Source organism: Pithys albifrons, chromosome 25, assembly GCF_047495875.1.
Source record: "Pithys albifrons albifrons isolate INPA30051 chromosome 25, PitAlb_v1, whole genome shotgun sequence".
Taxonomy (NCBI): domain Eukaryota; kingdom Metazoa; phylum Chordata; class Aves; order Passeriformes; family Thamnophilidae; genus Pithys; species Pithys albifrons.
The window spans coordinates 5,021,725-5,133,511 of NC_092482.1; the positions used below are offsets into that span (position 1 = coordinate 5,021,725).

Below are 111,787 nucleotides of genomic sequence, written 5' to 3' on the forward strand. Positions count from 1 at the left end.
CAGTGAGGGACACGGGGTGGGACTTGTCAGTGCCAAAGCAGGGTGAGCCCATGTGGCTCTGGATGTCCCTCTGGATGCTCCTGGTGGGCACAGGAATGTGGTGCTGGTGCAAGAGGGTGGGATGGAGGAACACCTGACAGACACCCCTCGTTTGCAAGCAAGAGGAGGAGCCACAGTCAGCTCTGGGTGCTGCACAATGGGAATAACGTTCCCAAAGAGCCACGGGCCGGGAGACAACATTGGCAGCGGGGTTGGCACCGACTGCCCCCCACCCCGCCCTCGCAGTTGTCCCGCTGCTCTTTCCAGTTGCCTGTCACTGCTGGGAGACACCGGCGGGGACGTGCTGGCCAGGGTGGCCTCCACCTCCCCACGTCCCATCTGGTGCCAACCTCCACATCTGGGACACGGCGTCCCCAGGCTGGGGCATGGCCCGGGTGGGCGCGGGGCAGGGCAGGACCCCCCGAGCTGCGGGCGATGCGGCCGCGGGGGCTGCGGGCACTGCCGGCCCCGTGATTGGCGCGGCGGGGAACGAATGCCACAGCTGAGACGGGCCGAGGCTACCTGAAGGACCCCGCATGTCCTCAGGTTTCACTCATGACCATCTGACAGCAGCGGCAGCTGCTCTGCCAACAGGCACTCGCGGAGCCAAAGCCTCCAGGAGTCGAAGGAGAGGGAAATTCTGGCCCTAAAAGGTCTCTCCTTGGGATTTTGCTCTCTCTCCACCCAACAGTAAGTACCGGGGTCAGCCCTGGGCTGTTGCCGGGTCACCGGGCAGGGGCTACGGGGGCTTGGATGTCCCCAGGTTTGTCACTCTGGCTGTGCCTGGAGTGGTGTGAGCAATGCCCGGGGCTTTGTGGTCAGACCGCTGGAGGTGGGTGGGAGCAGGACAGCCCCCAGAGCCACTGGGGTGGTGTTTAGGGCTGGAGGCACCTGCTGGACCCCCCTCCATGGACAACAACCCAGGACAGGGGAGAAAGTCCCCGCAAAGGTGCAGGCAGGGCATGGGGACGAGGGTGCCAGCAGCCAGTGGACCCTCGGTGGCCACTGACCTGTGCCAGGACGAGAGGGGACGGTCGGGGACGTGACGGGCAACTGGTTTCTGAGCCACCTTCCCAGCCGGAGCGAGGGAGCTGCAGGCAGGGCTTAAAAGTCTCAAGTCGCCTTTCTCCTGACTTCTGCTGGAGATCTAAATATAAACCCCGGCTTGGCCAAGCCAAGGTTGCAGGAAAGGTCTGCGGGTGCTTCGTAGTGTCTCCTTTCGGGAAGGCACCTGTCCCTGCAGAGCCCCTGTCCCCGTGGGGGCGCAGGGAGGGACCCCCGTGGGGACAGGGGCAGGAGGTGGGACCCCTGTGCCCTGCAGCATGGGCAGTGATGGGATGGCACAGAGGTGGGAGCCTGTTCATATGCAGGGACTGAGGGTGCACAGGCACAGCCGACGCCTCTGTGGTGCTGGGGAGGCGGGAGGAGCCCAGGGTGGGATTCAGGGCTTGGATCTCCCCATGAGAAACAGAGAAACTGGCACTGCCAGGGTGGGATTCAGGGCTTGGATCTCCCCATGGGAAACAGAGAAACTGGAACTGCCAGGGTGGGATTCAGGGCTCGGATCCCTCCACAGGAAACAGAGAAACTGGCACTGCCAGGGTGGGATTCAGGGCTCGGATCCCCCACGGGAAACAGAGAAACTGGCACTGCCAGGGTGGGATTCAGGGCTCAGATCCCTCCACAGGAAACAGAAACTGGCACTGCCAGGGTGGGATTCAGGGCTCGGATCCCCCACGGGAAACAGAGAAACTGGCACTGCCAGGGTGGGATTCAGGGCTTGGATCCCTCCACAGGAAACAGAGAAACTGGCACTGCCAGGGTGGGATTCAGGGCTTGGATCCTTCCACGGGAAACAGAGAAACTGGCACTGCCAGGGTGGGATTCAGGGCTTGGATCTCCCCATGGGAAACAGAGAAACTGGCACTGCCAGGGTGGGATTCAGGGCTTGGATCTCCCCATGGGAAACAGAGAAACTGGCACTGCCAAGGTGGGATTCAGGGCTCGGATCCCTCCACAGGAAACAGAGAAACTGGCACTGCCAGGGTGGGATTCAGGGCTTGGATCTCCCCATGGGAAACAGAGAAACTGGCACTGCCAGGGTGGGATTCAGGGCTTGGATCTCCCCATGGGAAACAGAGAAACTGGCACTGCCAAGGTGGGATTCAGGGCTTGGATCTCCCCATGGGAAACAGAGAAACTGGCACTGCCAGGGTGGGATTCAGAGCTCAGATCCCTTCATGGGAAACAGAAACTGGCACTGCCAGGGTGGGATTCAGGGCTTGGATTCCCCCACAGGAAACAGAGAAACTGGCACTGCCAGGGTGGGATTCAGGGCTTGGATCTCCCCATGAGAAACAGAGAAACTGGCACTGCCAGGGTGGGATTCAGGGCTTGGATCCCTCCACGGGAAACAGAAATTGGCACTGCCAGGGTGGAATTCAGGGTTCAGATTCCCCCACGGGAAACAGAGAAACTGGCACTGCCAGGGTGGGATTCAGGGCTTGGATCCCTCCACGGGAAACAGAAATTGGCACTGCCAGGGTGGAACTCAGGGTTCAGATTCCCCCACGGGAAACAGAGAAACTGGCACTGCCAGGGTAGATTGAGTTCAATTTTTGGGTGATGTATCATCCCATATGCCTGTGGCTGTGCCAGCTCCCATCACGGGCAGGGACCACTGTGCACCCTTTGTGTCCTTTTGGGGTTTCTCCAGGGGAAATCAGCCCCTCCTGCCCCCCCAGCCCTCACTGCTCCCCCACTGCCCGCAGCCCCTGCCGAGTTGCAGAGGGAAGTTCGCAGATAAGCACAAGCATTTCCTCCCCTGCCCACCCTCAGCTGATGGAGATGTCAGGGCTCAGCCCGGGAATGTGGCAGGAGAAGGATTGCACTTCGGGGAGACAACAACTCCATAAAGCCCAGGGCACAGCAGGTCATCCCAGTCGGTCCCGTGATGCAGGAGAGATCCTGCGTGGATTGATGCTCTGAGGGCCAGAACTGCCTCCTCTGGTCCTTGCCAGGAAAACGCCTGATTTTTAATAGTTTGAGAGGGAGAAGAGTGTATTTTCAGGAACTGGTTCAAGAGCACAAAGTCCTGCCTTGACTCCGCTGTGCTAATATTTAAATAGCATTTTCCATTTTCTGATGTGTGCAGAAGGGTCCAGGTCAGGACAAAAGGTCCCTGTGGAGTTTGTTGGTCAGCTCCTGCTTCACTGAGGGACATTTGCTGGATTTGGGGTAGGAGAGTGAGCGGCAGAGGGTCATGAGGAGACGTCCAGCACCGTTTCTGTTTTCAGCAGGTTGGACTAATGAGGTTGTTTCTTTGCTGGGGAGGAAGGGGGAGAAGGTGGTGGATGCTTTGGGGAATTGTGAGGGTAAAGATTCCAGCTGTAGCTCTGGAGTTAGTGGAAAGGGTGCTCAGACTCTGTGTCTGTGTCTGTGCAGCTCCCTCCCTCCTTGGGTATCCATACAGCCCTTGGATCATCTTATCTTTGGATCTCCCTTCTCCATATCCATGTGGATTGGAACAGGATCCAACTCCCTCCATCCTTGGGTATCCATACAGCCCTTGGAATATCTTATCTTTGAGTCCTCCTTCTCCATATCCATGTGGATTGGAACAGGATCCAACTCCCTCCATCCTTGGGTATCCATACAGCCCTTGGATCATCTTATCTTTGAGTCCTCCTTCTCCATATCCATGTGGATTGGAACAGGATCCAACTCCCTCCATCCTTGGGTATTCATACAGCCCTTGGATCATCTTATCTTTGGGTCTCCCTTCTCCATATCCATGTGGATTTGAACAGGATCCAACTCCCTCCATCCTTGGGTATCCATACAGCCCTTGGATCACCTTATCTTTGAGTTCTCCTTCTCCATATCCATGTGGATTTGAGTGGGATCCATTGGGAGCTGGAGGGTCAGATTGGTGGCCTGGGGGTCAGCACCCAGAGGGCTGTGACAGCTGCAGGTGGCCCATGCTGGTCCTGGTTTTCAGGATGGCTGGTCCAGGGTGTTGGGGTTCAGAGGCTGCAACAGGAAAACGGGAATACTCCAGCGCTGGGACGTTGCAGGGATATTGCAAATCCCTCAGGAGAAGCAGGTCTGGGACCTTCTCCCAGTGCTGAGTTGGTGATCAGTGTCTCTCCTGGCATCCCTCAGAGGTGCTGCAGCCCTGCCCACAGTGCCCCTGAGTCTGGGGGACCCCGGGGGGACAGCAGGTCACTCCAGCCCCACGCCATCCTCCCTTCCCTCCCGCTGTCCCCTCTCTGTCCTCCCAGCTCGGCTCAGTTCTGTTCCAAGGCTGACATCAGAGCTGCCGGCAGGGAGGAGCGGGAGCTTTGGGTGACACCGCAGGGCAGGCAGTGGGCAAGAGAACGGTCCCCTCTTTAACCCTTCCCCGCCTGCTCGAGCCTCCATCACTGCCAAAACCCCCTCAAACCGAACCCAAATCGCCCTCCCCCCCCAGTGTCCCCTTTCCAGCAGTGCCCTCCTGGGGGTCGGCAGGGACAGCGGGATGGCAGGAGGCGGGGATGGGGTGGCAGGAGGCGGGGATGGGGTGGCAGGAGGCGGGGATGGGGTGGCAGGAGCAGGGGATGGGGTGGCAGGAGCAGGGGATGGGGTGGCAGGAGGTGGGGCTGGGGTGGCAGGAGCAGGGGCTGGGGTGGCAGGAGCAGGGGATGGGGTGGCAGGAGCAGGGGATGGGGTGGCAGAAGGTGGGGATGGGGTGGCAGGAGCAGGGGATGGGGTGGCAGAAGGTGGGGCTGGGGTGGCAGGAGCAGGGGATGGGGTGGCAGAAGGTGGGGCTGGGGTGGCAGGAGCAGGGGATGGGGTGGCAGGAGCAGGGGATGGGGTGGCAGGAGGTGGGGCTGAGGTGGCAGGAGCAGGGGATGGGGTGGCAGGAGCAGGGGATGGGGTGGCAGGAGCAGGGGATGGGGTGGCAGAAGGTGGGGATGGGGTGGCAGGAGCAGGGGATGGGGTGGCATCCCCCGCTCCGGGCAGGACGGGGTTACCGCGTTGCTGTGGGATGTTGCAACCTCCTATTTCCATCTGTGGCCGAGGAGAGTATCCCAGGACTTCACAGCTCCCAGGCTGTGTGTGCCACCCCCACCCCCGGCACAGCAGGTACCCCGGGCAGGCTGTGGGCACAGGGGCACCGAGTGCCACAGTCCCGGTAACTCCAGGACAGCAAAACTCAGTGAATGGTATGAAATGAATTTCTGTGTGACTTCTGATGAAGGTGGCAGGGGTGGTGCCCTGCAGAGCACCCACAGTGCTGGGCACCCCATGGAAGGGGCTGTGACACTCAGGATTGTGCATCGTGTCCTTCTCCTCTGTGTAAATCCCCCAGAGCCAGCACAGCCTGTGGCTCATGGGTGTCCTTGTCCCTTGTCCCTTGTGCATCACAAGGCTGGAGTGGGCTGGCTGTTGCCAGAAAAGGGGCTGGAGAGTGCTGGGATGTGTTCTTGGACTGCTCAAGGCAGGGATGTCCAGCAGGCAGAAAAGCAGCAGAGCAGAATCATTCCCTGAGCAGGGAACTCATTCATCATGTGCTTGAAATCACAGAGTCCTGGAATGGTTTGGGTTGGAAGGGACCTCAAAGCCCACCCAGTGCCACCCCTGCCATGGGCAGGGACACCTCCCACCAGCCCAGGGTGCTCCAAGCCCTGTCCAACCTGGCCTGGGACACTCCCAGGGCTGGGGCAGCCACAGCTTCTCTGGGCACCTGTGCCAGGGCCTGCCCACCCTCCCAGCCAGGAATTTCTTCCCAATATCCCAGTGTCAGTGGGAAGCCATTCCCCTTGTCCTGTTCCTCCAGAGTTTTGTCCAAAATCTTTCTCTAGTTCTTTTGGAGTCTGTTTAGGCACTGGAAGGGACTTCAAGGTATCCCTGGAGCCTTTTCTTCTCCAGGCTGAAATCAAGGAGAGGGAAATGGATCTCTCTGGATTTCCTGTTATTCTGGAAGGGGCAGAGATATGGGAGGATGTTTTCTGAGCCACAGAATCACAGAATGGTTTGGACTTGAAGGGACCTCAAAGCCCACCCAGTGCCACCCCTGCCATGGGCAGGGACACCTCCCACCAGCCCAGGGTGCTCCAAGCCCTGTCCAGCCTGGCCTGGGACACTCCCAGGGCTGGGGCAGCCACAGCTTCTCTGGGCACCTGTGCCAGGGCCTGCCCACCCTCCCAGCCAGGAATTCCTTCCCAATATCCCATGTAAACCTTCTCTGGGTCAGTGGGAAGCCATTCCCCATTGCCCTGTCCCTCCAGGCCCTTGCCCAAAGTCCCCCTCCAGCTGTTGCATCTGTCCCCTGCAGCCACTGCTGCTGCTGTGGGTGACCTGTGGGGACACACTGAGTGGCTTTGGCTGGTCTGGCCCAACCTGGGGGACCGTGATGGCACCTGGAGAGCAGGAACGTGCTGCAGCATCTCAGTGGGGGAAAGTGCCCCCTGGCACTGGACTCATTCTGGAATTGTTTTCCAAGGGCTTGCAGCAGCCCATCCCTTTGGCCGGGCATCGGGTGGGTGGCAGGTGGCACAGATCCACCCGGTGTCTTGGCATGATGGATGCTGCCTGGAAGCATCCCACGTTCCTGCTGGCACAGTTGGCTCGGGCCACTGTTCAGGCAAAGGAACAAACCACACCCAGAGGAGGGGAAAAAGCCGCGGTGGTGACAGGAGTCAGCACAGGGGACGTGTCACTGGCGGGAGCCAGAGGTGCTCCCTGGGCTCGAGGTGTTGGAGCCATGGGGCTTTCCTGCCAAGTGCTTCAAAACCTCTGGAATTCAAAGGATAATGCTGGGAAATGAAAAATTAATTTTTCCCCTCACTTTTTAAGTCTTCTGATCCCACTCTTGTTCAATAATAGAGTGGGAAAAGGCTTGGGGTGACTTGATTTTCTTCCCGATGTTGTTTTCTTCTTGTGAGAGCTGAGCATCCTCTGCTTTTACAGCAGAGCAAACTCTGTAAAAACACGGTGAATTTTCAGAGCTGCCACAGCGGTGGAGACCCAGAGTCCCACAGTGCTGTTGTCAGAGCCATTTGTTTGCACAAGAAACTTTCGGAGGCTTCACCTGCTTTTCCAGATGGTCTTTGTAACACAGCAAAGCATTAAAGGATGACAATTTACCCGGGGACAGCAAACATCGGGCTCTTAAATGGCTCATTATCGTGCCACAGAAGGGGATGTAAAGCTGTTTATAAAACGGCTCGTTTTGTCTGGCACCACTGGGGGTGTTTATCCCAGTTACTGACAGAAATGCACATAAACCTGAAAACACTAACGTGGCTCCAGCACCCAGAAAATCCCCCACCTGCAGGACTTAAAAGGGATCTCTCCACCCCCTGTGCTATTTGTGGACAGAAAAAAAAATCACATTAGATATTTTCAGTTTTCTCCCTTTTTTCCCCCCAAACTCATGGAAAATACAGTGGGAAATAACAAATAAACACCCCACAGGACTTCTTCAAGCTGTGACATCCCTTAAGATCATGCCAGAAGGTTTCCTTTGCAACCATCAGCCCTTAAAACAAAGTTCTGGGTCACTCTGTGCATTCTGTGCTGCCCTGCCCTGCACCCAGTGCTGCCCTCACCACATCAAGTCTCCAAGCCCTTGGCTGGCTTTGAACCAAATGTGTGTTCTCCTGGCACTGTGGGCCTCCTAATCCACGAGATTCGGGGGGTTTAAAACCTCTTTAATGTGTGCAGGGGTGGAGAGAGGACCCCCTAAGGGAGTTGGGTGAGCAAGACCCAAGGCCTGGCTCAGGGGGCACAGAATCATAGAATGGTTTGGGTTGGAAGGGACTTTAAAACCCACCCAGTGCCACCCCTGCCATGGGCAGGGACACCTCCCACCAGCCCAGGGTGCTCCAAGCCCTGTCCAACCTGGCCTGGGACACTCCCAGGGCTGGGGCAGCCACAGCTTCTCTGGGCACCTGTGCCAGGGCCTGCCCACCCTCCCAGCCAGGATTTCCTTCTCAATATCCCATCTGTCCCTGCCCTCTGGCACTGGGAAGCCATTCCCTGTGTCCTGTCCCTCCATCCCTTGTCCCCAGTCCCTCTCCAGCTCTCCTGGAGCCCCTTTGGGCACTGGAAGGGGCTCTCAGGTCTCCCTGGAGCCTTCTCTTCTCCAGGTGACCCCCCCAGCTCTCCCAGCCTGGCTCCAGAGCAGGGGGGCTCCAGCCCTGGAGCATCTCTGTGGCCTCCTCTGGACTCACTCCAGTAGATCCACATTCCTCTTATGTTGGGGGCCCCAGAGTTGGATGCAGAATCCCCCCCTGACCTGCTGCCCACACTGCTGGGGGTCAGCCCAGGACACGACTGCCTTTGTGGGCTGCAAAGCTGCTCCTGAGCGAGTGGGGATGTGCAGCAGGAAGTGGGGCTGGTGCTGGTGGCAGCACTGGGGACACATGTCACCGAGAGCCCCTGGCTGAGCTGTGACTCATCCCCGAACCCTGCAGGGCCAGCTGGTCCCATCCTGCCCCACCCCGGGGTGTTCCCATGGGGAGGAATAAACGGGATGCAGACGGATTATCCCGGGTGCTTCAGCCTCCGGGTGCTGGGTGGGGTGGGGTGGGGTGGTGCCCCCCAGGGGGTTCTGGGCTGCAGGTGGCAAGGAGGGGGTGCTGCAGGGCTGTGCTCCCCGTGTGCTGGGATGGCTTTGGGCTGGGTCTGTGTCACAGGCTCTGGTTTCCTGAGCTGCCAGATGCTGGCTCGTGCCCCCCTGGCATTAACACCCCTCCAGGCGTGTGGGCTCGGTTGGCACCGCCTGTCCCCTGCTCATTTCCTTTGTCACACGAGCCCCTTGTTCCTCACTAATCCCTGCCCCTGTGCCAGGCAGCGGGAGCCCTTGGCTGGGCATCACCTGGCTCTGCTGGTTCTTGCTGAGTGAGACCAATTTACACCTGCTTGTGGTCATGGGGTTGTTTTCTGGCTTGGAATTGTGTCCCTGTCCATCTCTCTGGTGATTTCACGGTGCCTCCTGTTGTGAGGATGAATCTTGCAGGGCAGGTTTGCAGGTACACTCACCTTCCAGCAGGGCAGGGCAGCTCCTGGAGCTGGGTTTGAGAGGTGCAGCTGGTCAGGGGGTGCCACTGCTGTCTCCCAAGCTCTGGGTATCCATAGGGTTGGATCTCTCAGGAGCAGTTTGTCTTCATTGGAGACAACCCTACTTGTGTCTGTCCTTCTTAACCCAGCCCTGAGGATGGTGGGGGAACAACTGCACATCCCTGGATTGATCCTCCAGGAGACTCCAGGTTTGCAGATGCTCTCCCAGAGCAATGCCTTGGGGAGGGAGGAGCAGAGCCCCAGGGTGACTCCAGCCCCACTGTGTCCCCCACAGCCACTTGTCTGTGCAACAGCCAAGAACATCCTTCCCCCTCTTCCTTAGCCCCTGGAAGGTTATTTTCTGTGCAGGGGTGAAGGGCCAGCTCTGGATGAGGTGACTGTCCCAGCAGCCTCAGACAGGACCCTGCCACCCTCTCATCTGTCCTGGTTAAACAGAACTCATTACACAGCATCTCTGGAACCTCCCAAACCACTCCTGTTATTCTGGAAGTTGATTCATTTGTGTGTTGCCTCAGAGCAGCCAAAACATCAGTAGAAAATGAATTTCTCTCAAAGCAAAGGCCTTGCACTTCTGAGCAAGGAGCTGCTCCCAGTTTCCTGCTGGCAATTGCTGATGTTGAACTGGGAGGTGAGATGCTCATCCATGGTGTGCCACGGGAAGTGTGTCCAGAAGCTGCAGCTCATGTGTCCCAGCATAAAGGAGTTATCCAGCTTAGCTGGGAGGCCAAACTTTCAGAAGGCAATAAATAGCAGACCAGAGCTTCGTAGGGACATTTTAAGTGACTGATTAAGTCTGTGGGTAGGAGTCTGCCTTTAACTGGCCAAGAAGGCCAATGGGATCCTGGCCTGGATCCAAACTAGCGTGGCCAGCAGGCCCAGGGCAGTGACCCTTCCCCTGGACTCTGCCTTGGGGAGGCCACACCTTGAGTGTTGTGTTCAGTTCTGGGCTCCTCAGTTGAGGAAAGAGATTGAGGGGCTGGAGCGGGGCCAGAGAAGAGCAACGAGGCTGGAGAAGGGACTGGATGTGGCACTGAGTGTCCTCTGAAACACCTCCAGGGACAGAGAATCCACCATGTCTTGATCCAACCCCACTGTGATCACCAGCCCAGGGCACTCTGTGCCCTGGGCTGGTGATCACAGTGGGGTTGGATCAAGGGTTGATAATCTCCGAGGTCTCTTCCAACCCAACTCAGAAGAGAAGAGCAACGAGGCTGGAGAAGGGACTGGAGCACAAGTGCTGTGGGGAGAGGCTGAGGGAGCTGGGGGTGTTCAGCCTGGAAAAGAGGAGGCTCAGAGGTGACCTCAGCACTGTCTGGAAGTGCCTGAAGGGAAGTTGTGGCCAGGTGGGGGTTGGTCTCTTCTCCCAGGCACTCAGCAATAGGACAAGGGGGCACGATGGGCTCAAGCTCTGCCAGGGGAAATTGAAGTTGGAGATGAGAAAGAAATTCTTTGCAGAGAGAGTGCTCAGGCATTGGAATGGGCTGCCCAGAGAGGGGGTGGATTCCCCATCCCTGGAGGTTTTTCAGCTGAGCTTGGCCGTGGCACTGAGTGCCATGATCTGGTAAAGGGACTGGAGTTGGACCAAGGGTTGGACTTGATGATCTCGGAGGTCTTTTCCAACACAATCAGTTCTATGATTCCATGAATTAGGAACCTTGAGAGGACCCAGGTCTTGGAGAGCTGGGACAGAACCCTGTGGGACCCCAGGGGTGATTTTGCCCAGGGCAAGCACCTGTTGCTGGGCCTGAACTGCCTTTACCTATCAGAGGCACAAAGTGTTTGATCTGGTTTATTTTTAGCAGCTGCTACAACTGTGCCAGGATGTGCCAACCTGGGAGCAGGGACTGCTCACCCAACCCCATGGCCAGGGAGGCTGGTGCCAGGGTGAGCCCCTTCCCCTGGGGTGGTGGGAGTGGGCTGTGTGCCCCCCACCCCATGCCCCACCTGTGCTGGTGTGGGCACTGGGCTCACTGGTGCAGGCAGGGTGGCTGGGCTGAGCCCCTCACAGAGCCTGTGCTGGGCTCTTGGCTCCTCTTCTGGGGAGCAACAATGGACCAGAGATGCTGGTGGCTCCAGGGCTGTGGTGTGAGTGAGCTGGGCAGGGACTTACATCCTGGTCCTGCTCCCTGGAGTCATCCCTTTATCTCTGGGTGGATGCAAAGGGGTCAGAGCAGGACCAGGTGCTGCAAAAGACCCCAAAAACCTGCAAAGCACTTCCATGGTCAGGACAACATCCCCTTTGAGGGGTCCCAGTAGAGTCTTGGGCAGTGCTGACGACCCACAGCATCTCCCTCCTGGCCCCTTCCCTTCCTTTCAGCTGCCCTTCCCAGCTCCGTGGTGCTGGCCCTGCCTCCCTTCCCACCCCCTGTGCTCCCTCCTCTCCATCACCCCAGGCTGGAGCTTTCCCTGCCTCCCTCCTTTCCCTCTGTGCCCCCTCCTCTCCATCACCCCAGGGCAGAGCTTTCCCTGCCTCTTTCCCTCTGTGCCCCCTCCTCTCCATCACCCCAGGCTGGAGCTTTCCCTGCCCCCCTTCCCTCTGTGCTCCCTCCTCTCCATCACCCCAGGCTGGAGCTTTCCCTGCCTCCCTTCCCACCCCCTGTGCTCCCTCCTCTCCATCACCCCAGGGCAGAGCTTTCCCTGCTTCCCTTCCTGCCCTCTGTGCTCCCTCCTCTCCATCACCCCAGGGCAGAGCTGGCCCTGCCTCCCTCCTTTCCCTCTGTGCTCCCTCCTCTCCATCACCCCAGGGCAGAGCTTTCCCTGCCTCCCTCCTTTCCCACCCCCTGTGCCCCCTCCTCTCCATCACCCCAGGGCAGAGCTTTCCCTGCCTCCCTTCCTGCCCTCTGTGCCCCCTCCTCTCCATCACCCCAGGGCAGAGCTTTCCCTGCCTCCCTCCTTTCCCTCTGTGCTCCCTCCTCTCCATCACCCCAGGGCAGAGCTTTCCCTGCCTCCCTTCCCACCCTCTGTGCTCCCTCCTCTCCATCACCCCAGGGTGGAGCTTTCCCTGCCTCCCTCCTTTCCCTCTGTGCTCCCTCCTCTCCATCACCCCAGGGCAGAGCTTTCCCTGCCTCCCTTCCTGCCCCCTGTGCTCCCTCCTCTCCATCACCCCAGGGCAGAGCTTTCCCTGCCTCCCTCCTTTCCCTCTGTGCCCCCTCCTCTCCCTCTGTGCTCCCTCCTCTCCATCACCCCAGGGTGGAGCTTTCCCTTCCTCCCTTCCTGCCCTCTGTGCTCCCTCATCTCCATCACCCCAGGGCAGAGCTTTCCCTGCCTCCCTTCCCACCCCCTGTGCTCCCTCCTCTCCATCACCCCAGGGCAGAGCTTTCCCTGCCTCTCTTCCTGCCCCCTGTGCTCCCTCCTCTCCATTACCCCAGGGCAGAGCTGGCCCTGTCTCCCTTCCTGCCCCCTGTGCTCCCTCCTCTCCATCACCCCAGGGCAGAGCTTTCCCTGCCTCCCTTCCCACCCCCTGTGCTCCCTCCTCTCCATCACCCCATGGCAGAGCTTTCCCTGCTTCCCTTCCTGCCCTCTGTGCTCCCTCCTCTCCATCACCCCAGGGCAGAGCTGGCCCTGCCTCCCTCCTTTCCCTCTGTGCTCCCTCCTCTCCATCACCCCAGGGCAGAGCTTTCCCTGCCTCCCTTTCTGCCCCCTGTGCTCCCTCCTCTCCAGAGCTTTCCCTGCCTCTCTGACCCCTCAGCACCCACACCTGGTGCTGCCCCATCAGCTGCCCGGATCAGGCTGGCACAGCACAACGGCTTCATCCTGAAGAGAGGAAGAGGAGGCACAGGGAGAAGCAAAGCTGGTGCTGCTCCTCCAGCTCCCCTCCTGTTCTCTCTCCTGCCAGGAGAGGAATGAGCAGAGTCATGGGGCTGCAGAAACCCGAGCCTGGCGGTGATCGCTGGTGGCAGCTGGAGGCACAGCCACCCCCTCCGGGGCTGGGCACAGGGAGAGGGCACAGGGCAGTGCAGGGGGCTCCAGGAGAAGCGTGGGCCATGCAGCACCCCATGCACTGAAGGGCTGGACAGCAGAGTGCTGCTGGAGGGGCCACAGCCCCCCGTGGCTTGTCCTACCAGCTCTGCCAAACCCTGTTTGGAGGGAAATTGAGGCTGCCCAGAGCCACAAGTTCCTGTGAGTTCTCTGAGCTGCCAGAAGGTTCCCAATAGGTACTGTGGGTCCTGCTTGAGCATGTTGGACTCAATCATAGAATCAGTTGGGTTGGGAGAGACCTCTGAGATCAAGTCCAACCCTTGATCCAACCCCACTGTGATCACCAGATCATGGCACTCAGTGCCACGTCCAGTCTCATCTTAAAAACCCCCAGGGATGGGGAATCCACCCCCTCTCTGGGCAGCCCATTCCAATGCCTGAGCACTCTCTCTCTAAAAAATTTCTTCCTGATATCCAATCTAAACCTTCCCTGGCAGAGCTTCAGCCTGTACCCTCTTGTCCTACTGCTGGTTATGTGAGAGAAGAGACCAACCCCCACCTGGGTACAACATCCCTTCAATGATCCTGATGGGTCCCTCCCAACTGGAGATGTTTTATGATTCCAGGCACCAGTGTAGCCCTGGTGGGACTCAGGGTGACAGAGCCAGATACAGCCCCTGCTTCTGGCCTGAGCTTTGAGACCACTGGTATGGAGGGCCAAGTTTCCTGAGCTGCTCAATTAGAGCATGAAATGGGTGTCAATCCAGAATAATTCCATGAACATCAGCAATGGTGGTACCTTCTGCCCCTCTGCCCAGGCACCATCCCCTCACAGAGACACGTGGGGGCAAAACATCCTCTTCTTGCTGGCTTTGATGAGGTTCCCTCTTTGGGGTGCACCAGGAGAGGGGTGAGATGGGCTGTGCCCTTCTAGGGTAGCTGCTCTGGGCTCAGCTTGGCATCAGGTTGGGCCACCAGCTGGGCTGGAGCTGAACTCCACTTTGCAGGAACGTGACTCAGTTTGTGGTGTTAAATAACCCTGTTCTATAAGGACAAAACAGAATCACAGAATCCTTTTGACTGCAGAGCCATCTAAGATCAACCACTTCCTCAGCACTGCCAAGGCCACCACAAACCCAACCCATGTCCCCAGGTACCACACCTACTCAGCTTTAAACTCCTCCAGGGATGGTGACTCTACCCCTGCTCTGGGCAGCCCATTCCAAAAAGTCTGACCACCCTTTCAGCGAAGAAATTCTCCCTAAAATCCAATCTAAACTTCTCCTGGCCCAGCCTGAGGCCGTTCCCTTCCTCCTGTCCCTGTCCCTGGAGCAGAGCCCAAATCCCCTCCTTGGATCCATCAGGGATTGCAGAGCCAGAAGGTCCCCCCTGAGTCTCCTTTTCTCCAGGCTGAGCCCCCCCAGCTCCCCTGAGCTCTGGGTCAGAGATTTAAATACAAAAATTGATGTGGTGACCACCTGATTTTGGTTTCAAGGCTGCCCTTTCTGAGAGGCAGCAGGTTCCTCCCATCCCTCCAGCAGCTGCATTTTCAACCTGCATCAAAGCTGTGGTGCCAAAATCCTGTTCTAAACTGTAGTTACACTGCTCTGCTCAAGATCAATACCTCCCCATGCCATTGCTTTACCAGCACCACAGGAATGCCCTGACACCGTCGTGCACCCCGAGTCTCTCTTCCCATCAGGGTTATAATTGTCCAGTTCTCCCTAATCACAAAGGGCTGTGGGTTTCCAGCTCTCAGCACAGCAGGGCTGGGGCTGGGAGGGGTATTGATCCTGAAGCTCTTTTTTTTGGGGGGGGCAGGTGCTTGGCAGCATCACAGAAAGTTTTGGGATGCCAGTGGGGTGCTTGTTTTGGGGAGGGTGAGGCACAGAGGGGCAGCTATCCCAGTGTCCCTGCACAGGGAGAGACAGCTATCCCAGTGTCCCTGCACAGGGAGAGACAGCTATCCCAGTGTCCCTGCTATCCCAGTGTCCCTGCACAGGGAGGGACAGCTATCCCAGTGTCCCTGCAAATGGAGGGACAGCTATCCCAGTGTCCCTGCACAGGGAGGGACAGCTATCCCAGTGTCCCTGCAAATGGAGGGACAGCTATCCCAGTGTCCCTGCTATCCCAGTGTCCCTGCACAGTGAGGGACAGCTATCCCAGTGTCCCTGCACACTGAGGGACAGCTATCCCAGTGTCCCTGCACACTGAGGGGCAGCTATCCCAGTGTCCCTGCTATCCCAGTGTCCCTGCACAGTGAGAGACAGCTATCCCAGTGTCCCTGCACAGTGAGGGGCAGCTATCCCAGTGTCCCTGCTATCCCAGTGTCCCTGCACAGTGAGGGGCAGCTATCCCAGTGTCCCTGCTATCCCAGTGTCCCTGCACAGTGAGGGGCAGCTATCCCAGTGTCCCTGCACAGTGAGGGGCAGCTATCCCAGTGTCCCTGCTATCCCAGTGTCCCTGCACACTGAGGGGCAGCTATCCCAGTGTCCCTGCTATCCCAGTATCCCTGCAATCCCAGTATCCCTGAACAAGGAGGGGCAGTTAACCCTGCAAAAGGAGGGGAAGCTATCCCAGCATCCCTGCAAAGCAGGGCTGAGGGTTAGGGAATATTGGGCTCAACTCCCACACAAGCTGGAGGTTATAGGTCATATCAAGGCCAATCAAGGCAAAGCAAGACACGAGGCCTCAAAGCAAGAACCTTTCTGGTGTTGAGGAACCCTGTGCCAGGCATCTTGACCTCTCTCAGGGCCCGGCAGACACACCCTCTGGGTGCAGCCACCCCTCTCCTCCCCACTCTCCTCCCTCCAATCCTTTTTCTTGTTCTGCTAAAGCACAGCCATCCTTATCTCTTCCACACTGCCCAGCCTATTCCTGCCTGGGGAGTCCTCCCGATCCCTGTAACATTAGAAAGAGCCATTATTGCTTTGCTTTTTGGCTCAGGATAAGACTTTAACCCATTCCATGCTGGGAGAAAAGCCACCCAGCACTGAAGGGTCCTCCTGTTTCCTCTGGCTGGGTGCTGTGCCATGGCCATGAGCCTGCAGGACCCAGATCCTCTGGCTGGGGCACCTCTTGGGGCACCACACATCCCTTGCACAAGGTGCAGAAGGAAAGTTGTTGATGTCCTGCCAAGGGAGGCAGCTGGAGTTGGGCCTCTGCTGTCAAAGGTGTTTGGTTTTGGTTGAAGAGCAGCATCTGGGTTAGGAAATTCTGTGTCTAACACATCCAGCTGGTGCCAGGGACACCACCTGCTCAGCTCATGTGGTGCTCAGCCTCACAGTGCCTTCTGGTCAGAGGAGGAATGGAGGTCTGGGAGGAGAGTGAGCTCAGCTGGTTAGACCAGGGCCCTGGTTACAGCTGGGCAAGAGAGGGCATTGTCCTGTTCTGCTCTGCACTGGGCAGCCTCACCTTGAATATAAGACATGGAGCTATTAGAGAGTGTCCAAAAGAGGGCAATGAAGATGGGGAAGGGTCTGGAGGGGCAGTGTGTGAGGACACTGAGGGCACTTGGTGTGCTCAGCTGGAGAAGAGGAGACTGAGGGGAGACCTCATTGCAGGTACAACTTCCTGAGCAGGGGCAGAGGAGGAGCAGGTACTGAGCTCTGCTCTGTGGGACCAGGGACAGCACCCAGGGAATGGCCTGGAGCTGTGTCAGGGGAGGTTTTGGTTGGATATTAGGAAGAGGTTCTTCCCCCAGAGGGTGGTGGGCACTGACCAGGCTCCCCAGGGCAGTGGGCACAGTCCCAAGGCTGCCAGAGCTCCAGAAGTGTTTGGATGATGCTCTGAGGACAGGGTGTGACTCTTGGGGATGGAACTGTGAAGGGCCCAGGAGCTGGACTTGGTGATCCTTGTGAGTCCCCTCTGTAGGGGGTGACAGTGTGTGTGTGGATCCCCTGATGTCTGAGGTGATTGATGGAGAGATTGATATGGAGCAGGTCAGTGTAGCCCTGAAGGAAAGCAGTTTGAGTGCACCTTGAGGAGCAGGAGCCACCTGTGCAATGTGGGATACCTTGGAGCCAGTGGAATGTTTCCATGTGTGTTGGGTGAACTGACTGGCCAACAGTTTGATGGCATGTTGGATACGAGGGGAGATAAAAGGTGAAGCTGTGTCTAAAAATAAAGTTGTTTTAAATTCTAAGCTCTAAGTTCTAAGCCTTCTGATGCTGCTGTGCCTGACCCTCTTGTGACCATCATTAGCACCCCCCTTACCCCTACAAATGGTGACCCCAACACCCCTCCAGATTGTCAGGGTAAGGCAGATTTGTGGTGGTCAGAGGTGGCAGAGACAGACTCAGGCTGCAGTCTGATCAGAAGGCTTGCACTGAAAACAAAGGACTTTACTTTTAGTTACAGCTTCACTTCTATCAACTCTTTTATATAAGGTGCCAGCACACTGTTGGTTAGTTAGTTCTCCAGGCACACACGGGAAGATCCTACTGGTGACAAGGTATCCCACACTGTACAGGTGGCTCTCTGGTCCTTAAGGGTGCACTTATCAGTCACCTCAGACCTTGGGAGATCCACACACACATTGTCATCCCCTACACCAGATGAGTATCCTGTGATTCTGAGAAGGACCACACGGGATGCCCCATCTGCGAGTGACCCCCTTCCTGCAAGCCCAACATTCCTGCAATAAGCCTATTCCCATGATTTGTGGAATAAAGACTCTCTATCTGATAAGGTTATAGAGAGGTACATTTATTCAGGGCCCGGGTGCAGGGGGGAAGCTCCTCCAAAACATGCAGCCCTGGTCGAGTTAACAACTTGTTTATATGCAAGGAAGTTATACATAGTCATTATTTCTTTATGCATAAACATTTTCTTAGAAAAGGCAGAGTTGTTATAATGAGTTCTAAGAACTGATTTCCATCTTCTCCCCCCATGCACCTCCTTCTTGCACCTCCTTCTTTCCTCCTGGGAATTAGGGGCGAGGGTTTCTGGTGGTCTTTGGGGGTGAAGTTTGTGGTTTTCTTCACATGTCTTTTTTACCTTTGGCTCAAAACTGCCCCAAACCAGATCTGTTGGCAACTATAACCAGTGTAATTGGCGAATTTCTCTAATTATCCTGGGGGTTTGGACATATCTTCTGATTTATCTTTGGTGTCCAGTCTATTTTAGTCAGTATAAGAAGTCCTCAATGGCCCTTGGTGTAGCAGCTTCAAGGACAGGTCCTACACATCTGTACCTTATGATTGTTGCCATAGGTTAAGCTACTTTATATAAAGTCATTTTTATAATAAGTATTAAGCAAATTCTATGATAGATGTATCAATTAATATCATATCAATCAATAAGGATAAGCCCCTCCAATCACCCAACCCCCCCCCGAGATCCTGCCCATGACCCTGAGCAGGAACACCCCGAGCCCCGTGCCCGGAGGGTTCTGAGCCGCGCTGTGCCCGCAGGCTGGGCACAGGCAGCCCGGAGGCAGAATGAGAGGATGGCTGGTCTGCTGCCAAACATCCCTGGCCCCGAGAACCTGCGCCCCTTCACCCCTGCCTCGCTGGCCGCCATCGAGCAGCGCATGGCCGAGGCCGAGGCGCTGCGCATAAAGAGGCAGCACGTGGAGATGCCCGAGGAAGAGGAGCTGAAGCCCAGCAGTGACCTGGAAGCCGGCAAGAACCTGCCCCTCATCTATGGTGACCCACCCCTGGAGCTCATCGGGACCCCCCTGGAGGACCTGGACCCTTTCTACAAGGACAAGAAGGTGAGGGGGTAATGCAGAGGATCAAAGGACCCTGAGACTGGCTCAGTTAAAACTTGGTTGTAACAATGCCAAGGTCATGGGTTCAATCCCCTGTGTGGGCCATTGACTGAAGGGTTGGACTCGATGATCCTTGTGGGTCCCTTCCAGCTCAGAATAGTCTGTCTGTGATTCCCAGTCTGTCTCTGATCACATGATCACCAATGTGGTTTTGGTAGAATGCCCTTTACTGACACACTGCAAGAGGTTTATATGGGGTCAAAGCTACGTGCTAATTGGCTACAGTAATTTTCACACCACAAAGCAACATTTCCTATTGGTTATAGAATAAATTAAAATCACAGAATCACAGAATTGATTGGATTGGAAAAGACCTCCCAGATCATCAAGTCCAACCCTTGGTCCAACTCCAGTCCCTTTACCAGATCATGGCACTCAGTGCCACAGCCAAGCTCAGCTTAAAAACCTCCAGGGATGGGGAATCCACCCCCTCTCTGGGCAGCCCATTCCAAGGCCTGAGCACTCCCTCTGAAAAGAATTTTATATTCCATATCTCACAAGTCCAGTGTTTTGATAAAACATTTTAACAGTTCCCAGGTGAATCTCAAAAGTTCTGTGAGAAACTTTCAAGAGTTCTTGTGTGAAAGTCTGGGGAGTTGCTGTGTGAACTCCTGGGGAGTGATTTCTTCTTTACCACTCAGCAGCAGCTGTGCCTTTGTTTATTCTTTGCTGGGAGCTGCTTCAATCTCACCCAGTCCATACAGTCACATGACCATTTTCTGTAAGAAATCCCTTTACAAAGGGCAGAGCTTAGCCCATGGGTAGATTTGGTGTTAGATGTAAGTCCTGAGAAAAAGACCAAAGCAAAGACCTTTCCATGCCCCAAGGTCTTCCCTTGGTTATCCACAGCCCCACACTGTGGTTGCTTCTCCCTGTTCTTGGGAAAACTCCAAGCCTTTGGAGGTCTAAACGTGCATAAAGGACTCTCCTCTAATGGCAGCACTTGCTCTGTGGGTGTTTTGGGGATGGGCAGGAGGGTTAATTCATCTCTCTCCTCTCTGTTCTCCACAGACATTCATAGTCCTCAACAAGGGAAAGTCCATCTTCCGCTTCTCAGCCACCCCAGCCCTCTACGTGCTGGGGCCCTTCCACCCCATCCGCAGGGGAGCCATCAAAGTGCTCATCCATTCATATCCTTGATCCCTGAGGTGCTGCCCCACGGGTCAATCCCTGGGGCTCAGAGTGCAAACAGCCCCGGGAGAGGGCCCAGAGAAGGGGTTCATGGTGGTGTGGGGAGGAAACCTCCAGGACCCTCTGCCCAAGCAACCAACGCTTTAGGAGTGGGGGCTTGAAGGCTTTGGGCACCAAGAGGCTTGATTGGAGAAGGGAGGAATCAGTTTGGTTGGAGAAGGGAGGAATCAATTTGGTTGGAGAAGGGAGGAAATCAGTTTGGTTGGAGAAGGGAGGAATCAGTTTGGTTGGAGAAGGGAGGAATCAGTTTGGTTGGAGAAGGGAAGAAATCCAAGTGATGGAGTTTCCTAGGAAGAGACTGAAAGTCTTGGAGGTCCAGGAAGAGAAATGTTTACAGGCCAGGGGATCCTGTCCCAGTTGGGAAGTGGGTGAGTTGAGGAGCAAAAAGGATGATTTGGGAGAGGAAAGGCAGAGGAACCAGGACACTGCAGTGCAGGGGAGGAGACAACTCAGGCAGTGCTGGGGGTTTGGTGTGAGATAAGCAGAGATGGAAAGGCAGAAAAGGACCCCAAGAGTAAGAGGGGCACTGGGGTGGGTGGGAAGGGATCCCAGGAGAGCAGCAGGGGCAGCAGGGGTTGGTGGCCAGGAGTGGGGGAGAAAAAGAGGGAGTTTTTGTGGCAGGGAAAGCTGCATCCTGGGGTGATGGAGGAGAAGGAGCACAGAGGGCAGAAAGGGAGGCAGAGCCAGCACCGGGGAGATGGGAAGGGCAGCAGGAAGGAAGGGAAGGGGCCAGGACCACACATGGGAGCAGGGGGTCTGAGGGGAAAGGGTGGGCACAGGAGGAGCAGGTCAGGGTGAGGGACCGAGGTGGGTGCCAGGACAAGAGGGGCAGAGGAAGAGGAAAGATCCAGGCAACATCCACAGCATTTCTCCTTGACCAGGTTTTAAATTATTCAGCATGTTCATTATGATCACGATTTTAACCAACTGTGTGTTTATGACCATGAACAACCCCCCGGCGTGGTCCAAGATGGTGGAGTAAGTCCCTGCAACCTCCCCCAGCCATGGGGGCCACCCCAGCTTGGCCACCCTCGGGAAGGACAGGACCAAGGCTGAGAGAGGGGCATTGGGAGCCAGGTGCCCTTCAGAGCAGGAGAGGTGTCACTGGGAGGTGCTGGTGGCCCTCCTGGTCCCAGAAGGGATGACCACACTCTGCATTAGACTTTGCAAAGAGTAGGAGTGTTTCAGAGCTGCCAAAATCTGATGGGGTCCCCATGACAGGAGACCACTCACTGCAGAGCAGGTTGAGTTGGGTTAGCAGTGACAGCCTGTAGAGGGTGAGCAGATCCACCTGTCCAAGGAGCATGGACAACCCATCCCAGGTGAGAGGGGGAAATCCAGCATTTCCTGCTGTGGCTCTCAGCAGGGCTTTATGTTGGGACATCAGGAGGGATCAGAGGTGTTGCAGAACAGTCACCAAAACGATGAGCACCTCAAAATGTCCCAACTTACCTCATGAGGTGAAGTGAAAACCTCCCCCAGCACTGAAGAGCCCCATAATCCCAGCAGTCCCCCAAACTCAGCTTCCCAGGGTGGTCCTGTTGTCAGGGGTGGACAAAATCTCATCCTGAGCTGGCCCTTGGACCAGGAGGAGCATCTCCTGAGTCACTGCTCCTGTTCCAGGTATGCCTTCACTGGGATATACACCTTTGAGTCCCTCATCAAGATCCTGTCCAGAGGTTTCTGCATCGACGACTTCACATTCCTGCGCGACCCCTGGAACTGGCTGGACTTCATGGTCATCTCCATGGCGTGAGTTTGGTGGGGTGGGGGAGGACAGGAGGTCTGGACACTGCCCCCAGAATTTGGGGAGAGGGGCTGAGAAGCAGGGTGAATGCCTGGCAGACCCCTGGAGCCCTTTCCTCTCCTGTCCTGCAGCTACATCACCGAGTTTGTGGACCTGGGGAACATCTCTGCTCTCAGGACCTTCCGTGTCCTCCGTGCCTTGAAAACCATCACTGTCATACCAGGTGGGACTTAAAGAAGGGCCTTCCCCTCCAGGTCTTCCCTTGATCTCAGGTATTCCCACCCTTCACAGCAATTCCTTGTTCTTTTGTCAGCTCTAAGAGAAAACAGAGGAATTGAGGCATTAAATACTTACAATTTTCCAGAAAATTCAGGTTTTGGGTTGTTTGGCAGCGAAAGGCCCTGATGAGGCAGAGATTGTTTTTAGGGCTCCTTGGAGATGCCTTAAGGGGGTTTGTGCTCACAGTGGGTTTATGGGCTCCATAAACCACATCACTCAATTCTTGCAGCCAAGTTGTCCCCACTGCTGGTTGTTCTGGTGCTGGGTTTGAGATATTTAGTGTGGATTAGTGCAAGAGCCACGTGGGGAGTGTTTAATCTCAGCCCAAACACCCTTCCTGAGATGTCAGTTATCTCTGATGGCTGTTCCCCAGATCTGATACCATTTCAACACCCTGCTTTGGTACCATCTGATGCAAACCCACAGAAAGGATCACTCAGACCCCTCGAAGAAACACGAGATTGAACTCAAAATGATAATTCCTTGTGGTGAATAAATTCTCATGTCCCTGAGGCCTCCAGATCTTTGGAGTTCACATGTGATTGGTTTTTGTCTCCACCAAACAGGCTAAAAATTGCATTTAGCAAAACATAAGCTGCTGCTTCTTTCAGGAATGACATCCCCCAGAGGCCCTGCAGAAATAGCAGTTGCAAAAATAAGCTGGTTGAGAAGGGCTGACCTCGGTCATTTCCCAAAACAGACAAACCCTTGGAGGACGGGGTTCTACCTAAATAGTTTGGGGAGTGAGGAGCTGGCATGGTGAGAGGGCTGAAAATCATGTCTTTGGGGAATTGCCTTCATGGGATCTGTGCTCAGAGATGCTTTGGAGATCAATGTTGGGATGTCCCAGCATCACCCATGTAGACCTTGGGTGATGGGAACACCATCCTCCATGGAAAAGGGCCAGTGAGGATCTCCTGTGAGCCTCCTCTGTGAAGGAGACAGTGATGCTGGGATGACAGATGAGCTAATCCAGATGCTTAATGCAGATGTTGCTTTGTACCTTCACTTGGACATGCTGAGGATTCTCCAGCTTGAAGGGATCAGGATGGAGGGTCTGGCTGAGCTTCTGACCACCCAGGGGACAGCAGTTCATGTGGTGTTGGACCACAGAGGCTTTTCTGGAGGTGAAAAGAGGTGCTCAGCATCATCCAGTGGGGCCAGCAAAGAGCTTCTCCATATGCCACCGTAGTGGTTTGGGCCAAAAAAGGCCAGATGGTGGCATTTGGGGAAAACAGAATGTCCAAAGGAACTGCCAGGCTGGGGTGAGCTCCCGAGGTTGGGATGGGGAGGTTTGGCCAGCAGAGGTCCAGGGGTGATGGGCTTGGGGGAGGGTTTGTGCTGCCCAGCATTGTGTGGGGACAGAGGGACAGCTGGGATGGGACATGGGACACAGAGCTGGGGGCCTGAACACATGAGAGGGGAACTTGGTGATGCCACATGTCCCCATCAGATCCAGCACCTTCTGGGAACACCACAGCACATCCCCCACAATTAACAAACGAGCAATTAGCTCAGTAGCGACACCTCCTCCCCAGGGCTGAAGACCATCGTTGGGGCCCTGATCCAGTCGGTGAAGAAGCTCTCAGATGTCATGATCCTCACAGTCTTCTGCCTGAGCGTGTTCGCCCTCATCGGCCTCCAGCTCTTCATGGGCAACCTCCGGCAGAAATGTGTGCGGTGGCCACCCCCCAACGGCACCTTTGGGTGGGACCTGGCGCTGGACAACGACACGTTGGACAACTCCACATTTTACGACTTCATGGATGACTTCACGGGCAACTTCACCGGCAACTTCACCGGCAACTTCACCAGCAACTTCACCGGCAACTTCACCGGCAACAACACCTTTGATTTTGAGGCCTACATCAGTGATGAAGGTAAATGCTCTGTGACCACCACCCTGGTTTGCTCCTCTCTTTCCCTGCTCTCCCTGTGCCAGAACAAGAGTTTGCTCACATGGATCCTCCTGCCACGGTGCTTTGCAGGGAGATGTGCCCGGTGGGTTAAGCAGGTGCTGCACACACACAGGAGGGACAGATGGGATCGAATCCTCCCTGACAGGGGAAATGGGGTCCATCTTGGCAAGCTAAACTGCTCCAGAAAGGTTCCACCACAGAAAGGATTGGATGAACCACTGTCTCCATCTCTCACTTGCAAGTCAGGGCACAATCTCCCATTGGGGTGGTCACAGCAGGGAGACCAAAACCTCCCAGGGGCAAATGGGACTTTGGGTGGAAAACCAGAGGGAAGGATGCAGGAGTGACATTTCTCACCCACTTTCATTGCTGCATCATAGCTGGGTCCTTCCCCAGGCACCACAGTGTCCAGTGAGCAACACCACAACAACCACAGGAGAGGAAGGAGGGAGAGGTGGCACCACTACAGGACCTCAGACAGTCCTCTGGATTTGATACTTTCCTGCCCTTCCTTTGAAAATTTTGGCCCAAACTGGGATTTTTTGTTTGTTTGTTCTTTGGTTTTGAGTTGTTAAACACCATGAAAATGTAGAAATCTCAGAAACTCCTCCTGGCAGAGCTGCAGGATGGCAGGATGCTCCACAGGGATGTTCCACATCTCATCTGGGGCACTCAGCAGAGCTCAGAAGGTTGGGTTATGTCTCAGCTGAGTTGTTTGGCCCAACAAGTAGCTCTGGCATTAACTACAGGAAGGCTTTTGGTAGAGTGCAAATTCAATCTGTAGGGTCTAACGAGCACGGTGCAAAGAGCAGCAGCTCCCTGAGGCCATGTGGCTGCTCCTGGGGACATGGCCAAAAACACAACCCTGGAGCTGCACAAGCAGGAAATCTCCTGGCTGAGCCCATGTAGGATAAATAAAAGCCTGGTGGCAGGAAGCCAGGCAGAGGCAGGGATGCTTTGAGGAAGCTCCAGAAGGCCCTGTGTGGCTCCCAGGAGGTCAGGATGGGATCCAGCTGCCCTCTGCCATGCCCAGGGTGGGTATCTCCAGGTGTTCCTGGGGGCAGGTGGCCTGTGGTGGCACTGCTTGGCAGCTCCTGTGGCTCTGGGTTTGCACTGGAGCTGCAAGGAGGAGCTTTCAGAAGCCCTGGTCTGTGAGCAGGGTGGGCTTCCCCACCAGGGAGGGCTTGGTTGGGGTGGAGCAGCAGGAGGAGGGCAGAAGCCATGGAGCAACAGCAGTTTCCCAAGGTCTTTATGGAACTTCTGCCATCCCCAGTGCTCGGTGCTCCCTGGGAATGTCCTGCTTTTCCCAGGAAAACAGGCCAGCCCTGTCCTTTGACCACATGTTGACCCACTTTCCCAGGAGGCCTGACCTTGGCCATCTCCAAAGCTGTTCATGGCCTTGGGACTCATCTGGTTGGGTTGATGAAACACCACCAAGAGCCCTCTGAACCAGTGCCAACAAAAACAGCAAAGTCAGAAGAGATAAGCCAATGTCCAATGTTGGGATTCAATGAAATTGTCTGGGATTCATGGAATTTCCCTGACAGCAAGCTGTGAGCAAGAATTTGAAAGTTGATGCTTATATTTATCTATTTATTTATGCTTGTGTTTTGCTCTTTCCCCACCTGCAAAGCCAATTTCTACTTCCTGGAGGGAGCCCTCGACGCCCTGCTCTGCGGGAACAGCAGCGACGCTGGGTGAGTGCTGAGGGCCCCCCTGGATCCCTGGGAGGGGATGAGGGAGCTGCTGCAGCCTGTGGGACCACTGATGCTTGGGATGGGACAGGGTTGGGGCTGGGGATGTGGATCTGCAGGTGAATGGTCCAGGAATCCTAAATGGATCAACTTAGGTGGGTATCGGTCTGGGCATCCCAATGGTATCAGCTTGAGAGGGGATGGATCCAGGCATCCTGAAAGGGCATCATTCCAGGCATCCCAGCTGTATCAGTTATGGGGGGTATCAGCCCAGGCATCCCAACTGCATCAGTTTTGGGGGGTATCAGTGCAGACATCCCAACTGCATCAGTTTGGGGAGGAATTCTTTGGAGCATCCTGGTGGAATCATCTTGAGGGGATATCGGTTTGGGCACCCTGACGATACCACCTTGAGGGGAGTGTGGTCCAGGTACCCCAATGGTACCAGCCTTGGGGAAGGTGGCATCAGCCCAGACATCCCAACTGCATCAGTTTGGGGAGGAATTCTTTGGAGCATCCTGGTGGAATCATCTTGAGGGGCTATCGGTCTGGACATCCTGACTGTACCACCTTGAGGGGAGTGTGGTCCAGGTACCCCAATGGTACCAGCCTTGGGGAAGGTGGCATCAGCCCAGACATCCCAACTGCATCAGTTTTGGGTGGCATCAGTCCAGACATCCCAACTGTATCAGTTTGGGGAGGAATCCTTTGGAGCATCCTAATGGAATCATCTTGAGGGGATATCGGTCTGGACATCCTGACTGTACCACCTTGAGGGGAGTTTGGTCCAGGTATCCTGATGGTATCAGCTTTGGGGAAGGTGGTACCACTCCAGGCATCCCAACTGCATCAGTTTTGGGGGGTATCAGTCCAGACATCCCAACTGCATCAGTTTTGGGGGGTATCAGTCCAGACATCCCAACTGTATCAGCTTGGAGTGGTATCAATCAGAGCATCCCAATGGTATCGACTTGAGTGGGTATCCATCTGGGCATCCTGACTCTACCAGCCTTGGGGAAGGTGGCATCAGCCCAGACATCCCAACTGCATCAGTTTTGGAGGGTATCAGTCCAGACAACCCAACTGCATCAGTTTTGGGGGGTATCAGTCCAGGCATCTCAACTGCATCAGTTTTGGGGGGTATCAGTGCAGACATCCCAACTGTATCAGTTTGGGGAGGAATTCTTTGGAGCATCCTGGTGGAATCATCTTGAGGGGGTATCGGTCTGGGCATTCTGACTGTACCACCTTGAGGGGAGTTTGCTCCAGGTACCCCAATGGTATCAGCTTTGGGGAAGGTGGTACCACTTCAGGCATCCCAACTGCATCAGTTTTGGGGGGTATCAGTCCAGGCATCCCAACTGTGTCAGTTTTGGGGGGTATCAGTCCAGGCATCTCAATTGTGTCAGTTTTGGGGGGTATCAGTCCAGGCATCTCACCTGTATCAGTTTTGGGGGTATCAGTCCAGACAACCCAACTGCATCAGTTTTGGAGGGTATCAGTCCAGACAACCCAACTGCATCAGTTTTGGGGGGTATCAGTCCAGGCATCCCAGCTCTATCAGTTTTGGGGGCATCAGTCCAGGTATCCCAACTGCATCAGCCTGAGGGGGTATTGATTGGACCATCCCAGGGGTACCAGCCTGAGGTGGTGTCTGTCTGGGCACCCTGCCTGGATCAGCTTTGGGGAAGGTGGCACTGGTCCAGGCATCCCAACTCTCTCAGCCTGGCAGGGAGGGTTCCCCCAGTGCATCCCCACCTCTCCAGGGCTGGAGGGTTTGGCTGGGGGTGCCAGAGGGGCAGTCTGGGGGCTCACCCAGCTGCCCCCACGGCTCCTTTGGCAGGAAGTGCCCCGAGGGGTATGAGTGCATGAAGGCAGGGAGGAACCCCAACTACGGCTACACCAGCTACGACACCTTCAGCTGGGCCTTCCTGGCCCTCTTCCGCCTCATGACCCAGGACTACTGGGAGAACCTCTTCCAGCTGGTAGGCACCACATTTCTGTCCTTGTGCAAAAACTCCCCTTCTTTCTGCCCCTGGTCTAAGATGGGTGAAAAGTCATTGACTGGGAACTTGTGGGTCCTTGTCCTGTGGGTTATGGGGCCACCCAGGGTTAGCAGAGGTGGTGGGTGGTCTCTGAGAGTGAAGTTTTGCAGTGGGGCTGTCAGCTCTGACATGGAAATCAGGGATTTATAAGGGTATTCAGTGCACCTCTGGCTTGAGCTGAGGGAGAGGGTCAGGGGGAGAATTCAGGTCACTTGTCCCTTCCTTGAGTCATCCTCTAGGGAGACACCACAAAACCCACCTGACCCTGGTCCATGGGCTGTTCAGGTGAAAGAGAATCTATGTCTAAGTCTACCTGTGTCCTCTGGAAAGGATTATACCCTGATCCAGAGTCAGAAAAGGACCAGTTTGGCCCAAGGGTGAAGGTGGGAGTTGAGGGACATCAGCCCCTTACAGCAAAACAAGTCACTGCTGAAATATTGTCCCATCTCCACACATGCTCACACAGCCCTTGGGAACCAGAGGGATGTGCTGGGACTCTCGGCTGCTTCCCACAATTCCTAACCCAGAGCCATGGACTGCAGGAAGGTCACTGGGCAATGACCAGCCCTTGGGGAAGATGGGAGCAAAATGTTTTCACAGAATCACAGAATCAGTTGGGTTGGAAGAGACCTCTGAGATCATCAAGTCCAACCCTTAATCCAACCCCACTTTGACTGCTAGATCATCTTCTCCCTATCACAACTGGGAGGGTGTCCCAGTGCAGGACTTTTCCTTGGAAGCATCTCCAAAGCAAGACTGTGACAGCTCTGCCTTCCCTTCCCACAGACCCTTCGTGCAGCAGGGAAAACCTACATGATCTTCTTCGTGGTGGTCATATTTCTTGGTTCCTTCTACCTCATCAACCTCATCCTCGCCGTGGTGGCCATGGCTTACGCTGAACAGAACGATGCCACGATGCTGGAGGAGCAGCAGAAGGAGGAGGAGTTTCAGCAGCTCATGGAGCAGCTGAAGAAGCAACAAGAGGAGCAAGAAAAGATGGTTGGTGGAGAGCTCAGTTGGTTAAAACTTGGTTGTAACAATGCCAAGGTCATGGGTTCAATCCCCTCTGTGGGCCATTGACTTGAGTTGGACTCGATGATCCTTGTGGGTCCCTCCAACTCAGAATAGTCTGTGAGTCTGTGTGAGTGTGGACAAAATTAGGAATCTTAGGAACAGAGGGGGGAAAAGGAGGCAGCAACAAGTGTGGTGGTGACTCCTTCTATGTCAAATCCAAGCATGGGCCCCATTTGGTTCATAGGAAGCAAAGGTAATAATTGAGTAATTATTTTGTGGGTCTCAGCTGAATCAGAAAGCTGAGATACAATCCTGTGGGGGAAGAGAAAGGCTGGAAAGATTTAATTCCCATATCCAAACCCCAGCACAGGGAGGCAGCAGAAGTGCAGCACAGAGGGGTGGTGGTGTTTGAAAGGAGGAGGTGAGGGACAAGGCACCAGAACCAACAATGAATCTCCCTGGAACACATCACCAGCAGGAATCCTGGCAGGGAGCTCGGGCACGGTGCCCTCAGGGTGCCAAGGAGGCACTCAGGGAGGATGGGGCAGCTGCAGCAAAGCTAAATGTGTTTGCAAACCATTTGCTTTGGCCCGGAGACAGAAGAAAGGGCTTGAGAGACCCTGAGTGTCACCAGGGAAGTTCTGGTGCCCTCATGGGAGCCAAGGAAATCTGGTATGGTGGAAAGTGTCGCTGCTCATTGCAGGAGGGCTGGAAATGGATGGTCTTTAAGGTCCTTCCCCAAACCACTCTGGGATTCCAAAAATACCAGGCTGGAAGAGCCCTCCAGCATCATCTGTCCCAACCTTTCTTGGCAAATAATGATCTGGACAAGAGCTATTTGCTCCATTCTATCCCAGGGTGTTGCCTTATCCCCTTTTCGGTCCTTGGGAGGGTCTTTTCAGCACAATGTGCCTCTAAAAACATGGCCCAAACCCCCTGTGATGTCTGATACTGCAGCCCATCTTCCATCTCTAATCACCATTTTGCTCCATGTCAGCAACACCCACAGGAACCAGCCCTGCAAATCTGTTAGTTTGGGCAAAACACCAACTCCCTTCTCGTGCAGAGACACAGAGCAATGTCTGACTGTCTCTAGAGCCTCCCTCCTGCTCTTATCTGTGCTGAGCCACAACATCCTCTGAGGAAGTGGCTGGTTCTTATCTGGCTGCTGCTGTTTGCAGGATGGGGCTGAGCCAGGCAGGGACTCCAGGGCTGGGGGGCAGGCTGAGCAAATTAACCAGGAGTTGCCCAAAGGCTTTATTAAGGGATGTTATTCCTTTATAGCCATGCAGAGAGACTAAAAAAGACAGAGGGAATAAGGCTGAAAGAAATGGGGGATCAGATCTATTTAATACCCCAAGACTGAGTGTGGAAACTGTTGGGTCTCAGCAACGTGCAGTGGGAACAGAGATGTTTCCACCTTGGCAAACTTCCAATGTTAATAGCACTGTAGGAAAAAAAAAGGAAAAGCAAAAAAAAATAGAAAAGAAATAATTTCACTGCAGTCAAAACACAATAATACAACATTTGGGGGAAAAAATAAATTAAATTCTGACTCAGACACTCATAAATTCAGTAGAAGTCCAAAAATCCAGAAGATCACACTTCAGCAAGAGCCTTGAAGGTTTTTCTTCTTTCCCATTTGGGATGAGAGTGTGTTTCAAAGGTTAAACTTTCCTGCAAGACAGAACTGAGAAGGTTTGTGTAGTTTGGTCTTTATAAATTATTCACCCTGACGAAATCTGAAGAGACTTAATTGAGCTGTGCAGAGAGCTCAGTGCAAGTGAAAGGGAAAGGTTTGGAACTGCTGATGAGCTGCTCCAAAGTGGTGTAGGATCCAGAATGGTTTGGATGGGAAAGGACCTCAAAGCCCACCCAGTGCCACCCCTGCCATGGGCAGGGACACCTCCCACCAGCCCAGGGTGCTCCAAGCCCTGTCCAGCCTGGCCTGGGACACTCCCAGGGCTGGGGCAGCCACAGCTTCTCTGGGCACCTGTGCCAGGGCCTGCCCACCCTCCCAGCCAGGAATTCCTTCCCAATATCCCATCTGTCCCTGCCCTCTGGCAGTGGGAAGCCATTCCCTGTGTCCTGTCCCTCCATCCCTTGTCCCCAGTCCCTCTCCAGCTCTCCTGGAGCCCCTTTGGGCACTGGAAGGGGCTCTCAGGTCTCTGGCTCTAAACCCAGCCTAGAACATCCTCCAACTCCAGGGAATCACAGGATTCCAGAATGGTTTGGGATGGAGGGAAACTTAAGGATCCCACCCCTGCCATGGGCAGGGACACCTCCCACCAGCCCAGGGTGCTCCAAGCCCTGTCCAGCCTGGCCTGGGACACTCCCAGGGATGGAAGGGATTATCCCACCCCCTCCCCAGCCTGGTGCCCGTGGTGGGATGGTCCCAGGGGCTGTGGCCAGGTGGGTGACGGGGCCATGGGCTGTGCAGTTGCAGGACAGGCACTCCAGCAGCGATTCCCTGCCCAGCAGTGTGGCCCAGAAGGAGCAGAAGGAGCACGACTCGGACCTCAACAGTGACCAGGACAAGGCAAAGGACTGCAATGGGCAAGTGATCCCCAAGATCACACTGCAGAGATCCGACACAGTGATTGATGTACGTGCTTGGCTCTGCCTCTGCCATCCCCTGAGGGTGCCCACCCTGATAAACCCCTTGGAGGGACAGGCTTGTGCCCAGCTCGTTTTGGGTTGGGTCCTACAAGCCTTCAGCCCACCTGGGGCTCCCACCTTGCACTGTGAGGTGTCTCCACACAACACCCTTTATAATCCCTGCCCTGTCTCTCTCTCTCTGCATCCACTCTCCTCTCCTTCTAGTTCAACCCAACCTTTGATGCAGAGAAACCAGACCACAACCACCTCACTGTGGGCAACCAAGATGGGCCAGGGCTCGAGAAGAGGGTGGGAAGTGCCATCAGTGTCATCTCCAACGCTGTGGAAGGTACATCCCCCCAGCCTGGGGGAGGGCTGGGGGTGCCCTGGGGTGTGTTGGTGGGTGGGGGTTGGTGGTAGTGGCTGTCCCAAATCTCCAGCCCCAGGCAAGGAATGACTCTGGGCCTGGTACAGGGTCAGGGCACTGCAGTGATGCCCAAGCAAGGCTTTTCATCCCAGCTCACTTGGATGATGCCTGGAGGCAATAATCCAATATCTCACACAATTTAATGGGATTACAATTGATTAGAGAAGTCTCCAGGGCCAGCTGGGAGCTGTTGAGGAGCTTCCCATGAGCTGCTGTCTCAATTTCAGCAAAAAAATATCATAAACTCAGCAACCACAGGTTCTCTCCTGCCTCAGGACCAGCACCACACCCTCTGGCCACCCCAGAGCAGTTCCCTTGGATGTCCCTGCAACCTCAGCATGGCAGGGACACCTCAAATTCTGAGAGCAGGACTGGACTCACAGGATTGGACTGATCTGCCTTTCCATCCCTCTCTCATTTGGAGGGTAAAGTCTGCAACATCTCTGTGCCTGGGCATGGGAAGGCTCCTCCTTTTAGTCCCCACATGAAACTCACAGCTGGTCTAGGGCTGGTTCAGGACATCAGAAGTCACTTCCAGTGGGTCAGCACTTGACCAGCAGGGTGAGGACAGGATAGTCCTGCACTGATGCCATTTTCCTTTCCTGCCCTCAGAGCTGGAGGAAGCCCACCAGAAGTGCCCATCCTGGTGGTACAAATTTGCCCACACATTCCTGGTCTGGAATTGCTGTACTCCGTGGGTGAAGCTGAAGGAGTTTGTCAAGATGTTGGTGATGGACCCCTTCGTGGACCTGGGGATCACCATCTGCATCGTGCTCAACACAGTCTTCATGGCCATGGAGCATTACCCCATGACAGAGGAGTTTGAGAACGTGCTGAGCGTGGGGAACCTGGTAGGCAGCTCTGGGCATTCCACCCTTCCCTTCAGAGCCACAGCAGCCCCACCTCCCACCCTGGTGGACAGATCCCCCCTCTGCTGCTGCTGTGACACTCAACCAGTGTGGATTCCTGCCTGGAAACACATCCCTGAGAAAGCACTGCAGGGGTCTGACCACAGAGCCCTGGGCAGGGCTGGACTCCCGGATGGTCCAGGTGAAGGGAACTGAGGTGGGGGTGGGATCCACCATTCCCTGCTCCCCTCCTGCTGCAGCCCCTGCCTGGTTTGGTGCATCCCCAGTGTGGCCATGGCTTTGCAGAGCTGTCCTGAACCATCCTCTACATCACAACACAGGGTCAGCACAACCTTTTAGCAGTCCTGACTGACTCTATGGTGTCGTGATGCTGGGTGGCCACAGGGCAGAGGAGGGGACACTCCAGCTTGTGGGAGCAGACAGGTCCCCACTGAGCAGGCAGCACTAAAAATAATAATAGTCAGGGCTTTTCTCAGTGAAATCACTGCAAATCTGAGCTAGTCTGACCTTATAGGTGTACTGAACACCCAGCTGTGGCTGCTCCTGCTCAGAGCTGGATGGAATTTGCTGGTGGGGCAGTCCAGGAGGGCACTGGTAGTAGTGGGAAATTCATTAAGGGATGGGAGAGGTCCCATCTCTTCTCCTCTCACCTTGCTGTGCTCCAGCACTTGCTGAGACCTCTCTGAGCACAGGCCCTGGAGTGACAGATGCCAGTGCCTGTGCCCGGGCGGGCAGGATGCCGCGCAGCACATTTCTGCTTTGTCTCTGGTTTCACTCAGGAAATACAAGGGGACTAATGGGCTGGTGCTCAAGGCACGGTCCCGCTGCAGGGAGGCTCCCACCCTTCCCTCGGGCCAGGAGCCCGTTCTGGCTGGGGATGGTTTGCTGGGAAAGGGCCAGGTAGGGATGGGAGCAGGAGGAGCAGCTCCCGCGGTTTCCCCTCAGATTTCCTGTCTGTGCCAGAGCTTAAAGCTGCAGTGCTGCTGCCTGTCTCAGGAAGGCTGAAGGGACAAGAACAGGGATCAGCTGGCAGCAGCAGGACAGGGGACAACTGCGGGCTGGCATTCAGAGGGCACGTGGGGACTGTCCCCTGGGGTGCTGGAGCAGGAACAGGGCAGGGGACATTGGAGGATGGCATTCAGAGGGCATGTGGGGACTGTCCCCTGGGGTGCTGGAGCAGGAACAGGGCAGGGGACATTGGAGGATGGCATTCAAAGGGCATGTGGGGACTGTCCCCTGGGGTGCTGGAGTAGGAACAGGGCAGGCACACTGGAGGATGGCATTCAGAGGGCACGTGGGGACTGTCCCCTGGGGTGCTGGAGCAGGAACAGGGCAGGGGACATTTGCGGGCTGGCATTCAAAGGGCATGTGGGGACTGTCCCCTGGGGTGCTGGAGCAGCAGCAGGACAGGGGACATTTGTGGGCTGGCATTCAAAGGGCGTGTGGGGACTGTCCCCTGGGGTGCTGGAGCAGGAACAGGGCAGGGGACATTGGAGGATGGCATTCAGAGGGCATGTGGGGACTGTCCCCTGGGGTGCTGGAGCAGGAACAGGGCAGGGGACATTGGAGGATGGCATTCAAAGGGCGTGTGGGGACTGTCCCCTGGAGTGCTGGAGCAGGAACAGGGCAGGGGACATTTGTGGGCTGGCATTCAGAGGGCATGTGGGGACTGTCCCCTGGAGTGCTGGAGCAGCAGCAGGACAGGGGACATTTGTGGGCTGGCATTCAAAGGGCATGTGGGGACTGTCCCCTGGGGTGCTGGAGCAGGAACAGAGCAGGGGACATTTGTGGGCTGGCACGCAAGCAGCACGTGGGGACCATCCCCTGAGATGCTGGAGCAGGAGACTCCCTGCGGCCCCTCCTCCCTGCCCAGTGGAGGCAGAGACCAGTGTGTCCCAACACCACCCACACCCAGGGAAAATCTGCCCCCGGGCCCCTCTGCACATGCTGTGTCATGGAATTGCATCAGGGCTGGTAATTGTCACATCGCTGAGCCCTCTCTGGAGTAACGTGATAATTCACAGAGCTGTTGTAGTCCCAGGGAAGGAGTAATGTGTAAAATCCACATCAGCTGTCACAGGGCTCAGGGAGGGGTGGGGTGGCCCAGCAGCAGCCCAGTTCCCAGCAATGGACATCTGGGACTCACCACACATTCAGAAGGGGTCCCTCTGCCAAAGAAACCTTTATGTTTAATTTCCACCTGCCAACACACATTTTTGTGTCCCTCCAGAAGCAATGACTCAACAGTACTCCCAGTCTGGCTTCACCAGCCACACTGGGCAGGAGCTGGGGAGCTTGGTCCCACCTGAGACTGGAACTAAAGGGGCAAAATAGAATCATAGAATCACTTGGGTTGGCAGAGACCTCCGAGATCATCAAGTCCAACCCTTGGTCCAACTCCAGTCCCTTTACCAGATCATGGCACTCAGTGCCACGGCCAAGCTCAGTTGAAAAACCTCCAGGGATGGGGAATCCACCCCCTCTCTGGGCAGCTCATTCCAATCCCTGAGCACTCTCTCTGCAAAGAAGTTTTTTCTGCTCTCCAACTTCAATTTCCCCTGGCAGAGCTTGAGCCCATCGTGCCCCCCTTGTCCTATTGCTGAGTGCCTGGGAGAAGAGACCAACCCCCACCTGGCCACAACTTCCCTTCAGGGAGTTCCAGACAGTGCTGAGGTCACCTCTGAGCCTCCTCTTCTCCAGGCTGAACACCCCCAGCTCCCTCAGCCTCTCCCCACAGCACTTGTGCTCCACTCCCTTCTCCAGCCTCGTTGCTCTTCTCTTCTCAGTTGGGTTGGAAGAGACCTCTGAGATCACCAAGTCCAACCCTTGATCCAACCCCACTGTGATCACCAGCCCAGGGCACTCTGTGCCCTGGGCTGGTGATCACAGTGGGGTTGGATCAAGACATGGTGGATTCTCTGTCCCTGGAGGTGTTTAAGAGGAGACTCAGAGCCACATCCAGTCCCTTCTCCAGCCTCGTTGCTCTTCTCTGGCCCCGCTCCAGCCCCTCAATCTCTTTCCTCAACTGAGGGGCCCAGAACTGAACACAACACTTGAGGTGTGGCTTTGGAAATACACCACAGAAGGGAGGTGTTTCCCACCCTGACCTCTCCACCAAGTGACAAGGTGCTGCTTCCCACAGGTCTTCACAGGGATCTTCACAGCAGAGATGGTCCTGAAGCTGATTGCTCTGGATCCCTATGAGTATTTCCAGCAGGGCTGGAACATCTTTGACAGCATCATCGTCACCCTGAGCCTGGTGGAGCTGGGCTTGGCCAACGTGCAAGGGCTCTCCGTGCTCCGCTCCTTCCGCTTGGTACGTGCCAGGGGGGCTCTGAGTGCCCGGGGGTCGTGGGTGTGATGGGCACCAGGGTGGAGATGGCTCATCCAGACTCCCTTATGGTGGTCACCAACTTGTCCCCTGCTAAAGATAACACTGAGAGTCAAGCTGAATATTTAGGAAAGGCAGAGCCTGTGCTCTTCCCAGAGCACTTAACACCACCATCAGGCCCAGCATCACTGGCTGGGTGAGGGAGGGGATTGTCCTGCTCTGCTCTACACTGGGGTGGTCTCACCTGCAATATTGGGGCAGTTGGGAGGGACACAATGGGAGGAAGAGATTGAACTATTGAAGAGCATCCAAAGGAGGAACACAGGTGTTGCCTGAAACGTCTGTGAAAAAAAGACTCCAAGTCAATTTTAGATAAGAGAGCAGTGGCTTTAATGAGCACCCATTAAAGGCTCATCCAGGAATACACATCAACACACATGCTCAGACTCTGATTTCCATGGTTTTTGTAATACTGTCCACCCAATCCCCACTTTACACACCTCTCAGTTCAACCTTGTCCTGCCCCAGGCCCAATCCCTCTGATTTGAGTCTGGGGGAGATTTGGGACCCCTCGCTCCTCATCTTCATCTTCCTCAGCACACACAGGACTCCTGGAGCTTTTCCAATGTTCTGCCTTCTGGGTCACTCTGTCACTGTTTCTGGTTTGTGTGGAAGGCCTTCTGATATTCTTCAGCCTTCTACCTTAAAGAGAAGTCTAAATAGCTAAAATTTGAGGCACTGATATGGGATGGAGGTTACAATCCTTAAACACTGAACTTAACCTGTTAGAAATGCTACTACACTTAAATCTACACTTTGCTACGGTTACAGTACTTCTAAAATCTATAAAAATGTAAAAAATAAAATAAAAAAACCCCTATGGCATGATAGGGAGGGGGAAGGGCCTGGAGGGAAACCGTGTGAGGACACTGAGGGCACTTGGTGTGTTCAGCCACATGAAGGTCTGATTGCAGTGTCACAGCCTTGCTGACACCTTGTGACAGTGACAGCCCCACCAAACCAACATCTCAGAATCACAGAATCACAGACTATTCAGGGTTGGAAAGGACCCACAAGGATCATCAATCACAGAATCACAGAATTGATTGGGTTGGAAAAGACCTCTGAGATCATCAAGTCCAACCCTTGGTCCAACTCCAGTCCCTTTACCAGATCATGGCACTCAGTGCCACGGCCAAGCTCAGCTGAAAAACCTCCAGGGATGGGGAATCCACCCCCTCTCTGGGCAGCCCATTCCAATCCCTGAGCACTCTCTCTGCAAAGAATTTCTTTCTCATCTCCAACTTCAATTTCCCCTGGCAGAGCTTGAGCCCATCGTGCCCCCTTGTCCTATTGCTGAGTGCCTGGGAGAAGAGACCAACCCCCACCTGGCCACAACTTCCCTTCAGGGAGTTCCAGACAGTGCTGAGGTCACCTCTGAGCCTCCTCTTCTCCAGGCTGAACACCCCCAGCTCCCTCAGCCTCTCCCCACAGCACTTGTGCTCCAGTGCCTTCAAGTCCAACTCTTATGTCAATGGCCCATTACAGGGCATTGAACCCCTGACCTTGGCATTATTACAACCAAGTTTTGACCAACTGAGCTGATCTCCTTGCTCCCCACAGGCGAGGGTCTTCAAGCTTGCCAAGTCCTGGCCCACCCTCAACATGCTTATCAAGATCATCGGCAACTCCGTGGGCGCCCTGGGCAACCTGACGCTGGTGCTGGCCATCATCGTCTTCATCTTCGCCGTGGTGGGGATGCAGCTCTTCGGGAAGAGCTACACCGAGTGCGTGTGCAAGATCTCGGTGGACTGCACTCTGCCCCGCTGGCACATGCACGACTTCTTCCACTCCTTCCTCATCGTCTTCCGCATCCTCTGCGGGGAGTGGATCGAGACCATGTGGGACTGCATGGAGGTGGCCGGCCAGACCATGTGCCTCATCGTCTTCATGATGGTCATGGTCATTGGGAACCTTGTGGTGAGTCTGGGAGCTGGGTTGGACCCTTGTTGGAAGGTGGGGGGCAAGGGCAGGGGGTGTCGTGGAGTGGGGACAGAATCACAGAATCACCGAGGTTGGAAAAGACCTCTGAGATCATCCAGTCCAAACTGTGACCCAGCACCACCTTGTCAGCCAGACACATCCAGTCTTTTCTTAAACACCTCCAGGGATGGTGACTCCACCACTTCGCTGGGGAGCCCCTTCCAATGTCCAGTCACTCCTTCAGTGTAGAACTTCTTCCTAATGTCCAGCCTAAACCTCCCCTGGTGCAGCTCAGCTCGACCGTAGGGCTGGTTGGAGCTGAACAGGAGCATTGGTGTGGGGCTCCACCTCCCCCGTGGGCCTGGTGGGACATGCTGTGTGTCAGCTCTGTGTGAAACAGGGTGAGAAGTGATTTCTGAGGGACCTTCAGCTGAAACCACATCAGGAACTGAAGGGGAAACAGGCACGGAAAACAACGACAGGCTTTAGGCAGAGGCAGGAGCAACTCCAGGACACAGCAGAGCTCAGCTTTGAGCTGCCCATTCTCCTCCACTTGGCTTTTCAGGCTTTCCTCTCCTCTCCTCTCCCTCCCCTGCAATGAGGGATGGGGTCAGTGCTCTATCCAGCCCATCACAGGGCTGGTCTTTTTCTCCAGGTGCTTTCGGCAGCAGCCCCCACTCAAGGCTCTTGCAGACCCCCAACATCCCCAGCTCTCCCCCCAGCCCAGGAGGTCTCTGGGGATGCACAACCCCTCTGCACCTCCTTTCCCAGGTCCTGGTGACCCCCAGCTCCTCATGCCCCCCCTGCCCACCGCCCTCCCCGCTAACCCAAGCTGCTCACTGCCTGTCCTGCAGGTTTGCAAGTTCCAGGCGAGCGTGAAATCCTTTCTAAACTTGGTAACCCGCTCGCTGGCAGCTTTGAAGCTTGTTTTGCAGCCTGCGTGGGCCCTGCTCTCCCTCCTTGAGGAGCAGGGCAGGGGAGGGAAGCGCCGCCTGCCCGACTCGCTCCTGTTACTTGCCGGGGTTGTGTAAGCCTTTTGGAATTCGCTTTGTAAAACTATCTGCCCGCGGAGCTGCTGACGCCTCCGACCCCGGGGCGGCTGGCACAGCCCTCCGGAGGGGTGAAAGGAGCCCCAGGGAGAAAGGCAGAGCACCCCATGGCTTGGGAAAAGGACTGAGTGGCTTGGGGTGTTCCCCTCTGAGGCAGAAAGGTGGGATTTGGGTGCTGCTTGGCTGTCCTGGCTCATGAGAGGTATTTGGAGCTTTGAACTGGTATCCAGAGCAGGACAGACCTCGCCCCGGGGTGTTCTGGGGTCTGTGGGTGGTGCTGGGCAGACGAGGGGAGCAGTCCTGTGACCCCCTTGCCCCCAGACTGCCCGTCACCCACCAGTCAGCAATGGTTTGTGATGCCACCTTTGGAGGGCAGCCCATTCATTTGGATTGTGATGCTGAATGAGGCTGAAAAACACCCACAAACAGCTGGAGCCTCTCCAGGACCATCTGCAGAGAGAGCAGGAGACTGGGAATCACAGCGGGGGCTCTGGAAACTTCCTTTTTGGAGGCTGTTTTTGGAGTGGGACGGCCCACCCACCCCTCCAGGACACTCTCCTGGAGAAGACAGGGGAGCAGCACGACTTGCAGGTGGTGGGGACCAGCCCCAGCCCTGCCAGAGGTGCAGGTGTCCCCTCCCTGCACGGCACCCCAGAGCTCAGGACAAGCTCTGGCAGCTCCTGCCACGCTCTGTGCCGCTGCACGGGGTCTGTTTACAGCAAAGCAGGGAAACATGGAGCACAGACACGTACAGAGCCGTCTCTGCCATCCTCACCCTCTGTGCCAGGCTCTCCTGGCCGTGTCTCAGGTATTCCGAGCCCTGGAGCGTGTCCCAGAGCCTCCCAAGTGTCCCCCTGAAGGGAGGTGTGTGTTTCTCTGCGCTTCCCCTGCGGGAGGAATAAGGTGACGGTGGCTCGTCCTTCGCTGTTGGTGACACTTCGAGCATTTCCTTTGGGGTTATTAAGGGAAAAGGGAGGAAGTCAGTCGGGTGACAAGGTAAGGGACTCCTGTCCAACAAAGCCAGAGCCAAGGGCAGCTATTAGCTGTAATTGGTGCTTAACGTAATCGTTAAACTGATGGGCCCGTGGGGATTTATTTAAAGACGAGGTTTAAGGCACATGGTATGAGCCTTGGGAAAGCAGCAGTGACCTTGGATAGCAGCTAATTCCCGGCTCAGATACGCTGCTGGCACAACAGGGCACAAACATCAACAGCTGTGGGCTGGGCCAGCGCTGCTGGGTGCAGGGGTGCCTGTCCCACTCCTCTGCTCGTGAGCTGCCCCAGGGTTCTGGCATGCAGGGAGTCAAACTGTGCCAGGCCAGGCTGTGCAGTCACGTTTTGGGCATGGTGGAGTAGGAGAGATCTCGAGGAAGCAGCAGAGTCTGTGCCTCTCCTTGCTGGAGTTATACTGAGCATTTGCAGCCCATGAGCTGAGTCGTGCTGAGATGAAATACCACTTTGAGGGACCAGAGCAGTCTGTGGGAGACAGGGATGAGGTTACAGCTGGGGCTCAGGCTCCTCTGTGGCACTGGGGTGTTGGAGACCCTCAGGACCCTGCTGGGCATCTGAGCTACCAGAGGCAAGGAAGGGGAGAGGAAGAGTTGTAGCCAGGAGGACAACAAGCAGGAGGCTTCTTTCTGGGGAGAGAAAGGACGTAATGGTGGAAACATAGAACTCCAGGCTGGTTTGGGTTGGAAGGGACTTTAAGGATCATCCAGTGCCACCCCTGCCATGGGCAGAGACACCTCCCACCAGCCCAGGTTGCTCCAAGCCCTGTCCAGCCTGGCATTGGACACTCCCAGGGCTGGGGCATCCCCAACAGAGCTGAGTTGTATCTCTGGGGGTGATGAGAAGCACCACAGGCTTGAGGAGTCCCACAGGGGAACAACCAGGCCAAGAGCTCCAAGAGACCAAAGGGAGGGGCACAGTGATGGGTGCACATGACAGCTGGTTCAAGAGGGGCTGAAGCCATGGCTGGTATCGCTTCCAACTGGATCAGCAGGACCCAGGCAGCTGGGGGTGACACTGAGGGCATCAGAACCCAAGGGCGAGTGAGGAGGGGCATGTCCATGTCCTCCAGGAGATGGGGTTGGCATCTCTGCAGTCCCCAGAGCTGGGTGAGGGGAGCCCAGAGCCCACAACATGCTTGGTGAAGGGGTTTCTCCACAACCACAGGTGGTCCCTGCTGCTCCAGCCTGGACATCAGGGCTGGTGTTTTTGTCCCTCCCAGGTGTTGAACCTGTTCTTGGCTCTGCTGCTGAGCTCCTTCAGCGCTGACAGCCTGGCAGCGTCAGACGACGACGGCGAGATGAACAACCTGCAGATCGCCATTGGCAGGATCACCCGCGGCATCGACTTCGCCAAGACCTTCCTCCTCACCCTCCTCCGCCGGCTCTGGAAGGGCAAGAAGGTGGCCCCAGAGGAAGAGCAGGAGCCCAGCAAGAGGGACAATTCTGTGCTAAACCACGTGGACACCGCCCAGGAGCCCAAGTCAGGGTACCTGGATGGGCTGACTGGCAAAGAGCACATTTTCATGGATGAGCTGGACCACATGAACTTCATTAACAACCCCAACCTGACAGTGCAAGTCCCCATCGCCTCAGAGGAGTCAGACCTCTATGAGGAGACCAGCACCCAGTCTGAAACTGAGGACACCACCAAGGTAAGGAAGGCAGGTGGAAAAGGTTCACCCAAAACCAGGGACTGGCTCATTCTTGCTGTGCTGTCCAAAGAAAGATGCTTGTAATAATGCCAAGGTCATGGGTTCAATCCCCTGTGTGGGCCGTTGACTTAAGAGTTGGACTTTATGGTCCTTGTGGGTCCCTTCCAGCTCAGAATAGTCTGTGATTCTGTGATATCTGCATGTCTTTCACCTATAGAGCAACAGACTGTGAATTTTAGATTTATATTGTAGCTTTTTCATGGTGTGTAGCAGGAACCAGACTTGCTGTTTTCCAACCTGACATTTCGCAGTGTAAACTGGAGTGTGGGGGGGGGGGTCAGGGCCAAACAGGGGCTTGGCCTATTTGGAGTCAGGTTATGGGATTATTGCCAGTGCCAGAGGGGCCCACTGCACCCAGGGGTGGTGCAGGGGTCAGGGAGCTCAGTTTGGGGTTAATGATGTTCAGAGGAATCTGATGCCAGGAAATCTGCTGATGGCACTATCATCGGATCCGCTGCTAATGCCTCCGAAAGCAGCACCAGCGGGGCATGAAACCAGATGGAGGAGCTTAGCAGGAGTGAACATGAAGCGATGCAGGTTGGATCCAGAGCTGACAGGACAGCTGAGGTCAGCACTGAGGTGTGGAAGAGACTGTTGGGGCTCATGGGACACTGGTCACCTCCCTGCGAGGGTGGCAGGGGTGTCATGTGAAAGGGAGGAGGGAGACAGAAATACAAAGATTTCTAGTCTTAACTGTATTAATTAAAAGTTATTAGCTGTAAGCACTCCCAGACAATCAGATCCTTATGTACCCCAACACTGTCTGCCAACTACCGGACAGCCCACAGGCTGGAAGGGGTTCTGACCTGTGATATGAAGCCACAGGCTGGAAGGGGTTCTGACCTCTGATATGAAGCCACAGGCTGGAAGGGGTTCTGACCCCTGATATGAAGCCACAGCTTGGAAGGGGTTCTGACCTCTGATATGAAGCCACAGATTGGAAGGGGTTCTGACCTCTGATATGAAGCCACAGGTTAGAAGGGGTTCTGACCCCTGATATGAAGCCACAGGTTAGAAGGGGTTCGGATCTCTGATATGAAGCCACAGGTTAGAAGGGGTTCTGACCTCTGATATGAAGCCACAGGTTGGAAGGGGTTCTGACCCCTGATATGAAGCCACAGATTGGAAGGGGTTCTGACCTCTGTGATATGAAGCCACAGGTTGGAAGGGGTTCTGACCTCTGTGATATGAAGCCACAGGTTGGAAGGGGTTCTGACCTCTGTGATATGAAGCCACAGGTTAGAAGGGGTTCTGACCTCTGTGATATGAAGCCACAGGCTGGAAGGGGTTCTGACCTCTGTGATATGAAGCCACAGGTTGGAAGGGGTTCTGACCTCTGCTATGAAGCCACAGGCTGGAAGGGGTTCTGACCTCTGCTATGAAGCCACAGATTGGAAGGGGTTCTGACCTCTGCTATGAAGCCACAGGTTAGAAGGGGTTCGGACCCCTGATATGAAGCCACAGGTTAGAAGGGGTTCTGACCTCTGATATGAAACCACAGGTTGGAAGGGGTTCTGACCCCTGATATGAAGCCACAGGTTAGAAGGGGTTCTGACCTCTGTGATATGAAGCCACAGGTTAGAAGGGGTTCTGACCTCTGATATGAAGCCACAGGTTGGAAGGGGTTCTGACCTCTGTGATATGAAGCCACAGGCTGGAAGGGGTTCTGACCTCTGATATGAAGCCACAGTTTGGAAGGGGTTCTGACCTCTGATATGAAGCTACACTTCAGCCAGGGAGAAAGTGCCTCCAGAAAAATTAGAGCCTTATGAACCCAGCACTGCCTGCCCAACTAGGACAGAACACAGGCTGGAAGGTTTTCTAACCCCTGATATGAGGACCACACTTAAGCCAGGGAGAAAATTATTAAAAATCAGCGCTTCTAGACAATCAGAGCCTTGTGTTCCCCAACACTGTCTGTCTTTTAACTGACAGCCCACAGGTTGGAAGGTTTTCTGACTTCTAATACGAAGCCACACTTAAGCTAAAAAAAAACTTTTCTCATGACAGCTCCTGAAATAACATTTATTAACACAAATATGTGACAGTTATTGTGGGTTCTGCTTTGTCGGTGAGAACGTTCAGCTGCAAGATTGTATTTAATTGATAATAAAAGACCCCAAAAGAAACCAGCACCAAACACATTCTACAGAGACAAACACACCAAACTCCAGTTCAATGTATCCCATTTTCAGGACAGACAGAAACCAGCAACAAAGAACTACTGACTGAAAACACAGCCACCTAAAACACTTATCCAGGCACTCTCTCAGTAACACAGGACAATGAAATAACTTGCACTCCACTCTCTCTGTAGCACGAAACAAAAGGGAAGGGCAGAGCTGCTTCTTATCAACACACATGTTGAAAAAAGAAACTGCACCTTGAAAGTGAAGCAAGTTACTGTAGAGCAAAACAGAGCTGGGCTTATAAAGTAAAAACAGCAAAAGCAATAACCAATATAAAATAGCAAAGTGTGAAGCAAGTTACTGGTATTAGTATTAAGGCAGCAAAACACATTTAGTAAAAGAAATGCTTATAAAGTAAGAATCAAAGTAAGAAAGGAAGAAAGTAAAGTTAAGAAAACAAAGTTAGAAAAAAGTAGAAAGCACATGGTCTCACCCTCTTACATTGCTCCAGGAGGAGGAGAAGGCAGGACAAGTTGCAGCAGTTCCCCTCACAGAGACTCTGGCATTTTTCCCTCTCCCACTCCTCTCTGCTGCAGTTTAAACTCCAAACACTTTTTGTACCTTTTTTTCTTTCATGTGGTTTGTGTGACTAATAGTCAATCTATTGGGGGGGTGCTGGTGATGCAGATGCCCAAGGGGAGGTGGCTCCTTTGAGCAGTCATAGAAGATATTGCAAAGGGGGGCCGTGTCATTCCTCAAACAACACTCCACCCTGTGTTAATCTCATCAGTTTGAAAGCCTTTGTCCTTGGCCAGGAGCATCCCCCCAGGGGCTGAGGCGAATTCCTCAACCCATCAGGCCTTATCAGGGGCCATCACACCACACAGGGGGATGTGAGACAAGAAACTCAGGGAGAGCAGGCACAGAAAGGAGGGTGATGGTCTGGTGGGAAATTGCTGCTCACCCTGAGGCCCTGGGGAAACATGGGGAGGCTGAGGGTGCTGTGGTGGAGAGGAGCAGCTGCATCACTCTGGGAAGGGGTTTGTGTGAATAATAGAACAGCTCTCATGGGGGGTTTGTCATGACTGGAGATGGAACTGAAGGGCCTCTGGGAATCTCTGTCCCAGCTAGTCCTGCTGTGTGCCAGGGCAGAAGGCAGCATGGGGCTGCTGAGCACCTGGATGTGACTGCACAGGGAGCCCAGGAAGGGCTGGAGAATGAAGCCAAGCTCCCAAAACCCTGGAGCCATTCCCCTCCCTCCTCATCTGCAGGATCCTCACAGCTCAGTGCAGTGACAAGGACCTGGCTTTGAAAAAATAGGAGGCAATCCTGATGCTTTATTTTTAGCTGGAAAAGGAACGTTTGCAGCAGTTGGAGCTGCAGGAGAGGGACAGGAGGAAAGTTGGTGGCTGGCTGTGACCCATTGTGACCCTGCTGCTAAGCCACACTCAGAGGGGACATATTGGAAGGGGCAAGGTGGGGTTGGGGCTGTCATTCCCTGTATTGGTTCCAGCAGGAGGGCTGAGATTTGGTATTTCCCCCCAGATTTTTCCTGCTGCAACTCCAGTCCCACAGCATTAATCCCCTGTACACCAACCCATGCCATAGCACACTGGGTGATGCTAATGCCAACCTGGCCACCACAGGGACACCCAGCCTGGGCTGTGGAGTCCCCAGGAGACTCAGTTTGCCACCACCACGATGCTAATGCCAACCTGGCCACCACAGGGACACCCAGCCTGGGCTGTGGAGTCCCCAGGAGACTCAGTTTGACACCACCACGATGCTAATGCCAACCTGGCCACCACAGGGACACCCAGCCTGGGCTGTGGAGTCCCCAGGAGACTGTTTGCCACCACCACAATGTGCTTCCCAACAGCTGGAGGAAAGCCCCCTTGTGCAGCTGTTGGGCATGTCCTGGCATGGTGGGGTTTAGGGGGTGTGTTCAGCTGATGGCATCTGCCCCAACACCCTGCACAGAGAGATGTGAGAGCCAGCTCTGGCTGCTCAGCACGTGGCAAATGGCACCTCTCAACCACTAAATACCAGTTCAGCCCATCATGCTGCTGGGTTGGGGCCAGATTCAATCAAAGCAAGGTGAAAGCCAAGGGGGTGCATTAACAACCTGGGGCCCACCCAAGTGGGCAGGGTGACCAAAGAGCTGGCACTTACCATAGAATCATGGAATGGCTTGGGTTGGAAGGAGCCTGGAAGGCCTCCCAATGCCATCCCTGCCATGGGCAGGGACACCTCCCACCAGTCCAGGGTGCTCCAAGCCCTGTCCAACCTGGTCTGGGACACTCCCAGGGATGGGGCAGCCACAGCTTCTCTGGGCACCTGTGCCAGGGCCTGCCCACCCTCCCAGCCAGGAATTCCTTCCCAATATCCCATCTATCCCTGCCCTCTGGCAGTGGGAAGCCATTCCCTGTGTCCTGTCCCTCTATCCCTTGTCCCACGTCCCTCTCCAGCTCTCCTGGAGCCCCTTTGGGCACTGGAAGGGGCTCTCAGGTCTCTGGCTCTAAACCCAGCCTAGAACATCCTCCAACAACTCCATGGAATCACAGGATTCCAGAATGGTTTGAGGTGGAAGGAAACTTAAGGATCTCACCCCTGCCATGGGCAGGGACACCTCCCACCAGCCCAGGGTGCTCCAAGCCCTGTCCAACCTGGCCTTGGGACACTCCCAGGGATGGGGCAGCCACAGCTTCTCTGGGCACCCTGACCTCACAGCCAAGAATTCCTCCCCAAAATCTCATCTATCCCTGCCCTCTGGCAGTGGGAAGCCATTCCCCTTGTCCTGTCCCTCCATCCCTTGTCCAAAGTCCCTCTCCAGCTCTCCTGGAGCTCCTTTAGGCACTGGAAGGGGCTCTGAGATCTCCCTGGATCCTTCTCCTCTCCAGGTGAGCCCCCCAGCTCTCAACCTGTGTATGTATAAGGTGAAATGGTAATTAGAAATGAGGTGCTAATGGGTGGCAGCCCTGAGCTGGTCCCTGGGGAGGGTCGCTGCGGTGCCAGCCGGGTGTGCTCACATCCCGAGATCAGCTCCAGGTGGAGCCAAAGCCCCGCACACCGCCCGGCACCGGAGACAGCCCCCCGTGAGCAGCGAAAACCGGCGCGTTTCTCTGCACGGGCTGCTCAGAAAATGCTGATAAATGTTCCCTCCCTTCCAGAGCAGCAACTTCGCCAGGCAAAGATGTTTTTCAGCGTCAAGATCATCGCAGCTGCTCTGCTGGAGCTCTTTTGTATCTTATGGTTGATTCATTTTTGCAGCTCAAAGCAGTGAGGAGGGCACAGGCTGGGCTGTGGCTCTGCAGAATCGGTGCAGGGGCTCAGGGCTCTTCATGGGGGGTTTTCCCTGGGGGTCTCATCCTGCTGGGCAGGGTGATGTCTCCTGGAATGTTCTGGGCTGTGGTGCTTCACAGGGATATTGTCAGTGGAGCTGAGGAGGCTCAGCCTGGAGAAAAGGGAGCTCAAGGGGGATTTTCTTGCTCTCTCCAATTCCCTGACAGGAGGGGGGAGCCGGGTGGGTCGGACTCTGCTCCAGGGAACAAGGGATAGGACAAGGGGAAACTGCTTCAAGGTATGCCAGGGGAGGTTCAGGTTGTACATTGGGAAAATTTCTCCATGGAAAGGGCTGTCCAGCCCTGGCACAGCTGCCCAGGGCAGGGGTAGAATCACCATCTCTGGGGGATTTAAAAGCCATGTGGATGTGGCACTTGGGGACATGGGTCAGTGGTGGCCTTGGCAGTGCTGGGGGATGGGTGGGCTCGATGATCTCAAAGGGCTTTTCCAACCTGCCCAATTCCATGATTTTAAGTGCTGTGTATTGTGGGAGTCCCAGGGCACTGTAGCACAGGAATGCCAGTGCTCAGTGCTGCCAAGGATGTCAAAGCCCTGGGTTTGGGGGGAAACCCCCAGCCAGGCTGGAGGTGCCCTACCAGGTGTGTGATGGAAATTATTGTGCAAACTGCTGGTTTGGGGGGCACAGGGAGGCTCAGGAGCCCCCAGGGATGGGGTTTGGGGCCTCTTGCCATGGGACCAGCACAGTTATCCCTGTCCCCATCCAACAGGACCTGCCCTGAGCACCAGCCACAGAGCTCCTGAGTTCCATGAGCTGTCCAAGTGCTTCTTGGACACCTTTCCCCCATCTCCAGGGTGGCTGCTCTGCTTTGTCCCCAACTCATCCCTTTGCAAGCCATGTCCTGAAGGCAGATGGTTTCTGTGTGTCCTTCCCTGCGGTCACAGCTTGTCTGGCTCTTTGCCGAGGCCTCCTAATCCCCCTGTCCCTCCTCTCCCCTCCTCCAACCTCAGCAGAGGGTGGTCCCACTGATCCTGGAGAGCCACCAGCTGACAGCTCGTGCCACCCCCACCACTGTGTCCTGTGTGTCCCCAGAGGGTCCCTCAAAGCAACATCTTCTCGTGGAGATGTGGCTGTGGCCCCTGAGGCTGCAGCAATGATGGGGCCTCACTTCACTCCAGGGGCTCTTCCCGGGTTTTGGAGGATGGAGCAGCTCCTTTAAGCACTACCAAAAGCATGAGCAGCCTCGGGGGAGGATTTTCTCCTTCCCATGCAAGCCAACACTGTCCTGTGTTTGAGATCTGCTTTCTGCTGCTCCCAGGTAGGACAGGCAGAGCTGGGGATCTGCTCTTTATTTCACGGTCTTCTCAGGAAACCAAAAAAAAAAAAAGGGGGGAGGGGGGAGGAAAAGAATCCCAGGGACTTGCCAAGGTTTTCCCTTGTTATCAGCCCCTCTGGGCTTTGCTGAGTGGTATCTGGGAAGTCAGCCAAGCTGAGCTGTGGAGCAGGATGGAGCTGGAGAGAGGCATTTGGGATGCAGGTTTTGAACTTGGGTGAACCTCAGGCAAAGGGCCCTTCGGCACGAGCCGAGCCAGCAGGATGTGAGAGAAGTGCCACGGTGGCTTCTTAGGTTTCTGTAGGTCTCATTGCACCAAAGAGGGTTTGGCAGAGGAATTCTTGGATGGGGACATGCAGAGGAGGAGGAGGAGAGGATGAGAAAAATCAGCCTGAGGTGATGGTACAAGTGGATGGGAGGTGGATCTGCTGTGCTGGGAGGAAGGCTGGAGTCAGGGGAGCTTTTGCTTCTCTGAATCTGGACGAAAAGTGAAGCTTGTGCCAGCTCAGGTACCAACGACCCTTCAAGGTTTGCAGCTCTGGACAATTCAACAGCTTCACTGTGGGCTGTGTTTCCATAGGAGAGGGACTCAGAGCACCCTCCAAGCCAGGAGGTGCCACCAGTCAGCTATCCTGGCACTGCCTGGTCTCTCTGGGGTAGGAGGAGGGTGGCTGAAGGCAGCCAAAGCCCAAGAGCATCCCTTTTGCAGGGCAGCCCACCCTGAACCCTCCTCTCCCTCTGCAGAAGCCCCTCTACAGCGACGATGGATCCTCCCTGTGCAGCACCGTGGATTACAAACCCCCCGCGCCCGAGGAGGAGGAGGTGGCAGAAGAGGCCGAGGAGGGCAACGAGCCCGAGGAGTGTTTCACCGAAGGTGAGGGACCAAGAAGGGCAGGAGATCCTATGGGAAGGTGCAGGTGGGTGTGGAGGGGCCATTCCTGCAGCATAAGGACCCCCAGGCTCACTGAGCTCAGCCCAAACTCCAAATCCCCCTGTAGTACCATGAAGATGATCCCCATGGGGCTCCCCTGTCCCACCCCACCTAAGCCCAGCAGGATCCTCCTCCAACCTGCACCAGGGAGGGTTTAAAACACCAATAAAACTATGAATAGTGTCTCGGTGGTGGAAACACCCTGGCCAGGAGGTGGCCCCCAGCTCTGTGTCCCACCCCCAGGCTGTGTGAAGAGGTTTCCCTGCCTCTACGTGGACATCACCAGTGAGAAAGGGAGGATATGGTGGAACATCCGGAAGACCTGTTTCCGCATTGTGGAGCACGACTGGTTCGAGACCTTCATCGTCTTCATGATCCTCCTCAGCAGTGGGGCGCTGGTAGGTCCCACCTTTCACCCTGTCCCGTTTGCTCCCAGCCTGGGGGAGCCAGGGAGGTGGGCAGGCCCAGCCTCTGGTTGTCTCCTGTGCCAAGTCACACAGCTGTGGGCAGATGTTTGACTGAAAAGCCCATTTGGCTCAGGCCTGCCCAATGTAAGCCTTGCAAGGGGAACTGAACATCCTCCAAGAGTCCTGGTAGGGTCCCCTCTCCCCAGCATCCCATGGGCTGGAGGGATGTGACTGCAGCCCCCACTCCTGCCATTAACCACAAACTCTCTGCACACCATCAGTTCAGCTCCATGGGGTGTTTCCTGCTTTCACCGTTGCCATCACCAGCTTTTGGGAGGTGTTGACAAATAATTTATGGTTATCACGTTGCTGTTCAGCACCTCCAGCCACTTCCAACCCTCTCCAGAACATTGTACAGACAGACTGGGAATGAGAGGCTGGAGAGCAGTGCCAGGAAAGGGCCCTGGGGATCCTGGTTGGTGCCCAGTTGGCCACGAGTCAGCAGTGCCCTGGAGCCAGGAGGGACATCCCTGTCCTGGGGGGCATCAGGCCCAGCATGGCCAAGGGAGGGGATTGTCCTGCTCTGCTCTGCTCTGGGGCAGCCCCACCTGCAATAGTGGGGCAGTTTGGGGGGACACAATGGAAGGAAGAGATTGAGCCATTGGAGCGTGTCGGAGAAGGGCCTGGAGGGGCAGCGTGTGAGGACACTGAGGGCACTTGGTGTGTTCAGCTGGAGGAGACTGAGGGGAGACCTCACTGCAGGTACAACTTCCTGGGGAGGGGCAGAGGAGGGGCAGGCACTGATCTCTGCTCTGTGGGGACCAGGGACAGCACCCAGGGAATGGTCTGAAGGTGTGTCAGGGCAGGCTCAGGTTGGATATTAGAAAGAGGCTCTTCCCCCAGAGGGTGGTGGGCACTGAGCAGGCTCCCCAGGGCAGTGGGCACGGCCCCAAGGCTGGCAGAGCTTTGGATGATACTCTGGGGCACACAGTGTGACTCTTGGGGATGGTCCTGTGCAGTGCTAAGGGTTAGACTGCAGGATCCTTGTGGGTCCCTTCCAACTCAGCATATTCTGGGATTCTGTGGCATTCATTTAAATCATTAATAAGCTGTGACAGCCCATTGGTCCTCTGGGTCTGTTTGGCCTGGACATGACCCAGAGACCCCTGGAAACAGCAACTTTTGTGCAGGTTTGGAGGTGAAGAGAGAGGGAAGAACTGAGGGACTGAGGGTGTTTTCAGACATACTTTACATGTCTGCATCATGCTCAGTTTGGGGATGTCTGAGGTTGTAGCTGGTGCCGGAATTGAAAGCTGTGCTAAACCAGCTGTGCAACACCTGGTCACCACACCCACTCCTCTGGCTGCTTACATTCCACATGCCACGTGGGTGTAGCAGTCACCCAAACTCTTGAGGGCGTTTTCAAACCTACCAAAGCATCCAAAGGTGTGGGTTGGTGTCCTGGTTTTTGGCTCCAAACGGGTGGGAATTTGATGCCGCTGGACTTTTGCTTCAGCGAAGCTTTGCTTCAGGTCTGACACTGCTCTACAAAGCCAAGAGGAACTTGCAAGCGAGAGTTAGACCCCAGGCTGATCCAGTACATGCATAAATGCCACCCATCATTAGGTTCTCACTTCCCAAGCTTCCCCAGGCCCTGGGAAAGCAGGTGTGGGTGTGGCTGCCCTGGGATGCAGCGGGTCTAATGGAAGAATGACTGTCACGTAGCTCGGTGCCTCTTCCAGGCCTTCGAGGACATCTACATTGAGCAGCGGAAGGTGATCAAGACCATCCTGGAATACGCTGACAAGGTCTTCTCCTACATCTTCGTCATCGAGATGTTGCTCAAGTGGGTGGCCTATGGCTTCAAGGTGTACTTCACCAACGCCTGGTGCTGGCTGGATTTCCTCATCGTTGATGTACGTGATGGGCAACTGTGGAGCCAGAGCTGAGGGCTTTGGGGCATTGGGGGACTGCAGCAGAAATTACCCCCCTATTGTATCTTAAAGGACAACGGGGCATCCATGGGACAAGATTAAAGTATGAGAACATTGGTTAAATTATGCTCCACAGGATAGACCACTTCTTTTCCTGGTTGCAGAAACCCTTTCAAACCACTTCTGTTTTACACCAAAGCCAAGAACAGCCCACGCTGTTCTACCAGACCCCAGCAGAGATGTGAAGGGACACAGGGTCTCCTAAATGCTCCATGATAGAGCAGTGCAGTATTTCTGTGTCCCCTGCCAGCTCCACCCTTGTACTCGAGAGGTATCATCCTGACCCAGCACTGGAAGTGTCCAAGGCCAGGTTGGACAAGGCTTGGATCAACCTGCTCTAGAGGAAGGTGTCTCTGCCCATGGCAGGGGGTGGAACAAGATGATCTTTATGGTCCCTCCCAACCCAAGCCATTCTGGGATTCTTTGATTCTGGGGTTCTTGAGGTCGCTGATCACCAGAGACCTTGAGGAGTTGAAGTCTGTGTCCCAGGATTAGAGGATGACACCAACCTGAGGAAGTGCTGAAGAGAGAGGGAAAGGTGGGAGCTGCAGGATGTGGTTCAGTTGTGTTTCCACCTGAGCTGCTGCTGATCCCTTGTGCTGCTCCTTCCAGGTTTCCCTGGTCAGCCTGACAGCGAACTGGCTGGGATACTCTGAGCTGGGAGCCATCAAGTCCCTGAGGACACTGAGGGCCCTGAGACCACTGCGTGCCCTGTCCCGGTTCGAGGGCATGAGGGTAGGTGTGCTGCTGGCTCTGACAGGGCCATGCAACACTGCACCCCTATGCAGTCATCTGCACCAGGGACCATCCCTGCTGGTTGTCAGGGGTCTCCAGATCAGTGGGATTGATGCTTTGGTCCAGTCTGAGTCCACCTGGTGCTGCTGGGGCATGGGGACATGAAGGTCCACATCACTCCCTGAAGGGAAGTTCTGGCCAGGTGGGGGTTGGTCTCTTCTCCCAGGCACTCAGCAATAGGACAAGGGGGCACGATGGGCTCAAGCTCTGCCAGGGGAAATTGAAGTTGGAGATGAGAAAGAAATTCTTTGCAGAGAGAGTGCTCAGGCATTGGAATGGGCTGCCCAGAGAGGGGGTGGATTCCCCATCCCTGGAGGTTTTTCAGCTGAGCTTGGCCGTGGCACTGAGTGCCATGATCTGGTAAAGGGACTGGAGTTGGACCAAGGGTTGGACTTGATGATCTCGGAGGTCTTTTCCAACCCAATCCATTCTACGATTCTGTGATCACTGGTCTGGTCCCACAGCCAGGTCCTCCAGGGTCTCTTCTCCCCTTGCAGGTGGTGGTGAACGCCTTGCTGGGTGCCATCCCCTCCATCATGAACGTCCTGCTGGTCTGCCTCATCTTCTGGCTGATCTTCAGCATCATGGGGGTGAACCTGTTTGCAGGGAAGTACTATCGGTGCGTCAACACCACCACGGGCGAGCTCTTCGACATCAGTGTGGTGAACAACAAGAGTGACTGCATGGCCCTCCTCCACACCAACGAGGTCAGATGGGTCAATGTCAAGGTCAACTTCGACAACGTGGGCTTGGGATACCTCTCCCTGCTGCAGGTGGTACGTAACGAGGGCGGCTGCCACTGTCCAAGGGGCACGGTGCCCGGAGCAGGGCAGTGTGGTTGGCATCAGGGCTGAAGGGGGATGATGCTCTGATGCCCACATGGGGTTTCTTAGCTGTTTCTTAGCCCCAATCTGGTTTTTAACACTAAAAAAACCCTACAGAGCCAGGGAGAAAAGGGACAAGGTAGAAGATGGGAGGGGAAGGTGAAGATGGTAGACAGCACCAAGCCTGGAGCTGCCAGATATCCCCTGAATGGCACAGGATGCAGGAGTGAGGAGAGGAGACTCTCCTTTACCCCCCAGCCCCTTTGGAAAGTACACCTGCTGTACTGGAGGTGTGGGAGTTTTCCACGGGGAGGATGACGGCTGGAAACAGTGGGCACGTGTGCCCTGTGGGTTCCACAGAACATCCCACAGCTCAGCCAGGCAGCAAAGGGGAACTGCTCACCACGAGCTGAGCAAAAATAGAGCTGTGGGCTCCAGTCTGGGGTGGGCTGGGGCTTCTCCCATCAGATCCAGGGGAACTGGTGGCTGCAGAGTCGGAGCTTGACCCAAACTGATCGACCTGCTTTTAAATTCAGCTTCCTCTTCAGGCTTGTTGTTCCATCCGATTCAGGAAATAAGATGTTCAGACCTTTTGCTTAACAAATCAGCAGCAAGAGGCTGTAAAAGACGTGGAGGCCCTGAAAGAGATGCAGTGTAGGCCCCCACCCTGCTGGGATGGGAATCCAGCTGGTTGTGGAAGCAGTGGTACAGAAGTCAGGGCTTTGGAGGTGGCACAGTTTGGGAGTAGGAGGGAGTCTTCCAGACCTGGCCCAGCTCTGCTCTTGGGAAAATGCACTTTGGTTTAGGGAGAGAAGAGTCAATAGCTCCTTTTCCCAGCCTGGTTTGCAGCAGTGTTTTGGGAACCACCAGTAACCCCAGTCCCAGAACAGTCCATGCAGGTGCATGTGCAAGTCTCACTATTTCTGCCTTGGGATGTTTTTCTTGTGGATTCAACTCATGTCCCTCTCCTGCCCCTCCCATGGAGAAGCTGCATCTCCAGGCTGAGCAGGACACACACCCATCACCCTCCCTCCCCTCCCAGCCCCAAATACCTCCCAGAAAATACATTATTCTCCCCTGTCACAGAACCATAGACTCATTTAGGTTGGAAAAGACTCCAAGATCATTGGATCCAACAATTCCTGTTCCCACAGGCAACCTTCAAAGGCTGGATGGACATCATGTACGCTGCCGTGGACTCACGCGAGGTGAGGGGACACGCAGGGAGGTCTCACAACCAGCACGAGGCATTGCTCTTCCCAGGGGCTGATTCCCCATGGCAGGCTGGGATCAGGGTCCCAGGGCTGAGGAGCAGCTCAGCACAGGCTGGGATGGATCCCCAGTGCTGGGGGCTGCCTGCATCTCACCTGTGGCTTCAGCCAGGACACGGGTACAGAGTGGGAAAACCCCAAAAATGTCTTATCATCAAACCGTGAAATGGTTTGGCTTGAAAGTGACTTTAAAGACCATCCAGTTCCACCCCCTGCCATGGGCAAGGACACCTTTCAGCAGACCAGGTTGCTCCAAGCCCTGTCCAACATGTCCTTGGACACTTCCAGGGATGGGGCAGCCACAACATCCCTCCTGCTGAGCTCCACAGCCTCAAAAAGGGCAACCAGTTGTGTCCCTGTGCCATTCATGTCATTGTCACCTGTGTCCCAGCTGCAGCCTTGTCCCCACACCAGGCTCCCACCCCACCCAGCTACAGCTGGGGCTGAGTTTACTCCTCTTGGCTTCAGCTTCAGGGTCCAAAATCCCCATTTAAGCTGGAGGGTTCATCCTTCACCCTCCTATGAGCTCATGCCCTCCACGTCCCCTCCAGCTGGGAGAGCTTATCCCACCCTGGAGAAAGTGCCTGGCCTGCCTTGAGCAATAAATGGGTTATGGAAACACAGCAGCCAACATTTAACCTCTGGGTCAAAGGGATTTTTAAAAAAAAACAAACAAGAGTCGTGTGATCCATCCCCAAAAGTGTCCATGGGACATGTGCTGCCAACACAGCAGGAAGGGCTTCCTACTGTTCTCTAACCCAGCTGGGGGGTCACCCCACACACCCACGGGCCTGAACTTATTGTTTCAATTGCTTTTCTGAAGCACCACAAACAGCTGCTCTGCTCACCCAGCAAGAGCTGCTGGTGCTTGGAAGGGGAGCTGCTTCCAGGGCCCTCTGAAGGCTCCTGCCCCCCAGAGCACCTGGGACAAAGCTGGGCTGGGAGAAAATCCACTCTGTCCTGCCAAGAGCTTTCCTTGGAATGGGGGAAGCCAGTGGGGACAGCTTGGGAAGTCCTCAGTGAAATGTCAAGCAAAACTAAGGGATGTCCCTTGAGATGAGTGTTGTCCCAGGCTGATGGGCTGTGCCACCCCCATGTGCTGATGGGACACAAATTAATCCACCTTTTCCTTTCCCCTCTTGGCTGTGTTTCAGCCCTTGGAATTCTGACTATTGGGAAGAAACTCACTTTTGCTCACTGATATCACTGCACCTGGGCATCCTGTCCTGTTCCCCAGCCCATGCCATGGTACCAGGGGTCAGAATTTCCTTGCCCACCCAGTTGGTGTCACATGGGTGTCCCTTCCCATTGTTGCTTCCATGGGGACAACTCAATCCATAGAACCAAAACTGTTGGAGCAGCCACTCCATGGCTCTGTCCCTGTCTGGGGGTTTAGGGCCACACTTTTGGGAGAGGATTAATCTCACCTTTCCCATCTCTCCTGGACAGATTGAAGAGCAGCCACAGTATGAGATCAACCTCTACATGTACATCTACTTTGTCGTCTTCATCATCTTCGGCGCCTTCTTCACCCTCAACCTCTTTATTGGCGTCATCATCGACAACTTCAACCAGCAGAAGAAAAAGATGAGTATTTTCTGGGTCCTGCACTGCTGTTCCCTCTCAGGGTGCTGGTCCAGGATGGAGGAGACCAGCACAGAGGTGGGGTGAGGGGACCAAAGCCACCATTCCTGGAGCTCAAATGGATCCAGGGCTCTTATCCATTAGTGGCTTCCTGCACTGGACAAATGGCACATGGGACTAAGCATTTGCAGAGGACTTCATTTATGGCTACAGAGGGAGGAGGCAAAGGGAAACTGCATTTTCTCTTGCCTGTGCCACCACTTTGATTTTCTTTGCCCACCCTGTGGTCCTTTCTCACCATTTTTCCATGTGCCAAGTTGAGACTCAAGTTCTGCTTTCAAGGAAGTAGCACAGGACTGACAGCCCTGGGGTGGGGAGCAGGCAGAGGGTGGGCAGGACAGAGCACGCTGTTGGAGCTGAGCAAGGTCTGCAGCACACTGAGAGGTCACCTCGCTCCCAGCAGGACCTCTGAGCCAGTGCAGAGAGCACTGCCTGGCAGGAGCTTGGCTGAAGATGCTTGATTGGAAGGGACATGGTCAGAGAGCTGGGTGGGAAGGGAGATGGTCAGAGAGCTGGGTGGGAAGGGAGATGATCAGAGATGCTGGGTGGGAAGGGAGATGATCAGAGATGCTGGGTGGGAAGAGACATGGTCAGAGAGCTGGGTGGGAAGGGACATGGTCAGAGATGCTTGATGGGAAGGGACATGGTCAGAGAGCTGGGTGGGAAGAGACATGGTCAGAGATGCTGGGTGGGAAGGGACATGGTCAGAGATGCTTGATGGGAAGGGACATGGTCAGAGAGCTGGGTGGGAAGGGACATAGTCAGAAATGCTGGGTGGGAAGGGACATGGTCAGAGATGCTTGATGGGAAGGGACATGGTCAGAGAGCTGGGTGGGAAGAGACATGGTCAGAGATGCTGGGTGGGAAGGGACATGGTCAGAAATGCTTGATGGGAAGGGACATGGGCAGAGATGCTGGGGGGGAAGGGAGATGATCAGAGATGCTGGGTGGGAAGAGACATGGTCAGAGATGCTTGATGGGAAGGGACATGGTCAGAGAGCTGGGTGGGAAGAGACATGGTCAGAGAGCTGGGTGGGAAGGGACATGGTCAGAGAGCTGGGTGGGAAAAGATGAATTCCCAAGACTAACAACTGCGATTCTCTTTATACTTTGGAGGCAAAGACATCTTCATGACAGAAGAGCAGAAGAAATACTACAATGCCATGAAGAAGCTTGGCTCCAAGAAACCCCAGAAGCCCATCCCCAGGCCATCGGTATGTTGGGTTAATCCCCCCTGGAGTGGAGCATGCAGGGAACACTTCGGGCCACCAGCTGTCCCAAAGGGAATGAGAAGGGTGTAGGGAAGATCCTTTGCAGGGCAAGCAGCCACACCCTGGCTCCCTGTTGTCACCCCTTCAGGCAGGACCTTGCCAAGAGCTGTGGCTTCAGAGGAGGTTGGCACCAGGCAACCTTCATGGGGGCTGCACTGCTGGCAAAGGCAGTGAGGGGGTGCCTTTTGCTTCCTCCTAGTTCAGCTCCCAGCTCCTCTCTGACAGCTGGGCTCAGGGACAGCTCAGCTTTCAACCCTCCTGGAAGGGACACTGGTCCAGCCAACACGTTCAGGGTTGTGATTTGGCTTTGGGTTTGGCAGCCCTGTGCAAGTGAGGCCTTTTCCAGGTGTTTATTTGTGCCCTATGAGCTGTGGGTATAATTAGAAAGTGACAGTTCCCTGAGGCCACACCTCCTGACCGTGGTGTCACCAATGGGCTCCATCCTGTGAGGTGCTGAGTATCCTCCCCCATAACTTCTGGGGCTGTGAGACCTGCACTGGCCACAACCCTGAGGTTTCTCTTACTCTAATAAATGTGGTTCCTTCTTCTCTTTCTGTTGTGTCTCTTGTTTTGTGTCTGTCTGCCCCATGTTCCCACCTCACCTCTGGTGCTCCATCATCATCCACACGGCCCCGGTGGCAGAACAAGTTCCAAGGGAAGGTGTTTGACTTTGTTACCAAGCAAGTGTTCGACATAACCATCATGATCCTGATTTGTCTTAACATGGTGACCATGATGGTGGAGACAGATGATCAAAGCGAGCTCAAAACGTCTGTCCTCTACAAGATAAACCTGGTCTTCATCGTCATCTTCACCGGGGAGTGTGTGCTCAAGATGTTTGCCTTACGTTACTACTACTTCACTGTTGGCTGGAACATCTTTGACTTTGTGGTGGTCATCCTCTCCATCTTAGGTGAGTCCTGATGGTCCCACCAGTTCCTTAGGGATCCCCCTGGATAATGAGGAGTGGAAATGGTCTCCCCAGTCCACAGCCACTAAGCTGTCACTGGCTCCCACTTACACCCACCCTTTGAGCAGGGCCAAGCCAGCAGGACCCTGAGAGAAGATGTGAGGCCACCTCTTGCCACCAGGCTGGGTGAGGGACTTGGGGTGTCCCTCGCTCCTCCTTGATGTTATTCTCTCTTCTCTCCATGCTGCTGAAATGGAGCAGCCAGTGTTTAACCCTTGAGTCTGTGCTCAGAGTTTATTTTTTTAGTGTGTCCCCTCTGTCCCTGGAGGAGCAGAGCGTTGTGTGCCATCAGGGGTGGCCTCATCTCCCTGTGTCTGCCCAGCTCTGGCACATGGAGCAGAGTTAGGGGGACTGACCCCCTGAGGGTGGCTGCAGGGTGTGAAAAACTCCCCTCTCCTTCATCCCTTCACAGGTATTGTCCTGTCTGACATCATAGAGAAGTACTTTGTGTCCCCCACCCTGTTCAGGGTGATCAGGCTGGCAAGGATTGGCCGTGTCCTCCGGCTGATCCGAGGGGCCAAAGGCATCCGGACCCTCCTCTTTGCCCTGATGATGTCCCTGCCCGCCCTGTTCAACATCGGCCTCCTGCTCTTCCTCGTCATGTTCATCTACTCCATCTTCGGGATGTCCAACTTCGCCTACGTGAAGAAGGAGTCGGGCATCGACGACATCTTCAACTTCGAAACTTTTGGGAACAGCATCATCTGCCTCTTCCAGATCACCACGTCAGCTGGATGGGATGGGCTCCTCAACCCCATCCTAAACAGCGGCCCCCCAGACTGTGACCCCGAGCTGGAAAACCCTGGAAGTTCAGTGAAAGGAGACTGTGGCAACCCCTCCATCGGCATCTTCTTCTTCTGCAGCTACATCATCATCTCCTTCCTCATCGTGGTGAACATGTACATCGCCATCATCCTGGAGAACTTCAACGTGGCCACGGAGGAGAGCAGCGAGCCCCTCTGCGAAGATGATTTTGAGATGTTTTATGAAACCTGGGAGAAGTTTGACCCGGATGCCACCCAGTTCATTGCCTACAGCACCTTGTCTGACTTTGTAGACACCTTACAGGAGCCACTGAAAATTCCCAAGCCAAACAAAATCAAACTAGTCACCATGGATCTCCCAATGGTTGCTGGGGACAAAATCCACTGCCTGGACATCCTCTTTGCCCTGACTAAGGAAGTGCTGGGAGACTCGGGAGAGATGGATGCCTTGAAGGCCAGTATGGAGGAGAAGTTCATGGCTGCAAACCCCTCTAAGGTTTCCTATGAGCCCATCACCACCACTCTGAAAAGGAAACACGAGGAAGTCTGTGCCACCAAAATCCAGAGGGCCTTCCGGAGGTACCTGCTGAGGCGCTCGGTCAAACAGGCGTCCTACATGTACAGGCAGAGCAAGGACGAGGACGCCCCGAGCGAGGAGGCGCCCGAGAAGGAGGGTCTGATTGCCACCAAAATGCAGGAGATCTATGGGAACAGTGGGACAGATGTGGAGACAACCCCTGCCATTGGCCTCGAGCCCATTCCCAGCTCGGAGGCGCAAGATGGTCCTGAGGAAGCAAAAGTTTGGGAGAAGGAACGCGTGGTGAAGGAGTCGCTGGTATAACAGAAGGAGCTTCCACCTCTGGCCCAGCCTGAAGAGACTTCATTTGTATCTCCTGTTCCAGAGCTCTTCCATGCACAGATCACTAGATCTTAGATATTGAGCTAATTTTGGATGTTTCAAGCAGCCACCTTTCGACACAGGATCTCCTCCTGGGCTTTCCAGCTCACTGCACTTGCAAAGAGTTTAATTATTTTTCTTATGAGAACTGAATGTGAAATCTGTTGTTGGTGAAAGAGAAACACGTTAGTTTTGAAATGATCTCATCACGGTAACGATGTTTTCCAGACATTAACAAAGGAGTATGGCTGTCCTTTCATTTAAAGTAATTATTTATTAATGTTATTTCACAATTAAGAGATTCTTCTCGTACATTGTTCTTCCAGAGCACAGCATGTGAAAGATGAGCCAAGTGAAATAACATTAATTACAGAAATCACAAGGTTTTGTGAACAAAAATCTCCAAAGTCTTAAAGTAGCACCTTTCTTTTGAATCTCTGAATGAGCTTGATGATTAATTTCTTGTTACCTACAGAGAAAGTGCAATTAAGTCTTAAAAGTTGGTTTGCACAGCCGAAAAGCATCTGCAGAAATGTTCTCAGGGTTAAATATCAGGTTTTCAAGGTCTCTGAATATGCATTGAAACCATAAATCATTCAGGGCTCTACCATACGAATGTAAACACTATTTATAGTCATGGTTTTTTCTCTGTTTTCCCGTTTCATCCAGATTTTGTGGCAGGAAAGCAATGGGTTTGGAAAACCTCCTCCAAAAATCCCCAGACTCCATGACAAAACCTTCTTGGGTTTTTGTAATCCCCCGTTGCAAGAGGAAATGTCCCATTGGAGCACTCTCGGTTGTCGTTCCCATTGTCTTCTTTGTTAGTGTTAATTAATGAGATGGATCCTCAGGGATCAAAGCAGGTGTTTGAATGATCCTTCCCATGAGCTGCTTCAATGGGGTCCCTTAAATCCCACCCAAGCCCCAGGGGGCTCAAAGCAATGAATGCTCCTACCGGGGTGCAAATCCCAAAATCCTCAGGCAGAGCTTCCCTCCCTTGGCTGGGGCTCCAGAGAGGACCTGGTGGCACGTGCTGGGGTCTCTGCAGAGCTGGATGGGGCCAGGCAGGTCCTCACCAGGAAAGCTCTGGGCAGAGGAGTGTTTTCCCATGGGAAAAAGGGTTTTGCTGCTCTTTACACAGTTGGGCAAAAGGAAAGTAAATCAAGAAAAATGGCACTGGCACAGGTTGCCCAGAGAAGCTGTGGATGCCCCATCCTTGGAAGTGTTCAAAGGTTGGATGGGTCTTGGAGCAACCTGGTCCAGTGGAAGCTGTCCCTGCCCATGGCAGGAGGGTGGAACAAGATGAGTTTTAAGGCCCCTTCCCACCCAAACTGTTTGTGGTTCTATGAAAAATGCATGAAAGGCCCCGAGTTCACCCCTGACCACCTTCTGCCTTCGTAAAGGGGAAAAAAAACCTTCATGAGATCAAAACAAACACGAACCAAAACCTCTTCCAGTTAAAGCAAGGGCTGCTTCTTGAAGCCAAAGGGTCTGTCTTTTTGTATTATTAGAATGACTTTCTTTTCTCGGGCTGAGTTGGGCGCTGAGCCGCTCCGGATGCCCCACGTTCAGGCTGCCCAGGGGCAGTGCTGAGCTTGCTGGTACCCACGTGCCACCCCACAGCCTTGTGCTGTCACTGCCATGCCCATGCTCCCTGCAACAGGAGCCTGAGCTGCTCCCACCAGCCTTTCCCTGGGAAGCATCCGTGGCACGGCCCCTCCTTGCCTGGATTGTGGTTCACAATCGATGCTGCTTCTCCGTACGTGTCGTCAGTGGTGGGAAAAATGCCACAGAGCAGGATTTGTGTGAGCTAAAGCCTCTTTTCTTTGTACATTTCTTAAAATAAACAACTGTAAATGATCTGTTATTACGATACCAAATGTGTTGGGGTGTGTTAGAGGGGGGGGAAATGTTTTCCCTGCTCTGGGAGGGGTGAATGGCTCCTCCCTTTGCTCCAGAGCTTGGCCTTGGACCTGCCATCCTCAGCGGGGCATGGTGGTCTCATCCTGCACAAGAAACCCCCAGGCAACTCCAAACCAGCCCCCAGAGCTTCTGCTCTGCTCATGAACCCATCCCTTGGGGCCTTCAGTGCTCACAGTGATGACCCCAACTCTGGGAGCTACAGGAGATGCTGCTGCAGATTCCAAGGAGAGGGGTGGGCTTGGAGGAGGTGCCCACCCCCCCCCAGCTGCCCCATGCCAGGCTCTGTGGGGCCAAACCTGCCCCAGCAGCCACGTGGGAGCGGGTCAGCATCACGGGGAGAAGGTAGTGGTGGGCGAAGGAGGTTCCTGCGTCAGTGTGTGGCGGGAGGAGGAGACACCTCCGGGACCTGCTGACGTCCCCAAGGGCCACAGCACAGCTCTGTTTTTGCTCTCACTGGAACAGCTCGTCCCAGGGCTGGTGAAATTCAAGTTGGGAGCAGCGTGGCACCAACGCAGGCAGGGGGCTGGAACGGGGAGGTGGCACAGCCCAGGAAAGGACAGCGGTGAAACCCAAACCCTGCTGAATAGGGATGGGCTGGGGAAGGTGCAGCTGCCCTGCAGTGGCTCTGGCCTGTGGGTTATGGAGTCAGGGTGGTCCAGGGGAAGAGGCATGGGGACACAGGACCCTCCCATGGGACCACCAGGGCCCTCTGCACCCAATGCCAGAGGCTGCTGCAAGCACAGGGGACTTTAAGGGGAGACCAAACCCCTCTGGCCCAGGTGTGCCTGTTCCAGGGTGCCAAGGAGCCCCCAGGCAGCACAGTGGGTGTTTTGGCCACTGTCACTGCAAACCCTCTTTAGCTCGTGCCATCCTCTTGGCTTCTCCAAGCATCTCCAGCACCCCAGCTCCCATCTCCAGCCCTTGGGTTTGATAAAACCCCCCCCAGTGCCCACTGGGCACTTGGGCACTCCATTGTCTTTGCCTTTCTGGGATGTCCTGGCCAGGCTCTGCTGTTCCAGCAGGACCCAGGGGACAATGGCAGCAGGGCCTCAGCAACACAGCCCCTTCTCCTGCAGTGCCAGGAGAAGGCACCTCTCCCATCATCCCTCTTTCCCACACAGAGCCAGGATTCCTCTGGAAAACTATTTCTCTTGCTTTCTACCCCTTTGCCTACAAGGTGAGGCTCAGGCTCGTTCCCACCATCCACTGGATGCTCAGAACTGGCAAAAACTCCACCAAACTTGCAGAAGATGAAGGTTTGGGGAGGCCCCAGGCAGTGACACCTGGGCTCTGGGGACCAGCATGACTGGCAGAAGCACCCAAAGGTGTTTTTCACTTGAAGTTCCAGCTCAGTGCTCACCCACAGCTGGTAACATGGCACAGCCAAGGGCATGGCATGGAGGGAAATGGTGTGCACAAAGCAACTTGGGGTGCCTCACTGTGCTTCCCCAGGGTCTGGTTGTCTCCAGAGGATCCATGGAGAAGGGTCTTGGGCATGGCAAATAGAGTGTAGAGAAGGGGTGGGCATGGCTGGGACATAGGGAGGAGACTCCTTATTTTGGCCACCTCTCTGCTGGAAGTGTATAAAAAATGTGTGGTTGTGGCACTTGAGGACATGGTTTAGTGGTGAATGTGGTGGTGGGGACTTGATCTTGAAGATCCTTTCCAAACCTTAAGGATTCCATGCTTCTGTGACTCAGATTTCACCTTTCCCTGGAAGGGCAGCTGCAGGGACTCTCTGGGATGCAGGGCTGGGAGCTGGGGTCTGATCTTACTACACCCCACAACAAGCAACCCCCTAAACACCCTCTATCCCTGCCCCTGCTCAAACTCTTGGCAACTGCACCAACATCAATCCCTGCCCATCACCTGCAGGGCCAAACACCATGGCGGGGATCTTTGGAGCTGGGGGGAAACCCTGGGGGCATCCCCATCCTCTGCTCTCCAGGGATGTGGCTGGGAAGAGTCCCATCCTGATCCCTGGGCTCACTCCCTGTGCTTACCCCAGATTTGGCATCACCAAGTGCTTTGGAGATGGGCTCATGTCCAGCTCTGCTGCAGATCCACCACCAGTGGTCACCTCCATCGAGTATCAGAGAACAGCCTGGGGACACAGGGCTGGGCAGTGCCCTGGGACAGGAGGATGGGCAGCACCCTGGGACATGGAGCTGGACAGGGCACAGGGACATGGAGCTGGACAGGGCACAGGGACATAGAGCTGGACAGGGCACAGGGACATGAGGATGGGCGGTGCCCCAGGGACATGGAGCTGGACAGGGCACAGGGACATAGAGCTGGACAGGGCACAGGGATATGGAGCTGGACAGGGCACAGGGACATAAAGATGGGCAGTCCACAGGGATATGGAGTTGAACAGGGCACAGGGACACAGGGCTGCACAGTGCCCAGGGCACAGGGACGTGGAGTTGGACAGGGCACAGGGATATGGAGTTGAACAGGGCACAGGGACATGGAGCTGGACAGGTCACAGGGGCACGAGGCTGGACAGGGCACCGGGACACAAGGATGGGCAGTGGCCTGGGACATGGAGATGGACAGGGCACAGGGACATGGATCTGGACAGTGCCCACGGACACGAGGCTGGACAGTGCCCAGGGACATGAGAATGGGCAGGGCACAGGGACACAGGGCTGGACAGGGCCCAGGGACACGGGGCTGGGCAGGGCCCAGGGACATGAGAATGGGCAGGGCACAGGGACACAGGGCTGGGCAGTGCCCAGGGCACAGGCACCAGCAGCCCCAGCGTCTGCACTGCATTCAAAACCAGCCCCGCGGGGACAGTCCCCAGCAGGAGGATTTGCATGAGCAGGAAAGGGCCGTCCCACAGAGCAGCAGCTGTGCCATTTTTAGGTCCCCAGCCCAGCTGGCAGGAGCTGCCCCTGCGTTGGCAGAAGCAAAGGCTGGATGTTTCCCTGCCCAGTGTGGTGAGACATGGCTGGTCTGTGCACGAGACTCTGGGTGCTCCAGGTGAACCTCTGGCTGCTGGCTCTGGTCACAGGTAGGCATCAAAAAGGGCTTTCCCTTTGGAGCGAGGAGATGCACTGGCACGTGCCCCCTGCTCGAGGGCTTCACCCAGCTCTGCCTTTCACTGTTTCAAGCTTTGCTCTGGCCTCTCTCAGCCTTGCTGTGGGCTGGAAGCCTCCCAGGTGCAGCAGAGCTTGGGGGGAGACACCGAGCTCAGAACCCAACATCTGTCTTGGGTTTGGGGTTTTGCTTCTTGGGTTATTTTGCCTTTGGGGTGTGGGGACAGGGCAGGTTTTTGGGTAGTCAGCTGGCTTTGGCAGGAGCCTGGTGCCCAGCGGGTGCAGAGCCCGCCTGGCCATGGGTGCAGGTGTCAGGAAACAAGAATTGTTGAGGGGTTTTTTGCTATTCATTGCTCTCAAAGGCCTGAGGTTGGGGCTGGCACATCACTGAGGCCATGGCCAAGCCCATCACTGGGGCCATGGCCAAGCCACAACCTGTAGATCTACAGGGTTCAGTGCCCAGGAGTGGAGGAAAAACAAGAGGAAAAAGGTTTTTGGTGGAGATCTGTGGGCCCTGTGCGACCACCTCTGTGCTGTTCCCCTTGGCATCCCCGTGGAGAAGCAGCAGCTAAACCCAGGCCATGGCTCCTGCCCCCTCCCAACCCATCTTGGCTGGTGCAGGGACACCCATGAGAACCTGCAGCAAATCCCACCCAGATTCCTTGGAGGAAGAAACTTGTGCCCATGGGAGGAAAGGCATTTAAAGGCTTTCTGTGGTGGTGGCCACACAAGTCCAGAAGGGATTTGAGGTTCCAGGGTCTCAACCTGGTTCTCATGGTGATTTCAAGGGAGGACAGGGAAAGCTCAGCCCACTCATGGCTGCAATGGAGGGTTTGGAGGGGTGTGAGGATTTTCAGTGCGAGGGACCAGCCTGGTCTTCATTTAGAAACACCAACAGAACATGGAAAGCAAAGCTCTGTGTTCTGCTGGCTGGTGGCACTGCAGGTGACAGGGACACATACCCCGTGCATAGCCCAAACAAGAAAAAAATGGAAATGGGGCTGGAGTGGAGAGTCCACCTGCAGGGGTGTGGGTACTGGAGGTGAACAGGGCAGGACAGACCTGGAAGGGACTCTGGGGAAGGGAGAGAAGCCCATGGATGAGCCAGGATGTGCCTGGGGCAGGGGGTCTGCAGCAGGGTGGTATAGCTCAATTGAACCTCTCCTTCTCCTTCTCCTTCTCCTTCTCCTTCTTCTCCTTCTTCTCCTTCTCCTCCTTCTCCTCCTTCTCCTTCTTCTCCTTCTCCTTCTCCTTCTCCTTCTCCTTCTCCTCCTTCTCCTTCTCCTTCTCCTCCTTCTCCTTCTCTTCTCCTTCTCTTCTCCTTCTCCTTCTCCTTCTCCTTCTCCTTCTCCTTCTCCTTCTCCTTCTCCTTCTCCTTCTCCTTCTCCTTCTCCTTCTCCTTCTCCTTCTCCTTCTCCTCCTTCTCCTTCTCCTTCTCCTTCTCCTTCTCCTCCTTTCTCCTTTCTCCTTCTGCTTCTTCATCTTTTTCTTTTTCTGGGGGGTGCTTTGCAGCTGCCCCCCGTGCTGGGAGGTGGTGCAGCCCCCCCACCCGTGCCAGCAAATCCACAGTGAGGTTTGGTGAATGTCCAGCTGGGCGCTGAAGCGGGGCCGTAAACAGGGCTGGTGCTTCCTGCCCAGCTGCAGCAAGAGGAACCGAGGCACGGGGGCACTGGAGCAGCAGGCAGAGGCACCCCGGGGGGCCGGGGGGTTCCCACCTCACCCTGCTTCCTGCACTGCATGGCAGGTCCCACGGCGCCAGCCCACAGCTCTTGTCCTGGGGGGGCTGTGTAGTCCCAGGGTCTGAGAACCCCTCTGGCCATCACAGGGCTCCAGGTCCAGGGAAGTCCCAGCAGGGAATGTGTTTCTGGTGGATCGAGTGTGCAATTAGAGAGGAGTGAGTGTCTAGAGCCTTCCCCAGAGGCACCACCTCAGGGTCATTGACAGTCAAGGCAGTTTCACTGAGGTGTCAACCCGAAAGCAACTTGGAGAAGATTCAGATTAGGGTGGAAATAGAAGGCTTTGTACCCAAACCTGCACTGCCCCTGTCCTCTGAGCAGGGCTCTGTTGGTGCTCCACAGCACTCCAGCCCATATGGACTGGCCACAAAGGACTGATGGTATGTGCTGTCCATGGGGGACATCCTCTATGGCGGGGGGGACATCCTCCATGGCGGGGGGACATCCTCCATGGGGGGGGACATCCTCTATGGCGGGGGGGACATCCTCCATGGTGGGGGGGACACATCCTCCATGGGGTAGGACATCCTCCATGGGGAGGGGACATCCTCCATGGTGGGGGGGACACATCCTCCATGGGGTGGGACATCCTCCATGGGGAGGGGACATCCTCCATGGTGGGGGACATCCTCCATGGTGGGGGGACATCCTCCATGGGGTGGGACATCCTCCATGTTGGGGGGACATCCTCCATTGCAGGGGGACATCCTCCATGGTGGGGGGACATCCTCCATGGGGGGGCGGGACATCCTCCATGGTAGGGGGACATCCTCCATGGTGGGGGGACATCCTCCATGGGGGGGGGACATCCTCCATGGTGGGGGGACATCCTCTATGGCGGGGGGGACATCCTCCATGGGGGGGGACATCCTCCATGGAGGGGGGACATCCTCCATGGGGAGGGGACATTCTCCATGGTAGGGGGACATCCTCCATGGTGGGGGGACATCCTCCATGGCAGGGGGACATCCTCCATGGAGTGGGACATCCTCCATGGTGGGGGGACATCCTCCATGGGGTGGGACATCCTCCATGGGGGGGGGGGGGACATCCTCCATGGAGGGGGGACATTCTCCATGGGGGGGGGACATCCTCCATGGGGAGGGGACATCCTCCATGGGGGGGGACATCCTCCATGGGGAGGGGGGGACATCCTCCATGGGGAGGGGACATCCTCTATGGCGGGGGGGACATCCTCCATGGGGTGGGACATCCTCCATTGCAGGGGGACATCCTCCATGGTGGGGGACATCCTCCATGGTGGGGGGGGGGACATCTTCCATGGGGAGGGGACATCCTCCATAGTGGGGGGGACATCCTCCATGGTGGGGGGACATCCTCCATTGCAGGGGGACATCCTCCATGGCAGGGGGACATCCTCCATGGTGGGGGGACATCCTCCATGGGGGGGGGACATCCTCTATGGCGGGGGGGACATCCTCCATGGCAGGGGGACATCCTCCATGGGGGGGGACATCCTCCATGGGGTGGGGACATCCTCCATGGTGGGGGGACATCCTCCATTGCAGGGGGACATCCTCCATGGTGGGGGGACATCCTCCATGGTGGGGGGGGGACATCCTCCATGGTGGGGGGACATCCTCCATGGGGTGGGACATCCTCCATGGGGAGGGGACATCCTCCATGGGGGGGGACATCCTCCATGGTGGGGGGACATCCTCCATGGGGTGGGACATCATCCATGGGGAGGGGACATCCTCCATGGGGGGGGACATCCTCCATGGCGGGGGGACATCCTCCATGGGGGGGGACATCCTCCATGGCAGGGGGTCATCCTCCATGGGGAGGGGACATCCTCCATGGGGTGGGGACATCCTCCATGGCAGGGGGACATCCTCCATGGCGGGGGGACATCCTCCATGGCGGGGGGGGGGGGACATCCTCCATGGGCTCATCCTCCATGGGCTCATCCTCCATGGGCTCATCCTCCATGGGCTCGGCCTCCATGGGCTCTGGCCACTGTCTCAGGGCTCTTCTTCTGCCTTGCAGGTGGGATCTCAGCAGACAAGAACAACACCAGCAACAGCACAGGTACCACCCAGACCCCGTGGGCTCTTCCCCTGCCTGTGTCCCCAGGGCCTCTCCCACCCCCACTGGCCATGTCCCTGCAGAGCTGATGTCCTTCAGGCCTTTCCCACCACAAAGGCCATTACCAGGATGTGACCTCCTCCATGGCATGTCCTCAGCCCTGTCCCTTCCTCATCCTCCACCTAAAAGCCTTTCCCACCACAAAGGCCATTCCCGGGCTGTGCCCTCCTCCATGGCACATCTCCAGCCTTGCACCTTCCCCTCCTTCCACAAAGCTGGATCTGCTTTGTCTTTCCAAAGCACCCCCAGGTTTTCCCTCTGCATTTGCAGAGGATGTTGCATGAACAAGCCTTTCCTTGGCACCAGGCACTGGGCTCATGCCATGGCACTTGTGCCATTGCCCCCACAGGGCCCTAAGCATGGACTCTGCAATGCAAATGAGCCTCAAACTCATCACTCTGAGACCAAAACACGGAAAAACCCCCACAAAATACAGCAAAACAAAAAAATGTGGAATTCTGAGAGAAGGCAGCTGGGGAGCCAGGGCTGTCCCAGCAACACTCCATGGTGCCAGCACGGGCTGTAATTTTGGAGCTGGGATTAATGAGATGTTCAGAGAGAGGGGTGGGAGCAGCACAAAAGTATTGGAGTGAAGTCATTCCCACAGAAAAGTGGAGTTTCCAGTAAAATCATGTATCCACCAAAGGGCTCTGATTTCACAGAATCGCAGAATATCCTGAGCTGGGAGATGATTATACCCTGAGATGAGCTCAGCTGGTTAAAACCTGGTTGTAACAATGCCAAGGTCATGGGTTCAATCCCCTGTGTGGGCCACTGACTTGAGAGTTGGACTCGATGATCCTTGTGGGTTCCTTCCAACTCAGAATAGACTGTGATCCTGGGTCCACAACAATCATCCAGTCCAACCCCTGGCCCTGCACAGACACCCCAGCAATCCCACCCTGTCCCTCAGAGCGTTGTCCAAACACTCCCTGAGCTCTGGCAGGTTTGGGGCCGTGCCCACTGCCCTGGGAGAGCCTCTATTTCCCTTCCCAGACAAGGATAACTCACCAAAGCAAAGCTGAATGCTCAAAAGCAAAATAATCCATGAAAACGGGGAGCTCTGTGTGGGAGATGCTGGGGAGGGCCTGGTGGGTGCCAGGTGTGTGACCACCCTGTGCCCTGCAGAGGACGGGTGCCTCCCCGTGCACCAGCACCTGCGCTACGTGATGGTCAAGAAGAACATGCCCATCTACTTCCTCTGCTACTCCCACGACCCCAAAAACTTGCAGTGGTACAAGACAGAAGAGAAGAGCGAGGACATCTATGGGCTGGATGAGAGCACCTCCCACTACAGCATCCAGAGGACAGACACCTTCATCAACTTCACCATCCTCAAGACCACCTACAACGACAGCGCGATCTACGTGTGCGACAGAAAGAACCTCTTGGAGAAGAAGTACCTGCACACCTGTGGGACAGAGCTCAGAGTTGTGGGTGAGTGGGAGCTCCCCATCCTCCCTGCACCCCAGGAGATGCTCTTTCTCCTGCTCTCACCCTTCCCTCTATGTATGAACCCCACATCATGCTCCTACACCCCCACCTCTCCCTGTGCTGGTGGGACACTCCCAGGTAGAACTGTGGGCTGTTGCTTCATGGCACCACAGAGGTTTGGTCCCTCATTGCCAGCACCAACCAGTGGGACAACCTCCTCTGGTTTGCCCTGGCATGTCCATCCTGGAAAAGTACACCCCAGGAACCGTGTTCCTCTAATAAATCAGATTTATCCTCTCCTGGCCATTGGTGGGTTCCTGATGCCAATCCCAGGGCAGTTTGCAGTGCTCTGGTCTCTCCCAGTGTGGAGGACTTGTCCCTGTGATCCCTCCATCCACCCTTCCTGACACATCAACCTGTGACCATGGCAAGTTCATCCCCATGCCCTGGGAGCCTGGCACAGAGGCGAGATTTGGGCTCTCCCTGTGCTGTTGCTCCCAGGTCACAGTAGCATCAAGCAGATCCAGAATAGGAACACCCTGAAAGATGCCATCATCATCATCCAGTCCATCCTGCTTGTCATCTTCATCAGCATCCCCATACTCCTCTTGCTAGATAAAGTAAGTGACAGTGTCTGCAGCAGTGGGGATGTCCTCAGCTGTGCCACTGTGGTGCTCACAGTGGTGTCCTGCACCCCACCCCGGGCAGGAGAGTGCTGGGGATGGGCGTGGACCAGCACCAAGTTTGGGGCTGAAGTGGATAAATACACATCTAAAATGCTGTTTGGGACTGCATGGATTTGCCTGTGGAAGTGGTGGGACATGGCCTGAGGGACTAAGGCTGGGGACAGGGGCTCCTGGTGGGTGCTGACACCAACCTGTGACTGTCCTCTCCGTAGGGTGAAGGCAAGAAATGCCCAGAGGAGGACCACACCTATGAGGTAATGAATCACAGAAAGACCTCTTTAATATCAACCAGGGCTTTGAATCAGCCAACTGTGCCCTTGTTGGGTGTCTGCTGGGTGCCACCAGCCCTTGCAGCCTCTTTTCATTGAATCACAGAATCATAGAATGGATTGGGTTGGAAAAGACCTCCCAGATCATCAAGTCCAACCCTTGATCCAACCCCACTGTGATCACCAGATCATGGCACTCACTGCCACGGCCAGTCTCATCTTAAAAACCCTCCAGGGATGGGGAATCCACCCCTTCTCTGGGCAGCCCATTCCAATGCCTGAGCACTCTCTCTGCAAAGAATTTCTTTCTCATCTCCAACTTCAATTTCCCCTGGCAGAGCTTGAGCCCATCGTGCCCCCTTGTCCTATTGCTGAGTGCCTGGGAGAAGAGACCAACCCCCACCAGGCCAGAACTTCCCTTCAGGGAGTTCCAGACAGTGCTGAGGTCACCTCTGAGCCTCCTCTTCTCCAGGCTGAACACCCCCAGCTCCCTCAGCCTCTCCCCATAGGACTTGTGCTTTCTTGGGAGGAAGATCAGGGCACCTTTCTCCCAAGTGCCTGTGGCACATCAGCCATGAAGAGCTGCTCGTAGACCCAAGCCCAGCTCAGATCATATCCAGCCATCTCTGCATCTTCTCCCCCTCTTAGGGACAATACCCTGGAGATGGAGCCCCACTTGGGGGTCCTAAGTGGGGATGTCCTGTGGGTGGACCCACAGTCTTCCTCCCACGCCTCAACCTCCTTCTTGTTGGTGCAGGGGCTGGAGGTGGAGCACATGGCCACCTACGAGGACATCACTCCTTTCCGGGACGTGAAGGCCAAGTGGACAGTTGGGGAGCACCCGGGTGAAGAGTGAGGGGTCCTGTGCCCACTGCCAGGCTGGCACCAGTGCCCTGCCAGGACCCTGCTGGCACCTGTGGGGGCAGATCCCCTGGTCCACAGCTCTGTCCGGCTCCTGGATCCCGGGCTGTGATCACAGGCTGCAAATCATCTTGGGTCCTGCTGCCCTCGGGCGCTCTCTTTGCCGTGCCCATGAGGCTGCCCTGCCCCGGCTGCCACTGTCCCTGCCCTGCCTGCCACTGTCCCTGCCCCAGCTGCCACTGTCCCTGCCCCAGCTGCCATTGTCCCTGCCCTGCCTGCCACTGTCCCTGCCCCAGCTGTCACTGTCCCTGCCCCAGCTGCCACTGTCCTTGTCCCAGCTGCCACTGTCCCTGTCCCAGCTGCCACTGTCCCTGCTCTGCCTGCCACTGTCCCTGCCCTGCCTGCCATTGTCCCTGCCCCAGCTGCCACTGTCCCTGCCCCAGCTGCCATTGTCCCTGCCCTGCCTGCCACTGTCCCTGCCCTGGCTGCCATTGTCCCTGCCCCAGCTGCCACTGTCCCTGCCCCAGCTGCCACTGTCCCTGCCCCACTGATGAACCCCTAAAGCCTGTGTAGAGATTAGGAGGCACCTGGGCAGCCTCATACCCTGGGCAGACCCACACCCTGGGCAGACCCGCACCCTGGGCAGACCCGCACTCTGGGCAGCCCCACATCATGGGTAGCCCCATACCCTGGGCAGCCTCACACCCTGGGCAGCCCCACACCCTGGGCAGCCTCATACCCTGGCCAGACCCACATCCCTGGCCAGACCCACACCCTGGCCAGACCCACACCCCAGGCAGCCTCATACCCTGGGCAGCTTCATACCCCGGACAGCCCCACAACCTGGGCAGCCCCACATCCCTGGCCAGACCCACACCCTGGGCAGCCTCATACCCTGGCCAGATCCACATCCCTGGCCAGACCCACACCCTGGCCAGACCCACACCCCAGGCAGCCTCATACCCTGGGCAGCTTCATACCCCGGACAGCCCCACAACCTGGGCAGCCCCACATCCCTGGCCAGACCCACATCCCTGGGCAGCCCCACATCCCTGGGCAGCCCCACATCCCTGGGCAGCCCCACATCCTGGGCAGCTTCATACCCAGGACAGCTTCATACTCTGGGCAGCCCCACATCCTGGGCAGCCCCACACCCTGGGCAGCCCCCACATCCTGGGCAGCCCCCACATCCTGGGCAGCCTCATACCACGGCCAGACACACACTCTGGGCAGACCCACATCCCTGGGCAGATCCACATCCCTGGCCAGACCCACACTCTGGACAGCCCCACACCCTGGGCAGATCCACATCCCTGGCCAGACCCATACTCTGGGCAGCCCCACACCCTGGGCAGATCCACATCCCTGGCCAGACCCACACTCTGGGCAGCCCCACATCCTGGGCAGCCCCACAACCTGGGCAGCCCCACATCCTGGGCAGCCCCCACCTCCTGGGCAGCCCATACCGTGGCCAGACCCACATCCCTGGCCAGACCCACATCCCTGGCCAGACCCACACTCTGGGCAGCCCCACACCCTGGGCAGATCCACACCCTGGGGGGCCCCACACCCCAACACTGAGCTCCTGTGTGGTTCATCAATGGAAGCACTGGGGGAAGGTGGGTCTCCTCCAGCCCCACAACCCCCAGGAAGGGGAGGACCAGGCATGACCAATCTCCAGCTGCAAGGACCCTCCTGGCCTGCGAGCCCCTGCTGCAGAGGAGCCAAGGTGAGAAGTGGATTTTGGGCCAGTCAAGCCATGGATGTGTCAACAGACCAAGCTGGAAGATGTGTGAGATGGAGGAGCCTCCAAAAACACCTGTTTCTCCCCAAGGACTACAAGGAAAGTTGGGCAGACAGGTCTCATCCAAAGGCTTTGCTCCTCCCCAGGCTAGAGCTGGCCCTGGCCACAAGGACACTCCCATGGTGAGGGCCACATGTGGCCTCAGAAACTATGAGAAAGCTGTAAATTGTGGGACACAAACCTCCAACTGCTTTTTGAAGCCTTAATAAAGGTCCTGGATAAACCATCATCGTGCTCCATCCTGTCCTGCCCTGTCCAGGTGGGTCCCATAAACCTGGTGCCAGTGCCCTGGGATGTCCTGGCAATAAGGAGCAGCTTTTTGTGGATCCAACTTAACTAGAAACCAAATTTCAGTCCTTCAAAGTTCACCCTGAAGGTGGGCAGGGTTGGAAAGGAACATCTCCAGGATCCAAAGTATGAGAACAGGGCTCAGGGCCAGGAGCTCCACTCACAACTACATCTGGTCTAAAAAACATCTGGAGAGGAGCAGAGTGGTGCTAATTGGGTTTGTTAATAAGACAGCAGCTGTGGGGGGTGGGCTCAGGGCCAGCTGGACACCCAAACCAGGGCTGGGGGACTCGAGGGGTGGCTGGAGGAAACAGCCCAAGGATGTTGTGGCTCCAACTCTTGTCACCCTCAGAGAGCTCAGGGCCCCTGCTCCTCTGTGGCTCCCAACATTCTGGGCCCAAAGAAGCAGCTGGAACTGCTCCAAAGCCCAAAACAGCCAGAGGAGGGTAAAATTATAAGCAAACAGGACTTTTCAGAAGGAACAGGATGGTTCTTGTTTACCAATAAACCACCTCCATGAAAAACAAGATTTCTGTTTAAATGGCACAAAACCAGCATTTTGGAATTGGCTTTTACTGGTTAAATAAAACTCCCCCAGAGTGGTTCAACCACTTGTATATAAAAGATGCTTGAACATATTTTACTTATGAAATTGTTTAATTAAAGAAAGGAGCATTCACAGTGGGAGAAAAGAACTGGCTGTTCCTGGTTTCCATGTTTGCCAAGATTTTAGGACTAGGAGAGCTCATCCCTCCATCCCTTGTTTGCAGCTTCCAAAGGGAAGAGGAAGACACATTTTCTGGCCTTCCCAGCTCCCAGTGAGTTCCTCAGTTCTGTACAAACAACTCACTCAACTGACTGATCCAAGGAATGCAGAAATATGGAGAATCTGCTGTTTGCACCTGGAGAGGAACCACTGGTGTCAAAGGCAGTTTCAGCAACTCCAGTTCTGCTCTGCTTCTCCTCCTTTGGCTTCCTTTAAAATGCCAGAAGTAATTGGATAGTTCTGTACAGATATTGGTTTATTTTAAATGCTCAGACTAGTTTCTAGGGATGCTACAGATGGGGGTTGGTTTAATCCTTTATTGAGATAGGTCTGTGTTTAAAACACAGTTAATGTAAATAAATATATGGGAGGTTTTACTGTCCAGGCTCTGCACTTTGTTGTGATTTCTATCCTAGAATCACACAATCATTTATGTTGAAAAAGCCCTTTGAGATCACTGAGTCCAGCCATTCCCCAGCACTGCCAAGGCCACCACTGACCCCTGTCCCCAAGTGCCACATCCACACAGCTTTTAAATCTCTCCAGGGTTGGGGACTCCACCACTGCCTTGGGCAGCTGTGCCAGGGTTGGACAAACATTTTGGGGAAGAAATTTTCCTTAATATCCAATTTAAACCTCTCCTGGCACAGCTTGAGGACATTTCTTGTATTTTGGACAGGGGACTGATCCCCACCTGTCTACAACCTCCTTCCTGGTAACTGTAGAGAGCAGGGGTGCTGTTTCCCTGCCACCAGAGGGATGCTCAGGCACACACAGGGTTGCAGTCCTGGACATCTTCAGCCTCATCTTTCCAAATGGGTTCAGTGAAACTCTGCAGTTCCAGCTCCAGGAAAATAAAGCTTAAATCTGGGCAGGAATTTACCCTCAGAGCAGTGACTTGGCAGAGGTGATCCCCCATCACCCAGTGCCCCAGATGAGCAGGTGGGCCCAGATTGTCCCTGTGTGGGTGTGCCCAAAGCTGGGCATTCCAAACCCTCTGGGCCATTGCCCAGCAACTGTTCCCAATGGCCCATTGGCAGCAGCTGCCCAGGGCACAGCTGAGCCCTCAGGCTGGGAGCTGGCTGGGAAAGAAGCCTGGCAGAGGAGCTGGGAGAACTGCCCTGCAGGGACTCCTTGGCACCTCCACACCCACCTGAGGGCTCAGCTCTGCTCAGGGGCCAGCAACGAGTCCAAAATCCCCCCTGAGTGCCAGAGTCAGATCCCCCAGGGTGGAACTCCCTGCCCTGGGGGAGGCACTGGGGGTTCCCACCCAAACCTCAGGGGAGACAATCTTGGGCTTTGGGACCTCTTGGTCCACTCACTGGATCCAGAGGAGGAGCAGCCCCTGGCCAGGAGGAGCCACCACTCTGGCCCAGACTGTGCCATCATCTGCACCAACAGCTTTGTCCCTTCCTTTGCCTTTGGACTCGGGGGAACCACGTGGGGCTCAGCACAGGGGCCACCAAACCCCCCTGTGTTTGTGCCCCAGGGGGCTGGGTTAGACTGCTGGGCTTGGGGGTTAAACCCAATTTCTCTTTGTGCCATTGCATTTGTTGTAATATTGTTATTAAATTGTGACTCTGAGTTATAATCTCTTTTGTGTTGGGTTTGTTTCTCCTGCCAGTTCACCTGTAAACCAGCACAATCCCCCATCATCTAAAACCTCTGCAGGGCTTAGGCTGGGACTGGCAGCAGCTCCTTGCTCAGGATCACCCATCGGGGTGGGGAGATGCTCCACACGCAGCCCCCTGGGCTGGGAGGTGACCATGATCCAGGGAGCACACGTGGTGCCAAGGAATCACAGAATCCTAGAATGGATTGGGTTGGAAAAGCCCTCCCAGATCATCAAGTCCAACCCTTGGTCCAACTCCAGTCCCTTTACCAGATCATGGCACTCAGTGCCACGGCCAAGCTCAGTTGAAAAACCTCCAGGGATGGGGAATCCACCCCCTCTCTGGGCAGCCCATTCCAATGCCTGAGCACTCTCTCTGCAAAGAATTTCCTTCTCATCTCCAACTTCAATTTCCCCTGGCAGAGCTTGAGCCCATCGTGCCCCCTTGTCCTATTGCTGAGTGCCTGGGAGAAGAGACCAACCCCCACCTGGCCAGAACTTCCCTTCAGGCAGTTCCAGACAGTGCTGAGGTCACCTCTGAGCCTCCTCTTCTCCAGGCTGAACACCCCCAGCTCCCTCAGCCTCTCCCCATAGGAAAGTTGTTTCGTTTATTTAGATGCCATGGGTAAGGTGGGTGCCCCACACAGCCACCCAGGCTGGGGAGGCAGCAGCATCCAGAGAGCACACGTGGTGCCAGGGAAAGTTGTTTCATTTATTTAGATGCTCAGAGCAGGGTGGGTGGATGTGGAACCAACCCAAAGAGAACAGAGGGATTTGTTCTCTTAAAAAAAAAAAAAGGAATTTGGAAATCCCGAAGTGTGAGGATGCTTTAGGAGATGGGATGCTCTGGCTTACAAACGAAGGCATTTAAAGCTCCAAAAGGCCGAGCTGAGCTTTGAGAGCCGCTTATGCAACCCCAGTGCCCAGCCCCGCACTGCGCTCATGAACCGCCTCCACCGGCACTTCCACCTCATTGACTGCCCGGCCGGGATTGGGGACAGACCCTGCCCGGGGCAGCCGCACAGCCCCGACCATTCCAGGCTTGGCTGCAGCACAAACACCGCGTGTTTGGCACCAGGGTCTCGGTGCCAGAGCCGCAGAGGCAGCAGGATGTGGGCACTGTGGTGGCACCTCCAGTCCCGGGGGCAGTTTGGGGCATCACAATGTAAAAAAGACACGAAGCCATTAGAGAGCATCACAGGAGGCCAGGAGAGCGGGGAAGGGGCTGGAGGGGAAGGTGTGAGGAGCAGCTGAGGGCACTGGGTTTGGTCAGCCTGGAGGAGACTGAGGTGAGACCTCATGGGGGTCTTCAACATCCTCACGAGGGGAAGTGAAGGGGCTGCTCCCATTGCTGCTCTTTGTGAGGAGTTCCAGGACTCAGGAAACAGCTGAACCTGAGTCAGGAGAGGGCTAGGCTGGATCTCAGGAAAAGGTTCTTTCCCTAGAGAGTGGTGGGCACTGACCAGGCTCCCCAGGGCAGTGGGCACAGCCCCAAGGCTGAAATTGCTCAAGAAGCACTTGGACAACATTCCCAGGCACATTGGTGGGTCTTTGGGGTGTCTGTGCAGGGCCAGGGGTTGGATTGGATGATCCCTGGGGGTCCCTTCCAGCTCAGGATTTTCTGTGGTTCTGTGACCTGGGCTGGGCTGGGCTGGGGAGCTCCTGCTCTGCTCAGCTCTGACCAAGACTGACATATTTAAACACGATCAGGAGCAGCAAAGCACAAAAACACCCCCAGATGTCAGCAGCTATTGGGTGACAGGACACCTGACACTGCAGGACCCACTGTTCCCTCTGCTGCAGGGACTGACATTTACCCTGTGGCCCCACCACGTCTCCAGCAGCAACACTGGGGGCTTCTCGGAACAGCCCGAGCTCTGCCCATGGTTATTAACCAGCTCTCCACCCTCTGCTCCAGCTGCCCTGGGGGTGCTGCTGCTGCTGCTCTGAAACCAGAACCACCCTGGGGACACACTAAACCTCGGGCCTGGGGGACACAAATCACCTCCTGACCAGGGATGGTCCCTGAACACCAGAAGAAAGGCCAAAAAAGGGTGATGTGGGGAAATCAGTGCTTTATGTAAAAGTCCCTCAAGTCCCCCCTGGAGTTGCCCATCCCAAGTTCTGGCTTGTTTTTCTCAAAAGCAGGGATAGTGTGTTGGGCCCTCTCCTCTTCAGGGCCAGCTTGGACAGGGACTGGAGCAACCTGGTCTATGGAAGATGTCAGGGAGAGTGAAATTGGGTGATCTTTAAGGTCCTTTTCAACCCAAACCATTCTGTGATTCCATGATTCCCTTCCCCATCTCCTCCACCTCCTTTCCAAACCCACCCACTCCTTAATCCAGAGGTATTTCACGTTTGCATCTCAGGCAGGAGCAGGAAGATGCTCATAACCAGATCCTCCCATAGCCTTGTCCAGCTGAGGATGAGAGAACATCTGGATTTGTGGCAGCCAGACTGGAATCCAAACCTGGGCAGGTCATCTCCTTGTCACACCTTTGGCAAATCAACTCAGCAAAATTCTTTGCTGAACTGTTGACATTTTGATAGACCTTGGAAGCAACTACTTGGCTGAGATGGGATCCATCTGACAACATCCAGCCAGCTCTATCCTCACTAAAACAATGTGGAGGAAAACACCACAGAATCATGGAATCCTTTAGGTTGGAAAAAGCTTCTCAGGTCGGTGAGTTCAACCACTCCCCAACACTGCCAAGGCCACCACTAACCCATGTCCCCAGCTGCCACATCCAGGGGTGGGGACTCCCCCACTGCCCTGGGCAGCTCTGCCAGGGATGGACAACACTTTCTGTGAATAAATTTTGCCACTATCCAACCTAAACCTCCCCTGGCACAACTTCCCAGAAGGGTCCAAACTGGCCAGTAGGCCAAGGCAGCAGAACCAGGCAGGAACATCAGGTGGGCACCACAAATTCCACCATGTAAAAGCCCTGATCTGATCTGGGATGGGTCTTGCAGCAATCAGGAAACTTTTAATTGCAACAAAGAGCAGAATATGGGGAAATCATGGAACACTGATTTAATCCCCAGGAAAACAACCTCCCCAGCCTGCACACGTGTGTAAAACGAGTGTGATGAGGTGGCACCACCTCGTGCATTTATTCACAGGGAAGATGCAGAGCTGTTGTTATGATGATGGACACAAGATCCATTTTAAACAGACCCCCTGCTATATAAGGGGGTGCCCTCACAGTTTCCTTTACCAGATGAAAGGAGGAAATATTCAGTGCCAAGGAACACCTGAGCAACTCACTGTGCAGAAATGGCTCCAGGTACTTTTAATTTCATTTTTTGAAAGGATTGGCACTGCTGCTGCATGTGTTGGGTGATGGGTGGTGACAATGGGGGGATTCTGTGGGGGGCTACACATTCCTTGCCATCCCTAAATTAAAACATGCCAACCTATAAATCCATCTTTTTTTTTTCCCTGCAGTGTGACTTTTATCCATGAATTAATCTTTAGCCTAAACTGGGCATGGAGAGAGTGGAGAACATGGAGAAAAGGGTCAAGTCACAATTATTACAGTTATTATTAGCATAAATCTTGGCAGAAATATTGAGACTCATATTCCAATCTTAAGACAGGGATCTGGGTGATGTCTGATGCTTCTGACCAACTCCCACAGGCTCCAGGACATTCCTCCCCCAGTGGGTGTTTGAGATAAACTCTGTGGTCTTTGTAAGCACAGATGGACACTTGTGTTAAATGTCACAGCCTGGGAACCTTCAGGCTTGACAGATGTCACCAAATCCTACAGGTCTGTCCCAGGGACACAGCACAGGGAGTGTCACCAGCTGCCACCCCACTGAGGGCAGGCAGTGACACCTCAAACCATGGCCAAACTGGGGTGCTCCCAGGCCCCCAGCTGGTCTCACCATCCCCTGCCACACGAGTGGGTCAGGGAAAACCAAAGGAACTCAGCTCAGTTTTCATGGAGCAGCCACGACTCCAGCCAGGAATGTGCTGCTGGTGACACTGGGAGCAGTCCAAGCCCCGAGGGCAGGGGCAGGGTGAGGGTGTCCCTTGGGCTGGTCCTGGGCAGGGTCAGGAGTTGGACTGATGGCCCCTGTGGGTCCCTTCCAGCTCAGGGTGTTCTGGGATTTTATGGTTCCCTCAACTTTGGGGAGGGCTGAGCTCACCCACAGCACCCTGCAAAGCACCCAGGAAGGTGAGGACTCAGCCAGCACGGCCAGAAGAGGCTGCCAAAGAATTCCCAGGTGCCACCCCCTCCTCAGCACAGCCCCCAAGGCCTCTCACACCTCCTCTCTGCTTTGCTGCAGGGTCCTGGTTTTCTCCTCTGGCCATTGCCATGATCTCTCTGGGGCTGCAGTGGCCACAACCAGGTGCCACGTTCCCAGCCATGCCCCTCTCCAGCCTGTTTGCCAACGCTGTGCTGAGGGCTCAGCACCTTCACCTCCTGGCTGCTGAGACCTACAAGGAGTTTGTAAGTGCTGTGGCCTCTGGGCACCTTCTCCCTGTTCCTTTGATGGCCTCAGGACTTCCCAGAGACAGAGACTTTTCAGCTCTTGGTGTCTTTGTTGGCTCTCAGTGAGGGGAAAGAGTCCACAAGTTGGGCAGAGCTGTCAGAACAGGTTATAAGGAGTCAGAATCCTTTTCTATCCAACTCTGAAAATGGTATTTACTTCCTATCTAGATTTCTATGCCTGTAATTTCAGCTGTGGACTCTGGACACTGAGTCAGGCTCAGTCTATTGACTCAGCCATAGCCAAGTAGGTTGAAATGATGAGACCAAACACCTCAAACTTCTGTGTATTTTCATTCTAAGAATTGTCCAGGGTGCTCTCTGAAACACTTACAGTATTTGGCACTTCTCAAGTCTGAACATCTCTCATTCTGCCCACTGTTAGTATCTTACACTACTAATCATATCTATCTTTGCTTAGTGATTTTTAGTTAGTATCTGACACTACTATGGAACAGCCACTAATTAGCCACCTAATGTTTTAATTTTACTATTTAATGTTCCAAACCTTGTGCTCTCTCCCATCTGCTGCTCTCAGCCCTCTGTCCCCTCTCTGACCCCTCCTCAGGGCCATTTCTGCACAAGATCAGCTGGGAGGTGGCACTGATACTTTGGAAGAATTCCCTGTATCCATCACCTTTGGCCCTGGGAGAGTCTGAGTGCTTAAAACCAGCCAGTGCCAGCTGCTGCCAGGAGCTGGCATGAGCTGTCCCTTCAGTCAGAGCTGTCCTGGGGGATCCTCTGCCCCTTGGGAGAACCTGTCCCAGGTGTGTTCTGAGCTCTCAGCACCTGCCCCAGTGAGAGGAAGACCTTTAGGACCAGTAGAACACCCAAACTCCTGTTTCCCACCCTGTGCAGAGGCACCTCGTGTCTCACATTTATTCCTTGCAGAATATGCAGGGCAGCTTGGGAAGTGCCTGTGGCCTCCTCCAGGACACAGGTGACACATCTGAGTGTGCTTGGGATGTTCCCACAGGAACGCAGCTACATCCCAGAGGACCAGAGACACACCAACAAAAATGCCCAGGTGGCCTATTGCTACTCAGAGACCATCCCTGCCCCCACGGGGAAGGATGATGCCCAGCAGAAGTCGGTGAGTTCTCTCCCTCAGACCTGTTTGAAGAGTCCCCTTTGCAGGACAGAGGGTTTCCATCTGTGAGCACTTCGGTGCTCCCCCTTTTTCACTATTTAAACCCTGCATGAAGAAAGGAAGGCTCTTCTGGGTTACACTTTAAACCATAATCCCACCTCAAGGGTGAGAAAAACTGCACAGGACACAGGGCTGGGTGCTGCTTCTCAGGCTGAAAACTGGTCTGCTGAAGCTGCAGGAGCAGTGACACACTTGGGCCACTCCAGGCTGTTCCAGGGGGAGCAGGACCCTCACCAAACTCTCCCCACACAACTCTGACCCTTTCATAGAGTCATAGAATGGACTGGGTTGGAAAAGCCCTCCGAGATCATCAAGTCCAACCCTTGGTCCAACTCCAGTCCCTTTACCAGATCATGGCACTCAGTGCCACGGCCAAGCTCAGCTGAAAAACCTCCAGGGATGGGGAATCCACCCCCTCTCTGGGCAGCCCATTCCAATGCCTGAGCACTCTCTCTGCAAAGAATTTCTTTCTCATCTCCAACTTCAATTTCCCCTGGCAGAGCTTGAGCCCATCGTGCCCCCTTGTCCTATTGCTGAGTGCCTGGGAGAAGAGACCAACCCCCACCTGGCCACAACTTCCCTTCAGGCAGTTCCAGACAGTGCTGAGGTCACCTCTGAGCCTCCTCTTCTCCAGGCTGAACACCCCCAGCTCCCTCAGCCTCTCCCCACAGCACTTGTGCTCCAGTCCCTTCTCCAGCCTCGTTGCTCTTCTCAGTTGGGTTGGAAGAGACCTCTGATGATCAAACCCAACCCTTGATCCAACCCTACTGTGATCACCAGCCCAGGGCACAGAGTGCCTTGGGCTGGTGATCACAGTAGGGTTGGATCAAGACATGGTGGATTCTCTGCCCCTGGAGGTGTTTCAGAGGACACTCAGAGCCACATCCAGTCCCTTCTCCAGCCTCGTTGCTCTTCTCTGGCCCCGCTCCAGCCCCTCAATCTCTTTCCTCAACTGAGGGGCCCAGAACTGAACACAACACTCAAGGTGTGGCCTCCCCAAGGCAGAGTCCAGGGGAAGGGTCACTGCCCTGGGCCTGCTGGCCACGCTAGTTTGGATCCAGGCCAGGATCCCCTTGGCCTTCTTGGCCACCTGGGCACACTGGTGGCTCCTCTTGAGCTTCCTGTCCCTCAGTCCCCCCAGGTCCCTCTGCCTGGCTGCTCTCCAGCCACTCTGTGCCCAGCCTGGAGCGCTGCAGGGCTTGGGGTGGCCAAAGGGCAGGACCTGCACTTGGCCTTGTTGAACTCCATCCCATTGCAATCAGCCCATCTCTCCAGTCTCTCCAGATCCCTCTGCAGAGCCCTCCTGCCTTCCAGCAGCTCGACACTCCCTCCCAACTTGGTGTCATTCTTGTCTTCATTTCAGGACATGGAGCTGCTTCGTTTTTCCCTGGTTCTCATCCAGTCCTGGCTCAGCCCAGTGCAGCACCTCAGCAAGGTGTTCACCAACAACCTGGTGTTTGGCACCTCAGACAGAGTGTTTGAAAAGCTAAAGGACCTAGAGGAAGGGATCCAGGCCCTGATGAGGGTGAGTCCCAGCACACAGCATGGCAAGGGGCACTCCAGCACCTACTGAGGGGTTAAAATACACCCAGAAAAAGAAGATAAAACCCAAAATCAATCCATCCAAACAGAAACAAACCCAGAACTACCGACCTGGAGGCTGGGGAGGGTGGGGGAGAGGCAAGAGGATAGGAATGGGTAAGGAGAAAAAGGAATATGGCCTAAAAGCCCAGCAGCACTGAACTTAAACTTAACAGCATTTAACTTAATTTAATCCACAACTGAAGTTAAACAATTTAGCAAAGGATTCCTATAGGATTTCCTACACCACAACAGTAGCTCACTGACAGTACTGACCTACAAATCTAAAGTACTTCAGCATCCAGGAGAGCAGAATTCCCAGGACATTTGCTATGGCAGAGGCACACAGACATGAAGAGTCTGGACAAGGTGCCTGTGAGAAATTCCCTTGAGATTCAGGGAAATCCTTCCTTGGGTTCAGGAAAATCCTCCCTTGGGATTCAGGGAAATCCTTCCTTGGGTTCAGGGAAATCCTCCCTTGGGATTTAGGGAAATCCTCCCTTGGGATTCAGGGAAATCCTCCCTTGGGTTCAGGGAAATCCTCCCTTGGGTTCAGGGAAATCCTCCCTTGGGATTCAGGGAAATCCTCCCTTGGGATTCAGGGAAATCCTCCCTTGGGATTCAGGGAAATCCTCCCTTGGGATTCAGGGAAATCCTTCCTTGGGTTCAGGGAAATCCTCCCTTGGGATTCAGGGAAATCCTTCCTTGGGTTCCAGGGAAATCCTCCCTTGGGTTCAGGGAAATCCTCCCTTGGGATTCAGGGAAATCCTTCCTTGGGTTCAGGGAAATCCTCCCTTGGGTTCAGGGAAATCCTCCCTTGGGATTCAGGGAAATCCTTCCTTGGGTTCCAGGGAAATCCTCCCTTGGGTTCAGGGAAATCCTCCCTTGGGTTCAGGGAAATCCTTCCTTGGGTTCAGGGAAATCCTCCCTTGGGTTCAGGGAAATCCTCCCTTGGGATTCAGGGAAATCCTCCCTTGGGATTCAGGGAAATCCTCCCTTGAGATTCAGGGAAATCCTTCCTTGGGTTCAGGGAAATCCTCCCTTGGGATTCAGGGAAATCCTACCTTGGGTTTCAGGGAAATCCTCCCTTGAGATTCAGGGAAATCCTTCCTTGGGTTCAGGGAAATCCTCCCTTGAGATTCAGGGAAATCCTCCCTTGGGATTCAGGAAAATCCTTCCCTGGGTTCAGGGAAATCCTCCCTTGGGATTCAGGGAAATCCTCCCTTGGGATTCAGGGAAATCCTCACTTGGGTTCAGGGAAATCCTCCCTTGAGGTTCAGGGAAATCCTCCCTTGGGATTTAGGGAAATCCTTCCTTGGGATTCAGGGAAATCCTCCCTTGGGTTCAGGGAAATCCTCCCTTGGGATTCAGGGAAATCCTCCCTTGGGATTCAGGGAAATCCTTCCTTGGGATTCAGGGAAATCCTCCCTTGAGATTCAGGGAAATCCTCCCTTGAGATTCAGGGAAATCCTCCCTTGGGTTCAGGGAAATCCTCCCTTGAGATTCAGGGAAATCCTTCCTTGGGTTCAGGGAAATCCTCCCTTGGGATTCAGGGAAATCCTCCCTTGGGATTCAGGGAAATCCTCCCTTGGGTTCAGGGAAATCCTCCCTTGGGATTCAGGGAAATCCTCCCTTGGGTTCAGGGAAATCCTCCCTTGGGATTCAGGGAAATCCTCCCTTGGGATTCAGGAAATCCTCCCTTGGGATTCAGGGAAATCCTCCCTTGAGATTCAGGGAGATCCTTCCCTGGGTTCAGGGAAATCCTCCCTTGGGATTCAGGGAAATCCTTCCTTGGGTTCAGGGAAATCCTCCCTTGGGATTCAGGGAAATCCTCCCTTGGGATTCAGGGAAATCCTTCCTTGGGTTCAGGGAAATCCTCCCTTGGGATTCAGGGAAATCCTTCCTTGGGTTCCGGGAAATCCTCCCTTGGGATTCAGGGAAATCCTCCCTTGGGATTCAGGGAAATCCTCCCTTGGGATTCAGGAAAATCCTCCCTTGGGATTCAGGGAAATCCTCCCTTGGGTTCAGGGAAATCCTCCCTTGGGATTCAGGGAAATCCTCCCTTGGGATTTAGGGAAATCCTTCCTTGGGATTCAGGGAAATCCTCCCTTGGGTTCAGGAAAATCCTCCCTTGGGATTCAGGGAAATCCTTCCTTGGGTTCAGGGAAATCCTCCCTTGGGATTTAGGGAAATCCTTCCTTGGGATTCAGGGAAATCCTCCCTTGGGTTCAGGGAAATCCTCCCTTGGGTTCAGGGAAATCCTCCCTTGGGATTCAGGGAAATCCTTCCTTGGGATTCAGGGAAATCCTCCCTTGGGTTCAGGGAAATCCTCCCTTGGGATTCAGGGAAATCCTTCCTTGGGTTCAGGGAAATCCTCCCTTGGGATTCAGGGAAATCCTCCCTTGGGATTCAGGGAAATCCTTCCTTGGGTTCAGGGAAATCCTCCCTTGGGATTCAGGGAAATCCTTCCTTGGGTTCAGGGAAATCCTCCCTTGGGATTCAGGGAAATCCTCCCTTGGGTTCAGGGAAATCCTCCCTTGGGATTCAGGGAAATCCTCCCTTGGGATTCAGGGAAATCCTTCCTTGGGTTCAGGGAAATCCTTCCTTGGGTTCAGGGAAATCCTCCCTTGGGATTCAGGGAAATCCTTCCTTGGGTTCAGGGAAATCCTCCCTTGGGATTCAGGGAAATCCTTCCTTGGGTTCAGGGAAATCCTCCCTTGGGATTCAGGGAAATCCTCCCTTGAGATTCAGGGAAATCCTTCCTTGGGTTCAGGGAAATCCTCCCTTGGGATTCAGGGAAATCCTACCTTGGGATTCAGGGAAATCCTCCCTTGAGATTCAGGGAAATCCTCCCTTGGGATTCAGGGAAATCCTCCCTTGGGATTCAGGGAAATCCTTCCTTGGGTTCAGGGAAATCCTTCCCTGGGTTCAGGGAAATCCTCCCTTGGGATTCAAGGAAATCCTCCCTTGGGATTCAGGGAAATCCTCCCTTGGGATGATGCCTTTGCTGAGCCTTGAGGAGTTGGGGATCAGCCCTGGATCAGCTGAAATCCTGGGAAGGCCCAGCAGAGGGAGGTCACAGTCCCAGGAGAGCTCAGAGTGTCTCATTCAGCACCACTGGTTATAGGGACACAAAAGAGTGGGGTTTAATCATAATCATTTTCCATCCTGGCCCCAATCTGGGACAGTGACTTTCTTTGAAAGTTTGAGAACAAAAACATGATTCCACTTTCAGGCAAAAAATGAGTTTCCAAGGATTGTTGGCTGTTCATTAGGCAGCACCAATTGCTGGGAGCAGAGAGTGTTTCTGATCAGCTCGAGAGGAGCTTGGCCCAGGGCACAGAAACAGAATCACAGAATGATGGAATCAGAGAATCACAGAATATGTGGGGTTGGGAGGGACCCACAAGGATCATCCAGCCCAACTCCTGGCCCAGGGCACAGAAACAGAATCACAGAATGATGGAATCAGAGAATCACAGAATATGTGGGGTTGGGAGGGACCCACAAGGATCATCCAGCCCAACTCCTGGCCCAGGGCACAGAAACAGAATCACAGAATGATGGAATCAGAGAATCACAGAATATGTGGGGTTGGGAGGGACCCACAAGGATCATCCAGCCCAACTCCTGGCCCAGGGCACAGAAACAGAATCACAGAATGATGGAATCACAGAATATGCAGATTTGGGAGGGACCCACAAGGATCATCCAACCCAACTCTTGGCCCTGCACAGGACCATCCCCAAGAGTCACACCATGTTCCTGAGAGTATTCACAGAATCCCAAACTGTTCTGAGTTGGAAGGGACCCACAAGGATCATCCAGCCCAACTCTTAAGTCAATGGCCCACAGAGGGGATTGAACCCATGACCTTGGCATTATTAAAACCAAGTTTTAACCAACTGAGCTCATCTCAGGGTCCAAATGCTTCTCGAGCTCTGTCAGCCTTGGTGCTGTGACCACTTCCCAGGTCCACCAAGACCAAGAATTAATTAACGAGCATTTCTCAGCTCCTAAAGCATCCTGGGGATGGGGGGAAGCACCAACACAGGGGGGAAAGCCCCCCTGATCTCCCCCAAAGCTCAGCACTGAGTCCTTGGTGGGTGCCCACCCCAAGCCCTGCCCTCTCCACCCTCCCCCAGGAGCTGGAGGACCGGAGCCCGCGGGGTCCCCAGATCCTCAAACCCACCTACGAGAAGTTCGACGTCCACCTGCGCGGGGAGGACGCTCTGCTCAAGAACTACGGGCTCCTGTCCTGCTTCAAGAAGGACCTCCACAAGGTGGAGACCTACCTGAAGGTGATGAAGTGCCGGCGCTACGGGGAAGGGAACTGCATCGTCTGAGCCTGGCACGGGTGCCCCTCCCGTGCCGTGCCCGCACCTGCCCCGCGCCTGCCCCGGGGGGAAAACTGGAGAATAAACCCGCTACTGCCAACGGGGCTCTGGTTTTTGGGGGGCACAGGTTGTTGTGGGAGAGGGAGAGAGGAGCTGCCCACGGGGCAAGGTGGATTTGGAGCAGGAGAGGGGGGATTGGGGGCTGGGGGTTGAGGATTTGGGGCTGGAAGGGTGGATTTGAGGCTGGGATAGTGGATTTGGGGGTAGATTTGGGGCTAGAGAATTGATTTGGGGGTAGATTTGGGGCTGGGCAGTGGATTTCAGGCTGGGGATAGATTTGGGGGCAGATTTGGGACTCAGGGTGGGTTTGGGGCTGGGGATGGATTTCAGGGTAGACTTGGGGCTAGGGAGTGGATTTGGGGCTAGAGGGTGAGCATTTGGGGCTGGAAGGGTGGATTTGAGGCTGGGATGGTGGATTTGGGGGTAGATTTGGAGCTAGGGAACAGGTTTGGGGCTAGAGGGTGGATTTGGGGGTAGATTTGGGGCTAGGGAACAGGTTTGGGGCTAGAGGGTGGATTTGGGGGTAGATTTGGGGCTAGGGAGTGGATTTGGGGCCAGGAGGTGGGTTTCAGGGTAGATTTAGGGCTTGGCAGTGGATTTGAGGCTGGGAATGGATTTGGGGGTGGATTTGGGGGTAGATTTGGGGCTGGGCAGTGGATTTGAGCTTAAGGGGGTGGGTTTGGATGTGGATTTGGGGCTAGAGGGTGAGGATTTGGGGCTGGAAGGGTGGATTTAAGGGTAGATTTGGGGCTCAGGGTGGGTTTGGGGATGGGGACGGATTTGGGGGTAGATTTGGGGCTAGGAAGCAGGTTTGGGGCTAGAGGGTAAGGATTTGGGGCTGGAAGGGTGGATTTGAGGCTGAGATGGTGGATTTGGGGGTAGATTTGGGGCTAGGGAACAGGTTTGGGGCTAGGGGGTAGATTTGGGGGTAGATTTGGGGGCTGGGCAGTGGATTTGAGGCTGGAGATGGATTTAAGAGTAGATTTGGGACTAGAGACTGGATTCGGGGTGAGGGAGTAAGGATTTGGAGCTGGGCAGTGGGTTTGAGGCTGGGAATGGATTTGGGGGTAGATTTGGGGGTAGATTTGGGGCTGGAGATGTATTTGGGGGTCGATTTGGGGCTAGGGGTGGACTTGAGGGTGGAGGGTGAGGATTTGGGGCTGGGTGGCAGACTTGGGGCTGGAGGTGGATTTGAGTCTGTGGAGGGTGAGGATTTGGGGCTGTGTGGAGAGGATTTGAGGGCTGGGAATTCACTTGGGGGTAAATCTGGGATAGAAGAAGTGGATTTGGGAGTGGGCATATGGCTGGGGTGGTGGATTTGGGGCTGGGTGGCAGATTTGAGGCTGGGAAGAGGATCTGGGTCTGAGGAGGGTGAATTTGGGAGCAGATTTGGGTCCGAGGGGGATGGACTTGGGCTTGAAGGGAGTGGATTTAGGGCTTAGGGAGAAGACTTTGAGGCTGGGGGTGGATTTAGGGCCAGGGGACACATCTGGGGCTGGGACACAGCTTAAGAACTAAGGGGAGTGAATTTGGGGCTGGGGGTGGATCGGGGGTAAAGCTGGGGCTGAAGAAGTGAATTCAGGGCTGGGGGGGGTGGATGTGGGGCTCGGGCTTGGATTTGAATGGTAGATTTGGCACAGAGGCTGAGAAGGTGGACTGGGAGGGTAGATTTGGGGCTGAGGGTGTGAATTTGGGGCTGACGAGGGTGGGTTTAGGAGATTTGGCTCTGAGGAGGGTGGATTTGGGAGTAAATTTGGGTCTGAAGGGGTGGACTTGAGGCTGAGTGGTGGTTTTCAGTTTTGCAGTTTCTCATCTCTATGTTGGCTTGGAAGAAGCCAAGTCCAGGGTGGTCTTGGCCCCTCTGGAGCTGCTCCTGTGAAGATCCAGCCCTGGTGCGGCCTCTGGCACTGACCAGGTTGCCCAGGGCAGTGGGCACGGCCCCAAGGCTGCCAGAGCTCCAGGAGGGTTTGGACAACACTCTGAGGGACAGGATGGGATTGTTGGGGTGTCTGTGCAGGGCTGGGGGTTGGATGGATGGTCCTTGGGGGTCCCTTCCAACTCAGGGTGTCCCATGGGTCATTCCTCCTGCAGTTTGCCTGGAGCAGTGTCTGACCAGCCTTGTGACACTTTGTTCCACTCGGGGACACTGAATCATCATGGGCAGAACTGGCTCCCTTCCTTCCTGAAGAGTAGCAGCAAAACTGGAATATTTTGGGGTGGGACACAACCAATATCCATCAGATTATTTTTTTACGAGTCCAGATGAAATTTCTCCTGGTTTGTTTTCATAGAATCACAGAATGGATTGGGTTGGAAAAGACCTCCCAGATCATCAAGTCAAACCCTTGGTCCAACTCCAGTCCCTTTACCAGATCATGGCACTCAGTGCCACGGCCAAGCTCACTTGAAAAACCTCCAGGGATGGGGAATCCACCCCCTCTCTGGGCAGCCCATTCCAATCCCTGAGCACTCTCTCTGCAAAGAATTTCTTTCTCATCTCCAACTGAAATTTCCCCTGGCAGAGCTTGAGCCCATCGTGCCCCCTTGTCCTATTGCTGAGTGCCTGGGAGAAGAGACCAACCCCCACCTGGGTACAACTTCCCTTCAGGCAGTTCCAGACAGTGCTGAGGTCACCTCTGAGCCTCCTCCTCTCCAGACTAACTAACCCCAGCTCCCTCAGCCCTTCCCCTCAGCTTCCCCGTGCTCACAGCACACTCTGGCTACAGAAAAACAGCATTTATTGGGAAAGAATCCTGAAGTGGAAAGAAGGAAGAGCGGAACGGAAGGGGCTGCAGGGGGCACCGTGCCACACGTGCTGCCCCCCTGGACGCCACGGTCCAGGAAGGCTGCACACTCCAGAGGCTGCGTGGAACCAGCGGCCGCTCAGGACACCCAAGGCTTCCTGGATCACCTGTTCCCAATGCCCAGAGAGGAGCTTAGAGGGTCCCAGAGCATCCCACGCCCCTGTGCTCAGGTCCCCAGGGAGAAGATGTGGAGTGCCCAGGGCATCCCACCCCTGAGTTCTCAGGTCCCAAGGGAGAAGAGCTGTGGAGGGCCCAGGGCATCCCACGCCCCTGTTCCCACCCTCCTGTCCTGAGGTCCCCAAGGAAAGCTGTGGAGGGTCCAGGACATCCCACTCCCCTGTTCTCATTCCCTAGGGAGAAAGTATGGAGGTCCCAGGGCATCCCACCCCCTCCCCCCCCATTCCCAGGTCCCCGGGGAGAAGCTGTTCAGGTCCCCAGGGAGAAGCTGTGGAGGTCCCAGGGCACCCCACCCCTCCACCCGCCCCATTCCCAGGCCCCAAGGGAGAAGCTGTTCAGATCCCCAGGGTGTCCCAACCCCCCCACCCACACCCCAACCCTCCACCTCCCCTCCACACCAACCCCCCCCCCCAACCACCCCCAACCCCCCACCCTAACCCCTCCCAGCCTTCCCCAAACGCCCCCACCCCACACCCCCTCCCAACACCCCCTCCCGAACCCCCCCGAACCCCCACCCCCCTCCCAACCCCTCCTAAAACACCTCCCCAACCCCCACCCCCCTCCCAAACCCCCTCCCGAACCCCCCCCAAGCCTCTGCAACACCCTCCCACCCCCCCCTCCAACCCCCACCCCCCAACCCCCCTCCCCCCCATCCCCAAGACCCAGAGAGGCTCAGCAGAGTCTCCTGAGCACGGCAGCCGCCTGCAGGGTCCTCCTCTGCAGAGAGTGGTCACAGAATCAGTTGTCCAGATCTTGGGGTGCTGGAAGCAGGGCAGGGTCTGGGTAGGACCATCTTCCCTCTGGGTAGGCTTCTGCCATCTGGAATAACAGCAAGGAAATAATGATGAAGGAAATCATAAAGAAGGAAATCATAGTGAAGGAAATAATATCCAAGGAGTCAAGGAAATAGCAGCAAGGAAACAGCCTCCAAGGAAATAACAGCCAAGGATCCAAGGAAGTGACAGCCAAGGAACAAGGATCCAGGGAAATAGCCAAGGAAACAGCAGAAAGGAAATAGCATCCAAGGAAAGGCTCAGCAGATCCTGTATTGGAACAGGAGCTGGAGCATTGGCATCTCACTTACTTCTTCATCTCCTTGAAAGTCTCCTCCTGCTCTACTGACATTTTCATATTCTATCCCTTCCTGGAAGACATCTGTCTTCCCTTTCTGTCTCTCTTTCTGGCATTCTTCCTCTTTATCAAGGACATCCATTACGTATTGAACTATCAGCATTTCAGCCTCGCTGAGCTCAGGCAAGCCCTGGAAAGTGCCACAGAAGGGAAGGATTACGAGAGGTGAGGATGAGCAGGCAGAGGGGCAGCACTGGCAGGTGCTCTCTGCCCTTACCAGCTCTTCATCCTCTGACTTCTTGTACTTGTTCTTCCTCCATTTCCTTTGCAGATTTACTAAGCAACTGAAAACAACACAAAAAAAAAAGAAAATAAGCAGGGAGGTTTGGCCAGGGAGGGATGTAGGAGGTGCCAGCACCTCTCTCTCCCCAGGGGGTGTTTCAGCAGAGCCAAAGGAAGATGGGGAGCCCCAGAAGGGATGGCACTGGCTGGCCAAACACATCCAAGCCATCCAGGGAGAAACACTGCTGGCACAGAGAGGGGCTGGTTGGGATGTGAGTTTATCTCTGCCCATCACCCCCACTCTGGGGCCCCTTTTCCAGGTCTCTCCCAAAAGCGACGTGTTTTAAACACAGACTGGGGAGGCTCCTGCAGCAGCACTCGCAAGGCTGGGGGGACTTGGGGATGAGATGCTCTTCAGAGTAAAGACTGTTGGTGGCACAGCAGTGGCACAGGAGTGGCACAGGCAGGGAGGAATTACCTTCCTAGCACAGTGTGCAGGAATCGCCAGAAAACTTCACAGGGTCGGGAGCACCTCTGGGGAAGGAGAAAGGGAGACTTGTGATACCACAAATGTCTTCTCATGCTCCACAAGACACGGGAGGCCTAAAGGTTCTTCCTCCAACCCAGCCCATTCCATACATCTGTAAGTCAGTGCCAGCAGCGACTTCAATAGAGCCTGTCCCCCCTTCCCAGTTTCCCGCTTTTCCCTGCCTCCAGAATGTGACACAACTCCCAGAGCTCTCCTGACCCCATTGCTGTGTGGCTGAAGGCAGGAGAGCAAAGCAAAGCTGCCAAGAGAGGGGAAGGATGACAGGACAAGTTCCCTCCAAGCAGGATGGACCCTGCTGGGCTGGGGACTGCGGATGCTGCCACAAGTTCCAGGGCTGGAAAAACACCTCCTGTGCTTCCCAGCACATGCACAGCCATCCAGTGGCACCCCAGGGCTCCTCAGCTGGGCACTGCAGCTACAGGGCTGACTGACAGCTGTCTGTCAAACAAGATATTGGCTTACCTCAATGACAAGAGTCAGCACTAGAAGAATGACGGACAGGACAGACAGCAATATCACCAATGTGACTGTGTCATCCAGTAACTCTGGTTTCTCCTGGGGAAAAAAGGAGATGAGACCATCAAGAGGGAAAGGGTTGCTCCTTGCATTGCCCATTGCCTGAAGGACACACCCACCAGTGCCCAGGAGCTCTCCTACCTTCCCTCTGGGTTCCTTGCCCTTCTCCAAGGCTGTGCGTGTGGACACGTCCTCTTCCACAGGATCGTGGCCCGTGAAAGACAAGGCTCCCTCATTCTCTTGCCTCTTACTGAGCAAACTTAGCAGCAGCCCAGTCTTGGAGACCATCTTAGCACAGGCCAGCTGCACCCCAGGCAGGCTGCAGTCCCTCCTCAGGGTTCGCTCCACGTGGGCCATGAACGTCCGCAGCCCTTCGTCCGGCACCAGCAGGCGCAGCTGGTGCTCCACGCTGGGCTCAGAGCCCTCTCCAGGAACTGGCAAAACCTCTGGGCCTTCAGAGCTCCCTGGGTCATGGAGGAGCCCAGACCCTTCCTCATAGTCCTGCCAAGGGGTCTCCGTGGTGCCAGGGCTGATGGGGAAGTGCCCCCATGGAGCCCAAGGCTCTCCTTCAGCCCCGTGCTCTGCCCTGCTGGGGGCAGCAGGGGGGCTGTTAACCAGAGGGTCAGACACAAAGTCCAGGTTCCTGTTCAGACCCAGCTCAGCTTTGCTCTCTGAGCCTGGGGGCTCTCCCTGGGCTGGCGCAGGGCCCGGTGCCTGGTAGAAAAGGGGATTTTGTGCAACCCCGTAGTGGCTGGCCCTGCTCTTCTTGTGCTCTTTGGTTCTCCAAACATTGAGCTGCCCTGGAGATGCAGCCACCTGCACACCTCTGTGCTGTCCAAAGATGGAGCTGTCTGCAGTGGGGTCTAACCCACCAGCTCCATCCCAGGGGTTCAATGCCTGCCAGTTCAAACGGGAGCCCGGCTGCTTTTCAGTCACGCCCGAGGGTGTCTTTTCCTCCACATTCTTCTCCCTGACAGGCTGGGGCTGGGGTGTGATGATGCTTTTCACTGTCATGATGCTTTTTGCCTTGTGCAGCTTCTTACTGAGCTGGGCCATCAGCTCATCCACAGGTGTTTTCCCTTCCTGCCTGGATAGATGCTGAGGGGGATAGGAAGTTGTCCTGGAGTCCTTCAGGCTGCTGACATCCCCCTCAGTGCTGCTCAGGCTCAGGGCAATCCCAAGAGTTACACTTCCATGCTCTCCCAGGGAAGGCTCCTTGGCCTTGAGCTTCAACACTGGGCTGCTCTTCAGTCTTCTGAATTCTTCCACGGCCATTCCTTCTCCCTGTGTCTGTGCCACAGGATCTGTTTGAACTGGAGAACACCAAGAAGCAGGTCAGTGACTCGACACAATCACAGGTCAGAGGTTTACCCCGAGCAGCAGGAGCTCCTCTGGGACACAAGGGAGGGAAGGGAGCACCAAGGTGGATGTGTTGGCAGGGGAGAAGACTCATTGAATCCCTTCTGATTATCCCCTTGGGGCCCAACAGGGAGGAGATTCTTTACTGGTGTGTCCCAGGGCTCTGTTTGGATGGCAGTGAAACATCCCAGGGCAATGGCTTTGCTGCCAGAGACTTTCCCCCAGCTGGATCTGAGCCAGTGTTGGGGTTTGGGAGCCTGAATATCCCAGAGAGCCTCCAGCACTTGCTGCATTGCAGGAGGGGTCTGCAGAGTCTGAAGAGGGACACCCACCCTTGTTCTGGGTCCTGCCCTTCCCACTGTGGGTTTGAGGCAGCTTTGGGCTCACATCACCAGGCCAGAGCAACACAAACACTGCTGGGCCCTTTGGCCTGGCGTGGGCTGTGTCTGGGATCCCCGAGGCTCCTGAGCTCTGACTGGCCAAGGTGTGGTGGCACTGGAAAGGCTCAGGAGGTTCCCAGGGAATGGGGGAGTTTCTGAGCAGATGGTGCTTTCCAGGGCACGGGACAGGCCTGCTTTCCTTGGCTGGATGTGTGGGCTGGGTTGGGAGTTCAGCTCTTTGTTTAGCCCAGTGAGCTCTTGCTTCTTCAGAGAGTACTGGACACACAAGATGTGTGGAACCTCCAGGAACTTTCCATCCTGTGCTTTTTCCAAGTCTTGTACTCCAAGGGGAGATCAGGACCCTCCCCAGACTGAGGCCGTGCTGCAGCATCTCCTCAGGCTGGAGGGACCTGGGCACATTTCAGGTCACCCCAACCCCACAGGACACCCACCAGCACACGGGGCAGAGCTGCTGCTGCTGCTGCTGCTGCTGCTGCTGCTGCTGCTGCTGCTGCTGCTGCTGCTGCTGCTGCTGCTGCTGCTGCTGCTCCTGCACAGGTTCTCGCAGACGAACCGGATGGTCCTGCCCGGGGTCTCGGGGCTGGGATGCTCCTGGCACAGGCAGCAGGCCACAGCCATGGGCACTTTGCTGAAGACAAGAGGGGATTTATTGGAGGGAAACCCAGCACCCCAATCCATGGCTCCAAGTGCAGCCCAGGGAACACACAGGTGGTGCTTCAGTGTCTGCCACAGCTCAGGGAAACTTCCCTCACCCCCAGTCCCAGGGGACAATTATGCTTTCCTAATGTCTAAGACAGGTTCCAAGTAGAAGATTGGCTTCTGCACTGGCATCAAAAGGTGATTTTTCCTTTGAAAATAGAACTGGTCCCAAAATACCATTTGATGGAGAAACTCAGCCCCCTTGATCTAAAACTGATCTAAAACTCCCCTTCTTGAAAAACCTGCAGTAAGTGACCCAAAAGGCCAAGTTCTGCCTCTCAGCTGGTGAATCTGGGGTGTCCCCAAAGTAAAGAGCAACCCTTAAGCATACTGGGGTTGCTCTGATTTACTGGCAGACAGGTTTGTTTCCCAAGCAGATCCCTTGTCTCAGCACTGAGGCTCTGCTGGTGGCTGGGACTCAGTCCCACGTACTCACAGTGTCTCCAAGTGGACTGTTGTCTGCAGGAGCAGCAGCAACGTCTGTGGAGTCACTGGGGTTGCACTCAGGTCCCTGCAAGCATTTGAACAACCACAACGAATTTTCAGGTGACATTCCCAGAACTCTGCTCTGAGAGCAAGCCCAGCCCCCTGATGAGCCTGGTGGTGTTGGCAGAGGGATCCACTCCTGCCCAGTCAAAGACCAGCCATTCAAGACCCGACCGTCCTCCTGCTTTGCCCTGCTCCAAACCATGGGGTGGGAATCAGGAGGGGACCCTGCAGCTCCCATGGCACACAGATGCCAACAGAAAGGATTGCCTGGCTCCAAACCCTCCTCCTCCTCTCCCTTGAGGACAACTCCAGTCCCCGTAGGAGGCAGGAGCCCTGAACTGACAGCACGAGTGCTCAGGCAGGACTGGAGTATTCCCAGAGCCCTCTGGCCACTCCATGGCCCCACACCAGGACAGCCTCTCCTTCCCGAGGGTTTGTGTCCCAGCTCCTTGGTTGCTTTGCAGCTGGGGACACACCAGAACTGCTTGGCCTGGCACTTGTTCTGCCATTGCTGGGGACAGTGGTGTCTCCAGCAGAAAGAGAAGAGGGAGATTTGCTCCTGGATCTCGGCTCTCCTGAGCACAGGCCACTGGAGAGAGACAAAGATCTCCCTGATGTGCTCCCAAGGAGTCCATACTCACAGAGAGGTGACTGAAGGCAGCTTGAAGAATGCTGTGTCAGCAATCACAGTCAGGGGGTTATGGCTGAGGATCCTGAAAACACAACAGAGAGCTGTCAGGGGAGAGGGGAAGGACGTGAGCTGGGTGGGTTGGGGCCCGTGGGGATGGCCTGGCTGGTTCAAGGAGCCCTGGAGAAGAGAAGCTGCTGAGGGAGAGGGGCTTTCCAGCTGCACACTCCTGGTGCTCCCGGGCTCACATCCCTACTGGCATTCAGCACCTCACAGAGGGCAAAGCTGCTCTGCCCCTCTGTCCCTGCGGAGTCTCCCTCTGATGGGCCTTTACCCCTTGTCCCACTTACAGCTCCTCCAGAAACTGCATCCGGTGCCAGGCCTGGAACGTGCCCCTGGGGAGCTGGGTGAGGCCATTCCCACTGAGGTTTCTGGGCAAAGAGGAGATCACAGCAATCAGCTGCCTCTGTCCTGCAGGATGCTGGGGCAAAGCAGCAGCTGTTTTGAGGAAATGTGCAAATCCAAGGTGGAACAGGGAGGAAACTGTTGGTTTCTCAGTGCTTTTAACATGCCCAGGAGGGGAAATGATGGGCACAAGTGCTCAGTCTCTTTCTCTTCCAGGACACAGCAAGGCCTTCAGGAAATGGCTTCTCTGATGGCTGTGAATGGACAACCCCTCTTGGGTCTGTCCCACGGGGGTGGCTGTCCAGCCATTGGCATTGATCTCTTCAGCTCAGCTCAGCTTTTAGCAGGGGACATTGAGGGGCTGTGCTGAAAACAGGAGTATTTTCTAACACAGAAAGGGTTATTCTAAACACAAGGACTTCACTAAATACACCAGAAAGAAACTTGTAACTCACAGAATCCTCAAGAAAGGCAATGGCTCAAAAGCACGTTCTTCAATGGACACAATTCTGTTGTCAGACAAATCCCTGTTACAATCAGAACACAAAATGTTAATTGCATTTGCACTGCCCTTTGGCCTCCACTGCAGCCCTGAAGCCAGGAGGGACAAAGCCCCACATGCCCAGGGCTGGGCTGGGCAGCAGGGCCCAAGGGAGGGGAGGCAGAAGCCCCCCAGGGTGGGCAGGGGCCGGTGCTCACAGATGCTTCAGCAGGAACAGCCCCTCCAGGGAATGGCTCTTCACTGCCTGCAGCTCATTGTCCCTGAGCACTCTGCAAGGACACAAATGGACATTGGCACACCGGAGGCTCCACAGCAGCAAAGGGAACGTTCCTGGGAAAATGCCCTGCAGCAGCTTTCCTGCAGCACCTCTTTGGGTCACTGCAGGGACCGTCCCCACCCATGGCCCCAGCAGGCACTTGCTCCTGTGCGGCTGGAGCCGAGCACAGCCTGAGCCCTGGGCAAACACACCCAGGGACAGCCCCTCGGGGACAGGGGACACGGCTCGGGGCAGTTCTGCCCATCCTGGGGGATTCTCACCCCTCCTTGCACAGCAGCCCAGCTTGGAATTCCAACGGAAACACGTTGTGTGGGTGCTGCTGCTGCACAGCCCGACAAAAGGATGGACAATACCCCAACTCCTGACACCTGAAACGCTGCAGGGCACTTACAAAGTCTCAGTCCAGGGGTATTCCTTCCACGCTTCTTTTCCAAAAGTAGCAATCCCGTTGCCAGTGAAATCTCTGCAAAGCAACCACAGGCACCGTCAGCCCTGAGGAAAACCCCCTGCCCTGCCCATTGGGTGCCCAGCTGGAAGCAGCATTTCCCTGGAGAGGGCACAGCGTGGCCTCCCCCTGCGGCTGCGGCACGACCCCCAAACCGCCCAGGTGTGCGGGCAGTGCCCGTCCCGCTGCCCAGGGTGGGTTTGCAGCCCTGAGAAGCCGAGCAGGGGCAGCTGGAGGGCTCTGTGGGGCAGCAGGACTCACAGTGCGGTCAGTGCCCGGCGCCGGCTGGCCGCGGGCACGGTGGCCAGCCCGGCGTGGCGGCAGTCCAGCAGCCCACGCCTCGGGCAGCGGCAGCGCCGCGGGCACAGCTCCTGGCACTCTGCTGGGGAGGAGGCCACTGCCAGCAGCAGGGCCAGCAGCAGCAGAGCACGCGTAGCACGTCTCACCAGGGCCATGGTCAACCACGACTGGCTGCAGTTGCCTGGGATGCAGAGATGAGGATTGCTGGGTTGGTGCTGGGGTCACAGCGGTGCTGCCCATGTCACAGAGGTGCTGCCCAGCTCACTGTGGTGCTGCCCAGGTCACAGAGGTGTTGTTGTCTCACTGTTGTGCTGCTCCATCAGGCCTCGCAGCACAACTGGTGTTCAGGATAGTCTGGGACCAAATGACTCCATCACAGAGCCATAAAACCACGGAATCTTGCAATGCATTGGCTTGGATGGGGCCTTGAGGTTCATCCAGTTCCCTTGGCCCCTTCCATGGGCAGAGACACCTTCCACTAGATCAGCTGGCTCCAAGTGCCATCCAGCCCAGCCTGGAACTCTTCCAGGGATGGGGCTACAGGGCTGGCTCCTGTGTGAGAAGATGCTGGAAGCTTCCCCTGTGTGATTGACCCACTGTCAGCTGTCCCAGCACGGACAGGCCTCTGCCAAGGCTGAGCCAACCTCAAATGGTGGCAATGCTGGGATAACACACTGCAGAAGGAAAAGAGAAATGTTCCTACACAGAAGGAATTGCAGCCAGAAAAGAGTGAGAATCCATGAGAGAAACAGCCCTGCAGACAGCGAGGCCAGAGGAGCAGGAGGGGCAGGAGGGGCTGCAGGTGCTATTCCCCTACAGCCCTTGGGGCAGCCCCTGCGTGGCAGCTGTGCCCCTACAGCCTTTGGGGCAGCCCCTGGGGGGGCAGCTGTGCCCCTGCAGCCCTTGGGGCAGCCCCTGGAGAGGCAGCTGTGCCCCTGCAGCCTTTGGGGCAGCCCCTGGGGGGGCAGCTGTGCCCCTGCAGCCTTTGGGCAGCCCCTGGGGGGACAGCTGTGCCCCTGCAGCGCAGGGAGGGCACTGGGGGGCCCAGACCCACTTACAGCCCGGGCAGGAGCCCACGCCAGGGCAGGGGGTGCCCAAAGGAGGCTGGCACCGTGGGCAGCCCATGCTGGAGCAGGGAATGGGCTCATCCTGCCGTCCCTGGGCAGGGCCCAACTCCATGTGCCGCACTGAGTGGGACCCCTATTGCCATCTCTGTGCCCCTGGGCAGAGCTGGGCAGGAAGGACGGGGCACTGGGCAAGGTTTTGTAGGAGCTACTTCACTTCTCACTTTGCTGCTCTGATTCTGTGGGTAATAAATTGAGTTGATGCCCCCAAGCTGAGTGTGTTCTGTCCCTGACAGTGATGGCTGAGCGATCTCTCCCCCACCTTCACAGCATCAACGGCCTGTGACACTTTGTTCCACTCGGGGACACTGAATCATCATGGGCAGAACTGGCTCCCTTCCTTACTGAAGAGTAGCAGCAAAACTGGAATATTTTGGGGTGGGACACAACCAATATCCATCAGATTATTTTTTTACCATGGGCAGTTAATGCCTCCCTGACATCCGACCCCGTCAGATCTCGGAAGCTCAGCAGGGTCAGCCCGGGATCAGTACTTGGATGGGAGACCTCCTGGGCAATGCCGGGGGCTGTAGGTTCTAGTCCTGAGGACTTCCCTGGCACTGTCCAAGCTCGCTCGGCCGTGGCAGATGAACCTCAGGACTGAAACGGTGGGGCCAGTTCTGTGCACGCTGAGCCTCACCTGAAATCCACTGCACAGGCTGGGAGGGCACGTGGGGACAGCCCTGCCCAAAATCTTTGTTCGTGAAGTTTGGCCAGACATACATTTTTTACCAATCCAGATGAAATTTCTCCTGGTTTGTTTTCACAGAATCAGGGAATGGATTGGGTTGGAAAAGAAGTCTCAGATCATCAAGTCCAACCCTTGGGCCAACTCCAGTCCCTTTACCAGATCATGGCACTCAGTGCCACGGCGAAGCTCACTTGAAAAACCTCCAGTGATGGGGAATCCACCCCCTCTCTGGGCAGCCCATTCCAATCCCTGAGCACTCTCTCTGCAAAGAATTTCTTTCTCATCTCCAACTGAAATTTCCCCTGGCAGAGCTTGAGCTTGTTCCTTCTTGTCCTACTGTTGGTTTCCCGAGAGAAGAGACCGACCCCCATCTGGGTACAACTTCCCTTCAGGCAGTTCCAGACAGTGCTGAGGTCACCTCTGAGCCTCCTCCTCTCCAGACTAACTAACCCCAGCTCCCTCAGCCCTTCCCCTCAGCTTCCCCGTGCTCACAGCACACTCTGGCTATAGAAAAACAGCATTTATTGGGAAAGAATCCTGAAGTGGAAAGAAGGAAGAGCGGAACGAAAGGGGCTGCAGGGGGCACCGTGCCACACGTGCTGCCCCCCTGGACGCCACGGTCCAGGAAGGCTGCACACTCCAGAGGCTGCGTGGAACCAGCGGCCGCTCAGGACACCCAAGGCTTCCTGGATCACCTGTTCCCAATGCCCAGAGAGGAGCTTAGAGGGTCCCAGAGCATCTCACGCCCCTGTGCTCAGGTCCCCAGGGAGAAGATGTGGAGTGCCCAGGGCATCCCACCCCTGAGTTCTCAGGTCCCAAGGGAGAAGAGTTGTGGAGGGCCCAGGGCATCCCACGCCCCTGTTCCCACCCTCCTGTCCTGAGGTCACCAAGGAAACCTGTGGAGAGTCCAGGACATCCCACCCCCCTGTTCTCATTCCCCAGGGAGAAAGTATGGAGGTCCCAGGGCATCCCACCTCCTTGTCCTCAAGTCCCCAGGGAGAAGCTGTGAAGGTCCCAGGGCATCCCACCCCTCCCCCCCCCGCCCCCCTCCCCACCATTCCCAGGTCCCGAGGGAGCAGCTGTTCAGGTACCCAGGGCATCCCACCCCCCCCCCCCACCCCCACCCCCTCCCACCCCCACCCCCCAACCCCCCACCCCCCACAAACCCCCCTCCAACCCCCCCCAACACCCCCCCCGCCCCTCCAACACCCTCCCCACCCCACCCAATCCCCCCACAACGCCCCCAAACACCCCCAACCCCCCCCAACCCCTCCTCTCCCCCCCATCCCCAAGTCCCAGGGAGGCTCAGCAGAGTCTCCTGAGCACGGCAGCCGCCTGCAGGGTCCTCCTCTGCAGAGAGTGGTCACAGAATCAGTTGTCCAGATCTTGGGGTGCTGGAAGCAGGACAGGGTCTGGGTAGGACCATCTTCCCTCTGGGTAGGCTTCTGCCATCTGGAATAACAGCAAGGAAATAATGGTGAAGGAAATCATAAAGAAGGAAATCATAGTGAAGGAAATAATATCCAAGGAGTCAAGGAAATAGCAGCAAGGAAACAGCCTCCAAGGAAATAACAGCCAAGGATCCAAGGAAGTGACAGCCAAGGAACAAGGATCCAGGGAAATAGCCAAGGAAACAGCAGAAAGGAAATAGCATCCAAGGAAAGGCTCAGCAGATCCTGTATTGGAACAGGAGCTGGAGCATTGGCATCCCACTTTCTTCTTCATCTCCTTGAAAGTCTCATCCTGCTCTACTGACATTTTCATATTCTATCCCTTCCTGGAAGACATCTGTCTTCCCTTTCTGTCTCTCTTTCTGGCATTCTTCCTCTTTATCAAGGACATCCATTGTGTTTTGAGCTATCACTATTTCAGCCTCAATGATCTTAAGTGAGCACTGGAAAGTGCCACGGAATGGAAGGATTACAAGAGGTGAGGATGAGCAGGCAGAGGGGCAGCACTGGCAGGTGCTCTCTGCCCTTACCAGCTCTTCATCCTCTGACTTCTCGTACTTGTTCTTCCTCCATTTCCTTTACAGATTTACTAAGCAACTGAAAACAACACAAAAAAAAAAAAGAAAATAAGCAGGGAGGTTTGGCCAGGGAGGAATGTAGGAGGTGCCAGCAGGGGGGTGTTTCAGCAGAGCCAAAGGAAGATGGGGAGCCCCAGAAGGGATGGCACTGGCTGGCCAAACACATCCAAGCCATCCAGGGGGAAACATTGCTGGCACAGAGAGGGGCTGGTTGGGATGTGAGTTTATCTCTGCCCATCACCCCCACTCTGGGGCCCCTTTTCCAGGTCTCTCCCAAAAGCGACGTGTTTTAAACACAGACTGGGGAGGCTCCTGCAGCAGCACTCGCAAGGCTGGGGGGACTTGGGGATGAGATGCTCTTCAGAGTAAAGACTGTTGGTGGCACAGCAGTGGCACAGGAGTGGCACAGGCAGGGAGGAATTACCTTTCTAGCACAGTGCACAGGAATCGCCAAAAAACGTCACAGGGTCGGGAGCACCTCTGGGGAAGGAGAAAGGGAGACTTGTGATACCACAAATTTCTTCTCATGCTCCACAAGACACGGGAGGCCTAAAGGTTCTTCCTCCAACCCAGCCCATTCCACACATCTGTAAGTCAGTGCCAGCAGCGACTTCAATAGAGCCTGTCCCCCCTTCCCAGTTTCCCGCTTTTCCCTGCCTCCAGAATGTGACACAACTCCCAGAGCTCTCCTGACCCCATTGCTGTGTGGCTGAAGGCAGGAGAGCAAAGCAAAGCTGCCAAGAGAGGGGAAGGATGACAGGACAAGTTCCCTCCAAGCAGGATGGACCCTGCTGGGCTGGGGACTGCGGATGCTGCCACAAGTTCCAGGGCTGGAAAAACACCTCCTGTGCTTCCCAGCACGTGCACAGCCATCCAGTGGCACCCCAGGGCTCCTCAGCTGGGCACTGCAGCTACAGGGCTGACTGACAGCTGTCTGTCAAACAAGATATTGGCTTACCATAATGACAAGAGTCAGCACCAGAAGAATGACGGACAGGACAGACAGCAATATCACCAATGTGATTGTGTCATCTGGTTTCTCCTGGGGAAAAAAGGAGATGAGACCATCAAGAGGGAAAGGGTTGCTCCTTGCATTGCCCATTGCCTGAAGCACACACCCACCAGTGCCCAGGAGCTCTCCTACCTTCCCTCTGGGTTCCTTGCCCTTCTCCAAGGCTGTGCGTGTGGACACGTCCTCTTCCACAGGATCGTGGCCCATGAAAGACAAGGCTCCCTCATTCTCTTGCCTCTTACTGAGCAAACTTAGCAGCAGCCCAGTCTTGGAGACCATCTTAGCACAGGCCAGCTGCACCCCAGGCAGGCTGCAGTCCCTCCTCAGGGTTCGCTCCACGTGGGCCATGAACGTCCGCAGCCCTTCGTCCGGCACCAGCAGGCGCAGCTGGTGCTCCACGCTGGGCTCAGAGCCCTCTCCAGGAACTGGCAAAACCTCTGGGCCTTCAGAGCTCCCTGGGTCATGGAGGAGCCCGGACCCTTCCTCATAGTCCTGCCAAGGGGTCTCCATGGTGCCAGGGCTGATGGGGAAGTGCCCCCGTGGAGCCCAAGGCTCTCCTTCAGCCCCGTGCTCTGCCCTGCTGGGGGCAGCAGGGGGGCTGTTAACCAGAGGGTCAGACACAAAGTCCAGGTTCCTGTTCAGACCCAGCTCAGCTTTGCTCTCTGAGCCTGGGGGCTCTCCCTGGGCTGGCGCAGGGCCCGGTGCCTGGTAGAAAAGGGGATTTTGTGCAACCCCGTAGTGGCTGTCCCTGCTCTTCTTGTGCTCTTTGGTTCTCCAAACATTGAGCTGCCCTGGAGATGCAGCCACCTGCACACCTCTGTGCTGTCCAAAGATGGAGCTGTCTGCAGTGGGGTCTAACCCACCAGCTCCATCCCAGGGGTTCAATGCCTGCCAGTTCAAACGGGAGCCCGGCTGCTTTTCAGTCACGCCCGAGGGTGTCTTTTCCTCCACATTCTTCTCCCTGACAGGCTGGGGCTGGGGTGTGATGATGCTTTTCACTGTCATGATGCTTTTTGCCTTGTGCAGCTTCTTACTGAGCTGGGCCATCAGCTCATCCACAGTTGTTTTCCCTTCCTGCCTGGATAGATGCTGAGGGGGATAGGAAGTTGTCCTGGAGTCCTTCAGGCTGCTGACATCCCCCTCAGTGCTGCTCAGGCTCAGGGCAATCCCAAGAGTTACACTTCCATGCTCTCCCAGGGAAGGCTCCTTGGCCTTGAGCTTCAACACTGGGCTGCTCTTCAGTCTTCTGGATTCTTCCACGGCCATTCCTTCTCCCTGTGTCTGTGCCACAGGATCTGTTTGAACTGGAGAACACCAAGAAGCAGGTCAGTGACTCGACACAATCACAGGTCAGAGGTTTACCCCGAGCAGCAGGAGCTCCTCTGGGACACAAGGGAGGGAAGGGAGCACCAAGGTGGATGTGTTGGCAGGGGAGAAGACTCATTGAATCCCTTCTGATTATCCCCTTGGGGCCCAACAGGGAGGAGATTCTTTACTGGTGTGTCCCAGGGCTCTGTTTGGATGGCAGTGAAACATCCCAGGGCAATGGCTTTGCTGCCAGAGACTTTCCCCCAGCTGGATCTGAGCCAGTGTTGGGGTTTGGGAGCCTGAATATCCCAGAGAGCCTCCAGCACTTGCTGCATTGCAGGAGGGGTCTGCAGAGTCTGAAGAGGGACACCCACCCTTGTTCTGGGTCCTGCTCTTCCCACTGTGGGTTTGAGGCAGCTTTGGGCTCACATCACCAGGCCAGAGCAACACAAACACTGCTGGGCCCTTTGGCCTGGCGTGGACTGTGTCTGGGACCCCCGAGGCTCCTGAGCTCTGACTGGCCAAGGTGTGGTGGCACTGGAAAGGCTCAGGAGGTTCCCAGGGAATGGGGGAGTTTCTGAGCAGATGGTGCTTTCCAGGGCACGGGACAGGCCTGCTTTCCTTGGCTGGATGTGTGGGCTGGGTTGGGAGTTCAGCTCTTTGTTTAGCCCACTGAGCTCTTGCTTCTCCAGAGAGTACTGGACACACAAGATGTGTGGAACCTCCAGGAACTTTCCATCCTGTGCTTTTTCCAAGTCTTGTACTCCAAGGGGAGATCAGGACCCTCCCCAGATTGAGGCCGTGCTGCAGCATCTCCTCAGGCTGGAGGGAACTGGGCACATTTCAGGTCACCCCAACCCCACAGGACACCCACCAGCACACGGGGCAGAGCTGCTGCTGCTGCTGCTGCTGCTGCTGCTGCTGCTGCTCCTGCACAGGTTCTCGCAGACGAACCGGATGGTCCTGCCCGGGGTCTCGGGGCTGGGATGCTCCTGGCACAGGCAGCAGGCCACAGCCATGGGCACTTTGCTGAAGACAAGAGGGGATTTATTGGAGGGAAACCCAGCACCCCAATCCATGGCTCCAAGTGCAGCCCAGGGAACACACAGGTGGTGCTTCAGTGTCTGCCACAGCTCAGGGAAACTTCCCTCACCCCCAGTCCCAGGGGACAATTATGCTTTCCTAATGTCTAAGAGAGGTTCCAAGTAGAAGATTGGCTTCTGCACTGGCATCAAAAAGGTGATTTTTCCTTTGAAAATAGAATTGGTCCCAAAATACCATTTGATGGAGAAACTCAACCCCCTTGATCTAAAACTGACCTAAAACTCCCCTTCTTGAAAAACCTGCAGTAAGTGACCCAAAAGGCCAAGTTCTGCCTCTCAGCTGGTGAATCTGGGGTGTCCCCAAAGTAAAGAGCAACCCTTAAGCATACTGGGGTTGCTCTGATTTACTGGCAGACAGGTTTGTTTCCCAAGCAGACCCCTTGTCTCAGCACTGAGGCTCTGCTGGTGGCTGAGACTCAGTCCCACGTACTCACAGTGTCTCCAAGTGGACTGTTGTCTGCAGGAGCAGCAGCAACGTCTGTGGAGTCACTGGGGTTGCACTCAGGTCCCTGCAAGCATTTGAACAACCACAACGAATTTTCAGGTGACATTCCCAGAACTCTGCTCTGAGAGCAAGCCCAGCCCCCTGATGAGCCTGGTGGTGTTGGCAGAGGGATCCACTCCTGCCCAGTCAAAGACCAGCCATTCAAGACCCGACCGTCCTCCTGCTTTGCCCTGCTCCAAACCATGGGGTGGGAATCAGGAGGGGACCCTGCAGCTCCCATGGCACACAGATGCCAACAGAAAGGATTGCCTGGCTCCAAACCCTCCTCCTCCTCTCCTTTGAGGACAACTCCAGTCCCCGTAGGAGGCAGGAGCCCTGAACTGACAGCACGAGTGCTCAGGCAGGACTGGAGTATTCCCAGAGCCCTCTGGCCACTCCATGGCCCCACACCAGGACAGCCTCTCCTTCCTGAGGGTTTGTGTTCCAGCTCCTTGGTTGCTTTGCAGCTGGGGACACACCAGAACTGCTTGGCCTGGCACTTGTTCTGCCACTGCTGGGGACAGTGGTGTCTCCAGCAGAAAGACAAGAGGGAGATTTGCTCCTGGATCTCGGCTCTCCTGAGCACAGGCCACTGGAGAGAGACAAAGATCTCCCTGATGTGCTCCCAAGGAGTCCATACTCACAGAGAGGTGACTGAAGGTAGCTTGAAGAATGCTGTGTCAGCAATCACAGTCAGGGGGTTATGGCTGAGGATCCTGAAAACACAACAGAGAGCTGTCAGGGGAGAGGGGAAGGACGTGAGCTGGGTGGGTTGGGGCCCGTGGGGATGGCCTGGCTGGTTCAAGGAGCCCTGGAGAAGAGAAGCTGCTGAGGGAGAGGGGCTTTCCAGCTGCACACTCCTGGTGCTCCCGGGCTCACATCCCTACTGGCATTCAGCACCTCACAGAGGGCAAAGCTGCTCTGCCCCTCTGTCCCTGCGGAGTCTCCCTCTGATGGGCCTTTACCCCTTGTCCCACTTACAGCTCCTCCAGAAACTGCATCCTGTGCCAGGCCTGGAACGTGCCCCTGGGGAGCTGGGTGAGGCCATTCCCACTGAGGTTTCTGGGCAAAGAGGAGATCACAGCAATCAGCTGCCTCTGTCCTGCAGGATGCTGGGGCAAAGCAGCAGCTGTTTTGAGGAAATGTGCAAATCCAAGGTGGAACAGGGAGGAAACTGTTGGTTTCTCAGGGCTTTTAACATGCCCAGGAGGGGAAATGATGGGCACAAGTGCTCAGTCTCTTTCCCTTCCAGGACACAGCAAAGCCTTCAGGAAATGGCTTCTCTGTTGGCTGTGAATGGACAACCCCTCTTGGGTCTGTCCCACAGGGGTGGCTGTCCAGCCATTGGCATTGATCTCTTCAGCTCAGCTCAGCTTTTAGCAGGGGACATTGAGGGGCTGTGCTGAAAACAGGAGCATTTTCTAACACAGAAAGGGACATTCTAAACACAAGGACTTCACTAAATACACCAGAAAGAAACTTGTAACTCACAGAATCCTCAAGAAAGGCAATGGCTCAAAAGCACGTTCTTCAATGGACACAATTCTGTTGTCAGACAAATCCCTGTTACAATCAGAACACAAAATGTTAATTGCATTTGCACTGCCCTTTGGCCTCCACTGCAGCCCTGAAGCCAGGAGGGACAAAGCCCCACATGCCCAGGGCTGGGCTGGGCAGCAGGGCCCAAGGGAGGGGAGGCAGAAGCCCCCCAGGGTGGGCAGGGGTCGGTGCTCACAGATGCTTCAGCAGGAACAGCCCCTCCAGGGAATGGCTCTTCACTGCCTGCAGCTCATTGTCCCTGAGCACTCTGCAAGGACACAAATGGACATTGGCACACCGGAGGCTCCACAGCAGCAAAGGGAACGTTCCTGGGAAAATGCCCTGCAGCAGCTTTCCTGCAGCACCTCTTTGGGTCACTGCAGGGACCGTCCCCACCCATGGCCCCAGCAGGCACTTGCTCCTGTGCGGCTGGAGCTGAGCACAGCCTGAGCCCTGGGCAAACACACCCAGGGACAGCCCCTCGGGGACAGGGGACACGGCTCGGGGCAGTTCTGCCCATCCTGGGGGATTCTCACCCCTCCTTGCACAGCAGCCCAGCTTGGAATCCCAACGGAAACACGTTGTGTGGGTGCTGCTGCTGCACAGCCCGACAAAAGGATGGACAATACCCCAACTCCTGACACCTGAAACGCTGCAGGGCACTTACAAAGTCTCAGTCCAGGGGTATTCCTTCCACGCTTCTTTTCCAAAAGTAGCAATCCCGTTGCCAGTGAAATCTCTGCAAAGCAACCACAGGCACCGTCAGCCCTGAGGAAAACCCCCTGCCCTGCCCATTGGGTGCCCAGCTGGAAGCAGCATTTCCCTGGAGAGGGCACAGCGTGGCCTCCCCCTGCGGCCGCGGCACGACCCCCAAACCCCCCAGGTGTGCGGGCAGTGCCCGTCCCGCTGCCCAGGGTGGGTTTGCAGCCCTGAGAAGCCGAGCAGGGGCAGCTGGAGGGCTCTGTGGGGCAGCAGGACTCACAGTGCGGTCAGTGCCCGGCGCCGGCTGGCCGCGGGCACGGTGGCCAGCCCGGCGTGGCGGCAGTCCAGCAGCCCACGCCTCGGGCAGCGGCAGCGCCGCGGGCACAGCTCCTGGCACTCTGCTGGGGAGGAGGCCACTGCCAGCAGCAGGGCCAGCAGCAGCAGAGCACGCGTAGCACGTCTCACCAGGGCCATGGTCAACCACGACTGGCTGCAGTTGCCTGGGATGCAGAGATGAGGATTGCTGGGTTGGTGCTGGGGTCACAGCGGTGCTGCCCATGTCACAGAGGTGCTGCCCAGCTCACTGTGGTGCTGCCCAGGTCACTGTGATGCTGCCCATGTCACAGAGGTGCTGGCCATGTCACTTTGGTGCTCCTCATGTCACACTGGGACTACTCATCTCACAGAATCCCAGACTATTCTGAGTTGGAATAGGGACCCACAAGGATCATCGAGTCCAACTCTTAAGTCAATGGCCCACACAGGGGATTGAACCCATGACCTTGGCATTATTACAACCAAGTTTCAACCAACTTTGGAGCTGCTGATGTGACAGAGGTTGTGTTGTCTCACTGTTATGCTGCTCCATCAGACCTCGCAGCAGTGCGAGTCTGTCACCAAGTGACTCTATCACAGAGTTATAAAGCCATGGAAACATGGCATGGGTTGATGTCTTGGTTTGAGCCAGCAAACTGCTGACTCCTCCAAGTACAAAAAAAAAAAAGCTTTTTGCCGCCTTCTGAAGGAAAGAAGAAGAAGGAGGGGGAAAAACCCCTTCAAAATATGTTTAGGTTAAATTAGATGTATTTTTACAGAAGAAGAAAGGAATTAGAAGAAACTACACACTTACACAAGCTGGAATACAGCAAGACCCAATTCCCCACCCCTCAGCGAACACACAGATTTCACTACTTTAACCCCAAATCACTTTAGAAGATTCAGTCCCCAGAGACACAAACCCAAGCAGAAAGGAGAGAACCAGAGCAACACATTTTACTTTCCTGAGATAACTGGTGAGCCAGTGGTGGGCCTGGCCCTCCCCATCCCCCCTGGGACAGCATCGTGCGTCCTCCCAAGAGGAGGCTGAGAAGCCACTGCCCAAGCCACTCCTACCCAGGCTTTTTCCCCTCTGGAGAATGATGTCGTCAAATATGGTATAGAATACAATATTATTGGCCAGAAACTGTCAGCTGTTAGCTCAGCCTAGCCCAGGTCAGCTGACAGGTCCAGGACTACCCCTAGATTTAAAGCCTAAACTTAGACTCACTGAGGTAACCCTGTAACAGTTGACTTGAAGGGGCCTTAAGGCTCATGCAGTTCCATCTACCTGCCCTATGCAGGGATTTCTGTCTGCACAAACCCAGATTTGTTACCCTGTGTGCAACCAGCCATTAATTGCACACTCAAGAAAGACATTGATTATTTATTTGAGAGTTGCCAAGCCTGTGTGTCGATGGTATTCCACAAATCCAGCACACCAGCCATCCCAAATTTTTGTATTATTTTTCCATTTTATCCAGCAAAGGAGTTACTGTTCATTGGCTACAAGTTGCATACTTCTACTATTAATTAGCATTCTATCTCCTAGTGGTTAATGATGCTCTCAGTTCTCATGCTAATTAATCTGCATTCTCAGTGCATCTCCTTTTTTGGGTCGAGGGTGTTCAGATTGGTGGTCTGTATGTCAGTGCTCACCATCTCCCCTTGTTGGAATTTTATTTTCCCCAACAGGAGCTGATTTCAGCACAATTGCTGTGGTTGTTTATTGGTACCTTGAGAGTTCTGCCAGATGTTCTGTGGCCTGTAAATGCTGAATTCTTTGTGCCCACTATCAGTGGTACATCCTTCTTCCCAAGCTTTGATAACCTGCCCCTATGTCTGAGGTAACTCAAGAATGTTCAGCCCTAAACCTTAACAGGACAATTCTTGCAACAAGGAGTTGGTTTTTCTAACACATGGACACCACTTAGAGCTTGTTGGCCACTCTCTGATTAAATATCCTCAGATATACCCTGATTAAATATTCTCAGATTAAATATCCTTCCTGTTCATTAGGCTTGAAAGTATCCAAAGATCAAACAGTAAAGAACAGCCTGTCTTAAGAAAATTTTCTGTATTCCACATTTTGCCACAATTCCACTAGCCCAGGTTGCTTCAAGTCCCTTCCAACATGGCCTAGGACGTTTTTCCATTCCCTCTGTGTCTTGAGTCCCCTTCTTCTGCCTGGTGGTGGCAGGGTTGGGGATC

The 111,787-nt window shown here is 55.4% G+C and overlaps 3 protein-coding genes and 1 long non-coding RNA gene across 4 annotated transcripts; 3 read left to right on the forward strand and 1 right to left on the reverse strand.

Moving 5' to 3' along the window:
• The first annotated feature begins 18,442 nt into the window (after nt 1-18,442).
• On the forward strand, nt 18,443-60,400 carry SCN4A (sodium voltage-gated channel alpha subunit 4). Its single transcript, XM_071577263.1, has 25 exons — nt 18,443-18,742; nt 19,811-19,929; nt 20,879-20,968; nt 21,614-21,742; nt 21,869-21,960; nt 23,555-23,896; nt 25,569-25,632; nt 27,473-27,614; nt 28,461-28,673; nt 31,129-31,293; nt 31,512-31,635; nt 32,326-32,564; nt 35,725-35,898; nt 37,537-37,893; nt 41,176-41,607; nt 49,175-49,304; nt 49,605-49,759; nt 51,511-51,684; nt 52,375-52,497; nt 53,055-53,333; nt 54,536-54,589; nt 56,102-56,239; nt 57,406-57,510; nt 58,210-58,480; nt 58,950-60,400. The coding sequence occupies exons 1-25, from the start codon at nt 18,476-18,478 to the stop codon at nt 60,140-60,142; spliced, it is 5,571 nt and encodes a 1,856-aa protein (XP_071433364.1). The 5' UTR covers nt 18,443-18,475; the 3' UTR covers nt 60,143-60,400.
• A 4,604-nt stretch (nt 60,401-65,004) lies between these two features.
• CD79B (CD79b molecule) lies at nt 65,005-72,992 on the forward strand. Its single transcript, XM_071577409.1, has 6 exons — nt 65,005-65,141; nt 68,913-68,954; nt 70,140-70,448; nt 70,947-71,065; nt 71,344-71,385; nt 72,158-72,992. Exons 1-6 carry the CDS (start codon nt 65,075-65,077, stop codon nt 72,254-72,256), a joined length of 678 nt encoding a protein of 225 aa, XP_071433510.1. The 5' UTR covers nt 65,005-65,074; the 3' UTR covers nt 72,257-72,992.
• An 8,121-nt stretch (nt 72,993-81,113) lies between these two features.
• On the forward strand, nt 81,114-88,313 carry GH1 (growth hormone 1). Its single transcript, XM_071577022.1, has 4 exons — nt 81,114-81,197; nt 82,213-82,329; nt 83,750-83,911; nt 88,113-88,313. Exons 1-4 carry the CDS (start codon nt 81,114-81,116, stop codon nt 88,311-88,313), a joined length of 564 nt encoding a protein of 187 aa, XP_071433123.1.
• A 3,699-nt stretch (nt 88,314-92,012) lies between these two features.
• LOC139682967 (uncharacterized) lies at nt 92,013-92,771 on the reverse strand. Its single transcript, XR_011699699.1, has 3 exons — nt 92,694-92,771; nt 92,430-92,606; nt 92,013-92,164 (listed from the first exon to the last, which is right to left on the reverse strand). It is a non-coding gene; the product is annotated as an uncharacterized lncRNA (long non-coding RNA).
• Between the last annotated feature and the right edge of the window lie 19,016 nt (nt 92,772-111,787).

Excerpts from the sequence above, each read along its gene's own strand:
- SCN4A (XM_071577263.1), top strand. The coding sequence starts at position 18,476 with ATGGCTGGTCTGCTGCCAAACATCCCTGGCCCCGAGAACCTGCGCCCC. Across the intron at positions 20,969-21,613 it reads GCGTGGTCCAAGATGGTGGA|GTATGCCTTCACTGGGATAT; the intron begins GTAAGTCCCTGC and ends CTCCTGTTCCAG. Across the intron at positions 32,565-35,724 it reads TGCTGAGCGTGGGGAACCTG|GTCTTCACAGGGATCTTCAC; the intron begins GTAGGCAGCTCT and ends TGCTTCCCACAG.
- CD79B (XM_071577409.1), top strand. The coding sequence starts at position 65,075 with ATGGCTGGTCTGTGCACGAGACTCTGGGTGCTCCAGGTGAACCTCTGG. Across the intron at positions 70,449-70,946 it reads GACAGAGCTCAGAGTTGTGG|GTCACAGTAGCATCAAGCAG; the intron begins GTGAGTGGGAGC and ends TGTTGCTCCCAG. Across the intron at positions 71,066-71,343 it reads TACTCCTCTTGCTAGATAAA|GGTGAAGGCAAGAAATGCCC; the intron begins GTAAGTGACAGT and ends TCCTCTCCGTAG.
- GH1 (XM_071577022.1), top strand. The coding sequence starts at position 81,114 with ATGCCCCTCTCCAGCCTGTTTGCCAACGCTGTGCTGAGGGCTCAGCAC. Across the intron at positions 81,198-82,212 it reads CTGAGACCTACAAGGAGTTT|GAACGCAGCTACATCCCAGA; the intron begins GTAAGTGCTGTG and ends ATGTTCCCACAG. Across the intron at positions 83,912-88,112 it reads GGATCCAGGCCCTGATGAGG|GAGCTGGAGGACCGGAGCCC; the intron begins GTGAGTCCCAGC and ends ACCCTCCCCCAG.